Genomic DNA, 137,737 nt, shown 5'->3' with positions numbered 1-137,737 from the left:
AATTACCTTTTCTACCCCAAAATTACCAATCAAAGATGAACCAGCCCTGCCACCACTCACAGCCACGCTCTGTCAGGAGCCACAAGAGGGCATTAGATTTGTATTTTTTCCCCATCCAAAGAAACTCAAGATATTTCCTCCATCCTACTCTATTTCCCAGTGCCCAGGTAAGACTGTGAGAATATTTAGTGAATCCTAAGGCCTTAATAAGGCAGCTTGGCTTCCTTTTCATTCCTGCAATTTGGCTTTTTGTTGCCTTTGTGGAATAAGAGGAAAGGCAGGGAGTGGGAAAAGCAGAACATTTTGAAAATAATGAAAAAACCCACAAATAAACCCAAGCCACAACATTTCCAGTGCCTGCAGGAATTGAATGGACATGAAAGAAATTGAATAAATATTAAATAAACTTTTGGAAACGGTAAAGGAAGCAGGTTTAGGGGACTTGCTGGGATCCAGGGATTCCTCCTGAGCTGGGATTTCATGGAGATATTTCACACCCCGACAGCAGCCACACTCAGGCCTGTCTGGTGTCACTCCAAAGTGTCCCCCTGTCCTTAGCTGAGGTCATTCCTCCAGTGAAATAACATTTATAGGAGCAGGACCACATCCTGGGAGTACCCTGCACGTGTCAAGGGACATTTTTCAACCCTGAAGTGCCATTAGGCCCCGACCCCTTAATTAAGAAATCATTCAAAGCAGCTGAAAGCCAGCAGGCTGCGGCTGCAAAGGAATCAGCACAGGCCCTTGGTCTTCAAAGCTGAAGTTTTTTCAGCAATTTTAGCCCTGAAACAGGTAAAGAAATCAATGCAGAGCCAGGTGGGTAAACACCAACCTGCCAGGCTGGTGCTGAGAAGGGGAAGGTCCTGTTCAAAATGTCCCAGCTGCTCTGGAGCTGCTCTGTGCATCCACAAAGGAGGGAGAACATTGGGTCTGCAAAATAAAAATAAATTATAATAAATAAAAATAAAATAAACCCCTGGACTGGGGAAGCTCTGGAGCTGAGTGCTGTTCCACTGAGCAAATCCCTTCATCCTCAGCCCCTGCAAGGTGGAACCAGCCCAGGAAGGAGGAACATCAGCACAGGAAGGAGGAACATCAGCACAGGAAGGTGGAACATCAGCCCTGGGGCAGGAGGAACATCAGCCAAGGAAGGTTGAACATCACCCCAGGAAGGTGGAACATCAGCTCAGGAAGGTGGAACATCAGCTCAGGAAGGTGAGCCCAGGAAGGTGGAACATCAGCTCTAGGAAGGTGGAACATTAGCACGGGAAGGAGGAACATCAGCCCAGGAAGGAGGAACATCAGCCCTGTGGGGAGGAGGAACATGAGCCCAGGAAGGTTGAACATCAGCCCAGGAAGGTGGAACATCCGTCCAGGAAGGAGGAACATCAGCCCTATTGTAGGAGAAACATCAGCCCAGGAAGGTGGAACATCACCCCAAGAAGGTGAAACATCAGCCAAGGAAGGTTGAACACCAGCACAGGAAGGAGGAACATCACCCCAGGAAGGTGAACATCATCCCCAGGAAGGTGGAACATCAGCCCTGGGGCAAGAGAACATCAGCCCTGGGGCAGGAGGAGCTCAGAGGGAAAGACAATTAGGATGGCGGAGGTGTGAGAGCCATGGGCAGACGCAGCCCTGACCTCGAGGCTTCCTCAGCCAAACGATTTCCCTCTGCTTTCCCTGCAGGACAGAGCTGGAAAATCCTCATCAGGCAGGCTGAGTGGATGCAGGTTTGCTCTCGGGGCACTGGTCCCACTGGTTTATTGTGGTGGGCTTGCTCCCATTGCTAGGAGACGCCTGTTGCTGTTGGCACCGGGATGGATTTGGCTGTGGTGCAGCCCACATGTGCAGGGGAGGTGACTCATGAGATCTGGATCCTGACTGTCAGGCTGCCTCGAAAATGCTGGAGAAGAACATTCCCTTCTGCTGACACACAGCCACGGCAGCTCCTGACAGACACCCAGAGCCCCACGGGGAGCTGAGCACCTGCAGGGCTCCCAGATCCGTGGGCAACACCCCTGGAGGGGCTGTCCCATCCCTGGAAGTGTTCAAAGCCACGCTGGATGGGATTTTGAGCAACGTGGTCTAGTGGAAAGTGTCCCTGCCCCATAAAACAAGATATTTAAGGTCCCTTCCAACCTAAATCCCCCACGGCTGCAAGATCTCATCACAGCCCCTTTGCAGTGCACAGAAAACCAGGGGATTTCCTTTTTTCCCTGGGGATCTTGCACTAAATATTGCTGGAACATCCCTGGACCAGCTGCTCCGAGTGCCCAGGCTGAACACAGATTTTGCCATCATTGTTGGTTTATTTGGATTATGTCCCATTGCTGGTCACCTGCCCCAGCTCTTGGCACCCAAAATTGTGAGGTCCAAGCCCTTGCACGGGTGGAAAAAGCCACCCCTGAGGAGCCACGTCCCCAATGTCCCCAAGGACAGGGGCCAGGGCCAGCCCAGGGCTGGGCTGCAGCTCTGGAAGCGTGGAGGAGTTCAGGAGTTCAGCCCTGGCTGTGAAACATCTCCAAGCTGCAAAATCAGCCTGGAAAAGCCACGTCCCAACCCCTGGCTGCTCTTGAAAGTCAAAATCCCAAGAGCAGATAAAAAGCTCAGATCCAACCGCTCTCCAGGAGGGTTTGTACTGAATTCAGCTCCGAGCCGAGCACCCCACAGCTCCCACCTCCTCTGTTTTAGTCATGTTTTGCTCCAAAAATCAAGGAGCTGCAGGGATATTTACTATCACACACTGACCTGAAGCCCAGGCCTCTGCATCCCACTCCCTCGCTTTGCTCCCCAGTTTTCCACAGCTCCTGGGAGCCTCAGGAGGCACAGAGCAGCTCCAAAGGTCACTGTAGGTGCACAGCACCCTGGGCACTGCCTGTGTTGTGCCTTACCTCTTGTCCCTGTCCTTAAAAAGCCCTGGAATGTCTCTAATCAGCCCCTCATGTGCCAGCTGGATCCCTGGAGAGTAAGAAATCTGGCATTCCAGCTTGCACAGATGTCCTAAAAGGAGGAATGAAAAACTGTTCCTCAAAAGTGGCCCTCGGTGGGACAGAAATCCCACTTTGTCCTGGGGGTGCTGCAGCATGCCTGGCTGCATTTTGGGATGCAGCTCCCTCTGCTCTGGGGGTGTGGGACCTGCTCTGGTCCCTGGGGCTCTTTCCAGGCCGTGTTGAGCAGCTCAGAAGTGACAAAGAGCACAAGGGTTACAACCACCCTCTCCCCGATTCCCTAAACCTGCCGCCTCCAGGCCACCCCTGAATTTCTGCAAACCCACTGCCGAGGCTGCCCCTCCTCCCAAACCTCTCTGCCAACTCCTGCCAAAGCTGGCTGAGGCCCAGAGGCCCCAGGGGAAGAGTTTTGAAGAAGTTCCAGGCAGAAGTGCAGCTGGAGAAAGGCGGGAGCATCCCGGGAACACCCTGGCAGTGCCAAGAGAGCCACCAGCGATGCCACACACACTGCCCCGCTCTGGGGCTGGGCACGGGGAGCCTCACACGTGGCCTCAAGCTGCCATCTAGTGTTTTCCACATGGATCCTGCTGCCAGAGCCAGGGAAAAGCAGCCCAGAGCTGGGTTTGGCTGCAGCTGCAGCAGGACCCCGAGAGCAGCAGGGCAGGAGGGGGGAGCTGGCGCCCAGCCCCAGGAATTGCAGCCATCGAGGTGATGGAATTGTCCAGGTTGGGTTTTAGGTCTGCTGGGTTAGTGCCATATTCCGAGGAAACAGAGCATCCAGAGCTTTAAAGTGTTTATAAAAATCAGCAATTAAAAAACTGGCAAGATTAAGTCAGTCCAAACAAAAAAGGCCAGCTCTGATCACGAGAGGCCGAGCTGGGCTGGTGTCACACAAACAGGGAAGGGGTGGCCACAGGGCTGGTTGGGAGTCAGCTGGGGCTGCCAAAGACAGCAATAAGGTTATTTCTTTTGTTTAGAAAAGAAAATAGCTTTCTTTGAGAAAGAAATTTGAGAATTCCAAATTTGAGAATTCCAAATTTGAGAATTCCTTTCTGAACTTGAGGATTTTCGAGTTCTCAACTTTGAAAACTTTGAGAATTTGAAAACTCGAATTCAAAAAAAGTAATTTGAATTTAATTTGAAATTCAGTTTGATTTGAATTTCAAACGTGTGAATTCCTTTGAGAATTCCAGGGTTTGGCCCCAGAGCAGATGCAGGTGACATCTTGGGATGCATCCCCCATGTCCTGCTGGAGCTGCCCAAAGGGGGACTGGAGGCACTGGGCAGAGGGGTCACCCCCAGCACAGGGGTGGCCCCAAATGTTCTGTCTGGTCTTGGGGACAAGCTGTGGCCACCTTCAGCCCCACCTGAAGGAGCTCCAAACCACAGCAGCTTTGCCCATCTCTGAGCTTCCTTCTGTTAAATTAAATTCCCTCTCAAACCGAGAGGAGTTTGACACCAGGTGCTGCATTCCCCGGGCCCCTCCGGAGCAGTGCTCAGAATCCACAGTGGTTTGTTTGTTTTGCACACCAGGGCCGTCCCTCCCTCTCTCCCGGAGCTGAAATCCAAGCCCTTCCCACCGAACAGAAGCTCCATTCATTCCCTGTCCGTTCCCTGTCAGCTCAATCCCTTGCACAACCCAGAATTTTGGGACTTCCTCATTAGGATCGAGAAGAGGGAGTTGATTTGACTGTAATACTGGTGTCTTTTTTGGGTTTAGGTTTTTTCCCCAGCTCTTTGTTTGGGAGATGCAGCAGGCAGGCTCTGGGGCTGGTGTGGGCAGGGGCTCCCAGGGCAGGCAGATTTTTTGGGATGGGATGCTTTGCCTGTGTTATCCACCCCAGAATGGTGTGGGATCCCTGTGTGGGCTCAGGCGCTGCACCCTGCACTCGGTGGGGACAGAAATGTCACAGCAGCCACCTCAGTGTCACCAAATGAACGTGCCCCAAGACGTGGATGGGCTTGGAGCAACCTGGTCCTGAAGGGCACCAATGTTGCATGAAAATGAGATTATTTACTTGTTATCTTTATCATTTCCAGTTCACAATTCAGCCTCCCATTGCCCTGATGAGAATTCCCTGCAGGATCCAGCAGGTTGGATGGGATTCTCCTCCTGGTCCTCCCCACCCATCCCACCACCCCCTCCAGGGGGCCATGACCTCAGTGCAAGGCTGATCCCACATCATCCCAAATGCTCACCACATGATGGGAGAGCCCAGCAGGTCCAGCCTTGCAGGGATAACCCTTCACTGGGCACAAAGGTTTGAATTTGGGGAATATTTTTCCATTTGAGGCCTCTCCGCTGATTTTTTTTTGGTTCATCCTGCTACTCAGGGAAGTGCAACACTGCCTTCCACTAAACCAGGTTGTTCCAAACCCCATCCAACGTGGGCTTGAACAATTCCAGGGATGGGGCAGCCACTGCTGGTGGATGCACAGCATCACCCACTCCGAGCCCAAACTCTCAGGGAGGCTCTTTGCACAAACAAAAATAAATAAATAATAAAAAAAAGAAGGGACTGGCTTAAATTAAATGGCTCATCTCACTCTGACAAACTCAACTGCGAGAACCATGTGAGTTCAGCAAAAATAAAACCTGCTCCCTGCACAACACAAACACAAACAACCCCCGGAGCAGATGGGAGCAGCTGTCTGGGAAAATTGGTACTAATTGGTGCTTTGCAGGAGAATTCACAGCCTGGGCTCTGAGCAGCTCCTGGAGCAGGGAGAGCTCCCAGGAGCGAGGGGATCAGCTCTGCTTTGGGTTTGGGGAAGGAAAAGAGCTGAGGGGGGTAAGATGAACCCTAAAAGTGGCAGTGATTTGAACCCTAAAAGTGGCAATGCCAAAGCACAAGGAGGTGGAAGAGCCTGAGGTGCCCCAACGGTGCCATCACCACTCAGGTGCCTCTTGGTGGGAAGGTTTGAGAAATTTCATCCCAGTGACACTTGGAACCACGTCTGTTCTGGCAAATATTGGACAAATTCAGACCTTTCCTCTCCTGCCTTGCCCCAGCTGGAGGATGGAGACAGCCCCTTTGAATGCCAGGGATGCCCAGGGAATGGGCACAGCACAAAGATTTGGAATTCAGGGAGCTCAGAGGCACAGGCTGGGATTGTTGGGGTGTCCCTTCCAGCTCAGGATAGTCCTTGATGCTCTGGCTCTCTGATCTAGCCTAGAGGAGCCCTCAGCACGTGGTAGATCATCTTTAAACAGGATTAAAATGCATTTCCAGAGTTTCTCTCTGTTTCAGAGCGAGTATCAATCCACCAGGCTGTAAATGCTGTAAATGCTGCAGCAGAGCCCTGCCTGAGCTCTGAGCTCTGCTCCTCCTGCAAACCCCCTGGCAGCTGCAGGGAGCCTCTGCCCAAACCTGCCCTTCCCAAACCTTCATTCAGCTCTCAGCACCCAGACATCTCTGCCCAGTTTGTGACATTATCCCCCGGACTCTGTGGTGGGAAAGGAGATGAAATTTCCCAGCTCCTGTCACTCTCCAGGCTGAGCCAGGAGCTGAGAGTGAAAAACCTGAGGAGGTTCAGCCTCTCCAGCAGCATTTTCATGCTTGAGTGGAGTCACTGGAGCTCAGGAGAGGGAGATATTATGGCCTAATGCAAACAGCACTGAGAAGACTGAACATAATTAAGGCCCTAACGACAAATGTTGGACTTGGGTTTAAGCTGCCAAAAAAAATCTCCTTCCTAACATCCCTGCAGAGGGATAAAACGCTGAGCAAACCTGGGGGAAAGAGAGAGAAGATCATGCTTTTCATTTCCTAGACTGATTTATGCTCTCCAAACAGCATCACATGCTGTCGCTGACAATTTCATGCTGAGTTCCTCCTGCTGCTCCCCGTACCTACAGATGGGAAGGAGATTTGGTGTGCCTGCAAAAGAAGAGAGGGAATATTTCTAGTTGACAGCTTGTTTTCTTTGGTCAATGCGTGGAAGGGTTTGAGTTCATTATTTCATGTCTAGGCTCAGTTCCCAGCCACCAAAGGCAGAGCTGGAGACAGGGGGTTAGACAGAAACCCAAATGCTTCTCCTAAATTTGCCCCAGCAAGCGAGCAAGATGTGCCTGGGGACATGGAAATGAGTTAATTGCTGTAATCCGAGTCCTGGAGAACATTTTGATGAGGTTGCAAAGGGGAATTCAGCGCTTTGAAGCACTTTTGGAGCCAAAACCCTTGAGGTGCCGGGCGCCCGTGGGTGCTGTGCTGGGGCTGAGCCCCGAGGGAGGAGATTCAGGAGGAAGAGGAGGAGGAGGAGGCAGAGAAGCAGCCCTGGGGATGGGGCTGATGGGCACCTGCTGCTCCCAGCCTGCCAGGGCTGCTCAGGGGGCTCAGCCAGGCCAGGGCCCTCACCCTCACCTCACCTGCCTCGTGTCCCTCCACGATTTAGGATTGGTTTTGGCTCCAGGCAGCGAGGCCCGAGCTGCAATAGCACAGGGCAAGAGCCTGCATCCACAACAGCGCTGCAGGAGGAACATTTTCTTCATGTGGTGATTCAGAAAGGAAAGATGGGGTTTGGAGGGGGTTGGAGGGGTTGGGCACCTCCTGTTCAACACCCAGCTGATGGAAACTGCTGCGACTCAGGTGCCCCAATAAAATTTCAGTGCTGCCTGTGTGACAAAAAGGGTGCTTGGCCAGGAGAATCCCCTGCAAGGAGGGGCTGGAGAACATTTGAATTCTCATTTGCACTCCTGCCTCCCCCTGGGGGTCTGCAAAGAGCCAGAAAATCCTTTCAGGATGCTGAGAGCAGCTTGGGGTGCATTGTCCAAAGGCCTGACCTGCATCTCCACAGACATGTCAGGGGATGCTCTTTGCTGTCACCACTGAAAAATCTTGTAGCAGGTTCAGGACATCACTCCTGAGCAGTGTAAACAGCTTGGAAAGGTCAGGGCAGGGAAAGCACACATTCCCAGGGCAGCTGGGCTGGGAGTGCCTGCGTGGACTGAATGCAGGAACGGGGAGCTCACGGAGCACTGTCACCTCAGCAGGACACAGCAGGGACAGGAGCCACAGGATTGGGGAAATTTCATCCCAGTGACACTTGGAACCACGTCTGTTCTGGCAAATATGGGACAAATTCAGACCTTTCCTCTCCTGCCTTGCCCCAGCTGGAGGATGGAGACAGGCTCTTTGAATGCCAGGGATGCCCAGGGAATGGGCACAGCACAAAGATTTGGAATTCAGGGAGCTCAGAGGCACAGGCTGGGATTGTTGGGGTGTCCCTTCCAGCTCAGGATAGTCCTTGATGCTCTGACTCTCTGATTTAGCCTAGAGGAGCCCTCAGCACGTGGTTTCATGTCTCAGATCATCTTTAAACAGGATTAAAAGGCATTTCCAGGGTTTCTCTCTGTTTCTGTGATTGTCATGCTCCAGGGTCACATCCCGCTGAGCTGAGCTCTCCTCCTGCCTCTGAGGGCTCTGCAAGGTCGGTGTGAGGTTCCACCATGACCCAGCCAGCTGCTGGGCTCATCCTCCTCCTCTGCAGGAGCCCTTGTGCCTTGGCTCCCCACCCAAGGGTGCTCCTCACATCCCTCCCTCCCTCCCAGAGCTTTTTTGGGTTGCCCTTGCTCTGTGTCCACACTTGCAGCCCTGCTGCTTTTGCTTTTCAGAAACTTTTGTGGTTTTGGTGTTCCCAGCAGGTGTGGAAATGAGCTTTTGGCAAAGCCTTCCTGGGCTGGAGCTGGGCTGGCTCTGGCTCTGCAATGCCAGTTCCCCCATGGATTCACCACTTCCCAAACTCCCCAAACTGCCCAGGTCAGGTTGGTGGGAGCTGCCTGAACACAGGAATTCTCATGGCTGCTGAGCTGGGATCCACAGCTCCTGCTCATCCCAGTCACCAGTTCCAAAAATTAATGGGCCCTGCTCATTATGAGCAAGAGGAGCCCGGCCTGGGATGTGTCTGAGAGGGGAAAAATCCATCCCCAGCACTGTCCAGGAGGATTTTGGGACTCGTGGCAGACACAGACAGCAGCAGGACAGAGCAGGAGATCATTTGGAGTGATCCAGGAGACATTTTCCCTCTCTCATGGGATCAGCAAGATCTAGCCAAGACCAGGAAAGCAACAAAGAAGAAATCTATCTACACAACACCCTTCTTCTGATTCAGAATGGGAAATAAAATGCCAGAAAAGGAGCTTTTTCTCTATTTTTTTTTTTTTTTTGAGCAGCCAGTAGGGCCTTCATATTTTCCCACTGACATCATCCAGCATGGTTTGAATCTACAGTGACTGGTAAAGCCTCAAAGGCATAATTGCAGTTGTCTTAGGAAAGTGAAATCATATGGTGCTCCCAAGATCCCCTCCCCCTTTGCTTTTTTTCCTCCTTTTTTCTTTTCTTTCCCCCCTCCCCCCTTTTAATGTTTCTCACTCAGCTTCCAGATGTTTCCTGAGGAAAAAAAAGCAGGAGAACAAGAGGCAAAGCGAGGCCCAGAGCAGGATGCTGGAGTGGAAAAGCCACGTGGCAGTGGGAGCTCCCCAGGCAGAGCAGGGGAGCGCTGGGAGGCGCAGCCAGGACACGGAGATGTGGCTGGGAACTGCCCCCATCCCATCCCATCCCATCCCATCCCATCCCATCCCATCCCATCCCATCCCATCCCATCCCATCCCATCCCATCCCCACCCCCTGGGAGCTGCCCCAGCCTCTGCACGGCCCAGGAAGGAGCTGGGTGAGGTGTGCTGGGCTCCAGGGTGTGCCCTGGGCACAACCAGCCTGCACAGCCCAGGAGAGAGCTGGGAGAGGTGTGCTGAGCTGCAGAGCCTGCCCTGGGCACAGCCAGCATCTCCACGGCCCAGGAGGGAGCTGGGAGGGGTGTGCTGGGCTCCAGGTGTGCCCTGCGAGCTGCCCCAGGCTCTCCAGCCCAGGAGGGAGCTGAGCTGAGCTGCAGGGTGTGCCCTGGGCACAGCCAGCCCCTGCACAGCGGGGCAGGGCAGAGCCAGGAGGGAACCTGGGAACCCCGGGGATGGGGAATGCGAGATAAGGGATAGGAGATGAGGGAATTGGGGGATGAGGGATTTGGGGGGTGAGGGATTTGGGGGATGAGGGATTTGGGGGGTGAGGGATTTGGGGGATTTGGGGGATGAGGGATTTGGGGGATGAGGGATTTGGGATGCAGATAAGAGATAAGGGATGGGGGATTTGGGGATGAGGGATGCAAGATAAGGTATGGGGAATGAGGGATTTGGGGGATGAGGGATTTGGGATGCAGATAAGAGATAAGGGATGGGGGATTTGGGGATGAGGGATGCGAGATAAGGGGTGGGGGATGAAGGATGAGGGATGTGGGGGGTGGGATGGGGAAGCTGGGGTGTGGAATAGGGGATGGGGGATATGGGGGGTGGGATAGGGAACCTGGGATGCAGGATGGGGAAACTGGGATGCAGGATGGGGGATGAGGAAGTTGGGATGCAGGGTTGGCATTGTGGGATGCGGGATGCGGGACTCGAGCTGCGGGTGCGGGATGCAGGATGCGGACGAGGGCGGTACCCACGGCCCGCCGTTGCCATGGAGACGCTGGGGATGCGCGGGGTTCGGGCGCCACCCGGTGGGAGCGCGGGGACATCGCAGCCCCCAAAATCCGCGGGGTCCCGGGAGGAGGGAGCCCTCAAAACCCCGAGGGAACCCCACAAAACCTCAAGAAATCCCCTAAAAATCCCGAGGGATCCCTCGAAATCCCAAGGGAACCCCTCAGAATCCCAGACTCCACCGTTTTCAAGCTGGGCTTTCACAGCAGCCCCTTCCCCACCCAGTGCAAGAGAAAAGCACCAGAATTGAGGGAATTCTTTCCTGTTCTTGACCTGCAGAGCCAGATTTAGTCTTCCTTCACCTCGTGATCCTAATGTCAGGTTAACAAGCCACAACCTTCCTCCCACCCACCCCAAATCTGCTTTAATGGGGGCAAGCAGGGACTTGTCACTAGGAAAGGAATTTTGAGGTACATAACAAGATCTATTACCAGTTTTTAATTTTTTGAGGTATTTCTTGAAAAAAAAATTAATAAAGGGTGACCTGACACTTGCCTTGTAAAAGCAGCTATAGTAGTTTGTAATTGATAACTGTTGGCAAGATGCTGCTCAAAATATTAATTTTGAACAGCTAAAACAATTTTTTCAGGATCTCGACTGGTCAATTCAACACATCGTTTATGAGCTTTAATAGTAATTTCAGCAATTAATTCAAAAAGACTGGGGGTAGTTTTTATAGATTGAAAAGGTAAAAATAACTATTCTAAAATATGGAAAGGATCTTCCCACTGGGTGGTCACTGGGAACTTCCTGAGGCTTCCTGAGAAACCTGTCCATGCCCCTGCCTTCTGCTCCTGCTTCCTAACTGGTTTCCATGAGCTTATCCCTTTCAGATCATGCAAATCCCGAGAATGCAGCAGGCCCAGGGAGGTTCCCAAGTTGTGGTGCTGGATTTTCCTTTCAGGTTGGGTTTTTCCCATGGGAAAAAGGAAAATAATCTTTATTCAGCACAGAACCCCTACACACGTTCCTGGCTTCAAGGATTCTGGAACCAAAAGTGTGGGAGAGGGGCTCTCTGCAGCACCAGGCAGCAAAATGGAATCTCTCAGCAGAGGAGGGAGAATTTGGGCAAAACCCCACAAAGCTGGAATTGTAAAATCTCAAGAACTGGGTGTATATTAATAAGAGAGGAATGGCAAATTTTGGAGCTCTCAAGCAGAAGCCAATCTGCAAACAGAGCAGTGTTTTGATAAAATAAATTGGAATATCCTGAGTGATGCAATTAAAAAAGAGCCAAGAGACAGAGCCAGGGTTTAGGAGGCTGCTCCTGTACCAGGGATTGTTCAGAGCAGGAAAAATGGGGATTTACATACCTGGGGGGAAAAATGCGACCAGAAAAAGTGATTCTCGAGCTGAAGAGCTGGGTTTGGAGAGCAGGAAGGGGGCTCTGGGAAAAGAGGAATTTCCTCGTGGCTGGGGGAAACACGCTGAGCTCGGTAAGGAAGAGCAGGGGATGCTCCAGAGCATCCAGGGGAGCGCACTGGGGGGAGCAAGAGAGCCGGGAGCGGCTCAGGTGTGCCCCAGACCCGGCACAGCTCCGCTCCGGGCTGCCCTCTGCTCCCTCCGGCCCGCGACAAGGGACAGGACCCTGTCACCCCCCGAGGGACAGGGCCGTGTCACCCCCTAGGGGACAGGACCCTGTCACACCCAGGACTCTCCCCTGGGCTCAGCTCCAGCCCCCACAGCCCCTGTGCTGTTTTCTGCTCTTTCTGGGAGGTGGAGAGCTCCTCTCTCTGCCCTGTCCCCCCTCAGAGCCTGTCCCAGCTCCCTCCAGGTCCTCACCCTCAGGGGTCCTGCCTGTCCCCAGGGTCCCCAGGGTCCCACAGGGACTGGACACTGCTCCAGAGGGACAGACCTGCCCTGCCCAGCCCACATCTCTGAGTTCATCTATTCCCAGCCCAGACCTTGCTGTGCTGCTCAGGCAGAGCAGTCCCAGCCTCTTGGTTATCTCCTTAGGACCCAGATTTTGGCTCTTCAGAAAGCACTTTGCTAAAACTCTATAAATAAATCGCATTCTGCGTGCTTGAGTTAACATTAGCCTAAAAACCACCCTCCTTATAGCTCGTGTCAGGCAAACAAGACAGCCTTGATAAGTGGAGAGAGTGATTTATAAAGGCACCATATGGGAGCTTGTCTAAGGATCATAATTGATTAGTGAGCTGCAGAATTATTGCCGTGGTGCAGACACCAAATCCCCCCGAGGTTCTGCTCCTCCCAGGGGCCTGGCACCCATTCCAACCCAAAAATCCTCCTCCATCCTCACCCAAATTCCCTCAGGGGCTCCTCAGCCCTGTCCCACCTTTCAGTGGTTCTGGAATCATGCTGAGAGCTGGAGGACACGGAGCATCCGAGGGCAGCAGGGCTGGGTGTGAGTGCAGCCATCCATCTGCCAAATCCTTTGATTTCCTCCGTGCTCCAGGAGGAACTCCTGGGATCTGTCTGGACCCTGCAGGCAGCTCCCAGGCCGTGGGGATTCTCATGGCAGGAGCTCCCAGTGCTGACAGACGGTCCCAGCCAGCAGGGAGGGAAAGAAAACACCCTGGATTCCCTCTTCCCCCAGGATTTGGGGCTCGGTGAGAGCCTGAGGATCCCTCAGGACACGCTGGGTTTGTTCTGCACCATGCTGCAGCTTGCCCAGGGCTGTCCTGAGCCCCAGCATGAAGCTTTGGGGTCTCTCGGTGCTGTCTGTGCATCAAAAGGGTCCTCGTGGCCTCCCCGTGTCACTGGGCATGAAGGGAGACATAAAATACTCAATTTAGAGCACGTGCCAGAACCCCCTATTCCTAGCAGCAGGCAGCATCCAGCGCCCATTAGCCAAGAGTTGTTGAGTTAATTAGAAATGTATATTTGATAGCAGGGCTGAGCAGGGCCCCGCACGCCGCTGAGGTTTAATAATTGATTTGTAATTTATTTGCCCATTAATTCTTCCTCTTTCAGAGCCCAGGCAGGAGCTGGTGCAGCTCGTCCATCATCCTGGGCAGCAGCAGCAGCAGAGCAGCCCCAGCTCCCCCTGAGCTGTCGGGGGTGACAGACTGGAGCCTCGTGCAGCCTGTAATTAGTTACTGACTTCAGAAGCTTTTTATAGGAGCTGCGTGTGCCTCCCGAGGAAGATTAACAAAGGGTTCCTTTCCCAGGGACTCGGGGCGTGTGTCAGCACGAGCCAGGCTCCAGAAATTATTGATTCCCTTTCCATAAGGTTTGCATTTCCAAGGTAAGTGATTTGGCTCTTACAGGCAGCGGGTCCCAGGGCTCCATCCATCAACGGGGCTGCAGGTTCAGCTTTAAACACACTCTGCAACACTTTCCCTCCCTGCCACCACTTCTCACGACAGGGAGAAGGGTTTCCAAGGTGCCCATTCCCAGTTAATCAGAGGGAAAACATAATTACAGTCCCCGAGACCCCCACTCGTTTCTGCTGTCACGGGATCAGGGGTTCATTCCTCTCTGCTCATTCCTTTTCTTTGCCCTGCGTTTTCTGAAATTTCAGGGTTGGATCTGAAAAGATTGTACCTGTATATTTCAAAGCTCCCAGAGGAAAATGGAGTTTTCCAGATGCCTGGAATGCCCCAAGGTCTGGAAACCAGGGACAGCCTGGAGGGACCAGAGGACACCCAGACACCCACGAGCAGCAGGACAAAAATCCCAGCAGGAGACAACAACAGTTGGCAAGCAGGAAAATGTTTTGAATAGTCAAGAAGAATATTTCACAGAGGTGAAGATCCCATTTTTAATCAAGAAAATACAGCCCACACTCTCGCTAGGGAGGAGAGCCCTGTGCCTGCCCAGTGCTGGCTCCCCTCTCATCTCAGCAATCCTCATCCTCCTCCACCCCTGGACACCTCTGGCTGTCAGAACATGCCCTGAGAGAGGAACAAGGATGGGAAAAGTGGGTTGGGATGGGGCAGGAATGCCAGCTGCCCACATGGGCAGGGCAGAGACAAGACAAAAGCCTCCAGGAAGGTTGGGAGGCCCAGGGATGATTTTGGCAGAAGGGAGGCCACAGAACAAGCCAATCTTCATGTGTGAAATCCCACGTGGAGCTGAGCTATAAATAAGGTTGAGGGATTGACTGCCATAAATCATAACCCTGCTGGCACCCCAGAGCTCTCACAAGCAGCAGGGGTGCTCGTGGGGCTGGTTCTGGTCCCTTGGCAGAGGCAGGGGAGAGATTACTCATTCCTTGTGTTTCCTGGATCCACCTCCTGCCTCCTCCACAGGAGGAGAAGGATGGATTGAATCTCCTCAAAGAGTCAGTGACACCTCCTCATCTGGGGCTCCCCAGATCTGCAGGATCGAGTCCTTGCAGCCCCAGGGAAAGTGATGCTTTCAGCAGCTTGTTTAGGGAAGAAAAAAAAACAAAACTCCAAATCACACAGAATCACAGAATAATGAGGTTGGAAGAGACCTCTAAGATCATCGAGTCCAACCCAGCCCCAACAGCTCAACTAAATAGCACCAAGTGCCATGTCCAGCCTTTTTTAAAACACATCCAGAGATGGGGATTCCACCTGGGAATCACCTGATTCCACCTGATTCTTCCCTGGGAAGAGCATTCCAGTGCTTTATTATTCTTTCTCTTCCTTTGAGGTTAAACCCTTTATTTATACAGAGCTGTGAGCTGGCCCTGAGCTCTGGGGCAGATCAGAGGGGACACAGCTCCCACCTCAGCCTGCTTTGCCCTCAGCCTGGGCTGGCCTGCTCCAGAATTAAAGCCACGAGGCAGGATGAGCCCAGGATCAGCTCCCACCTGGGAGCCTGGGAATGACCCTCAGGGAGCACAGACCCAGCCGGGGCTCTCCCCAGCACCTGCTGCACTGCTGACAGCCCAGGCCAGTACAAAAGCACCTGGATGCTTTGTCTGATCTGCCTGTACCTTCCCTGGCTCCAGCAGATCCCTGATTCACACCCCTGGGATGATTCAAGAGCTTTCCCTGGATAAAGTCCCTCAGCAAAACCCAACACCCCAGTGCCACCCCCAGCCAGCACCAGAGTCTGGAGCTTGCCCCTCTCCTTCAAATCCTTCTCCACAAACACACTTTCCTTAAAGTTCACCATGTTCTGGGCATAAATCCTTCCCCTCCCTTCCGTGCTGCTGGAAGTTTGCTACCGGCTATATATTTTTAGATTTTAAAAATGTCACCCTCAAGTGCTCCGAGCACACGTAAGTACCGTGAGGAACAAACCCAAATAGACTTGCTGTCAATAACCCAGCCTCAGATGGACTCCCTGCAGCCCTGGCTCAGTAAATTACAGCTTTCCCCCCACCCTCAAACGATGGCTGGCTGCTCATTATTGGCTTTCATCTTTATTGCCTCGGCAGGTGGAATGGCTGGAGTGACAACAGCAAACAGCCGGCCACAAATTGTGTCTGCTGCCAGCCCTGGTGCAGGCTGAGGGGCTCAGGGAGCCTCCAGGACCCTGCAAGGACGCTGGGGTGGGCTGGCCACACAAAACCGAGCAATCCAGGGGGAATTCTGAACCCCAGAGTGAGGGTGCCCTGGGCAGCTGGCCCGAATTCACCCTGTCACTCACCCCACGACAGATTTTTCTTCTCTTGGAGCATCCCCTATCAGACCCACAGCTGGCTGGAGGTACAAATGGCTCTGGAATTGGAGAATATTTCCCGGGGCTGATCCTTTCACTGCCACAAGTTGGCTCCCAAGTGTCTCTGCTGCCACCAGACAGTCTGATCTGTGCCTGGAGGGGTGAGGCTGGGTCAGATCAGAGTTAAAACTGGCTGCACTGAGCTGTTGTGCCTTTGAAACTTCCATGGGCTGCAAGGAATCTCCTGACAATGATCCTGTTCCAAAGGGGCCAGGCAGGGAGCCTGGGAAGGCAGGGAAGAGGTGGCAATGTCCAGCAGAGGAAGGTGCTATCACCCTGATTTTTTATCATTTTCTAAGCCTTCTGATATTTACATTCTTGTAACAAAGTTTCTCACGCTCTTTATGTAAATAACTTATTGTTTTGCATTCTTTTATGGAGGAGGAGAAATTTGATGGACTGTTGGTTTGTCCAGTGTCATTGGAGAGGTGGCACTGTCACCCTCCAATCCGCTGTCACTTCTGGAAATCTATAAATGTTGGAGTCAGAAATCACAAAGTCTTTTTCTCGCCTTGGAAGAGCAGTGTGTCCACATCGTGTTGTTTCGTGTCCTATAGTGCCAAGGTGGCACCCTAAAAAGAAAGAAGGAAATTTCCCAGCACACAGCCAGAGCAAGGGTTAATCCAGGGGGGCTCTGGGGAGCCACCCCCACGCTGCAGACAGCAGGAAATTCTGCTCTTGGCCTTCAGGAGGGAAACAATCCCGGAGCAGGAGCAGACAGGCCAGGGCAAGCTTTGGGGAGGATCCAGTTTCAGGATTAGGCAACGGCCCGGGAAGGCAGGGGCCGGGGAGGCTGGGAGGGGACACGGGAGGAGATGGACAGCGGGAGCAGCCTGCCCTGTCACCTCCCTGTCACCTGCCTGTCACCTCCCTGTCACCTGGAGTGCGTGGGACCGACAGGGAGCGGACAGGGGGGGACGGGGATGGGACGGGAATGGGGCTGGGATGAGGCTGGGATGGAACTGGGATAGAGCAGGGTTGGGACAGGGATGAAGCAGAGTTGGGACAAGGGTGAAGCAGGATTGGAACAGGGATGAGATAGAAATGGGGCAAGGATGGGACAGGGCTGGAGAAGGGTTGGGGCAGGGACAAGACAGGGATGGGACAGGGGATGGGACAGGGATGGAACTGGAATAGCACAGGGATGGACCTGGAATAGCACAGGGATGGAACTGGGATGGAACAGGTCTGGGACAGGGATGGGACAGGGATGGGACAGGGATGGGACAGGGGATGGGACAGCGATGGAACTGGTATAGCACAGGGATGGAACTGGAATAGCACAGGGATGGAACAAGTCTGGGACAGGGATGGGACAGGTCTGGGACAGGGATCAGGCAGTGCTGGAGCAGGATTAGGACAAGGATGAAGCAGGGTTGGTGCAGGGATGGAATGAGGACAGGACAGGGCTGGACCAGGGATGAAGGACTCTGGCTGGGGGCTGATGGTGGCCAAGAGGGCAGCAGGACCGTGCCATCCCTCTCTGCTCATCCTGTGGCGTTTTGGGATCAGAATTCATTTCATTTCCAGGCTGAGGAAAGGCTTTTCCCTTGCTCTGGGCAGCCCCCTGAGAGGGCAGGACGGAGCTGGAGCCCCAGGAAGGGACTGCAGCCTGCAAAGATCAGCAGCAGCAAAGCAGGAGCACCCCAGGGAGGCACAGAATCACCAGGCTGGAAAAGAACTTCCAGATCATCCAGTCCAACCTTCCCAGTCTGCTCCTGACTCGGTGGCCAGGAAATTCCCCCTCCATCCCTCGGCTCTGCAGTGAACTCACAAGGATAGGGCTGCTCTTCTTACAAGCAGGAGGCTTTTATGTTGTAAATTAAAAGATCCAGACAAAATGAACCCTGAGAGCTGAGTCCCCAGGAATCACAATGACTCAAACACCAGCTTTTCACAAGAAAATAAATTCACTGCTCTGGCTGCTTTAATCATCAGGCTTTTCTACCTTTACCATCGCCCCAGCAAACACTTGTGCCTTCATTTAATGCTCTTCAGCCTAATACCCACCACAAAAGAAATCCAGCAGAAAGCCTGGCTGATAACTTCAGCGAATTTCCATCTGACCCTCCCCTTGGGTTTTGGGGTGAGTGTTGAGCGAAGGAGCTTTAAAAGCATCTTTTCATTTAGCAGAGGCTCACCGAGCCAAGAATCATACCTCACTCTGTCAGAAGAAAAACAAGATGTGGGCTCAGAGCAATTGAGCAGCGCTGGAGCCCGGGATGGAAAATCTTGCCTCCAAAGCCAAACAAGGTTTCACTGCCAGTGTTGTAAGGCAGGGAGATGCAAAATTTTTGTGGCTGGTGTTTCTCACCCGTGCCTTGGGATCTGGGGCTCTTTGGAAATGAAAGAGCCCCGGTTTAGGTGATGCTTTAAATGAGAATTGTTTAACCCTTGGTCGGGCTGTGAGAGAAGAGCAGGCACGGGCATCCCGGGAAGGGAAAATGAGTGAAAATGGGTTAAAATTCAGTGTTTGGGCTCTTGGTCTGTGCAAAACGCCTCAGCAGGAAATTTCAGTCAGGACAGGAATTTTAGGGTCAGGACAGGAATTCCAGAGCTGGAGGAAGGAGGAGGGAAGGAGCTGGAAGTGATTGAGAGCAAAGCATCTTTTAGGGGCAGAAAACTGCCCAGAAGGACCTGATTTGGGGCTCTGTGGAGTGAGAGAGGCAGAGCTTCACTTCCCCATCTGCGCAGCCTCGCAGGGTGAGGGCAAAGGAGAACAAACATAAATAAATAAAAAAACTTTGAAAATCCCAAAACAAACCTAAAACAAACCCAAAACAAACCCCACTTTTTAAATTTTTTTTTCCCCTATTGATTATTTCATTCCAGCCCCAGGGCTGCTCTGGGCAGGGGAATGGAAGCTGGGCAGGAGGAGAGGGAGAGGGAGAGGGGAGTGGGATCCTGGTGAAAGAGAGTGGGATCCCGGGAAAAGGGAGTGAGATCCCGGGAAAAGGAGTGGGATCCCGGGAAAAGGAGTGGGATCCTGGGAAAAGGAGTGGGATCCCGGGAAAAGGAGTGGGATCCCGGGAAAAGGGAGTGAGATCCCGGGAAAAGGAGTGGGATCCCGGGAAAAGGGAGTGAGATCCCGGGAAAAGGAGTGGGATCCCGGGAAAAGGGAGTGAGATCCCGGGAAAAGGAGTGGGATCCTGGGAAAAGGAGTGGGATCCCGGGAAAAGGAGTGGGATCCGGGAAAAAGGGAGTGGGATCCCGGGGAAAGGAGTGAGATCCTGGGAAAGGGAGTGAGATCCTAGGAAAGGGAGTGGGATCCCCGGGAAAGGAGTGGGATCCCGGGAAAAGGGAGTGAGATCCTGGGGAAAGGAGTGGGATCCCGGGAAAAGGGAGTGAGATCCTGGGAAAGGGAGTGGGATCCCGGGAAAAGGGAGTGAGATCCTGGGGAAAGGAGTGGGATCCCCGGGAAAGGAGTGGGATCCTGAGAAAAGGGAGTGAGATCCTGGGAAAGGGAGTGGGATCCCAGGGAAAGTAGTGGGATCGTGGGAAAAGAGAGTGGGATCCTGGGCAGGGGAAGGGCATCCCGGGCCGGGCTCGCTGCGGTCGGGAGATGGCAGCAGCACTTTGCTCTTTGCTCTTTGCTCTCTGCTCGGACGGGCCAGGCCGGCCCCCGGGGGCTCCCGAGGCGCTGCCCCCGATCCCGGTGGGATCAGCCCCGCTCCTGGCCCGCAGCCGCCTCCGCAAGCCCGGCCCTGCTGAGCCGAGCTCAGCTCGCACAGAAAGAACCGCCCAGCACAAATTCCCACCTGGAAACGCCTGGAGGGAATTCCCAGCCCGCCCCGGGCAGTGGGGATGGAGGGGGAAGCGCTGGGGCAGGAGAGAGGATCAGCTGAGCTCCCGAATTTGGTTTGGGACAGAGTGTGAGCCTGAAATCAGAGTGTGAGCCTGAAATCAGAGTGTGAGCCTGGAAATCAGAGTGTGAGCCTGAAATCAGAGTGTGAGCCTGAAATCAGGGTGAGCCTGAAATCCAGAGTGTGAGCCTGGAATCCAGTGCCAACCTGAACTCCAGCTCCTCTGAGCTTGTCTCCCATCTGCTCCACTCCCACCCACGCAGGGCGTGCCTGGCCGTGGGTGCCATGGGGACATCCATGGAAATGTCACTGGGAAATGTGCTGCAGGAGGACGAGGTGCCCTCGGCGGCCCCGAGAGGCCACGGCAGGACCCCGACCCCGGCCCCGGGGCCAGCTGGGGTGAAAAGGCTGCTTGAGAGAGGTCAGGAGGAGAAAACCAACCTGCTTTTCTTCGGCAATTATGAAGTGACAAATTACCAGCGAGAGAGCTCATCTGTCTGGGTTTGTTTGGAGAGTCCCCTCCTCTCCGCAAACCTGAGGCACGGCGAGGGTCGGGATCACAGCCCTTCTCTTAAGGATTTCCAAACACTCTGCTGACACCCCACTCCATCTCTGTCAGCGCTGGGAATGCTCAGAAATTCAGCCGTGCCTTCCCAAGAGCATCTCCCACTCTCCATCCTCTCCAGGACCCGGCGCACAGGGAATGGGGGTCCCACCCTGATCCCACATCTCCAAGAGCTCGGGATTTAAGGAATTGTGGTGTTCCTGGTAAAGCAGGGAGCCCCGGAGCTCTCTGTGTGCCGTCACAGCTCCCAGGGCAAGGGTGAATGCCGCGCACACCCAGCCCCGAGACACAACAAAAGCCCGCTGAGGTTTAATTGCATTGCAATCATCTGCTGGTATCAAGGAATCGGGAGGAGAGTCAAAACAGGCACTTTGATCCCTGCAGAAGCTGGAAAAACAGCAACGGCTTGGCCATGGTGCAAAACCTCCTCCTCTTCCTCCTCCTGGAGGGAGAGCAGAGCCCTTCCCAGGTCTGGGGCTCTGGGAGTGCCCCCCAAGAAGAAAACACAGCAGGAACCAAACACAAAATTTAAAAAACCCCACCAAAAATCTGTGGCCAGCTCGGCTTTGCTTTCTTTTCTGTTTCAAGCATGCTTAAAAATAGAAGCAGACCCGATTTTCAAAGCGGTTTTGCCAAGCAGCGGGCAGCAGCGACCCGCGGAGCATCCCGGGTTGCCCCACACACCCCAGCCCGCTCCACCGGGCCCAGGGGCACAAAAACCCCTCGGGAGGGAGGTCAGTGTTTACTCTGCAAACACCGAGTGCTGCCCGGAGGTTAACGAGGCACACAAGCAGCTGGAGATGGGAGCGTGGCCGGCCGGGTGCTGCCGGCTCCCTGGGGGCTCCCCAAGCGGGGCAGGGAGTGGGAATGGGCACTTTTGGGTAAATAATCCCTGTGCCCCTTCCCTGCCCTCCAAAAACCTCCTGGCTCCGCTTCCCGAGTGACAAAACCTCATTTTTCCCAGCACGGATCGGCGGTAAGCGAATTGGGGCTCTGATTTTCCATCTCCATCCACCCGCCGGGGGAGGATTTATCCCGGCTGTAAACCCGACAGCGAGCTCAATCTCGTTTGCACCTGGCAACAAATCCAGGTTAAGCGCAGCCTAAAGGCTCCCGAGCCACCCTCTGCTGCCAGCGCCGCTCCTGCTCCGGGAGGGACTGGGGGGAGCAAACATCCCCAGCATCCCGTGTTGGGAATGCCCCAAAGCCCTGTGAGTCCCCAAATTACTCTGTGTGCCCTGAAAATCCCTGTGTGCCCCTTAAATCACTCTGTGCACCCAAATCCCTGTGTGTCCCTTAAATCTCTGTGTGTCCCCAAATCCCTGCGTGCTCCTTAAATCATTCTGTGCACCCAATCCCTGTGTGCTCCTTAAATCACTCTGTGCCCCCAAATCAGTGCTCCTTAAATCATTCTGTGCACCCAAACCCTTGTGTGCTCCCAAATCCCTGTGTGCCCCCAAATGCCTGTGTGCCCCCCAATCCCTGTGTGCTCCTTAAATCACTCTGTGCCCCCAAATCCCTATGTGCCCCCAAATGCCTGTGTGCCCCCCAATCCCTGTGTGCTCCGAAATCACTCTGTGCCCCCCAAATCCTTGTGTGCCCCCAAGTCACTGTGTGCCCCCCAAATCCTTGTGTGCCCCCAAATCCCTGTGAGCTCCTTAAATCACTCTGTGCCCCCAAATCACTCTGTGCCCCCCAAATCCCTCTGTGTCCCCCCAATCCCTGTGTGCCCCCCAAATCACTGTGTGCCCCCCAAATCTCTGTGCCCCCCAAATCCCTGTGCCCCCCAAGCCAAGCCCTGGCACAGCCCCAGCCCAGGGTGGCCTCTGTCCCCGTGGTGCCACCGGGCTGGCACTGAAATGCCATCGCAGGGCATCGCCGAGCCACAGCGGGCACCGGGCAGCGGGATCGGGAAATCCCTCACGGGAATACCTGGGGAAAAGGGAAAAGGTCCTGGGGAGAGCTGGGGCTGCTCCTTCCCTCCACATTTGTTGGATTTGCAGTGAATGGGGACCCCACTGGGGACAGCCCCCGGGAATAACTCCAGACACACCAATAAGCACAAACGAGGACTTGGACTGGCTTATATTTTAAAATGCTCATATATTTTCTCTTTTTTTTCTCCTTTTTTCTTTTTCTCTTTTTTTTTCCTTCTCATTTTTTCCACAATTCTAATACAATTGTTCTCAAAATACTGGCGTTTCCAGCAGCAGTTCTTTCTTTTTTTTTTTTTTTAATTTTTTTTTTTTTTTTTTTGTAACCATTTTTGTTGTTTTTGAAGTGAATAATAATATACGGTAGTGATTTCACAGTAAAACAGACCTGCAGGAACGCCAGAGATACGTGACAAAAGACACCCCCAGGCCAGCCCTCCCCCTCCCTCCCACCCCCCTCCCATCCCCAAAAAGATTTTGGAAGTGGGGGGGAAAAAAAATAAAAAGTTCATTCAAAAAAATTATTTCAAAAGAGATTTCATATAAAGCCTTTAAAACACGGTCAGAAGTTTCTCCCTCTTCTCCAGATCCCTGTGGCTGAACATTTACAGAGAGAAAGAGAGAAAAAATAGAGAGAGTTTATAACAATCTCTGTAGAAGAAACAAAACAATCCAGGAAAGAAAATATCCAAGGATACAGTAAGGGATAAAATTACATTTGTACAAAAATAGATTTTTAACTTTATTGATGCTTTAGATATTTTTTTCCTTATCTTTTATCTTTTTTTTTTTGTCATTCTAAATTTTAATGTCATTTTTTTTTAATCTATGTATCCCATAGCCAAGGCATCCATCACTAAGTATTGGGAATTGCTAAAGCTATTCTTTACTCCAAACCACCTGCTTAAAAGAATGAAAACAAAACAAAACAAAACAAGAAAAAGGAAACAAAAAGAAGAAAAACAAAACAAAAAGGCATCTTAAAATAGATGCAGTTCCTTTGTCTCGAGGAATAAAAATCCAGATTTGGCATCTGCCAATTCGGAAAGGGATTCAGATACAATGGACGCAAAACACGGGGGGGGGAAAAAAAAAAAAGCGAGGAGAGGGGAAAAAATAAACCAAAAAAAAAAAATTGACTTAAACCACAAATTGCCAGGAAATTCTGTAATTGCTACAGTTCTCTAAGTGTATATGTGAGTGGGGTATTATACAGTGTCGATATCTACAGTACATACACGGACACACAGGGACACACAGGGACACCCCGGTGAGCCACCCGCACCCAAGGGACAGCACAGCTCCTGTGCCAGCACCCATGGGACAGCACAGATCCCCTGCTGCTTTTGGGATCAGCTCCCCAGCTGCTTTTGGGGACAGCACAGCTCCCCAGCCTGCTTTTGGGATCAGCTCCCCAGGTGCTTTTAGGGTCATCTCCCCAGCTTGCACTGATGGGGTCAGCAGCTCCTCAGTCTGCTTTTGGGATCAGCAGCTCCCTAGCCTGGCTTTGGGATCAGATCCCCAGCTTTCTCTTGGGATCAGCAGCCCAGACTGCTTTTGGGGTCAGCAGCCCTGTGTGGTTTTGGGGTCAGCTCCCCAGCCAGTTTTGCCAGCCTGCTTTTGGGGTCAGCTCCCCAGCCTGACTTTGGGGTCAGCAGCCCAGCATGGTTTCATGGTCAGCAGCCCATCCCGGCTTTGGGGTCAGCAGCCCAGTGTAGTTTTGGGGTCAGCAGCCCAGCCCAGGGCTGTTCCCAGTGCAGGGGTCAGCAAGGCCAGGGCTCAGCATTTCCCCCACCCCAAGGGCCCCCGGGGCACTCCTGGGCAGCTCCAGTGCCAAGGGAAGCTCGGGGTTGCCAGGGAGGGGTTTGGGATGTGCTGGGCTGCTGTGGGGTGGGTGGAACACGCAGCCAGGGGTGCAGCAGGTGGCTGGAAGGCTGATGTTTGTGCTATCTTTAGAAAATTAAAGATTGTCCCACCAACGAAAAAGGAATTAAAAGAAGCATTACAAACAGATCACCCGAATCTGAGGAGATTTTTGCAGGAGCACTGAGAGCTGGTGACATCCACGTCCTACCTCTCCAGGGAATAATGTGCCTTTTGTTTTCCTTCAGCCACGCTCACCTCTCCACACTCTGCCTTATCATGATGAGGACAACAACAAAAAAAAGCCCAAAGTGAAAAGAACACAAAGGAAAGACTCAAACTCATGCAAAGCTCGTTGCTTTAAGGCTGCTCTGGCTCTTCCCAACACACAAAAGCTTCTCCTTCCCACAGGAAGGGCTGGGGTGACCATGGAGGGGCTGGGCTGGGCTTTGGGGGCTCAGGGAACCCCAATTCCCTTTCACCAGCTGAGATTAAATCCCCAGGACAAGGCTCAGCCTTTCCCAAAATCCCCTCCACCACAGGCATGGATTGAGGCTGTGCTGCTCCAGCAGGGAAACTGAGGCACGGGGATGAGCCTGACCTGGAGCTTGGGGTCTGCAGAGCCTCCCCCTTGGCTTTGTAAGGTCAGATACTAAAGGGGATGGGATGGGGTGGGATGAAATGGGATGGGATGAAATGGGACACGGTAGGATGAGGACAGATAGGGAAAAAAGGGGATGGAAGATGATGGAACGTGACAGAATGGAAAAGGATGGGATGAAGTAAAATGGGATAAGGATGGGATGGGATGGGATGGGATGGGATGGGATGATGGAACGTGACAGAATGGAAAGGGATTGGATGAAATGAGATGGACAGGACAGGATGGGATGAGATGAAATGAGATGGGATAAGATTGGGATGGGATAATGGGATGGGATGGGCTGGGATCTCCCACTGTGCCACCCTGCAGCCACCACAGCACCCAAGATTTCCTCCCCAGCCATCCCCCAGGAAAAAAGTGGCTCAACCCACCAGAGACCAGCGGGTTTATCCTAGTGCAACATCCACCAACTTCCCCAAAGCTTTTCCTCTGTGCCAAGCAAGTCCCAGGCTCCTTTCTGCCCAGGGCTGGGGGCTCTGGGCTCTGCCACCTCCCTGCCCGCCCTGGGGCTGTGCCAGCCTCCTCCTGGCAGGGAACAGCCTGCTCGTGTTTCCTGGCACCCTCGCCAGATTTCATTTCTCCTGCCTCGTTTTCTTGGCAAATTCTTGCAGGGTGAAGCTGTTTAATAATATTTTCAGTGGCTTGCAGGCTGCTGGGGAAGCAGAGCCAAGGCGCTCTGCCTGCCTCTGCCGGTTCGCCGCGCCGGGCCAGCCCCAGGGGGAGCTGCCACCCCAAATCCCCAGAGGTTTTTGTATTTTGGAGCTGCAGGGGATGGAGCTGGGCACTCCAGCTGGGATGGCAACAGGCAGGGGGCAACGGTGTCCCCTCCAAAAGAGAGTGGGAGTGAGGTGGTGGGTGCTGCTCCATCCCCCTCCAGGAACAAAGGAGGAGTTTTCAACCAGCTGCAAACCATGGGGAGCAAGAAGGGATTTTGGGGGCTTCATCCTTTGCTTTTTAAAGCACAGAGCACATGGAAGTGGTGGGGAAGCACCTCCTCCTCAGCTCCCAGCACAAGGGGGGAAAACCCTTCCCAAGATCCCTCATCATTCCCTGTGCTTTGTTTTCTCTCCAACTCGTGTTTTTGTGGGGCACAGGAGACACCTGATGAGGAGGGAGGGGAAGGGGGATGGTTCCCTCGCTGGCTACACACTCCTGGGGGAACCCCATCCCGTGGGCTGTGGGCACATTCCTGTCCCTAACCCCAAAATCCTGTCACCAAGACTGAAGGAAAGGGTTGTGCAAAAGCCAAGGTGCTTTTGGTGCTCTCAGAATCCCGGGGAGGACAGGGATGGTGCTGCTGCCACATCCCCCACCCAGCCCGGCCCTCCCACCCCCACGGGGCAGATCCAGGGCAGGGGACAGCCCTGTTCTTGCTTCAGCACTAATTAACAGCCGCAATTAACCAGCCTGGCCGAGCACTCCCACTAATTGTTGCCTTGCAGTGTTTTGCAGGGCTGAAAGAACAGGAGCAGCTCCTGGGTGAGCCCCAAAACCCCAGAGCGGGGTCACGGTGGGTGCTGGGGCAGCACTGGGATGTACTGGGATGGACTGGGATGTACTGGGATGCCGTGCTGAGGGCAGGGCTCCCAGCAAACCCCCAGGAGCTGGGGAAGGGCCATGGGGAGTCCCTGGCAGCCTTAAAGCAAGCGCTGCAGCTGGCTCATGTCCACACCTTCGGGGTGGGCAGCGATGCCCGGGCACCCTCCAGGGTGGCCAAAGGGCATTTCCTGTGCCACTGCCACCGTGTTTTGGGGGATTCAGCTCAATCCCAAATACTCTGAAGTGGAAGGAGACGGCTCCTGTGTGCAGCCACGGGTGACTCACTCAGGGGCCACGGCCTCTCCCTCCGCAAAGTAACTACCGAGACTACTAAGAATAGTTAGAAACCAAAAATAGAAATTATTTCTTTTTTTTTTCTTTTTTTTTCTTTTTTGTCTTCTTCTTCTCTTTTTTTTTTTCTTTTTTTTTTTCCAAAAAACTCCATCTTCTGAAAATAGCCCAGCTGCAAATCTGGCAGAGTCCAACCACTCCCCTCGGCTCGTCGGAACCCCCACTGCCCCGAGGGCTGGCACCGTCCTTGTCCCCAGGGGGAGAGGGCTGGCAGGTGACACCAGCCCGTGGTGGCTCATCCCAAACCTCATGGCACGGCGGGGGGCAGGGGTTGGCAAAGCTCTCTCCGCTCCCACTCCTCTACAAGAAGCACAGGGAACCAGCGGGCAGGTCTGGAGACGCAGCAGTGACAGCGAACGCACAGGGAGGGCAGGATGACCAGGAGGGTCCCCCGGAGCAGACGGTGCCTCCAGGACAGCAGGGAGGGACGGGCTGGGGCCGAGGAAAGCAGAGGAAGGGCCCCGAGGGAGCCCGGCCGGGCGAGGGACTGACCCAGCAGAGTTTTTAAGTCATTTGGTGCGGCGCTTCCAGCATTTCCATCAGGAAGGTGTCGATGGGCGTGTCGCCTATTAGCTTGAAGAAGAAGAGGTGCTCCAGGCATTTCAGGCCGATGGATCGCAGGGCTGGGAGGCGGAGCAGGAGCTTGGCAAACCTGGGGAAAGGGAGATACGGCACGGTCAGACATCGCCAGGTGCAGCCCTGCTTCTGCCCCGGCCCCCAAGGCTTGGAGTCGAAGTGCTGGGATCAAATCGTGGGGCTGCAGGCAGAGATGTGCAGGGAAATCGGGAATTATGGCCCAGCCTCGGAGATCAGGGGAGATTCACAACAAACAGGGGCTGGGAACTGAGCTGGGAGGGTGGAACAACGGATGAAAGGGCAGCCCTGGAGTGGGGGACACCCCGAGATGCTCCTGGGGTCCCTGCACTGCAGCCACTGAGAGGAGGCACCAGGGATCAGCCTTGGCACTGGCAGGGCTGCAAACAGCAGCAGCTCAAATTTTGGCCAGGGAAAAGGCAAACAGCAGGAAAGAGGCTGGAGGAGATGCCCAGTGGGGTGAGCTGGCACTTGGCTGGGTGATGCCCCTTTTCCTGCAGGCTCTGGGCAGCCCCAGCTGAGCCCTGGGGCTGCCAGCCAGGGGTGACACCGAGGGTGACACAGGAGCTGGAGGGAGCTCTGCAAACCAGGGGTGCTCCCCTGTGAGGGGGCTCTGAGGAGGGCAAACAAAAGCCCTGTCCCCTGCTGGAGCAGATGGTTTCAGGTCACAGCTGCCCAGGAGGGCTGGGCAGAGCTGGCAGCTCTGCAGGACCCAGCCAGGATGGCAATGAGCCACCCACAGCCACCCTCACAGGGAAAAGCTGCTGGTGCTGGATTCTGAGTGTGACAGGAGCTGTGGAGCCAGGAGAAAGCCACCAGCTCCTGCAAGAGTGCCTTGGAGCAGCCCAGGTGCCACTGGATGTCACCTCCTGGAGTGAGTGAGTGCTCCCAAGCCAGGGAAAAGCCCTTTCATGGCCACAGCAGGGTCATCTGCTTTTCCTGCTGCAAAATCAGGGCTTGAGCAGCAGCAAAGGGCCAGGCAGAATGGCAAAAAGCCCTTTCATGGCAGCAAAATCAGGGCTTGAGCAGCAGCAAAGGGCCAGGCAGAATGGGACCCTGCAGAAAACACACACACAGACATGCACAAGCACACAGATATTCTACATGCATGCATAATTCCCTCTCCCTATTTTTTTTTAATTTTTTTTTTCTGCTGAGCTGGCGAGAACGGTGGGAGCAGAGCCAGGAAAAACAAATCAGCCCTACCATCCCATTCAGGAAGTTTCACTTTAAACCAAACCAGATGATGGCTCCAGCCCTCGGATATGTTTAACTGTGAGATAACCAGCCCAGAGCACAACGTGCCAGGGCTGGGAGGGGAGAAAAGAGCCCTGATTCCTGATTCCCTGAGGCTGCTGGCTGGCACGTAGGCACCCAGCCCTCCCTGTGGAGCTGCAGGGCGGGAGCAGGGCTGGGTTTCTCCTGGGAATGCCTCTCTGTGCAGAAAAATTCCCTTGTGGTGTTTGCAGGGTGCTCCCAAGCTGCTGCTGGATGGGGATTTGGGGCACCTGAAAAGGTGGGAATTCCAGAAATCCCACAGCATGGAGCAGGGGAAGGTCCCAGACGTGGCTCAAGCACAGGGAGAACTTGTTTGCAGCTGGTGAGCACATGGTGCCACGGGGCCAGCAGGATGCCCAGAGTTTCAGAGAACTTTGGGGAGCTCTTGTGCAAGCTCAGCCCAGGGGTTCACCCTGCTGAAGCTCCTGGGATGGTGCCACCATTGCCCTGCACCCCTGAGGGATGCAGGGGGGGCAGCAGGGCCCAGGCACAGCTCTCAGGACATCCCTGAGCCTGCAGAACCTCTCAGGTCACCAAGGATGGGTGTGAGCATCATCATGGGTGTGACCTTCGACCAGCCCAAGGTCACTCAAAGCCAGTGAGAGATGAAATTGCAGAGCCCCTGGTGCAGCTTCTGGGCTTCAAACACTCCCTCAAACACCACAGGGCATTGAGGCAGAGCCCTGGGGAGCTGCTGTGGACTGGTGCTGTCCCTGTGCCACCCTCTGCGTGTGCCAGGCTGCAGACCCTGCACAAGGTGCAAAGCTCAGCCCACCAAGGGAATGTTGCAGAAGAGCTGCTGGCCATGATTCCCAAGCTCTCCTGGTGCCAGGAACAGTTCTTCTGCAACACCACAACAGCCAAAGTCCAGGGGCTGGCTCTGGATTTGCTCCAGAAGTGCAGTTTAATAAAGATTTCTGGAAGAGGTGAGCACAGCCCTGTGCTCACCCCTCAATCCCCCTGCTCACCACAAACCAAACACACCCCATGGCACCCCCATCCTCACTCTGCCTGCCTCAAACCAACCAGCAGCGTCCCAGAAATCCGTTCACAACACACCTTTCTTCATCTGCCAGCATTCTGAGACCCAAAATGGGGGAAAAAAACAAACCCAGCATCACTTCTGAGGGCAGGCTCTGCCCGCTGCACTCGCTGCTGTGAAAGCACCCCTTTCATTGCACACCCACACCCCGCCAGGAATGCAGGTGAGATGCAAATCCCAGTTGCCTGGGCTGTTTTCCCCCCACCATTCATGCACCAGTAGCAGCTTCCAGTGCTGTGCTTGGTTTCTCAAGAAGCTGTCAGGAACTTAACTGGCAGTTGCCAGCTCCAGGCTGTAACTGGGAAAATGCGCCCACTCAGCTCTGGAGCCATCCAGGAACACATTCCTGATTCCCCCTCCCATTCCCAGCTGGATTGGGGGAGGCAGGGAGGGGAGAAAAAGAGCATCAATTGAGGCTTTCACTTCCCAGCAATGATGCTCATCTGCCACTGAAAATTAACTCCATGTGAGTCCTGTTTTTGCTGCGGTTTCGCTGGCCGTGGTTTCCTGAAGGGAAATGATACCCCCATCCCACACGTGCTCATCCCACTGCTGGGGCTGTGGCAGCTGGGGCTCCTCAGCTCTGCCCACCTTGCTGGATTTCCTGGCAAGGGAATAAAGAGCTCTGTGCACTGCACAGGGGAGGATTTTTAGGGATGCTCAGAGCTGGAGGGAGTAGAAATGAGGGATTTACCCGCAGGGAATCACGGAGAACAGAGAGCCCAGAACAGAGAGGGGACCCTGGGAGCTGCAGCACCCATTGCAGGGTGGTTGCAGGGGGTGCAGGAGGAGGGCACAGGGAGCTGACCTGCCGGGCTGGTCGGGGTATTTGTGTTTGCAGTAAGCCTCTAGCGACGCGTACACCTTCTCCCGCAGCGCCTCCACCTCCGCCGGGTTCGACAGCCCCTTGGAGTCTGAAAGGCAACACAAAAAAAAACCCAAAAACATCAGGCAAACACCTCCAGCCTGCCCAGGCAGGCAGCAACCCCTCTGTGCACTCCCTCCATCTCTTCCAGCCCCACCAAAGTGTGGCTGCAGGCTCTGAGCTCCAGGCACTTGGGGAGCACTCCAAGGTTTACCCCACAAAATTAGATTTTTTCTCACCTCATACCCAAACCCCAAATGTTTTGGCTCATTCCAGCGGTCCCAGACACTCATTTGAAAGGGATTAATTCCCCCTCCAGCCGAAATCCCTCCAGCCCTGTGGTGGGGCTGAAGGAGAAGCCCCTGGAAGTGTGGCTGCAGGCTCTGAGCTCCAGGTACTTGGGGAGCACTCCCACAAAATTAGATTTTTTCTCACCTCATACCCAAACCCCAAATGTTTTGGCTCATTCCAGCGGTCCCAGACATCCTTTGAAAGGGATTAATTCCCCCTCCAGCCGAAATCCCTCCAGCCCTGTGGTGGGGCTGAAGGAGAAGCCCCTGCTCTGGCACAGCCCCAGGACAGGGCACAGTGAGGATCTGTTTTTAGCAGGGTGAAAGGGACAGTGCAGAAATCGATATCCCCAAGCACATGTGCCACGGGAACCTCTCCAGATTCCCCTTCTTTGACCATAAATGGCTAATCCCAAATTACAGACAATAAATTACTGCTGATTACAAGGAGAGGGGGGGACTAAAAAAAAAAAACAAACCAAACTGGTCAAGAAGAAAAACAAACCCATGAAACTGTAATAAACCCTGCTGGAACAGCATGGCCTGGCTGTGGTGGGAAAATCCAGGCAAGGAGCTGTGCTTGGGCACACGCTGTGCTCAGGGAGGGCAGGGCTGGTGTGGATGGGGAGGTTTGTCCTTGGCTGCCATCTGGTTCTGCTCTGATCCACCCTGAAATCCAGAGATCCCCCCAGAGAGCTGTGCAGGTATGTGCAGGCTGCCTCCTGCTGCACAGGGATTTGCTCCCTGGAATGTTGGAGAAAAACCCTGGCACTGAACTTTCCTCTTCCCTTGGGCAGCTGGGGCTGAGAGGGAACAGGGAGCAGTGTGACCCTCCCAAAGTCTGTGAAATTATGGTCAAAACCTGAAGGTTTTGTGAATTTTATGAGCACATTTCATGTCTTTCAGCCTCTCCAGGTCTGCAAAGGGCTTTTTCAGAAACACAGGTAATAAAAGCCCTTGGATGACGAGGTTGGGAAGCAGAGACAATTATCTCCATGCTCTGGTGTTGCTCTAATCCATGTTTTTCTCTTCAACAACATCTAGATCTCACTTGGTTCCAATTCAGGGACAATTCCCTCAAGCACCTGAACTTTCTCTTCACAGTCACTCTAAAAGGGGGAGAGCTGACAGGACAAGGGAGAATGGCTGTAAACTGAAAAAGAGTAGGATTAGATTGGATTTTGGGAAGAAATCCTTCACTGGGAGGGTGGGGAGGCCCTGCACAGGGTGCTCAGAGGGCTGCCCCATCCCTGGAAGTGCCCAAGGCCAGGCTGGATGGGGCTTGGATCACCCTGGGACAGCGGAAGGTGTCCCTGCCCAGGGCAGGAGGTTTGGAACAAGATCAGCTTTAACGTCCTTTCCAAACCAAACCAACTTTCACCCCTGCCCTGTGGAATTTGGGTGCCCTCTGCTATTTCCAACAGGGCTTTTTGGGGAGGAAAAGGAGCCAAAAGCACAGGAGAGCAGCCAAGAGGGGCCAGGGGAGCAGAGGCAGGCACGTACCGGGGTTGAAGAGGACAATGGCTCGCAGGCAGCCCAGCTCTGTCTTGTCCATCAGCATGTCCCTCATTTTGGACACCAGTTCTGTCAGTACTCTGCAAAAGGACAGAGAAAGCACAGAGTCAGCATGAAAATAAAATTAAAAAAAAAGGGGAATGAAAAGCCCCAGGTGTCAGAGCCGGAGGAAGAAGCTCCGGTCACGTTTAACAAAGCTGGGGATGGGGCTGGCCTGTACCAGCTGAGGATGTGGCCTCATTTTCCTCCTCCATCAAAAATAGCTCATTAGAAACATCAATAGTTCCTGTGAGATACAGCAGGGACCATAAAAACCGCCTTCATCCATTCACTGAGAGGCTCTGGCACCTGAGAAAGCTGCCTAAAAATAAAAAATAACAATAAAAACCCACCCCAACAGGTATCTAAAAGTAATTTCCTCTGCCGGTAATTTTTATTGCTCCCTTTGCTCTTACTGAAGGTGTCGGTCTTGAAATATTTTCCACTGATTGCCCAGTTTTTCATGTTAGATCCTGCAGCAAAGCCATGATCTTGCACTTATGACCTCACAGGAACAAATGATGTCACCCAGGTCCGAAGAACAATTTCCTCACAGAGCAGAGCAGCAAAGGTGATTTGGTTTCAACTCAAGATGAGTCTCAGGGAGAGAAATCAGCATTTCAGCAGCGTCTGGAGTCACGCTGTGGGTCAAACACCCTGCAAGCCTGGCTTTAAAGCACTTTCCCAAAGCCTGAGATTAAAGAGCCCTGGGGACACGCCTGTGGAACCTGCTGAGGATCGCTGGGGCCTCCTCATTGCGCAAATAAAATCGCGCCTTGGTCCAATTAAAGATGAAAAGGAACAAAGGACTGGCCTCCTCGTAACATTAGAAGGCATCTGGACACCATGAAAGGGGCTTTGATTTGCACTGGGCAGCCTCCTCTGCGTTTGGGGCTGTTGGGTTTTTTGCAGGTTTCAGAGGAAGGGTTTTCTCCCTGTGTTTTCATGGGATGGATTCCCTCATCCCAGGCTCCTCAGACCCCTCAAGCAGGCATGGAGGCAGTCTGGGGAGGAGGCAGGCATGGGGATGTCCAGGTGAGTGGTTTGATGGAACCCCAGCCCTCCATCCCTGATGCTGTTGAGTCAGGGATGGAATGAAAGACTCCAGTCTTCAGAAGGTGAATCAGAAAGCCAATCAATGAAAGGTAGCATGTCTTCTATGATGTGACTCGTTAAGGTGAGACTTGATTGGTCTCAAAGTGCAAACCTCTCACAGTATTGGTGAGCTATGAACAGCACACTCTGGAGAGCCATATCTACAAACAATGGTCACAGAAAGAGAGATAAGAATTGTTTGAATTCTTTTCTCTAAGTTTCCCACTGTCACTGTTATATTTTCTGGAAAAATCCCTTCCCAGGATTTTTCTCCTGGGAAGCTGAGAAGCCTCAGAAAAGGAAAACAATTCTTATCTCATTTGCTTCTCCTGTGTTTTGCTGCTTTGGAATGTGGTTGGAGATTGTTTACCAACAGGTGATTGTTTCATTGGTTTCTGCTGTGAATTATTTTGACTTATTGGCCAACTGGGGCCTAGCTGTGTTGAACTCTGGAGAAAGAGTCACAAGTTTCATTAGTATCCTCCAAGCCTTTCTGCATTCTTTAGTATGGTTTAGTTTAGTATTCTTTGATATAATATAGTATCATAAAATAATAAATTAGCCTTCTAAGAACATGGAGTCAGAGGTATCACTCCTCCCTCATCTGGGGAACCCAGCAAATACAAGATTCCACAGTGCCACTGTGATATTTTATGAAAATCCTTTCGCCAGGATTTTTTCTCCTGAGAAGCTGAGAAGCCTCAGAAAAGAAATGTAAACAATAACTATCTTCTGCCGTGGAAAGTGGCAGGTGCATCTTTGATTGCTCTCATGTGAATTGTTTTTACTTAATGACCAATGACAGCCAGCTATGTCGAAGCTTTGAGCAGTCACGAGTTTTTGTTATTCATTCTTCTTCAATCTTGTCTAAACTTCTGTCTGTATCTTCCTCTCTATTCTTTTAATATAGTTTTAGTATAGCATTTTTAATATCATATCATAACATAATAACTCAGCCTTCTGAAACACAGAATCTTCTTCTCTATTCTTTTAATATAGTTTTAGGTTGTCATTTTTAATATAATATCATATCATAACATAATAACTCAGCCTTCTGAAACACAGAGTCAAGATTCTCATCTCTCCCCTTGTCGGGGTTGCCTACAAATTCCACACCACAGCCTCTCACAGCTTCCCAGGGTTTTCCTGCAGAACCATGTCTGTCTGTGCTCAGAGATGTGACCACCACCCATCCCATCCCATCCCATCCCATCCCATCCCATCCCATCCCATCCCATCCCATCCCAGGAGAACCATGTGTCTCTGTGCTCAGAAGAGATGTGACCACCCATCCCTGCCCACCTTCAAAGGTGGCCAGGGAACATCATGTCTGTCTGTGTTCAGAGATGTGATCACCACCCATCCCATCCCATCCCATCCCATCCCATCCCATCCCATCCCATCTGTCAAAAATGGCCAGGGAACACCATGTCTGTCTGTGCTCAGAGGAGAAGTGATCACCACCCATCTCATCCCTGCCCACCTGTCAAAGATGCCCAGGGAACACCATGTGTCTCTGTGCTCAGAGAAGATGTGATCACCACCCATGCCATCCCACCCCACCCCATCCCACCCCATTCCATCCCACCTGTTGAAGATGGACAGGGAATACTATGTCACTCTGTGTTCAGAGATGTGACCACCACCCATCCCATTCCAGTATCCCATCCCACCCCATCCCATCCCATCCCTGCCCACCTCTCGAAGATGGCCAGGGAACACCATGTCTCTCTGTGTTCAGAGATGTGACCACCACCCATCCCATCCCATTATCCCATCCCATTATCCCATCATCCCATCATCCCACCCCACCTGTCGAAGATGGCCCCGACGCCGGCGCTGTGCGCGCTGTTCCGGTGCACGTGCAGCCCCGTGGCCAGCAGGATCCCGTCCTTCACGGCTATGGAGCGGTGGGAGAAGGAGGCAATTAGCAGCTCGTTCCACCCTGGGGAGGAGAAAAGCAGCGAGGCTGCAGGTTAGAGCTGTGGGATCCTCGGGAAGTTTGGGATTTGGTGACATCACCTCTCTGACAGGAGCCTTTGGTGCAGGAACGTGGCTGGATGTGGGAAAGGAGGGGGGAGCCAGCTTTTTCTTGGATGTCAGGGAAGGAAAAAACCATCAGGAACCCAAGGCACTAAAAATAAAGCTAATAAGGGGAGCAGTTTCCTCTATAAACCGTGCAGACACCGAGCAAACAGCTCTGCCTGAAGCTCCCCGTGGGTGTGGAGCCCTGAGCTCGCCTCTGCCCTCAGCCTCCCAGCAGTTCCAGCCCTATCAGCACTTGCTATCAGCTCATCAGGCTCCTCCTCAGGCCACAGAAGTTCATTCACCAGCCCTGAGCCTCGTAAAGGGGACCATGGAATCTCTGGCTTTATTTGTGGGTTTGCTGCTTCTGCCATGAAAATGATGGGAGGGATTGGGTCTGCTCTCTGCACAGCCCCACGTCTGTGACTGCTGCCACAGCTGCTTGGAAAACTGATTTTAGTCTTATCAGCTGGGCAGGCTGCTTTGGGATATGGGAAGGACATCCTCTGAGCCCAGACCTCCAGGGAAGGGAAGGGAGATGTGACCTCCACACCTTCCAGCTGCCCTTCCCAATCCAACACCTCTTCAATTCCTAAATCCATCACAGGCTGAGCTCAAGAACTCCTGAAACAAAGCCCCAGTGAGAGCAAATGCTGCCAAGCTTGAAGGGTGGAAATCTGGGTGACTTCCAGCCAGGAGCCGCATCTTCAGTTGAACAAGATGGGGTCTTCTGCAACACCCCCAGCCTCCATCCCATCCCATCCCATCCCATCCCATCCCATCCCATCTGTCAAAAATGGCCAGGGAACACCATGTCTGTCTGTGCTCAGAGGAGAAGTGATCACCACCCATCTCATCCCTGCCCACCTGTCAAAGATGCCCAGGGAACACCATGTGTCTCTGTGCTCAGAGAAGATGTGATCACCACCCATGCCATCCCACCCCACCCCATCCCATCCCATCCCTGCCCATCTCTTGAAGATGGCCAGGGAACACCATGTCTCTCTGTGTTCAGAGATGTGACCACCACCCATCCCATCCCATTATCCCATCCCATTATCCCATCATCCCATCATCCCACCCCACCTGTCGAAGATGGCCCCGACGCCGGCGCTGTGCGCGCTGTTCCGGTGCACGTGCAGCCCCGTGGCCAGCAGGATCCCGTCCTTCACGGCTATGGAGCGGTGGGAGAAGGAGGCAATTAGCAGCTCGTTCCACCCTGGGGAGGAGAAAAGCAGCGAGGCTGCAGGTTAGAGCTGTGGGATCCTCGGGAAGTTTGGGATTTGGTGACATCACCTCTCTGACAGGAGCCTTTGGTGCAGGAACGTGGCTGGATGTGGGAAAGGAGGGGGGAGCCAGCTTTTTCTTGGATGTCAGGGAAGGAAAAAACCATCAGGAACCCAAGGCACTAAAAATAAAGCTTATAAGGGGAGCAGTTTCCTCTATAAACCGTGCAGACACCGAGCAAACAGCTCTGCCTGAAGCTCCCCGTGGGTGTGGAGCCCTGAGCTCGCCTCTGCCCTCAGCCTCCCAGCAGTTCCAGCCCTATCAGCACTTGCTATCAGCTCATCAGGCTCCTCCTCAGGCCACAGAAGTTCATTCACCAGCCCTGAGCCTCGTAAAGGGGACCATGGAATCTCTGGCTTTATTTGTGGGTTTGCTGCTTCTGCCATGAAAATGATGGGAGGGATTGGGTCTGCTCTCTGCACAGCCCCACGTCTGTGACTGCTGCCACAGCTGCTTGGAAAACTGATTTTAGTCTTATCAGCTGGGCAGGCTGCTTTGGGATATGGGAAGGACATCCTCTGAGCCCAGACCTCCAGGGAAGGGAAGGGAGATGTGACCTCCACACCTTCCAGCTGCCCTTCCCAATCCAACACCTCTTCAATTCCTAAATCCATCACAGGCTGAGCTCAAGAACTCCTGAAACAAAGCCCCAGTGAGAGCAAATGCTGCCAAGCTTGAAGGGTGGAAATCTGGGTGACTTCCAGCCAGGAGCAGCATCTTCAGTTGGACAAGATGGGGTCTTCTGCAACAGCCCCAGCCTGAACATGTTCTGGAGTTCTGGTCCAGAAACCTCTGGATATTTGGATTTAGGGTTTTTTTCCCAGGCTGGAAAAACAACACAACAATATCCCTCACCTCTCCTGTCACAAGAACTCATCTCACAGCCTGGAACAAACACAAGGCCCATGTGTGCTGTATTTACCTTCTGCTGCAGCCGTGGGTTGTGCCACCAGAAATGTTGACAAGGAATAAAGTTCACTCTTTCCTAAGTGGCCACAGGATGTTTCCACCCCAGCACGGGAACATTTCTTTGGCTATTTACTGGGTGAGGCCTGGCACTTTCACAGGGATTGCAACACTGAAACCCGAGGAGGATGGAGGAGAAGGAGCCTGCAGAGCCCCATTCTCTGGAGGAAGAGGAACTCCCAGAGGCAGATCCACGGGAATTTGTCACACACACAGCCCCACAGCAGCTCCAAGCAACAGGAACCACAGCTGGCTCTCCACACCCACTCCAAACTGGGCTTATTCCAGTGAAGGAGGGCTGGATTCATCAGCATCCTTCCTCTGGATTATTCCCATGTAGAGCTGGGATGTTTCAGCTGAAATGGGTGAGATTTTCCCACCTTGGCTTTCCCAAAGAGCTGCCAAGACAGAGGCAAGCAGGGAAAATTCACCATAACCACAGGCAGCAAACTGGAATTAGAGAGCAGCCAAATCTCCCTTGGGAGTTCTGCGTTTCAGCCCAAGCTCTGGAGAGGCACAGCAGAATTCTGTGACTCCTGTGACTCCTGTCTCACCAACCAGGGTGGCTGCAGCCCCCAGGGGTGCTCTGGCTCCTCTGGGATGGGGAAGGCACTCTGGCAGAGCAGTGTCAATGCATTTCTCTGCCAAGCTTCCCCACCAGCCCTACAAACCCAGCTGCAGGGATGTAACACTCAGCACCCTCTGCCAGGCTGAGAAAACATCAGGTTATTCCTGTCTCAGCTTGGAAACAAGAAAACCAGTGGAAAACATGCTTAAAAAGTCAGGTTTCCTTCCCTTCCAAACAGCTCAGAGAGGGAGTATTTTTAAATGATTCAGGATCTGAGGAGAGCTGCTGCCAGCCCATCCAGCCCTGCTCCTCCCGAGCTGTGTGCTCCACTTGTTTTGCCTCCCAGGACGCCTGACTGAGGCTCTTAGCTGGATTTTAATGCTTCAATATTTCATGGGCAGCTGTTCTCAGCAGGCCACTCAATAATACATTGAGCACTGGTTGGAAGGCCTGGGCAAGGTCATCTGAGGCCCTGGCAGAGGTGTCTGGAGCAGGGAGCTCCAGGGAGCTGCTCAGCAGTCTCAGGGTTGGAGCCACCAGGAAATTTGGGATGTGAGGGGGCTGGCAGCCCCTCTCCTGCTGTGTGGAGTGGGTCACAAGCACAGAACACAGGTCAGGAGTTCTCCAGCTCCAGTTTTAACCAGCTGCCTGCTAAAGAGAGAGGAAAACCTGGAACTGCCATGGTGGGGTTGGGTTCCACTTCCCAAAAGGAAAAGGCAGAGCTTGGTCTGAATCCAGCTCTTTGCAGAAAGCCCTCAAGGATCCCTTTAGAGAGGCTTCCCTGCTCATCCCCTCTCACAAGAGGCTCTAGAAATCCCCCTAAAATCCACACTTTGGATGTTCCAAAGGGCCCAGAGCCAGCTCTGGCAAAATCCATGGAGCACCTTCACCCAGAGGCTGCAGGAGCCAGCCTGGAAGGGTGCAGCACCTGGACAGAAGTGAATTTGGGGGAAATAAAATGAACTTTCAAAGTACCAAGGACATCAACGTCCCTGGCTTACAAAGATCTTCATGCCTCAAACACATCCTCCCTGAGCTCTGCTCCTGCTTTCTTGCCCTCCACGAGCTTTGTGCAGCAGCAGGAGCTTGAGTTCACTCAACAGGGGAAGACCCTTCCCACAACCAACTGCTTCCACCTCCCAAATCCTGCTCCTGCAGCCCCCCTGCTGCACAAGGAAATTTAAAATAAGCCCTGAGAGTTCTATTTTCATCTTGGTGGGTGGGAGAAGAAGTGAGATGTACTTTCCTCTCCTCTCTGGTTTTAATTATGATCAAACATTTCAGTTTGATGAAATTTCATGGGGGCCTGAGCCCACTTGGTTTTTCAAGGCTCAGTTTGGGAGGAAGGCAGAGTTTAACTCCTTTGGTTTAAGTCAGCCAGCACCCATCTCTGAGCTCCTCACGGATCAGAGATGAAGCTGGGCCATTTTTCAGCTGATTGGCCACATTTTGGATCCAATTCACCAACACATCCCATGCAAAGCTTTCAAAATCCTATTTAAAAACTGAACTGTCAGAGCCTGTCAAGAATCAATTAAAGATTTTCAAGCTGCCAGGACCTAAACCTGAGGGTACAGCCCATCCCAGGGGACACTGAGCAGTGCCCACATGGGGACAGATGTCACTCACCTGCTCTGAGCAAGATGACCTGGTCATCCAGGGGCAGCTCAGAGAAATGGGGGATCCTCTTGGCCCACTCCACCAGGGTGAAGAGCTGTTTGTCTGCTGCCTGGCAGATGTTTGTCACCGGGTCATTGGGCTGCCAAAAAACCAAAATAAAGGCATTAAAAAAGAGATGGAAAAGCTTGGAAAAGGCAGAGTGAGGAAAAGAGAGGCTGGAGGAGCAGCCTGCCTGCCATCCCTGAGGTGGGTGTTATCACTCACAGGCAAAGCAAGTGATTTGGCTGCTCCACCACGAGGGCTGTAATTGTTTTTAGCAAGCCCCAACATGGGAATTGGGAGTGCTGAGACTCCATATCCATCACCCTGACTGATGAATCCAGGCAGCTCGAGCCTGGGGAAGGGCACACTCCAGCCTCTCCCAGCTCGATAAACCAGCACCAGAGGGGGCATTACAGAAAAATAACAAAAAAAAAGAGAAAACCCCTTTCCTTTGAAATATTATCCAGTAACAGAAACCATCTGCTCTCAAGGAGGACAGTCAGCCTAAACACACCAAATCCCTGTTTAAAGGAACTGCTCAAAGCTCAAGTGGATTTGTGATTAGGAACTGGAAGAGCCAGTTTAACCCTGGGGAAGGCTGAGCTGGCTGATCCAAGCGAGTCTGTAGGGTTTACCTCTCTGGACAGGGATGTATGAGCCCTTCCCACCTCCCTCTGTAATCCCAGCTGATATCCAGCAGCTTGCATTGTACAATTAGCTTCTCTCCATGTCCTTAAAAGAGCAGTTTCCAAACTGGAGGAGAAGTGTTTACTTCACCCCCCCGCTTGCAGGGGGAAGGGGTGTAAATCCAGAGGAAGAGCAGACAGGAATGCCAGCGTGACCTGTGGCACAGCCCCCTCCCCGAGGGGGCTCCCTCAGAGCCCTGGCAGCAAACCCCAAAGCTCTGATGCCTCCGTGGCCAACATCTCCCACTCTCCAGGCTTAAAATAGCCGGGGTTTGGCAGGCTCAGGGCACCTGCCCTGGGAGCATTCCCACCTGTCGCGTGCAGAGATGGATGGGCACAGGCTGGCACCGCGCAGGGATGTGCCCCCCTGTGCCACCCCCTTCTGCAGCTCCCCCAGGGGGGCAAGGGCAGGGCAGTCTCGCCCCCAGGGAGCTGGGGCTCTTCCCTGAGGGAGGAGAGGTGAGCAGGGACTGGGCTTTTCCCAGGAGAGGGAGATCAGATGGGATTTCTCCTGGAGAAGGGGAAAACTCAGGAGTGCGTGTGAGGAGGAGCTTTGCAGGGTTCAGGGTTCCACTGGAAGCACTGGGAATGTTGATATTCACAGGCAGGAAGGGGGAGAAGGGCCACCAGACATCCTGAACATCCCTGACCTCAAGTTTGATGCCAGTTTGCTCAGCCAGGTGGAGAATCCTGGCACCCAGGTGAGGCGGGATGGGGATCACAACATGCTCCAGCAGAACCCAGTCCTTGCAGCAACAAGGGCCTGCAGAGCCCCACAAAAGGGGTAATTTAGGTAAATCAGATGTTTTTGCCAAAGCTTTCATCAGGGCTGGCTGCTGGGCAGCGGCTCCAGGTGCCCCAGGCCTGGCTGTCCCTCCCTGGGCAGCACAAGCTGTCCCCAAGCTCTGGTGCTCCAAAGCCTCATCCTCGGCTTCAGTTCCACCTCAGATGGCAATTCCTGGAACCACCACGGCTCTTCCCGGCAGAACCTGATCACTGGAGCGTGAGAAGCAGCTAAAAGTGTCCAGAGGGCCCTGCCTGGCTCCAGGAGGGGAAGGGCAGTGCTGGAAAGCCTCCCTGTGCAGGGAAAGCAAATCCCCTCCTGCAGTAAATAGCAAGGGCTCGGTGCCGGGGTGTGACAGAGCCAAAGGGCACCTGATCCTCCTGGAAAAATGCAACTGACCCTCCTGGAAAACTGCAGCTGACCCTCCTGGAAAACTGCAGCTGACCCTCCTGGAAAACTGCAGCTGACCCTCCTCGAAAACTGCAATTGGAGGCATCTTCACAAAACGGGGACTTGAAACCAGACGTTTGGGGACTTGAAACCAGACAGTGGGGAGGACAGCTCTCAATTACAGACTTTGCCTCCTAGCCAGGAGCCTGTCCCAGGCCGTGCTTGCAGGGCAGGAGCCCAAATTGCCAAGGCATGGGGCAGAGGCAAAGCCACCCCTGGGACAGGGACATGGCACGAGGTGACAGCCACAGCCACGAGAGCTTGGAGCGACAGGACAAGGGGGAATGGATTTGAGCTACAAGAGGGTGGGGTTAGAGCAGATATTGGGGGAAAATTCTTCCCTGGGAGGGTGGGGAGGCCCTGGGGAAGCTGTGGCTGCTCCATCCCTGGAAGAGCTCAAGGCCAGGCTGGATGGAGCTTGGAGCAACCTGGGATAGTGGGAAGTGCCTTTAAGATGATTTTAAGGTCCCTTCTAAGCCATTCTATGTGGCTGCCAATCCCTAAATCACCCTGCCACCCCCATCCCAGCCTGGAAATGTCCCTGCAGGTCACCAGCCCGAGTGCAGAGGCACAAATCAAAGCACCCAACACACGAGGCACACAGCAAGCAGCTCGGTGTTCTCCCTGTGTTTATCAGGGCCTCGATTTGTCTGCCTTTCCATCACCTGGGCTCTGGGGAAAGGCAGCAGCTCCTCTGTCTTCCCTCTCCTCATCCCGTGGTGGCCTCGTCACCGGGAGCTGCTGATCTCATCCATCTGCTAAACCTGCTACAAATGTCACCTCGTGCTTGACAATAACGGGGCATTTCAACAAGCCTCCTGCTTCTATTTAGATGCAACACACATCCTTGTTCACAGTAATGCCTGTTGAATTATGCAGGAACCGGCTTTCAATTTGAGGAGACTCGGTGCCAGACGAAGCCATTTATTTCAGCTCCCTCTCTGGGGTTTGTTTTCAAGTCAGCACCAGGCTGGCTCCAGCTCCCCTGAAGGATTTTTGATCCTGTGGGCAGTCAGAGCCTCTCTGAGCCCCTCACTAACTCCTCCAAAAAAAGCTTTTTACAGCCTCGTGGGGATGGGATCCTCCTCCAAAATGCAGGTGAGGGTTTGTACCTGATCCTGTACCTGATCCTGGAGACTTTCACTGAGGGATTGGTTCTGTCCCTACCACAAAGCCTTGGATATCCAAGAGCCACCTAAGGAATGCTAGGAAAAGCTGTCTTTGCAAAAAGAGCATCCCAAAAAGCCAATTAAAGTTGTCTTGACTCCCAGACCCCTCACAGAATTCTGCTGGAAGGGACTCTAAAGATGCTCTATTTCCAACTCCTTGCCATAGGAAGGGATTTCTGACTCAAACCCTCCAAGCCTCATATAAAGAGAGAGATAAAAGCATTGTTGTAACAGAAAATAAACACTGCAGAGCCCTTGCACTTGCTGAGAATAGCTGCATTTCATCAGCTCAGCCTCACAGCCACTCAGCAGGAACTGCACAGGGGTATTCCAGTGCATGAGCCTGCTCTCTTGGCTCAGCCAGCCCAACTGCTGGCAGAGTTCAACCTCTGAGTCCCTCAAAGGACTCAGAGGCTACCAGGAGATGCTCCCCACTGCAGCCTCAGTTGCTGTTTTTCACAGGAATTCCTCTATTCCCACTGCTTTTCCAGGAAAAGGGGCTATGGAGGAGTGGGGACTGTCCCTACCACTGCCTGGGCTGCAGAGGGTCTGTCCTGGAAATGGAATTTCAGAGGAGGCTTTGGCTCTCTCAGTAGGAGGCTGCTGCTTTGCAGGGAGATTTCTCCCTTTTGATAAGGGAATTTCATAGGAAAGGACCCAAAACACTTCCCCTCACTCTCCATAGAATCCCAGACTGGTTTGGCTTGGAAGGGACCTCAAGAACATCTCATCCCACCCCCTGCCTTCCACCAACATTCCACCAGCCCAGGCTGCTCCTGTCCCATTTCCTCTCATCCCTCTCTTGGGCACACAACAGCTGGTACAGCCCAGATGCTCCCAGCAGGCCCAGTTATAATGCAGGTTTCTAACTGGGAAAAGAACTTGAAAGCCAATTCCTAGGCAAATTTCTCCAGGTTTTCCCCTCTCAGAGCCAAGCAGCTGAATAATTCTGCACCTGAGGAGTCACACCCTCATTCTCCAGCTCTTATCTCTCTGCACTACAGTCACACAGGTTTATTGCCTCAATTGGACTCTGAGCTCTTCAGAGCAGAGTGCCTTCCTGCCTTTCAGCACTTGAGAGCTGTTCTTTACAATAAAACCTTCTCTTCAAATCACTCCTTAGAGCACCTCTCACTCCCCTGTGGCTGTGGGACAGAAGACACCAAACGCTGGTGGCTGCTGGCTCTGCTCTCCAGGGGCTGAGCTGGCTCACAGCAGAGCCAAGAATTGCTTTCTTTTTCCCCACAGAGGACAATCCCTGTGTGCCACAGCTGTCTCTGATGGCCCAGAGAGGGGCTGGGCAGAGGTGCTCACCGAGCTGGGGGTCAGGCCCATGTTTGCCTCGATGTAGGTCTCTGTCTTTGGCTCCACGGCGAGCTCGGCCTCCAGGATCTTCTCCACGGGCATGTCCTCGTTGGCGCTGCTCGTGGACTCCACCTCGTTCTCGTTGCGGTCCTTGCCCCGCTGCCTCTCCTCCTGCACGGCTGAGGGACACAGAGGGACAGTGCCAGTGTCAGACTGTGACAGGAGGATCACACAATCACAGCGCTAGGAGAGACCTTCAAGGTCATCGAGTCCAACCCAGCCCCAACACCCCAACTCAATCCTGGCACCCAGTGCCACATCCAGGCTTTGTTAAACACATCCAGGGATGGAGACTCCACCACAGAATCTCAGAATCTTGACGTAGGAAGAGACCTCCAAGATCATTGAGTCAAACCCAGCCCCAACACCTCAACCAGAATAGCACCAAGTGCCACGTCCAGCCTTTTTTTAAACACATCCAGAGATGGTGATTCCACCACCTCCTTGGGAACAGCATTCCAGTGCTTTATCATTCTTTTGGTGAAATTTTTTTCCCTAATATCCAGCCTATACCTTCCCTGACATAGCTGAGACTGTGTCCTCTGGTTCTGTCGGTGCTGCCCGGTGGAAGAGACCAACCCCACCTGTGTACAACCTCCCTTCAGGAAGCTGTAGAGAGCAAAAAAAACCACCTCCCCAGGCACACAATTCCAGAACTTCATCACTCTTTGTTGAAAAACTTTTTCCTGATATTCAACTTGTATTTCCCTTGGTGCAGCTTGAGACTGTGTCCTCTGGTTCTGTCAGAGTAACTTGATTGTCACCACTGAGTCAGGAGGGGACAAGTGACACAGAGGCTAGAAACTCCCAGTTTATTGGAACCCCTTATTTTATACACTGGTCCCATACAGGTGAACCTGACTGGTCATTTAATCAACACATTTCACACGATTGCTTAATTAAGAAGACATCCTTTGGTAAACATCTTATGAGGAAAACAACTTGTTACAAACACCACCTGCAGATTGTTCACCATTCTTCCTCTGCCTCCCTAAAACTTCCCAGAGCAATTCATGGGAAAGCTTATCTGGCTTTCTCTCTCTCTGAGCAGACTGTCATCTCCACAATGTGATGGCTGACTCTCACAATTAAAAAGTAAATATTATGCACATATGTTAAGAGAAATTTTATAGATTTATAGTTACGTTTTACCCCCTTGTGTTGTTATCAGGGGGTGGCCTGGGTTTGGGACATTGGGAGAGTTGGGTTATTACTGTGGCAACAGCTGACCTCCAAAAAAGATTTAAGGAATTCAACTCCACTACTGGACAGTGAAGAAGGAGTCAATGGACAGAATTTTGGAGGAGCTAAAGGGTTAAAATGCAAAACCCCCATTGTGTGGATGAGCACATGGTGGGAAAAATCCTCTGCTCCCGGTGCTGTAATATTTTATCTATTCAGTCATCTGTTGTATTTTTTGATAAACCTTTTAAATTTTTGGAAATTGAGTAGCACTTCTCACAGAGTCACCCCCAGGCCCTGCAGGTGGCCATGAAACCCCAAAGCATCCTGCAGGATCACCCCCCTCTCTGATGTCTGTTCCCAGTGCGGCCAGAGTGGGATATCCCAGGGAATGTGAGGTTTGGGGAAGGCAGGGAGCAGCCCCAGCCTGGGAAATCAGCTCTGTGTCAGGGATGATCCTGCTTGGACAGGGAAAGCCCCTTCTCTGCAGAGGGAGAGGTCCTGGAATTAAAAAGGTCAAAGACAAATGATGGAAAGCACCACAAAGGAAGCCACACTTTGAGTTACTTCGAGAGAGGGAAAGGGGTGGGTGAAGGGACAGAATCAGGGAATCCTAAAGAAAAGTCAGGTCAGTTTAAAGCAGAAATCCCAAATCCAGCCACCTCTGAGGCTGGCAGTGCTGAATTTCCCTGGAGGCCATGCCTTGCCCCTCTGCAGCTCCCATGGGACAGGAGCTCCATGCAAACCTCCATCCTGCCTTTGGCTCCAGACAGACAGGAGAGACCTGTCCCGAATCCTGTGGGGTGGGAATGATCTTGCCAGCAGCCTGTCACATGCTGATGAATTACATCTGAGCAGCTCAGAGATGAGAAACACTTACTAGATGCTAATAACATCATTATTATTATTATTAATGACCTCTCTTGGAAACCTGCACAGGCTTTTCCTACACCTGGAAGGCAGCTTTGTGCAGCTGCAGTGGGAACTCTCTCCTTCTCCATCACCTTCTCACAGACCCTAAATCCCACACACCACTGTTCCCCACAGCACATGTGAGCCCACTCTGCTTGGGAACAGCCCCAGCATCTCTGCCATGAAACACAACTCTCTGAACTCACCCAGCTCTTTGCTGAGGCACTCCAGTAACGTCAAAACCCTGCTATTTATTGACAATTACCCCAGCACTCCCTCCCTGCTGCAGCTGAAGCAGGTTATGGGATGTTCAGGCAGAGCAGCAGGGGCACAGGAGTTGTTTGGGGGAAACACAACGAGGCTTTTCAGACCATCAGTGGGACCAGCTCTAGGCCAAGTGCAAAACCAAACCCTGCAATATGAAACTCCAGGAAAATTAAAATAAAATAAAATAAAATAAAATAAAATAAAATAAAATAAAATAAAATAAAATAAAATAAAATAAAATAAAATAAAATCCCCAGGAAATTGCAACACAGGCTAAAGGAGCCCTCTCTGCCTGTTGATGCCATTAACCCAGCTCCTGGGGCCGATTCCCAGTGCTCCCCCTCCTTCCCTCAGCGTTGCTGTTTGCTGCATGTCAACAGAGCTCAGGCTCTGCCATGTGAAAGCTGTTATGCAAAAAGGCAAGAGGTTCCTCTCTGCAAACTTCTCTGGGCTGCAGAGGCTCCCCAGGCCCACCAATGTTTTCTGCTGGGCTGCCAGAGCCAGGTAAACTCAGATTTGTGTCGTGGCTTTTGTCCATCTGGAACGGATTGTTCTTCTTTTTCAAGCCATCATAAAACCCTGCTTTAATTTCTCCCCTCCAACCCTACTCCTGCTTCTCCAAGCATCAGAAGAGGGAAGTTTTTGCTTAATGCCAAGCCTCCTTCAGCAGCACAGATGCACCGAGATTCCTCTGGGCACATTAGAGGAGATGAAACACCTACTAAATAACACGAAAGCCTGAGAGAAAGACAAACCCTCCACAAATGGGATCCTATAAAAAGACTTAAATGCCAAAGTGCTGATGGAGATTTGCAGCAGCTCTCAAGGATGAAGGTGCAAAGTTGGGATCACTGGGGTCGCTCCAGCATGGTGTTAACCCCAAAAACACATCCTCGTGCTGGACATGGGATTTGTGGCAAAACATTGCACAGGGCTGGGCAGACAGGGGCTGCTTAAAGGCTTCAATCTGCAGATCTCAACCTCATCAGCGCCACGTTCCTGGCCTGAGGAGTCAGACAAAATTCAGGGCTTGTGGGAGAGGATCTTACAGGGCACCTCGACTGAGACCAGGCTGAACCCAGCTGATACAAACAATAGAGACAGATGGGCAGAGATCAGACACCTAAGGAGTTCTTTCATTGATCCGAGCTCGGAGCTGCTGCACAGAAAATCAGTGCTGCAGCTCCTGCAGAGCTGGTCAGGGGACAGCTGACTCATCCCAGCTCAGCCCCACGCACAGCCCGCACTGCAGCAGTGACACCCCGGGCACAGCAGATGGCACAGGCCCACCCAGCAGCCAAGATAAACCCAGCCCTGAGCAGGGAGTGTCATCAGCTCTGCCACACCCTGCTGCCGAGCCCAGGCAGCCTCCTCCAACGGCAGGACAAGTGTGGAATCACTTTGCCATCACCCCTGTCCATCCATCCATCCATCATCCATCCATCCATCCATCCATCCATCCATCCATCATCCATCCATCATCCATCCATCCATCATCCATCCATCCATCCATCCATCCATCCATCCATCCATCCATCCATCCACAGGCACAAGCCCAGTGGAAAATGTCCAGATTTTCTGCCACCAGCATTTCCCTGAGAAGCTGTTGCTCCTTCTTAGGAGAGGAGCTGAGGGACACACCACCATCCCAGGAGAAAATGGGGACTGTGTTCCTTGAGATGTAGGAAAAAAACTACACACAGGAGAGAGGGAAAGAAAGAAGGACAAGTGGTTTTTTACCCAGGAAATCTGGGAAAATCTCCAGCAGTGAGCAGATCCCTCACCATGCAGACCTAGGACCTCATCCCTGGAGTCCATCCCCACTCTGCTGGGGATTAGTCAAACAAACCACAGTGGAGATGACAAAAACACATTTTTCAAATGGATCTGGTCTGGGAACTGCGTTTCTTTGTGGGTTTGGTTTTTATTTATGTTTTTAAGAAGAGAAACACCAAGGTGGAGCTGCATGGCAGCTTGTCTGGTGACACCAAAACGGGAATAACCTTGATCTTCTCAGCTTCCCAACAACGCTGCTTTTCCTGGTCCTGAGGGTGGCAGAGCTCTGGATGAACAGAGTGGGTCTATCCACCTCAAACACAGGAGCTGAGGAAGGAATTTGGGGCTTGCTGCATCCCAGAAAAGCCCCTCGTGCAAGGCAGAGCTCTCCCAAGCTGTGGCCACCCCGTGTCTCCAGAGCTGATCTCCCCAGCCCTCTCCCCTCTGCTGATGGCTGTGCCAATGATTTCATTTCTCTTCAAGGAGCCTCAGATGGCTGAGAGCTTTCCCAGGCTGGTTTTGTAAACATAAGGGAATCATTTCAACCTTGCAATCCACTTGAGGAGAAAAAAAGATGCAGTCAGGGAGCTCGGAGAGGCAGCCCCACCTCCTCCAGCTATGTCTGAGCCCAGCCAAGGACAGAAGCCTGTGTTTTCCATGGCACCTGATGAAGAGCCTCTCCTGTTATTCTGCCTGATTTGGTCTGTACTTGCCTCAGGCCAGCTGCTGTCATGTTTCATCTTGAGCTTCTCCAGCCCATCTGCACTTCCCCAGGTCGTGGTACAGCAAGACAAGGAGCCCCATGTGTCCAAGCCACTCCTTGGTGACCTCTGGTGTCTTTAAAATCCAAAATGTCTCGTCCTGTGGACTGCAGATGAGCCTCAGCCATCCAAGCCCGAGGGCTGCTGTGCCAAAATGCCAGATCCATCCTCTGCAGGTGCCCACAGCACACTGGACACCTTGGCTTTGCTCATGGGGCAGCATCTGATGGCTAAAAAAGCAGCTTTGAGTCCATTGCAAAGTGCCACCCAACCCAGATCTGGTGCCCAAAGCAGCCCCTGTGGGTGGCCACGCTCCTGTGCTCCTGGGCACTGCACAAAGGAATGTCAGAGGAGGCAGGGAGAGGATTTTCCAATGGTGTTTCTGAGAGGGCAGGAGCAGCACAGATTTGTTTTTTAGCACTGGAGGCTAGTCCAGTGACACTCACCCAGTGTCAACACAGCTTTTTGGGATGGAAATCCACCCCTCCTGGAGCAACAGGGTGGGGGTTGCTCTTTCCATGGGGAAAGAATAATTCACTGCCCCAAAAATGGGATTTTCTCAGGGAAAACAGCTCTCTGTGAACGGAGAGCACAGGGGGAAGGCACCAAAGCTCAGCCCAGAGAGCCCCAAACCTGCTCAGTTTTAGTTTTCCCCATCCTGCAGGTGGGTGCCGGGTTATTTATGAGGTGCTGGGTGGGGGTGATTGGGCATTTTCGTGTCTCTCACTGGAATTTATTGGGCTCTGCTGCCTTTCATGAAGCCACATCTTTGCTGTGTATCATCAGCATCTTGAAGCATTTATGCCCCAGGTACCTGTTTATATCCAAAATGCCAAGACAGCTGAGAAAACAAATTCAGACAGTGTTTCTTCTGCTTTGCTTTCGTGTGTCACCTTTTTTTTTTTCTTTTTCAGAGGTGCAGCTTTCTGCTACTGTAAACAACCTCAAAAGCTGCGACACATGAAATAAATGGGGTTTTTTAGCTCCAACATTTTCAACTGAACGCTGTAATTTTTTTTAAGGGATGCAAAATACCACCGTGATAATTAAAAAGTGTAACTTCAGAGTGTTAAAAAGTGGATTGAAACCTTTGCATGCAGTTAGTTCACAAGAGGAACAGCTCTGGAAAACAACAGCAAAAAATCTCTAGCTCGCTTCACTCTCTGGACACTGAAGTATAAACAAACAGCAAAAAAAGGAGAGAAAACCATAAGCCAAACTCGTTTTTTCAACCTAAGAGCATCCTTAAAAACAAAAAAACCCCAAACCCAGCCTCATTTAACCAGCTGGTTTAAAGAGCAGCACTTTAAAAGGATATAAGAAACAAGCTCATTAAGCTGGAAGACATTTTCCATTCCAAAATTACTCCTAAAAATAACTGTGCTCTTGAACTCTGCCCCTTCACTAGGCTGTGGCCACTTGCCTGCTTTCACATTCACTTGGAGAGTGGGTTGGAAACCTGAATTCCTGCTCTTTGTCCCCAGATTCCTCGTGCTGCTGAGGGATGGTCCAGGAGCTGGGATGGCCCAAACTCCAGGGGGATGCACAGCCATGGCAGGGGATCAGGCACAAATCCATGTGGGAATCTTCAGTCCCTCTGGGCTAAGTGACTGAGGGAAGGTCTCCAGGCTGGGGAGATGCTGCAAATCCAACCTTTCCCAGGCTGAACCCCTCAGCTTGGCAAGTGAGAGGGGGGAAAAACCAACCCACAAACACAGGAAGGGAGAGAATTAACTCAGGCTGTGAAGTTTAATGAAGCCCTGAAGCCAGAGAGCAGGCGTGCAGCTGGACAGATGTCCTGGATGCTCCGAGCCCAGCTCTGGATCTCAGCAGCTGCACCTGCACCTGGATTTAGGAACAACTTTGGGCTCAGCCACGCAGCCCGAGCTGCAGGTGCTGCAGGGGAAGAGCTCTCTGCTCTCCAGATGGGCTCTGAGATGCCCCAACAGCCGCTTTTCACCCGTCTGGCACCGAAGCCCAGCCTGCAGCCGGCACGTGGGAGCCCAGCAGGTCCTGCAGCCCGGCCTGGCTCCCCCAGGAGCCCCTCACGTCCGGGGGAAGGCGCTGGGAGCCGGTTCCCACCCCTGCTCCCTGCGAGCAGCCACGGGAGCATGGGAAAGGCTCCTCGCTGGTATTTCCTGCTCCCTGTGCGATCCCGAGCGCTGCCAGCACTCCTCACCCGGGACAGCCCCGGCTCACCAGGCCCCCGCCGACCCTGTCACCTCTCTGTCACCTCCCTGTCACCTCTCTGTCACCCCCTGCCACACAGGACCCCCCCATTCCAAGCCCCCCCGGTGTTTACTCTTCACAAGAGCACTCCCTCCCTGATTCCGAGGCGATTCCCAATTTTTCCCTCTGAAACCCGAGGCTGCTGATGCACAGACACCTCAGACCCTGATGAGGAACAGATTGAGCAGGGAGAGTTCAGCTCCTGGATGCAAACAGCCACCCCCACAATAATAATCCCTGCATTAGTCAAGATGCCTGATGGTAATCTTAATTTTGTTGACTATCCGGTATTTAGTGGGAGACAGAGTACAAAAAACCAAAGCCTTACACAGCTGGCAGAAATTCATAGGGGAAAAAAAAATGTTCCCAGTTGCTTATTTATTATGGCTGCAGTATCTCAGAGAGCATGGGGCTCATTCACTGTGAAGGCTGGGATCCCTCTGACGTGTTCCTAGCAGGGAACAGCCAGAAGGGATGCACACAGCAGGAGGAATCCTCTGCCCCTGCAGGCTTTCCTCCTCTTTAAGCCAAGGTTTGTAGCCCTGGAGGATCCCTGTCCCCCAGCAGGGACACCCTGGGTATGCTGCTGCTTCTGATGGGCACAGGGCTCATCCCTCTGGGTTTGCTCTTGGTATGTTCACCTGGAGACCCTCAGCTGCTGGGATCAAACCTCCAGCAGGTTGATTTTGCTTCTCTAATCCAAATTCTCACCCAATAACCCCTTTCCTTTCACCCTCTTTAAATGGAGTACAACCTTGGCTCTCTCCTCCTCCCAGCATCACCCAGCATTGCCCCCCAGCCCAGCCCTGCCTCTCACTCAGCCCCAGCACTGATTTTAGACACTTTTACTGTGCTTGCACCAAACCCCAGCACCTCTGGGCTACAGGAGAGACACTTCCCAGCAGGAATCTGTGGTGCCTTTACACAGCTATAAACTAGGTCTCCAGAACAAGATGTTTTTTAGGGAAATGAGGCCCATAACCCTGGCTCTGTTCCTTAAAAGATACAAGGGTTTATGCTAGAGGATAAAAAGCCAGCTACGTTGTGAGTACTCAGGCAATGCAAGATTTAGCCCAAAACTCTTCCCCAAAATAGAGGTGGGAGCAGGAGAGGTGTAAGGACAATTCCAGTCAGCTGGGATGTGTGCAATGGGAAGAGACCTTTATTTGACAAATCTGGTGGATATCACATGGGAAACTCCAGGGCTGCTCAAAACCAGAGCCCAAGCAAGATCCAACTTCTGACTTTCAGCTTTAGGACAACTGAGACATTTCTGAGAGACACTGGATTTTTAGGTTTATAACAAGAGACAGGGGAGTTATTCCAGCTTTCCCTGCGTGGGGATTATGCTTAAATCATCTGATGATTGCTGTCAAATCACCAGTTCCTGCCCTTCCCCATCCAGATCCATCAGCACTGCCTGAGCGCACTCCTGGAGTTACCAAGATCCCATCTGTCACACTTTTAAATAATTGTCTGATCATTATGAATTCATTTGCTATTCATTGTGATAATGTTAATCAAGATGAATTAATAGAGTCCTCACACTGTACGTGCTCCCTGGGGACTTCCACCACCATTTAGAAATTAATTAATGGACCTGTAATTTTTAGCGGCGCTGCCCATGCAATCACCACCAAGGGCAGGCAGGGAGCAGGTTCCTGCTCACAGGGAGGCAGAGTTCCAGCATTCCTGATGCCCTTCCCAGCCCTGCACACCTTGTTCTGGGGGGCTGAAAGGTAGCTGGGAAAGTGGAAGGCTCTGGATGCAGTGCCAGGGGAAGGGGATGCTCTGTATTTATCTTGTTGAACACACAGGAGAATTCTTGGCTTCTTTTTGATCATCTGAGTGTCCCATGGCTCAGGTTTTGGATCAGATTTTCCTCATCCTGCTGCACATCTCCTGTGGGATCCAGTATTGCCCAGTGCTCTGCACCAAGGGCAATGCCACCCCCACTCCTGCACTGCCCTGAACGCCTCAATCTCTCCATTCCACGGTCTGCTGGGGAAGGAACATTTGTTCTGAGCACCCAAGGGTTAACTCAGCAGGGCCAAGGAGGAGACCTGGCAATCCCCTCACACCTCCAGCACAGACAGCTGTGACACTTGGTGACTTTGGTGCTGGGGTAACCCCATAAACTGAGCGTGGCAGGGTTTGCCCAACACTCAGAGCAGCTCCAGCAGTGCCCCGTTTATTCAAGGCTCCAGACAGGCCTAAGTGCTCTTCAAAGGCTCCCAGGCTGGAGCTGTGGGCCAGGGCCAGAGCAGGGCTGCCTTTATCAGCCTGTCAGGGAGGCAAGTGTGGCTCTGAAGATGTAAGGGGAGAAAGCAGCACAGAACTGGGGTCACTCTCACGTCATGTCTGCTAAAAGCCTGTTCCGCCAGCTCGATCAGAACAGACGCAGTCAGCATTTAAAAAGATCATTTAAAAGAGGCACTGCCGGCGAAGTTTAGATCCTAAATTTAAATTCCACTAAGGAAGAGCTATCTTAAAGAGACCAAACTGCTTTCTTCTTCCCAATGAGAAGAAAAATGCAGCACTGAGTTAGGTACTGAGGCGCTGGCACAGGATGCCCAGAGAAGCTGAAACCTGAAAGTGTCCAAGGCCAGGCTGGAGTGGAAAATGCCCCTACCCATCACCTACACACTGCTGTGGCACTCAGTTATGCTCCACAGGGAGTGACACCATGAACAGAGACTGGAGACCATGAGATGCTCTGGCTGAGGCGCAAAACCAAACCACAACCAAAATCTTTGTCACCGGAGTAACAACACCCCTCGGCAACATCAACACCGCCTCTGGGTGCCCTCCAAGCTCCCTGCAGCCCCCTGGCCAGGCCTGGCCTTACCTTCTCTCTTCATGCCCATGGCCAGACACTTCTGGTAGCGGCAGTACTGGCAGCGGTTGCGCTGGCGCTTGTCGATCAGGCAGTCCTTGTTGTCCCGGCACGTGTAGGTCAGGTCCTTCCGCACCGTGCGCTTGAAGAAGCCTTTGCAGCCCTCACAGCTGTAAACCCCGTAATGTTTACCTGGGGGAGGGATAAAATTCAGGTTTAAAGGCGGCTCCAGATCCTTTCTTTGACAGCAGATCTTCCCAGGGTCTCCGCCTGCTGAGTTTTGGGGGGAGCAGAGGATTCTTGGCATCCACAGAATCAGGATGCCATGCATGGGTCACATCCTGCCTTCCATCCAGGGAAAGGCCATTTCTGGGCCATACAGCAGGGGTAGGGCAGTGCAGCAGTGGACAGGGTGTCCCCCTGTACCTGTGAGCTCTCTGAACCCCCCACAGCAGACACACAACTGTGTTCCCCCCCTCCACTGGGTTCCCACCCTCCACTTCCAGCCTGCATCACAGGAGGGGTCCCCAAGGGCTCACAAAGCAGGCATCCAGAGCTCTTCTGGAGCAGGGAGCTTTTAGAAGAGCAGCAGAATAAAGGGAATGAGCCCATCTTTATCTCCCAGGAGGGGAGAAACTCCATGTCAAGAGCAGCTTTTCATGTGGCACCGTGTGACAGCACCAGTGTGGATCAAAGATGGGCAGAGGGAGGACACCCCCTGATGCCTCGTGTGCCAGCAGGGTGAGGATGGGACCCCACTGCAGAACAGGGACCTGGGGTCTCCTGGCTCTGCTCTCCATCCCCTGCTGTGAGGCACAGGCAGGTCCTGTCCCAAAGGAGAGCTCCTGCTGGCACTCCCCAGCTCTCTGCCACACCCCCAGCCCGCTGCCCTGAGCCCTGCCAGGGCAGGGGCCAGCCTCACCCGAAGATCTGTCCCCACAGATGGCACATATGTGCTTGGTGAAGGAGGCCATCGTTCCTGAGGGATGTGCTGGCACTTTGAGGACTCCATTGAGCCCCAGGGGTGGCTTGATGTCTTCTGTGCTGGTGACGGAGTTCATGGGCGAGTTGAGCTGTGGAGGGACAAGCACAGGGCTCAGCTGGGGCTGGGGACAGGGGGACATGGGGCTGTGCCACACACAGGACAGGACAAGCAGGGGACACGCTTCCAGCTGCTGAACCAAGAGGATTTGGGCACACAAAGGCACAGCACTCACAGGGCTGGCACAGGAGCTGGGGTGGCTCTGAGCTGGCAGCAGGGTGACACGAGGGGCAGGACATGGCCAGCCTCCCAAGCACCCTGCCCATCCAAGGAGGATGTTTTTCCATGATTTAACTGGGAAGCAAGTTCCTCCTGCACTGCCCCCACAGCCAGGGCTCAGCAGCCACCCCAGCTTCACACCAGCACGGGACACAGGCAAGAAGATGTGCAGGGGTGGCTCGTGGGAGAGCTGCTCCCGGGAGAGAGCCTCTCCATGGATGATGAAGGCCAGGACACTCTTGTTTAGCTCTGCAATTTATAGATATCCCTTCAGCATTATCTCTCCAAAGGAAAGCTCCATGGCAAATAAACACATCCCAGCTGCAACGGGGCCTGGATTCCAGAGCTGGAGTGGGTGGGACATGTCCCTGCAACTCCCAAATGTTTCTCCTTCCTTTCCTTGGGCCCCAGCAAGCAGAGAATTGGGTGGAACTGGCACCATGGTGCTGCTGTGGAGTGAAGGGTTCCTGGGCTGAATCCCCACTGGGCTGTTACACCCCTGTGTGCAAAGGGAAACTGAGGCACAGAGCTGTGGGACTGACCCATCTCAGTAAAGGGACAAGCTCACCCTGTCCAGGAGGTGATGTGGGACCTGGATTTGGTCAGCTCTTGGTCAGCAGAGCAGGCTGGGATCACTGGGGTGTCCCCAAGGGAATCAGCCTGCCAGGGACTGTCCCAGAGCCACCATCCCAGCCACCCTCTAAAGCCAGCATGGATTCACAGGCCTGTGCTTCAGTTTGTGCCTTTCTCTGCTCTAACAGAGATCCCCAGCAACTGCACTTGTCACAAATTAATTCAGGGAAGTCCCAGGGCTTGTTATCTGTCAATTAGAGCAGCACAGCCGCTCCTCTGGCTTCCAAGCCTCCAGGCTGGTGGGGAATATTTGGCAGCCACACAACAGAGCCAGGTAAACCCACCCTGGAGAATTGGGGTGGATGTGCCTCCCTCTGCCACCCTGGCTGTGCCAGCTGATGAATCAAAGGCAGCTGAGAGCTGGTGGCACCCAGGGATGCACTCCTGGCTTTAGCTGCTGTTTGACAGAGCACACGGGGAGGGAGGAGCAGGTCCCAGGAAGGAGCACCTCTTTTTGAGTCCCACATGATCTCTGTGCTCCCCTGGCAGCAGGGGTGGCCAGGTCAGGGTGACCTGCCCCAGGAATTCCTCCCAGAGCCCTTTCTGGGAAGTGCAGCCAGCTCCTGGGTGCAGCTGGTGGTGATCCCTGCATCCCTGGCTGTGGGAGCCAGCCCAGAGGCCACGGCTGCTGATGAAGATAAAATCCTTCCTCACCACCTCCCCCAGCCCCAGCAGCACACAGAGCCCACCCGAGCAGCCCCCCAAAAACGCTGGGGGGATGACGGGCAGAGCAAGCCCCAGCCAGGAGGGCAGGGGTCCCACCAACCTCCTCAGCATGGAAAATCAGCTGCTCAGAGCTGAGTCAGCCCCGGGCTGGGGAGGGGAAAGTCAGCAGTTCCTCTCCCAGCACTGGCTCCCAACCTCAGCAGAGCCAGCCCGGGTTCCCACAGCGCCCTGGCGCCTGCCCCAAGCACGTGCAGGACAGAGGAGGGGACAGCAGCCCCTGGCCTTGGCACAGCACTTCTGCTCTGGGACAGCACGGCTCCAGCTCAGCAACGAGCCCAGACAGGGGAGGAACCAGGGCTCTGCTCCCCCAGTGACACCAGCACCTCTCGGCTCCTTCCCCTCCCTCTCCAGCTCATCACACATCTGAATCCCGGCTCTCCGGCAAGCAGAGCTTTATTCCTGCTCCTGCCATCCCAAAAAACACCCCAGCCTTTCCCCGGTCGCCCAGGCACCCTTACAAAGAGCATTGTGCAAAGGCAGACGATCTAATCCCACGTCTGATCTCTCCCCACTGGCCCCCGGGCATCCCGAGCTGCTGCCAGCCATGCCTGGGGCTGCTCCACACAGCCCTGCAGAGGCATGGCAAGTCCTCCCCTCGCAGCTCCTGCTGAAAACCCTGCACTCTTTTCCCTGTTTTCCCATCATTTTTAGGGAAGAGGGTTGAAGCAGAGTGTTAAATCCCAGAGCTGCAGGGTCTAGCCCCCCAGTCTGGCCCTCATTCCTGGGCCAGCTCAGCACCAGCATCCCCTGCTCTTGATTTTGGGGCTGTGTTTGCAAACCCTGCAAGGTTTGCAAACCCCCAGGGGCTGCAGGGTGCTGCCCTCTGCAGAACCAGATGGGGTGGGCTGAGCCCCCTGTTTTTTGGGAGCCTGGCAGCTCCCTCCCCACCCCGGGGACCTCGTACAGCGCGTGCCCTTCTGCTCTGCTGCCTCTCCAGAGGCGACGAGGCGTGGCCTGATGGCAAGTGGCATCTGCCATCTGATGCAAACCACCTTCCATCAGTGCCAGCCCTGCCCGGCGACGGGGGCCACACGCCTCATTACCCCCGTGCTGGGCTGGGCTGTGCTGGGCCAGGGGGGCTGCGCTGCCCACCGAGCTTCAGCCTCGCTGTCCCCCCCTCCTCATCCTCCCCCTGCACTCTGCCAGCCCAGGTAGGCGCCGCTGCAGGGACAGGGACAGGGACAGGGACCTAATGTGGCCAGACAGGGAGCAGATGGCAGGAGCCATTAGGCTGAGGCCCTCCCAAGTGTCACCTTGAGGAAAAACACTTCAGACAAGTCCCTGAACAAAGGACGGGTGCTCTGAGGGCTGGAGCCACCAAGAGCTGGAGCCACAAGGACTGGAGACACCTGGGCTGGAAACACCTGGGCTGGAGCCACATGGACTGGAGACACCTGGGCTGGAGCTATCAGGGCTGGAGCCATGAAAGGCTGGAGCCATCAGGGTTGGAACCACCAAGGGCTGGTGCCACCAAGGCTGGAGCCATCAGGGTTGGAACCACCAGGAGCTGGAGCCACAAGGACTGGAGCTGTCAGGGCTGGAGCCATGAAGGGCTGGAGCCACCAGGATTGGAGCAATGAAGGGCTGGCACTACCAGGATTGGTGCCACCAGGGCTGGAGCCATCATGGCTGGAGCCACCAAGAGCTGGAGCCACCTGGGCTGGAGCCACTTGGGCTGGAGCCACAAGGACTGCAGCTATCAGGGCTGGAGCCATGAAGAGCTGAAGCCACTAGGGTTGGAGTCAACAAGGGCTGGAGCCACCTGAGCTGGAGAAACCTGAGCTAGAGCTACAAGGACTGGAGCCACAAGGACTGGAGCCATGAAGAGCTGGAGCTATCAGGGTTGGAGCCATGAAGGGCTGAGGCTACCAGGATTGGTGCCACCAGGGCTGGAGCCATCAGGGTTGGAGCCACCAAGAGCTGGAGCCACAAGGACTGGAGCTATCAGGACTGGAACCTTGAAGGGCTGGAGCCACCAGGGTTGGAGTCAACAAGGACTAGAGCCATCAGGGCGGGAGCCATCAAGACTGGAGCCACCAGGGTTGGAGTCAACAACGGTTGGAACCACCAGGGTTGAAGTCAACAAGGGCAGGAGCCATCAAGGCTGGAGCCACCAGGGTTGGAGGCACCAGGGCTGGAGCCAGCTCGCTCCCAGCACCACCCCAGCACGCTCTCACTTCCCCCTCTGCCCTGGAGCTCGGCTTCGTTTCGGTTCCCCGCTGGCCGCTCCCAAGCTGCCCCTCACCCTCGCCCCTTCCCCGCCGTCTCCCCAGCTTGTGGCTCCCCCCAGGGTTGCCTCACATCCCCCTTCCCTCTCCTTCCCCACCACTCTGGCGCTGGTGCTGCTGATTTTGCTCTGGCTGCCCGTTCCCAGGCACAGTTTCAGTTCCTCTTCCCCTGGCCCTGGGGTGGGAGGGATGTGTCCACCCTGCTGCTGTCCCTCAGTGGGAAGCAGGTCCCTGCACATCTGAGGGGGTCACAGGCTGAATCCTGCATGGGAGAAGCTCATCCAGAGGCAAATCTTATTCCTCCCTGACCAGCACAGGGATGCTGGACCCTGGAGAAGCTGCTGGAGATAGCAGTCGTGTAGTAAAACAGCCCCACGTAGTAAAAAGCTCTGTTATTCCTGGGAATAAATCAGGCCAATATTTAAAAATAAAGGTGCTGGCAGGTGCTTGAGTCCCAGAGAGGGCCTGGAATAAATAAACCTGCAGCCAGTGGCAGGTGGTGGCCAATTCCTTAATCTGCCCTTTTACTAAACATATCCCGTGCGAGCAGCCAGCAACAGGTGGCAGGGGCTGGCCAGCACCCCAATCTGGCTATTTTTAAAAAGAGCTTATCTCACCCTGCTTGGAGGGGTTTTTACATAATCTTTAGCCACTGAAGGCCACTCCTCGCCCTGTGAGGAGAAAGGGGGAGCAGGCAGAGGAGCCCTGGGTTTGTACCAGTGACAGGATAAGGGGAAATGGCCTCGAGTTGTGCCAGCAGAGGTTGAGGTTGGCTGTTTGGGGTCATTTCTTCATTGAAAGGGTTGTCAGGGAAGTGGTGCAGTCACCATCCCTGGAAGTGTTAAAGGTGTGTGGGTGTGGCACTTGGGGACGTGGCTTTGTGGTGGATTTGGATGATCTTAGAGGGTTTCTCCAACCAAAACAATCCCGAGATTCTGTGGGGAACGTGGGCAAGCCCTGGAGGGGATGTGCTGCTTGCCAGGAAGGAGAAGAATCCCAGACAGTCCTAGGGTGGCTCTGGCTCCTGCCACAGCCACACCAGCCCCCAGGTGTGGTCACTACTCCCCTTCCACCCCAATCCTGGGGACAACAGCTGATGGCCAGATGTGTTGGTCCCTCAAACCCACCCTGAGCAGCCCCCCAGAGGAGCAGGACGCCTCCAGCTTAGTTTCCCCCTTATCCTTGTGCTTTTTGGCCCCCCTTGGTGCCTGTCTGCAGGAGGAAACCCCCAGAGACAGGGACACCCCAGGCCAGCAGCGACCCCTCAGCAGCGTCCCCTTACCTGCGGGCTGCTGGTGCCGAACCCCAGGCTGGGCGTGGAGGGGACAGACATCGAGTGTGGGCCCATGGGGGAGCTGATGACGGAGAAGGGGGGGCCCATGCCGTTGATGGGCGAGCTGAGGGTGCTGATGGGCGAGTGCAGCTGGCCCGGGGAGCCCAGCGAGGAGCCGATGCCCGGCCCGATGGACGGGTGCAGGGACGGGGTGGCCATGGGCCCCCGGCTGGTGGGGGAGTTCAGGGACGTGGAATTCACCTGGTTGGAGAAATCTGCAAGAGAAGGAGGAGAGGAAAGGGGTTGAGTCATGCGTGTGGGGCACGGCCCTGAGCTGCAGCCCCACTGTTTCTCCCACAAAATTCCCAGCGCAGCTCCGTCTTTCCAAACCACCTTCTTCTGGAGGATCCATGCAGGTATTAATGCTGAGAGCATTTCCACCTTGTTAAGAGCATTTCCACCTCAACCAGGCATCAGTGCCCTCCTCCACCTCCCTGGCACAGCTCTAAGCTCTGCCAGGGGCTCAGCGTGGCTGCTCCAGCTGATTCCCTCCTGCTCCAGGATAATTTGGATTTATCACTGGGCCAGGCCGTGCGTGGGGAACAGTGAGAGCAGCACCCACACACCGTGGAGGTGGCTCAGTCTGTGCATCACACACATGTCCATCCACGGGGAATGCTGCATGTTCAGAGGCTGAATTTGAGGATTTTGAAGGTCCTTTCCAACCTGAACGTGTCTGTGATTGTGGAAGGGAGGGGAAGCAGGAGCAGCTCTGCAGGCAGCAGGACAGGCTGCGTCTGCCTGTCCCGCGGGAGCAGAGCAGGGGGGCGGGAAGGGGGGCTTATAAATAGACTCCAGCTCTCCCAAGAGGAGACATGGAGCCATTCCTGGCACATTTCCTCCTCATCCTGTCACGCTGCTTGCAAAACAATCCCCAGCGAGGAAGGGGCTGGCTCCGGCCCCCAGGGAGGGGCGGGCGGAAGGCGGCGGGGAAGGAGGGGGACAGCACGGGCAGGGCTCCCCCCACAACCCACCCGGACCCCCCAGCTCACACAGGGACATCCAGAGATGGGGACACACCAGCACAGCCACTGGGGTGTTCATGGTGGGTCTGCCTGTGGCTGCAGACCCCAAAGTGAATTTATTCTGTCTTCAGTCTCCTGCACCCATCAGGATCAGCTGTGTCGCCGGGATTTTGGAGCAATCAGCACATGAATGTCACCCAGTGGGAAACACTGAACCCACAGCAGCCCAGCCTCAGCAACCTTCCCTGGAGATCCCAGATCCTGGTGGGGAAACCCCAGCAGGAGGAAGAGAAGGTTCAGCAAGGCAGCGATGCTGCTCTCGCGAAGATGTGGAACCAGCATCCCCCTGCTGCTTCCAGAACCCCATTACTGCACCCAGAACCCCACTGCTGCACCCAGAGTCCCACTGCTGGACCCAGAACCCCATTGCTGCACCCAGAGTCTCACTTATGCAACCAGAATCCCACTGCTGCCTCCAGAATCCTTTTGCTGCCTCCTGAGCTCCATCACCACATCCAGAATCCCACTTATGCCTCCAGAACCCCACTGCTGCCCCCAGAGTCCCTTTGCTGCCCCCAGAATCCCACCACCACACCCACAGTCCCATCACTGGCCCCAGAACCCCAATGCTGCCTCCAGAACCCCACTGGTACATCCAGAATTCCATCACTACCCTCACCATGCCCCTGCTGCCCCCAGAATCCCATCACTGCCTCCAGAACCCCATTGGTACATCCAGAATCCCATCACTGCCCCCAGAACCCCACTGCTGCCTCCAGAACCCCACTGGTACATCCAGAATTCCAATTCTGTCTCCAGCACACCACTGCTGTCCTCACAATCCCTCTGCTGCCCCCAGAATCCCATCACTGCCCCCAGAATCCCACCACTGCCCCCACAATCCCCCTGCTGCCCCTGGAATGTCATCACTGCCCCCAGAATCCCATCACTGCTCCCAGAACCCCACTGCTGCCTCCAGAACCCCACTGGTACATCCAGAATCCCAATTCTGTCTCCAGCACACCACTGCTGCCCCCAGATTCCCCCTGCTGCCCCCAGAGTCCCATCACTGCCTCACTGCTGCCCCAGGATCCCCAGAATCCCATCACTGCCCTCACCATCCCCCTGCTGCCCCCAGAGTCCCATCAGTGCCCCCCTGCTGCCCCAGGACCCCCAGAACCCCGTCTGTGACCCCAAAGGCACCCCCGGGCCGTGGCAGGGAGCAGCCCTGTGCCTGGGGCTGGCCTGGCCGGGCTCTCACAGGATGTTGACACAAGCCAAGCGCCGGCCACCGCGTCACCCGCGGCTGAGTGACGTCAGGGGGGCACCGCAGCAAGCCCAGGAAATTCCTGGAGGATTCCAGGGCAGGGTTTAGCACAGCACTCCCCAGCTCTCTGGGTTTGGGGTTTGGAGAGGGCTGGGAGAGCAGCAGAGCCATCCAGCAGGAAAACCCCACAAACAGCCACGGGGTGATGGAGGGAAACCTTCCAAGGATGCAGCAGATGCAGGGCAAACAGGCCCTGAGCTGTGCAAAGGGAAGGCAGCAGAGCACAGTCCTTCCTTTGGAAAGGTCGGGAATATTTCAGGCAGAGAGGTCACAGGAGGGTCACTGGCAACTGGCTCACGCCAAGCACGTGTGGGGCCAGCCCCTCTCCCAAAATCCCAACCCCTGGGCACCTCAGGAGCTCCCTGCACGTCCATGTCACCACACCAGCTCCCCTCACACACCCTGCTCCCATATTGGTGTGATTCCCAGTAAGGAAATGGGAGGCAAAACCAGAAGAGGGATAATGGTGCGTGGAATGGAGCTGTGGGTAGGCACGGCCACTTTTGGGGTGTTTACACCCAAACGGCCACACACTGGGAAATGTGAACCACACCAGGGCTTCTGCAGAGCATCAAAAGTTCCAAGCTCTTGGGCACTGGGAGGTTTGCACTCCTCATCCAAACACTCCCAGCTCCAAAACCCCACTGGGAGAGCGGCAGCAATGGCAAACATTTACTTCCAGCAAGCAAATATGGTTTTTTAAACTTAGCAAAATCAACAGTCCACTTGAGGCAGCTCAGTGGACTGCCAGTCCCTGGCTGGAGGGAATTGGAGTTTGGGGGAAACAGAACTTGAGGTGGAGAGATGGGCATCAAGAGTGGGATGTGAGGAGTCTGCCCTCTTCCCCATCACAAGTGTCCTAAAGGGCCTTGACTGCAAAAAGAATGCTACAAAAATAGATAGATTTAAAAAAGAAAAAAGCCTAGATTGAGGAAATATCCTTAACAGACACAAATAAATTCCCAAACTGATGAGCACCACTTGGACTGCAGCAAACAGAGGAGGCATTTCCCCAAAGGCATTTTCAGCTCAAGCATTGTGAGAGTGTTCCTTCTCCTCGAGGACTTCTGCCATTTAAAGCTGCTGTGTGTGACTATCTCTTGACCAAAATAAACTCTGTGCCTGTTTCTAAATTAAAGAAAAAAACAGAAAGAAAAAAAAAAAAAGTTCTGAAAGCATTTCCCCTCTGTCACACCCCTCAACTGCAGCTATTTTCTGTGTGTGTCCTTTGTTTCAGCACAAGGACCTCTGTCTCTCCCCAAAGATGCCCCATGGCAGTTGGGAGATCAGAAACCAGAGCTCGTCAGCAGCTGCAGAATTTGCAGTGAAGCTCTTTTTCTTCCTCCAAACTACGAGCCTGCCAGCCACGGAGTTTGGATGGGAATTTTTCTCCCAAGGAAAATGACATTTAGGGCAGGGCCACATGATTCATGTGCAGGGGATGGCTGCAAGGAGTGTTCCCACAGCAGGAATCATCCCCTGGACACCAGACCCAGCATGGGAGCCTGAGTTTTGTGTTTCTGGTGCTCATCCCTTTCCCTCAGCAGATCCTTGCCTTTCCAAGATCTCTTTGGGATGGATTCCCACCTCACAGAGGTTTGCAGCAGCAGCAGCAGCCCCCAAACCAGACAAAAACTGATGCCAAAGCTGGGAACAGATCCTGGCAGTTCCAAAATCCAGGCTAGCATCTCAACTGCATTGTTCTTCCCTCAGACAGAACTCTTCTGGCATAATAATAATAATAATAATAATAATAATAATAATAATAATATTGATAATTTTCAATAAAGGGAAAAAAATCTTCATAAAATATTGGTACCAACACCCATGGGCAGCTCCACTGCCGTTTTCCACCCCCTTGGCACTCAGCACAAAGCTCCAGCTTGGAGCAGCCAACATCCATGTCTGGCTGCACCCCAGATGGGCAGGTCAGACCCTCCAGGAACACCCGGAATGCCACCAGCCCTCGCCACCCTTCCCTGTGGCATTCTGTCACCCAGTGTCACTCCAAGTGCTGCTGCCTGGCCAGGGCACGTCTGCAGCAGCTGAAGCAGCTTCTGCTGACCCAGCACTACCACCAAGGGCTGTGATTTTAATTTTTCTAGACCACAAAATGTCCCAGAGCAGAACAATTCCAACGTGCAAAGGCGCTTTTTTTCCCAGGATAGGTCATTTGTACTGGAATAAAGTGTACCAGCATAAGCTTTCACCAGAATAATCTTCATTTATGCCTAAGAGGCTTTGCCAGTAAAACTACAGTGACCTAGCTCTGCTGGAAAACCTTTTCTGGCATATCCTGGCAGTTTACTCAGCAGCTCCGTGGCTCAGCACTCAGAGCTGAGAGAGGGGAAGTTAAAAAAAAATAATTTCAAGGCACAAACAGATTCCCTGAGCCGTGGTTTTCTGTAACTGAGGACAGCTGCCCACCTAGGACAAAATCCATTGGGATCAAGGGGTTTGCAGCAGGTCGGGGGGGGTGTTTGAGGAGATGTCACTGTAGGACCAACCCAAGAGCCTGTCCCTGGCACCAGCTGAGATTTGGAACGCCACTCACAACCTCCTGCTTCCGCTTTTCTTTTTTTTTTTCCCCCCCTCAGCACCTCTTCCTCCTTAATCAGAAAGCGAATCAACCCTGGGTATTAAACAGGAGGAAATTCTAAATTTGGGCTGCCACTCCCTTCCTTAAGTCAGCTCTCGGTGTCAGAGCTCTGCGGGGCCACGCTGGGAGGGGAGCAGGACCATCCTCCTCCTCCTGTGCTCTCCAGCATCACTTTGGGGTGCCCAGCTTCCAAATCCTCACCCCCAAATGCACGTGGAGCATTAAAGGCACAGCTCCACGTTCCTTCTTTGGTGACTCTATACCAAAATGAACCTGGCAGTGCAAATCCGTGTCCTTTTGCTTTCATTCCTCAAAAGCAGGTTGGGAATCTCACGTGCTTTCCAAACCTCAAAAGATGGAGGTTTCCCTTTCCTTGGCTCTCACCTGCCCCACAGGAACCAGGGGATGAGTGGAAAACAGCAGGAGAACAAGAGGATCCAGGCAGGACAGTGCTTTCCATGCGGAAATTGCCATGGTAATGCTGCGACCACAAGAGGTCAGGTCCTCGCTTTTGTCCTGATCACCAGCTGGGGGATGAATTTAAATAGCCCCTGGCCTACAATCTTGAGTAAGTTTGCTCCCAGTTTATAGCAGCACAGCTGAGAACTGGAGGGAGGATGGAGCAAGAGCTGCCTGCTCCCCTTCCAGGGTGGCTGCAGCCATGGAACCAGCAGTGCCTGGCCTGGGCACACTCAGAGAGGTGCAGTGTGGCTCTTATCCCAAAAACTCATCCATGGAGCCAAGAAATAAGCAGCACCCTGTGGCAAATGCAAGCAAACTGAGCAAAGTTTGAAGCACTTTGGCCAGTGAGGACAGGCAGCTGATCCTCTCAACCACCTGGGTTCTGAGCACAGGGAATCCCTGGGAATGGATCCCAAGCTGGCAGAAGATGCAGCTGTGTTTTAGCCATAAATCCCTTCTGAGTGTCTCTTCCACAGCTACAGGCAAAGGGATGTAGGAGCATGGGAATGCAGCGTGGTCAAGCATGTTGAGTAGCTCTGATTTCAGCAAAAATAACTGCAATTGTTTTTTTCTTTTTATATTTATGGACTCGACTACAAAGACAAACCTGAGAACATCCCTCTGAGATGCCCCAAGCCCTGCACATGGGGCCAGCACACAGAAATCTGTCTTTGGCAGGCATTTCAAAACCACCACATGCAGTTTCTCTTCAGGAACCCGCTCTGAGATTTGGGAGAGTTTCCCCAGCCAGACTCAGAATCTCCCCCAGGTGATGCTGTGCTGGTTCAAGCTGCTCGAGGACAGTGAGAAACTCAGTTTCAGCTGCAATCTGCACAGGGTGGGCTCCTCCTCCCAGCAGGTTTCACTTTGACCAAACTAAAACCTCAAAGCCACAGAGCTTCTCACCTCTGGCTGTCCCCAAAAGCAACCCGCAGCACCTCTGCTGAGCCCAGCCAGCAGCAGAGGTGCTTTTTGGGCTCTAAGTGCAGCAGCAGGGCTTCTCCTTGGCTGCAGGAATTCCACAGCATCCCTCTGCCTGCTGCCAGGCACTGGTGCTGCCTCTGCCAGCATTTCACCTGCTCTCACCCTGGGGTGAGCCCACGGCACCCACGAGCAGCTTTTCCACTGCACTCTCCCTCCCCAGCCAGAATTCCTGCTCAGCCCTCAGGAAAGCTCTGCTCTCTTCCCACAAGGAGAAGGGGAAGAGGAAAATCACCCCACAGGGGCTCCCCAAAGTGGGACCCACCCCAAATCTGGCAGCACATCCCTGTCCCACAGCTGGGTCACCTCTGTCCCTGCAGCTCCAACACCTGCTCTTCCTGTCTGTCCTGTTTTCTCCTCTGCAGAAAAACCCAGTTTTTTGGAATCTGGCCCAAAGCACCAGTTTGGGGAGACACTCAGCCCTAACTCAGCCCATCACCCTGTGTGCCCAGGGGTCTGGAGGCCCCCCACCACAGGATCCACACAAAAATGGGACAGCTGCTCCTGATGCTTCAGAGCTGCCGTGGAGCAGGGGGCACAGCCCATGCCAGGGCTCACCACGTGTGCTCAGCACCAGCACAGGGGCTTCTTTTGGATTTCCTCCTTCAAAAACCCCATCCCACCCTCTCGGGAGCTTGCCAAAACCCCACCCTGCTCCTGGAGCAGGGGCAGAGCTGGAAGCCTGCAGGGGCTACCCCATCTCCAAGGGGGAAGGATTGAGAGGGGAATTTTCCAGAAGCTGCCTGTCACTGGAGGAAACACCACACGGACCCACCCCAAACCATCTCCCCACCACATGGAGGACCCCATCCCATGTCCCAAGCAGACAGGGCAGCCTCCGGGGGCAGGCAGAGAAGGGAAAAGCAGGCGGGGAGAGGAGCAGGATGTATGGGGAGAGCAGGGAAGCCCAGGGGGAGGGGAGCGGGCAGCTCTCCCCCACCCTGGCAGCGCTGGCTGGAGGGGGGGAGGGCGCACCCAGGCAAACAAGGATTCTGCTGATAAAGCAAATGTGACTCAATCACACGCTTGTGCAAAGATGTCACAACAGCGCTGAGAAATTACAGGCTCCTATTTCATCCCTCAAGGGCCGGCGCTGGCCCCGCTCTCACAATGCTCTCTGTTCTGCACTCACAGTGCCCCTAATTTACTGGCTGGGAACCCGCTGCAGGGCCAGCCCATAATAGGGGCACTGTAGTGCTGCTGCCAGGGCCCCTGGGCTGCCAGGGGTGCCTGATGAAGGGCTCGACGTGGCAGCTCTTCACAGCCCTCTGCAGAAGTAGCTCAGAGCAGGGCTGGCCCCTCCTGGTGCTTTTAGGGTGTGGGATTGATGCCCCCAACCCAGGGGATTGATGCCCCCAACCCAGGGGATTGATGCCCCCAACCCAGGGGACTGATGCCTCCAACCCCAGGGATTGATGCCCCAAACTCAAGGGATTGATGCCCCCAACCCTGGGGATGGATGCCCCCCAACCCCAGGGGATGGATGCCCCAAACTCAAGGGATTGATGCCCCCCAACTCCGGGGATGGATGCTCCCCAACCCCAGGGATTGATGCTCCCCAACCCTGGGGATTGATGCCCCCCAACCCAGGGGACTGATGCCCCCAACCCTGGGGATTGATGCTCCCCAACCCCGGGGATTGATGCCCCCCAACTCAGGGGATTGATGCCCCCCAACCCAGGGGATTGATGCCCCAAACCCAGGGGATTAATACCCCCAACCCAGGGGATTGATGCTCCCCAACCCCGGGGATTGACGCCCCCCCAACTCAGGGGATTGATGCACCCCAACCCCCAGGGACTGATGCCCCCAACCCAGGGGATTGATGCCCCCCAACCCATCCATCTGCCCCAAATCTGGCAGAGTTGGGGATTCCCAAGCAAACCCTGCTTGGGGTTACATCTCTCCAACCCCTTGGGTGTCCTCACACACCCTAAAAGGGAGGTTTGGGGGACCCCATTGCCAAGGGACAAGGGCTCAGCCACCACTGCTGCAGTTGTCCCCTGTCCCCCTTCCCCAAGCACAGCCTGGAGCAGGCCATGGAGAGGTGACTGGACCTGCTGGCCCTTTTCCAGCTCCCAAACTGCACCAGCGAAGCCGAACTAGCAGGAAATGATGCCAGCAGAACTCCTTCAGCTCCACAAAAAAACAGAGGCCTGCTCCCAGGGATTCTTTCCTGAGGGGCATCACCACGGTGGGGACATGGTAATGGTGGCACCCAGGCACTTCCCAAAGTCTGCCCAGGGAGCTCCTCATGCTCCCTGCAGCCACTGACCTTGGCAGCCTCGCTGGCTCCATCCCAGGCCCCGAAAGGAGCACGGGGAGAGCTCAAGCACAGTGGTCCCGCAGGTTGCTGGAGCTCATTATGGCCTTTTAATTACATTCAATTGCAGTTTTATGAGCTTATGGGCAAATTGGAAGTGATCTGATTGCCCTTGAGGGGGTGCTGGGCTCTGAGCTATGAAAATCCAAGCAGGATCCAGCAAGACGAGAGCTTTAAGCTCGTTCCAGCAGAAAGAGGAGAAGCTTCCACTCACCCTGGAGATCCCCCAGGACATCCCAGTGACGAGCCACACACGTGGCATGTGCATGCACTGCCCCAGTCCATCCCACCACCGTCCCCAGCACTTGGGGACATCCCCACGCTGGGCTCCAGGGAGGAGGGGTGTGAAGAGCAGATGGGGCTTAGACCTGCAGCCAAGCTCTCCACCCCTGTGGAACCTGCTCCCCTGAGCCCCAGAACATCCCTCTGCAAAGCAGGCAGGGCAAGAAGCAGCCAAAAGGGTGCTGAGTGCTCTGGGAAACAGGAGCTCCCCAGCCTCAGCTTCCCAGCAGATCCGGGATGAGCCAAATCCTCAAGGCCAAGAGGATTTCTTGCTGCAGCCCAGCAGCTCTCCCAACTCTGAGATCCATGGGCTAAAATGTGATGCTCATTTGTTAATGAGTCCTGGAGGTGCAGGAAGGGCTGCATCCACCCCTGCTCTGCAGATTTTGGGGACTGGCAGGAGGGACAGCACCTCCCCATTGCCTTCTGCTCCCACCTGAGCTCAGCACCATCAGCCCTGGGGGCTTCTAGAGATCCTACAGCTCCATGCTCAGGTCTGAGCCAGCAGCAGGAGGAGGAGGAGGAGGAAGACAGCCATGAGTTGTGGATCCCTGCCTCTGCCTGGCTCCCAGGAACAGCAGCCCACAAAGCACCAGGCAGGCGGATTATATTACGGTGCTGTGCGTGCACATTAATCCAGATTTGAGATAATTACAGTCATTCACTTGGCATAATGGGCTTTAATTGATCCAGCGGGGCCTGGGCTGGTGCTCACCACCAGTGTGCAGCTGGCAGCCCAAGACACCAAAGCTGTGCTGCCACCGACCAGCAAAGCCAACACTGCTTACTGGTTTTCCAGAAAATCAGTTGTGGTGGTTTTCCTTAGGTGGGGCTGGAGGATGGCAAGGCCACTGGACTTTTCCATCTCTCAGCTGAGACCCAGCAAGCCTGGCATGGGCACAGAGGTGTCATCTGGTCAGGAGACATCTCATGAGCATCCAAGTGGGATGAGCCAACCCTCCAGAGGGTTTCACTGCTGGGAACTGGGCAAGGGCAGCCCCTGGGAAGGCTGTTTTCCAAGTCTCCTTGGAGAAATGCCCACCTCTCAGAAGCATGCCTGGTGGAAAGTTGGTCAACAGATCGCTGGAGGTTCCTTCCCAGCAGCTTTAATGGTCACAGAGATAGAACACAGACAGGGAAAGGAACCAAGAGTCCCAAAACTGCCATCCCTTCCCACCTCAGCTCCTCCTCCACATCTCCAGCAATGACTGGAGAGCCCTCTGGAGTGAGCCAGTTCCCTCAGGGACAAACCACCCACTCTGTGACCTGCAGCTGCAGGTCCAGGGGGCAGAAGGAGCCTGAGAACTGGGTGCTACACAGGAAGGTGTGTGACAGGACAGTGAAGGCAGAGTCAGATCCCCTTCCAAAAAAGCAAGTTCCCTCTAGAAACTGGATGCCATGCGCTTTTTTCCAAGAGAAAGAAGCTGCCTCTGGTTTTTTGTGACCTGCTGGGGATCAGTAACACATTTAACAGGTTTAAGCCCCCTCACCTCCAGCTGTGTGGCCGGAGGGATGGGCAGGCAGGCTGGGTGGGTTGTTCTTCCTTCCCAGGCCAGAGAGGAGGCTTGGGAAAGCTTTCCCCTCCCTCAGGCAGGCAGCAGCAAGGGATGGGCTGCCTGCAAGCTGCCTTTGGGTTTAAGTTTCTGGTTGGAGTCCAAAGCTAATTAGGCTGCGCCAAGTCCAATCAGATAGCCTCAGCTAATTGAGCTCGGCACCGACGGGTCAATGTCCAGCGGGGCTCGGCGTTCCAGGCGTTCTGGCAGCCCACAGATAACTGCCAGGGCCTGGGAAGGGGAAGGACCCCTCACAAAAATGTTCTCTTCATGTACAGAGAGCTGAGCACGGCTCTGGGTTAACCCCTCAGGCACCACAAGCATTGTCCAACCCCACTGTCCAACCCCACTGTCCAACCCCACTGTCCAACCCCCATTGTCCAATCCCATTGTCCAACCCCATTGTCCAACCCCATTGTCCAACCCCACTTTCCAACCCCCATTGTCCAACCCCAATGCATGGAGAGGCCCCAAAGGCAATGCTGGGCAGGGATAAAAAGGACTGAGTGGGGCATGGAATAGGGTGACCTCACCAGGCTTTGGTGTCACCTCTCCTGGTGTCACCCACACACCAGACACTCAGTGATCCCAATGGCACAAACCACACACCACGGAGCAGAGCCCACACAGCAAGGGCAAACCATGGGAATTCCAGGCACAGCTCCTGGGAATGTGGCACCAAGGACCCTGGAGCTGGGTGCTCCATGCTCTCCTCCAAAGCTGGGTTAGATGTGTCTGCACCAGGCTGCAGCCTCCAGGCTAGGACAGAGGGGTTTGTCCCAGCTCTGGGGGCCAGCAGGGCTGTGGGACGGGGTCAGCAGCACTTCCCAATGTGCCTGGGCATTGCAGCACTCAGGGGAGGGGCACTGCAAGCACTGGGATCAGGAGAGCATGAGGAAGATGAGGGACTTTGACGAAGGCTCCAGCAAGCCCTTCCTCGGGTGGCTCTCAGCCCCGCCGAGCAGCTCCCCCAGCTCCTGAGCTCTAGGGCAGATTTCAGCCAGGAAAACAACAACATCCAGCTTCCCAGAAACCACAGAGCTCCTTTTTCCCTCCAACCCTGCCTGGACTCCCAGGCTGAGCACCATGCAGGAAGATGGCAGCCTCGATCCCTGTGCTGGGAACACCAAGAGAATCCCCACATCCACCCCCTCCACCTCCAGCTGCTGGGAAAGGCTGCTCCTCTTCAGCTGACAAATGGATGAGACGTTTCATTAATAAACCCCAGCTTCTCCTCACACACTTCTGATTACAATCTCTCTGTTTGGATCCCTGCTCACGTTACACGTTCGTCTCAATTATATATTCCCTTCTCCTTAAATCCCCACTTATCTCCTTTACCACGTAAATCACAGAGTGGGCTCTGCTTTGGTTGGGTTTTGGTTTTTTTTTTTGTTGTTTTTTTTTTTTTGCCTGCTTAACTTTCCCTGCTCCAGCAGCACTTAAAAAATAAACAGAAATTTAAACTTCAGCATGTCCTGGTAGAATCTGAGCTCATCTTCCAGCAAACCCATCCAAGGAGGGTGCCACTGGTCCTGCCCACCACCCCTTGCTTCCAGACCCACCGTGTTCACTTTTATTTATTTTTGGCCTGGTCAAATCCTTACTGGGGCATCCCTGGGAATGTTTTCCCCCCACAAATCCCTTGTTCCAGCTGGAGCAGAACATGAGACACCGACCAAAGCAGCAGCACAGCCCAGCCCAGCCTGGCTCTCCCCGCACAGCCCCACATCCCTCTGGCAATTAAGGCAATTGCTTGCATGGAAACCTAATTATATTAGGGAAGTATTTAGTAATTTTTAACTGTTGGGCTGGTGGCTCGGCTCCCTCCCCCTCCCACATTCCAGCAGCTCTGGGCAGCAGCTGCAGCACTGGATTCTCCCCTTCTTCCACCACTGCTTTAAAGAGAGAGGAAAAGGAGCAAGGTGCTGTGATGGGCTTGGGTGGTGGCCCTGGAGACCCTGGATGAGCTGGAGAGTCTCCAGCAGTTTGCATGGGATGTCTGGGAATGCCCAGCCCTGGCATGTGGTGGCCTCTAGGTGCCACCAAGATAAAGATGGTCCCCTGCCACAGCACCCTGCTGCCCCCAGGCAAAGACTCAGCCATCTCTGATGCAAATTCAACACTCCAGCCACAAGGTTTTGGTGCCCTGGATCTGTCTCCCCCCTCCACTCTGGTACAGAAAACTGCAGTAGGTGAGAGCAGAGCAGAGGCACCACTACACCAAACCCCACCAGGTACCCAAAAATCACAGTCCCAGGAGCACCTTGGCCCTGTTTGTCCACAGCAGGAGGCCACCACGGATTGAGTTCCACCATGGACTGAATTCCAGCATGGACTGAGTTCCACCAGAGACTGAGTTCCACCATGGATTGAGCTCCACCATGAATTGAGCTCTACCACAGACTGAGCTCCACCACAGATTGAACTCCACCATGAACTGAGCTCCACCTCAGATTGAGCTCCACCACAGACTGAGCTCCACCATGGATCGAGCTCCAGTATGGACTGAGTTCCACCATGGATTGAGCCCCCTCATGGATTGAGCTCCACCACAGACTGAGCTCCACCATGAACCGAGCTCCACCGTGAACTGAGCTCCACCTCAGATTGAGTTCCACCATGGATTGAGCTCCACCACAGACTGAGCTCCACCTCAGATTGAGTTCCACCATGGATTGAGCTCCACCACAGACTGAGCTCCACCACAGATTGAGTTCCACCACAGATTGAGCTCCACCACAGATTGAGCTCCACCACAGACTGAGCTCCACCACAGACTGAGCTCCACCACGGATCGAGCACACCACGGAGAGCACCACAGGGCCCTCACGCCGGATCATCTCCATGGGCCCACCCAGCTCGCTCAGGGGCCAGCAGGACCATGAGGCTCCCCCAGCCCAGCCCTGGCCCCCCGGTTCCCCATTCCCAGCCCTGCCAAGGCCGGCGGTGCCTTTAAGAGGCCGGAGGGGAATGCGATGGCCGCTTTTCCAAAGGCCCATTAATTTGCCAGCGTCACATGCTCCGCAGCTGCAGCCTGGCAGTGATTTATACTCCTCTGAAGTTCATCAGAGGGAAAAGTACTTCCCAGGCACAGCCTATCCCCCTTCCCTCCTCTGCTCCTCTCTGCCCGTGTCCGGAGCCCGGTGAAAATCCCGCGGCCCCATCCATCACCCCGAGTGTCACCCCCTGCCCTCACCACCCAGCCCAGGCACTCCCCTTCTCCCCGGCATCTGCCAGCAAAAGAAAACTTCCTCTGCCTTCCTCGCCTCCGTGACCCACCGATGAGAAAGTCATTAATTAATAAGGGGCAGCGCTGCTCCGGCTCCTCTGCAGCCTGCAGAGCCCCCTCCTCCCCATCCCCAGGCCCTGTAGCCAAAATAAACGTCAGGGAGGAGGCGGGCGTCCCCTCCTCCTGCCGTCCTCCGGGGAGGTTCAAAAGTTCAAGATTTTCACATTTCCCTAACGTTATTTCAGGAAATTGCTGGAGAAAGGAAAGCCGGCGCTGCCGAAAAAGCGATCCGCGGGCGGATCCAATAACACACAGAATCCAGAGGCAGGGCTGGGTGTGTGCCAGGCGTGGTTCACAGGGAGCCCCATCCCCACCCCGGCGCTTGTTTTTTGGAGCATTGCTGGCTTTCACTGCTTTTTTCCTAAAGCAAACCCATCGCCACACCAAAAGCAGCCCCAGAGGTGGCAGACACCAGAATAAGCTGCCACAAGGTCCTCGGGTCACTCCCCAGAGCCAGGATGCTCAGAGCACCACCACTTATCAAATTCTAGAAGCTGGTTTGGGGGTGATGCTGCCAAGCTGGTTCAGAGCATCCCCAAGAACAACCCACAGAGTAGAGAATATGGGTGCCACAGTTCTGGGTCCCCAAGGAATGACAGCTTGGCCCCAGATGTGCGCAGGGCTCTCTGCAAGCACTGCCCTGACGTGTGTTTGGGTTCCCTCCTTCCTTCCTCTCAAAACCCTTGGGATTTCACATTTGCACAGACCTCAAACGCCACCCGAGTCGCACCTGGGTTTGCACCAAAACCGGGCTCAACGACAGCTCTCACTGCAGGTTCGTGGGAAAGGTTCTAAAACGACTGAAACTCCTGGCAAACCTGAATTTGGGGTTACAGTGAAACATGAAACTCGGCTGCTTTCATGTGGTTTGGGGTTTTCTGTTGCAAAACATTCGGTGCAGCAGCTCGGGGCGAGAGCGCGACAGCCGAGCGCACCGCAGCGTGTCCATAGGAGAGAGGAATTCGGATACACCCCGGCAGCGCTCCCTGGCAAATGATTAACCAGGACTGGGAGCCACCTCATCAGCCCGGGGGCTGGACCAGTGCCACCAGCACAGGGCAGAGCTCTCGGCACTGGCAGGGACCCAAGGCGCGGAGGTTGCCGCGCACCGGCGCGGATCCGCGGATCCGTGGTTGTGGAAGAGCCTGGACGTGCCATGGCACGTGGAACTGTGCCTCAGGCAGGTGCTGGCAGCTCCCTGTGGGACCAAGAGATGCCAGCATGGCACTCCTGAGCGCCATCTCATCCCAGCAGGACACTGCTCACTTTTTCCCTGCCCAGCTGATGGCGAAGAGGGGGTGGGAATCCTTCACTCCCCAGTGTTGCCTCACTCCATCCAGGCAGGGAGGGGGTGGGATTGGTTTGCTCTGGGATTTTTTTAAGTTTGAGGAGTTCTTGGGGTGCTTGGAATCAGAATATCTGCTTTGAGCCCACTTTGTCCAAGTGGCCCCACTAATTCCAACTGGGAAGTGGTGATGGAGACAACGCCTTGAAAATGAGCAGTGTGAGTATCCCAGATCACCAACTTCCTTGGAGATCTTCCCAGGCATCCATCCCCCTCAGCCTCCATTAACCCCTTGCTCTCCAACAGCTCCTCAGGCTCTGGGTGTCACCCAGGCCACAATGGATCAAGATCTGCATTTTGCCACCCATCCCTGGGGCTCTCCATGGCTGTGACAGAGCTCCAGGCACTGAGCACTGCTTCCAAGAGAAACCACATCCCAGAGGAGGGAGCAGACACCCAGCCAGGTCAACCAGAATCCCAGGCTGATTAAGGAAGTTTGTATTAATTAGAGAAACACCCTGGGAAAGCCACCAAGCCTGGAATGCTGTGCAGACACCTCCTGCTCCCCTGGAACAGCTCAGTCTCTTGTCACCCAGCCTTCCCCACTCCCTCCCTGCACTGACCTCTGCCAGGTATCACCCCCCTCACTCCCATCTCTTATTTACACCCCTGGGCCAGATTTTTCCCCTCTCTTACACATTTTAAAGCTGCCCACCTTAAAGCACTGCTGCAAATTCCCAAGACATCCCAAATTAGGTTCATGGCTGCACAGAACCCAGGTGACACCAGGGCCAAGAAGCAGCACTGGGAGGTTGGGTCACTTTCTGAACCCAGCCCAGGCCAGGACGGGATTCAGCTCATTCATATCTACACTATAAATAATAATAATCACAATAATTTCATTTTTGCAGCGTGGTTCTTTCAATAGGGGATGATGAATGTATTTGTAATGAGCGGTGGTAAAGATTTTCAAGCCATCTAATTAGGCAGCCGTTTCCTTTCCAGACAGGCCCAAGTCCCTTTGGAAAAGGAAACGTGGCCTCCAATGCTCCCTCTCTGCTGTGGGAACGCTGCCCTGTATCCTGAAACTCAACTTCCCTGGGGGCACCATTTGGAATCCCCAATTTCCCATATCCCAGAGCTGCCTCGTGCTGAAGGAGCACCCAGAGGGAGCTGGAATCACACCAGATCTGCTCCAAGAGGAACCAAAAATCCCAGGGAGGTGCTGGTGTGCAGAGCCACCCCACTGTGGAAGGTGCCAGGGAGACTCAAAGATGATGGGGAGGAGAAAGGGACAATCCAAGAGCCCATCCCAGCACCGCCACCCGTGCTGATGTATTCTTCCTTTTGTGCCTGGCATTCCCAGAAAACACTAACCTCATTATTGATTTCTGCTCGTTTGTCATTTTTATAACCTGGCCAGCTCTTCTCCTGAGGGCTGTGACTAATTCCACTTCCCCAGGCTGGAAGGGTCTGAGAGAGGCTTTAATTCTTTTGGGACGGGCTCTGGCAGGGCACCCACAGAAATCCCAAATGTTCAGGACTTTATCCGTGGCCATGGGGACACCTGCCCTCCCCAGCTGAGCCACCAGCACTGGGAAGGCTGATGGAACCAGCAATCCTTCCCTCCTTCCAGGCACTTCCCAGCAAAGCCTCGGGATGGGAGTCCCAGAGGAGAAGGTCCATTGAGTTAAAGGCAGCAGATGTTGCTTCTGAGGGGTGGGACACAGGGAGCACCGACCACAGCATCTGCAATTATGGAAAGCCAGATAAAGAAAATCAAATCTCATGCTTCAGGGCATGGGCTGACGAGCCCAAGGGTCAGGAAGGAATTTCTCTCCCCTTACACAGCAGTGCACAATTGGGTCAGTGCATTACCAGGTGCCACAAGCCTGGGATTGTTTTTCCCTCTCCTTTTGGAAGCCCTTGGTACCAGAGCTGTGTCTGAGGAAGGTGATGCCTCTCCCATCACCCACATTCCCAAAGCTCAGAATTCCTGTTCCCAGGTGAAAGAAGGCACAAGGACCTCTCTCCAGGCCACCCCTCTGCTCTGACACCACTCTCTGGTGGTCCCTGCCCCTCTCAGCCTTAATTATTTCTACCACAATCACCTAAATTAGCACAATCCTTCCTGTGAGAAAGATCCTTTTCTTCCCCAGCGTTTGAAAAACACTGTGCACACCTCTGGTGCCATTTAAACAATGAGCAGGAATAATAAAAGCAGCAATGTTGTCTTAGGAAATAATGCACTGGAAAAGGGGATGAATGGAGAGGACGGAGCGAAAAGCCCCTGATGGTTTTGTTCCCAGGGGTTGGGAAGTGATGGTTTTGTTCCCAGAGGTTGGGAAGTGATGGTGTTGTTCCCAGAAGTTGGGAAGTGATGGTTTTATTCCCAGAGGTTGGGAAGTGATGTTTTTTTTTCCCAGAGGTTGGGAAGTGATGGTTTTGTTCCCAGGGGCTGGGAAGCGTTTGTGGTAACAGCGGTTGCTCTCACTTCACGCCTCATCCAGCATCCTTTCCCTTCCTTGAGCAACTTCCCTGTGCTAAAACTTGCCTAGCTGGGAGGATCTAACCACAGGGAAGAGGGTTCAGTTTCAAATTAAAACAAAGCGAGCAAACAAACACAAATCTGGCCTGGAACACGTGTCTATCTGCATCGGCCCTTGCTAAGCCAGGCTTTGCCAAGCCACACGCTTCCTAATCCTGACAAACAGTTGTTGGCCTTTCCCACTGCCAAGCAGCTCCTCAGAAGTGATTCCCTGTCACCCAGGGTGGCATTTCCCAGTGAGATCTGCACTGGTCACACTCCGCACCTGCCAGAGTCAGCAGCTCTCCCCAGAAACCACAATCCCTGTGAAACCACACTTCACAGCCCTGTCAGAGGGAGCTGGTGGGGATTTCATCAAGCAAGAGCTGTGATTAGTGCAATCTGAGGTAAGGAATTCATGCAGCCAGCTGTGACCAGCTACCCAGCAGGGAATTTGGGGGCATGGCATCCCTGCCCTCCTCTCAGGAAGCCACAGCTGAGCCCAGCACCTGCACCAGGAGCCTGAGCCCCCCAGCCAGCATCACCTGCCCGAGCCCGTGACCTCGCTGTCAAGCTGATTTTGGAGCTCAGTGCAAGATGAGCTGTCCCAGAAAGGTGTAAATCAGCCAGAGGGTGGGCGCTGAGCTCCAAACCCACCCCACCCCACTGCCAGCACCACATCCATGGGCAGGGAGTCACGTCTGCACAGGGGAGGCTAAAGGCTGGAATCAAAGGTATGAAATGGGACTGAAGGGGATTTGGCATGCCCAGACTCAGCCCCTACAACCCAGACACCCAGCCAAGACAGGAAAGCAGGAGCAGAATTGGGATGGGGCAATGGGAGTGGGAGAATAGTTTGCAGGGGAATGTCTGAAGGAGCTTGTGGTGGCTTGCTTGGGGAAAGGGGAAAAAAATAAAAGAGGAATGAAACAAAAGAAAGGGGAATAGAGCAGCTGTGGAAGAGGCTGGGGCTGAGGGCTGTGAGTGGGAGCATCTCCAGCAGCACGGAGAGCGTTCCCTCCCCACTGGGCAGGGCCAAGGCTTGGAAAACCAAACCAAAGGAAGCAGTGGATGGGGCCAGGAGCCAGCAGAGGGGAAGGATCGGTGCAGAACACCAGCACAGAGCTGGGGACAGCCCTGCAGCCAAGGGGAGAGGAGGGGGCTGCACTGGCACTGAGGTCTGTGCCCTCAGCTCTGTATTCCAGTGCCCAGTGGGCTCCCCGAGGGGATGGAGACACAAAGCCACACCTGCCTCCATCCCCATCCATGACTCAGAAATGCCCAAAACCCTCAAGTCACACCAAGACAGCAAATTCTGGCCACCATGGAGACATCCTCCCCCCAAAACCATTGTGTCCAGAGCTCGTGTGAGAGCAGAGAGGAGGAAACATCCCTTCCCCTCCAGCCCCATCCAGCAGAACAGCTTGGAGCAAGCTGGGCACATCAGCCATGCTGGGAACAAAGCAGTGGTTGTATCCTGGGCACTGGGAGAGCTGGGAGGAGAGAATTCTTTTTTTAAGTAGAAAGGCTTTGGGGGATTGTTTTTTCCTATTTTTTGTTTTTTTCCTTTTTGTGGGTTTGGGTTTTTTCTGTGTTAACTGAAAATGTCAATGAAACCAGGACTGTTCCCAGAAAAAGGAGTTCCACACATGAAATAATTTTATGTTAGGGGGAAGTAACAATGGAAATTCTCAAAGATCCCATGTCAACAGCTGTTTTTGTAAAAAAAAAAAAAACCAAACAAGTTTTGTATTGAAACAATTTCTGGTTTCTGCTCCTTTGGAGTGATGTGAAATTCTGCAAAGGCTGAAATCAAACCAAACAGAAAGATTTGGAACAAATCTTGAGAGAATTTCATTAAGCCCATCCAACACCTTCCCAAACACCCTCAGCCTGGGTTCCCAAGAAGGGTTTGTTCAATAGGATAGGGATTGGACAGGGATGAGGTGACACATCCCATGTCCCAGCAAGACCACCTCAGGGGCAGGACCTGGCTCTGGGACCCCAAATCCAAGCGAGCCAAAACACATCCTGACCCTGTTGGGACACCAAAAGGTGACACTGGATTGCTGAGCTCCAGAACATTAAAAACTCCCCAAAAAAGAGAAGGAAGAAGCAGAGGCTGAGTCATGAGTCAGCCACCACTGCGAGGAGGTGTCCAGGGTCAGCCTGGGAGGGTTTGGCTCCACCCAGCAGCACAGGAATGGTGTTTTCCTTCATTCCCCAGCACCTCTCCCCCTCCATCCCGGCTCTGCAAGAACCCTCAGATCTGCCATGTGCCTCAATCTGCTTCAAATTACCCACAACAATGCTGGGCTCGGGGTGGACACGTAAAGCGCCTCAAATTTATTGTCACTTTAAGCCGTCCCTAACACTGCACAGACATTGCTGGAATATTTCCTCCTCCTCTAAGACCCTCCGATGACTCTGCAAGGGACCCGAGGACAGGCAGCAGGAGATGAGTGGAGCCAGCTGCCTCTCTGGCCGTGCTGGGGGCATGGGAAGGGAGCACTGGGGGTCCCCGAGGTGACGCTGAGCTCGGGGCAATGTCCCCTGGGCCGTGCAGTGACCGACGGGGCCGAGCGGCCGCTGACCCCGCGCCGGGCTCCTGCTCCAGGGAGGGAACAACCCAGGCCAGAGGGGCTTTGGCTGGGCCAGGACCACCCTGCATGGCTGAAAGCCCACCACGGGGTGGGCTCGCTGTCCCTCAGATCCCTGCACGGAGCTGGCTTCTCCCAGGGCAGGCAGTGGGATGTGACAGGGTGGCTGTGCTGGCAGGGTGACATCGCTGCCACCAGCAACTGCTGCCCTCCACGGCACAGGATCTGGTTTGGCTTGGGAGGGAGCTTAAAGTTCATCCAGTCCCACCTCCTCCATGGGCAGGGAACACCTTCCACTATCCCAGGGTGCTCCAAGCCCTGTCCAGCCTGGCCTTGGACACTTCCAGGGCAGTCACAGCTTCTCTGGGCAACCTTCCACTATCCCAGGGTGCTCCAAGCCCTGTCCAGCCTGGCCTTGGACACTTCCAGGGCAGTCACAGCTTCTCTGGGCAACCTGTGCCCATCCTCTGAGCAAAGAATTCTTTCCTAACATCTCCTCTAAATCTCTTCTCCTTCAGCTTCAAGCCATCCCTGCTGGCATCCCTGCTGGCATCCTGCAGCCAGGCAGGCACTGAGCCTCTGCCTGCACTCAGCCTCGTGTTGTCACACAAATTGCACCTGGGAAACTGTTACAAGAATTAATTGATCATATAAGTACAGTAATTGGAACTTGCAAAGCATAGATAATTACCTTTTATTAGTTCCTGTAGATAATCCATTATGCACTGATTAGGCCTCAGTAAGGATCTTACAGCCCTGGTTTGATTAATGGCAGATTATGGATATTAAACTCAAGCAGGAATAGATAAGTTACTATTTTCTTTCTTGCCTTAGGAGTACATCACTCTATGAGTTATTTGAGGTGCCAGGAGTTTTCTGAGGTGCTGGGCAAGTCGGGCATGTCTGAAATTCCCACCTGACCTGACCATGGAGATGGAGATCTCCTGTGGTGGGTACCACCTCCCACTTTTTCCCAGTGGCTCAAGATGCCCCAATCCACATTTATCAACCTGCTTCCCACTGACAGCCACTTGTTCTGCACAGCCTGAGCAATTCCAAACCTGGGGAAATAACTGCCATCATTTTTTAACCCAAACCTCATCCCCATCTCAGATGCTCTCATTTCCACGAATGCTTCCACCACGTATTTATTTTCCACAATGCTCTGCCCGGGACAGAATATTGATCTGCATTTCCTGCCTACAACTGCTTGGCTGCTGCCTGAGGTCCTTCCTGCCCCACTGCCACATTCAGTGGGGCTGTCCCCACACCAAAACCCCTGTTCTCCCTGTGGAAGGGATCCTCAGTGGGATCAGCTGTAGGAGCAGGGCTCTGCTCCAAGCACCACCACTCCCTGTTTGCAAAGTACAACACAGGATGGGGGCAACTGGACAGAATCTGCCTGCAGGCTACAGGAGGCTTTATTTAAGAGGAATAAATAAAAAATAAGGCTGTGATTATCTCGGGCCACTCTCCAGCTGCCACCCAGGGACAGAACGGGGAGGGGGAGCGTTTTTAAATGAATAAACACAGCAGCGGATGTGACATGCCGAGGCACAGGGACGGATTCCTCCTCTCTTCCTGGCCAGATAACCCCGTTATCAGCACGGTGGTGGGGATTAGGAGAGAGGAGAAAAGGAGGAAAAGAGCAAATATGGGAAAAGGGGGAAAAAACACCCCTTGGAGCAGTCATGGAAGCGAGCAGCCTATTCATCCCGCACGCTCCGCACTGCCAGGGCTGGGGATGAATGGGATTTACTGCCCATTAAAATAAAGCCCTTTCTGTAGTTTATAAACAATGTCGCTTCTCGGTGGGAGGTTGGACATTTTAGTTCATTAAGCAGCAAATAATCTCTGCCACTTTTTTATTTTTAAGTTTATTTACACGTAGGGTTGGGCTTTTTGATCCTTTCCTCCTCCTCCTCTTCCTCCCCACCTCAGTCAGGAGCCAAAATCTTCTCCAGGCCCCGAGCTTGCTCCTCCTGTGGCCACAGGCCAAGCCACAGAAATAATCCTGCTTATGTATCAAAAATGCTCCTTACAGGAAAAAGAAATTTCTATCTGCCTAAACCCCAGGCATGGCTGAGGGGCAGCGCTGCTGGGCACAGAAGGAGGCTCAGCAGCCATCCTGGGAATAGAACTGGGCCCTGGGGGAAAGCCAGGGACATCAGCAGAGACTGCCAGGTGCCAGCATGGCCTGGGACACCGACAGGGACAGGGACACCATGATCAGAGCCCATTGTGCCAGGCAGGAATGTGAACAGACCCTTCCCTTGGCATCACGGTAACGCTGCGTGCCTGCCTGGAAATGCCACCCTGCCTGGGAGCCTCACCTTGTGCAAGGGGACCCCTTGTAGGGACAGGAGGGTGACAGGGTGACACAGCTCCAGTGAAACCCTCGTGACACCTCCAGCTGTGTCTGCCTGGCCCTTTTCCAGAGGCTGGCAGAACTGCTCCTGGCCAAAACTCCCCAGCCCCTGGCTCCACCCCAAGGCTCTGCCAGCAAACTCCTCTGGCAACAGAGGGAAACCTGCAGGATGCTGAGGATGCTGACACCAACTGTTCCCTAAAAACAGCCCTGGGATGGCACCGTGGAGCAGCCAGGAGCTGGCTGAGGCTCCGTGGTGCCCTCTCCACCTCTACTACGAGGCACAACTGAGAGGGAACAAGGACATGTGGAGGGGCAGCTCCCGGTTTAGCCTCCAGCAGCTGTGAGGATGCTCTGATGGACTTTCACAGGGGGATGTGAACTCCTTCCAGCCGGGTCAGGGATGCCCTCCTGCACCCTGCTCCCACCCTGGTGGCTCCCATCCTTCCCTGCCTCCTCTGTCACCCCGCAGTGGCTCAGCCCTGCTCCCTGACGGGCAGAGGGGATCCCTGCCCGTGTTATCTCGGTCCTGAAGCACTCGAGCAGACGGCAGCCGTGCGAGCCATTATATCATTCACGCACTATCAAAAGCTCACACAGTGGCACTTAATTACAGCCCCGGAAGCCCAGGCTTCCTTAATAAATCAAAGAAATAAAGTCCGAGATGATGCACTGAACAGAGGGGGTGGGGGGGAATAAAGAGCTTACAGTTTCCCTCTGTGTGTCCCCTTTAGATAACAGATGCTCTCTTCTTAACCTCTCACTTCATCAGATCAGCTCCAGCTGTGTTTGGATCAAGTGCACAGCCTGGCCCGCGTCCAGCCTGCCTGCTTCCCTGCTCCAGTGCCAGCTCCATCCCTGCGGCTCCGGGGCTGGCTGTGCCACAAGGAGGGGAGCCCTGCCGAGCCAGGCGCTGTTTCATCAAACACATTTCACTCCATGCCTGCTTTCAGCCACCCAACTCTTCACCAGAGCATCCCTGTGACTCTCAGAGGGCTGAACTCCAGCTCCATCAGCATCCTGAGGCTGTCCCTGGCCGGGCTCCTGGGGGAGCCACTCGTGTCACGGGGCATGTTTGTCCTTGCAGCCCCCACGGCAGGGTGACAGCAAACAGCTTCCAGAGGCTGAGCCCAGAGCCCCGCCTTGTCCCGGCCATAAATCACGGGAGAATCCCCCCGGGATGCCCCGGGCTGGCGCACCACCCACCTCTCCCTGTTTATTTGGAAGTGTCACCTCCTCGCTCCGCTGGAGCGCCGTGATGGATGGGGCTGGTCCAGCAGTCGCAGGAGATCCCTCCCAGCACAGCCTGTGCACCAACAGCCCCCCGTGCCAGGCTCTGCACCCCGGGAATGGGGGTGCCAGGAATGCCCAGCTGCTCTTGTGTGGCTGGCCCAGGACCCGAGAGGAGACAAAGCCCTGAGAAATCCCCGCTGCTCCTAATCCCCCAATAGCACAAAAATAATGGAGCATTATCTCATCAGGCTTTAACCCACTAATTACCCCGGGGATGGCTTAATAAGGAAGGGACACCCACCTGCCAGAGGCAGCCTAAGCCTGTCTGCTGGCCAGTTACACAACACCACGCTGGGCATCCTGGACCAACCCACGCTGGGATAGGGAGGCAGGAACAGCCCCATTCCCAACCTGGGGGATGTCTGAGGGAGCCCAAATACCCACAAGACACAGCTGCGTCCCCAGAGCTCATCTCACTGCCCCGAACATCCCCATGGACCCAGCCAGGAGGCAAGGGGGAGTCTGCTCCCAAACTCCCCAAAACAGCCCCAAAATCTCAGGGGCTCGGTGGAGGAAAGCACCTGCTCACAGGCTCTCCACACCACCCTCCCCTCTCCAGCTCAGCTGATGAGAGATCATCCCACATCCTCCTTGGGCACATTCCCATGCTCCAAGGGACAGTGTGGGGAACAGCCTCTGAAACGGGTTTAAACCCTGTCCTGGCAGCTTAACCTGCAGGCACCAGGGGCTGCTCCTAAATCCCCTGGCAAGACCAACATCTCCTCAAGAGCCCAAATCACGAGCAGCTTCAGCAAATCTTAGCCAGGGCTCCCCACGAGCCCACGTGTCCTGCTGGTGAACGGAGCTGGAGCGTGAAAAGTGAGCCGGGAGGAGGGGAGGGCTTGGGTTACAGCTGGGAACAGCCACGGCGGGGCTGGAGAGGGCTCTGACAGCTCCTGGCTGCTCCCTGGGCAGCGATATCTCCAGATCTCTTACAAATAAATATCATTGCTCATTATCTCGGCATTAAAGTTACATGCTGGGCGAGATGGGCACTGAGCTTTCTCTCGCTAATCTCAAACGGATGCCAGCGCTTCCATTATTAATCTCCCAGGTCCCTGCTGCTCCATCGCTGCCAGCTCTGCCACTGCCACCCCACGTCCCCACAGGGCAGGGGACAGCACAGCAGCTCAGCAGCCTCTCTGTTCACACCCTACCTCCTGGCAGGGAAAAAGCCTCCTCCAAACCTTTCCTGAGGTTTGGCTTTGCTGAGCCCGTTTCCACAGGGCAGGATGAGCAAGGGGCAGTGGGGGCAGTGGAGGTTCCCCTCTCCATGTCAGCACAGGGTGCAAGGATGCACAAGAGCACCCAGGAGAACGCTCCTCAAACCTTCAGCTTGACAAGGCTGGTGCCTGCAGACCTGCTAAGTGTGGAGCCCCAAAACAAAATCTCCTGGCACAAACAAAACCGAGACCAAAACCCCTCGGTGGTTGTGTTCCCCCCAGGAGCAGCACCCCCATGTGCCACAGAGCAGACCACAGGCTGGCAGCACGTGCCTTGCCAGGCACCAAAGGGGTTAACACCCACGTCCTGCTGTATCCCGGGCTCCTGCTCCAGCCTGGCACGGAGCTGAGCTGCTGCAGGATGTGGCAGGGCACTGCCCTGCTGCCCACGCGTGGCACCAGCCGCTTCCTGCGACGCCAGAGGACAGTGAGTCACCAGCACGGGCTGCACAACTCCTCCTGCACCCTCTGCAGCTGCAGGGGCACTGCTGCAACCCAGGGTACAGCAGCTTCAGGGCAGGGATGGAGGCACAGCTACAGGAGATGGGCTTGTCCTTGCTGCCGACAGCACAGGGCAGCACTGATGACCACAGAGATCAAACTGGACTGCTAAACATGGTCTGAGATAGAGAGAATGGCCCAAAGTCTCAATAGAGGAAGTTTCTCTTCCCCTGACCACACACAGATGGACCAGAAGCAGCTTTTTCCATTTCCCCAAGGCCAGTGCCCGAGGCATCCACCCAGTCCCCATGAAATCACCCACCAGAGCCCCAAGTCACAGCGAGTTGACAGCACCACCACCCTGGCTGCTGCCTTCCCTTCATTTCTCCTTTTGAAAAGAACAATTAAATTTCAGCCCTTTCATTATTTATACCAGACTCTGACCTGGCATCCTCTTGGCTCCTGATCCTTCCCGTCACATCTTACCAGCCCCCCGCCACACTCCCACTGTCCCCACGGGATGAGGGCTCCTTGTGCCAAGCCCTCTCTTGCCAAGGGGGACGTTTCCTGCCTGCCCTGACGTCAGGCAGCCGCGTCAGGGAAATGAATGTGGATTTCAACATCCTTTGGTTTGTCAGCTGCTCCTTTCGACATCCCCACGGTAAACCCCCAAAAAAAGCACACCCCGTGGCTCCCCTGCAATCCTCCTTCTGCTCACTTGGCTCCATCCACGAGAGTGTTTGTCACCTCCAAATAAATATTTATTAAGCGAGCTGCAGGTGTCTGGGGCTCCCCACCTCCTGTGCTCTCAGCTGCGCTGACACCGGAGCTGTGCCGAGCTCCCAGATGTCAGCTGGGAGCAGCTCCGGGAGCATTCCTGCCTCCTGCTTTGAGCCCAGCATCCAAGGAGCTGCTCCAGCCTTCCACTAAGCCCAGCAGGAATGCTTGGGATAACAGCAAGAGTGGATGCAGGGGATGGTGGATGGAAAGGTGGTGGTGGGAAGGAGGATTCCTTGGGCTTTTCCTCCTGGCAAAATCACGGGCAGAGTGAAGGAACACAAAGTCCAAAGGCAGGAGACACTCCTGCAGGACTGACCCTCCCCAGCTCTGCTGCTGCAGAAGTGGGGTAAAGACTTTCTGAGCAACAGAGGAATGGGAGAAAAATGAGGGAAAAAGAGGAGAGAGTCCCAAGAAACCGCCTGCAGCACAGGGTGGCTCGATGTGGGAATGGAAACCTTCCCAAGCCACATCCTGGGCATCCCTGATCCCCAGCCAAGGGACAGCAGGAGCCACAAGAGAAAGGAAAGCAGGAGCCCGAGATTTAGTGGTCCACCACAACGGGGGAGATGCTTATGCCAAGGACAGCGTGTAGAAGGGACACAGGGGTCCCTGTCCTCTCTGGGGACAGCCCAAGGCCACCACGCCGCCCTTGACGCACAAAGCCAAGGGATCTGGGCACCTCTGATGCCCTTGGGGACACCACAGGGCTCCTGTCCAGCACAGCCTCCTGCCCAGGGCGACGATAAACCCGAGATTGGGAAACGCTCAGACGCTGCCACAGACACGGGGAGCATTTTCACAGGCTGGCCTGTCCCCCTGCACGCCCTGTCAGCGCTGTCACCGCGTCCCCTCGCTCCCTCCCACCCCGCTGGAATTAGCAGCCATCGACCTCCTCCCCCTGCGGAGCTGACATTAATCCCGCGGTGTTTGTTTAACAACAGTTCCCATTGATCTGCAGCCTGATCCTCCGAGTCAATAGAGGCTTTTGCCAGGGTCTGGAGTGCAGGATCTGGCTCTGGAGTGGCCCTTCAAGAGAAAGGCTGTGCAGGCTGATAGGATCAGATGCTGTCAGTGCTGCTCTGGGACCCATTAGCTTTAATTAGCTGATGATGCTGTAGAGGCCACATAAAACAATGAAGGGGATTGATCCCTCGTGTAACACTATTGACAGTGGAGCTGCATCTGGGATCAGTTTGGTGCCGGATGCATCTGTAGGGTCTATAAAACCAAGGCCTGTTTTCTTTTTCTGGGCTGGTTTTTTTGGGTTTTTTTAAGCTTTAATTTTAAAATCCCATCAGGGCTGCCAGGTTTAAAGCAAGGGAGAAAAAAAAAAAAAAAAAAAAGGGGGAAAAAGCCAGGGAGAAGGGGAGCTCTCTCTGGTTAGGGCACATCTAAGCATTTCCACATCCCTCCCTGCCAAAGACCCTCCTGAGCACTGCACACGCCGGTCATTAGGTCATTAAGGCACTGCTTCCAGGTCATTGTCATTATCCCATCTGGAAAACAAGCCATCAGCTCTCCATGTCCTGTGCTCTGAAGGGCACATCAGTCCCTGAACCACCTGCATTCTGCAAAGCTTCTTCTCTCTGTGCAGTGTCACCCATCACACCTGCAAAGCCCTTTCCAGTGTCACCCCCACCTGCAGCAAGCAGCCAACATTCCCCAAGGACCACAAAGGGAACTCTAAACACTGGGATGTCACAAGCAGCTCTTCCATTTTCAACTGGCCTGCTGCAATCAGAGACACTGAGGTGAGAAAAGACCTGAAGATCATCCAGCTGGGCATCTCCATGTGCCCACATCACGTGGGGATTTCTCCTGGGGGCCTGAGATGCTGGCAGCCAAATGTCTTTACTCCCCTTTATACTCCCTAAGGAATGAAGAAAACCCAGTGGGATGAGCCCACAGGCACCACAGGCAAGCAGAGCACAGTGAGAACCTCCCCAGACACCTCCCAGAGCACTGGGGAATCACAGAGGTTTCACCTCCCACAAACTCCACCCTCGAGCCTCCAGCAGATGCAGCACCACATCCCTGCAGAGCTGCAGCTCAGGGTGCCAGTCCAGAAATCCAGGAGATGAAAACTCCCCTGAGCAGGCAGCGAGCTTTCCAAAAGGGTGCCAAGAGAAGGGTCTGCACAGGAGGAGCTCTGCTGGGGACCACAGGAAAGCATCCCCAATGACAGGAGAGCATCCCTGACCACAGCAGAGCATCCCTGACCACAGCAGAGCATTCCTGACCACAGCAGAGCATCCCTGACCACAGAAAAACATCCCCAATGACAGGAGAGCATCCCTGACCACAGCAGAGCATCCCAGACCACAGCAGAGCATCCCTGACCACAGGAAAGTATCCCTGATCTCAGGAAAGCATTCCTGATCTCAGGAAAGGATCCTTGACCACAGCAGAGCATCTCTGGCCACAGGAAAGCATCCAACTACAGCAGAGCATCCCTGACCACAAGAAAGCATCCTTGATCTCACAAAAGGACCCCTGACCACAGCAGAGCACCCCAGACCACAGCAGAGCATCCCTGATCTCACGAAAGGATCCCAGACCACAGCAGAGCACTTCTGATCACAGCAGAGCGTCCCTGCAGAGGTCAACCCTTGGAGTTCCCTGGAGCCCTCTCTCCCCACGGCAGCTACAAAAACTCCCTCAAAACTCTCCAAAAAAAGGGGAGGCAGAGGAAACTCATCCCCTCAGCCCTGTGGGGCAGGCGGTTTGAAGCCTGAGTGCAGCGTCAGGGCACGCAGCAGCCAGGCAGGCGGGGCACGGAGCGGGCAGGGTGTCGGAGCCAGCGCGCCGTGCCCGGCAAGGGGGGAGCACATGCCAGCTGACACCCCGGCCTAACACTTTCCAGATGTGGCTGCAGGAAGACAGAAGCAGAGCTGTTCCCTGCTGAGGAAGCTGGAAACGCTCAGAGATAATGTGGAATTCCTGAACGGGAGCCAGCCAGGGCTGGGGCGCGGGGACGGCCGGGGAGAGGCAGCGCGCCGGGGCCGGCACAAAACTCCTCTCTCTGTTGTGTGTGTGTGTGTGTGTGTGTGTTTTATTTCGGGAACTCTGCATGTAAAAGCCCTTAATTTATACGCTGTGTGGGTTGCCGGCTGTACCCAACAAATGGAACATTTTCTCCATCCCTTGTGAGTGTGATAAACAGCCGCTGCGCAGAGAGGGAACAGAGCCTTTTTCTTCCCCGTGATAAATGCGCTCCCAGCAGCTCCCAGCTTCTTGGCTTGAAGATTATTATTTTTTTCCTCTTCTCCGGAGGCCTTGGTCCCCTTGCCAGGTAGCCAGGAGAGCAGTGGGTGCTGCTAAGCCCTGCCTGGCTCACTCTGTGACCTCCTCTTCCTCCCCAGCAGTGATGAAGGTGACACAACCCTGGGAGCAAACCCTGCCACCAGACACCTGCAGGGACCAGCCCCTGTCACACACCGGGCAGAGATGGGCACCCACCCACTGCTGTCCCACCAGGGCTCCCTCTCCAGGCACTCCACGCCAGTGGCACCCAGCAGCTCCTTCAGGAGCACCCATTTCACACCCAAACTCTGCCCAGATCCTGGCTGGAAGAAACTTGAGAGAGATGAAGCCCAGGGCAAGCAAACTTTCACCCAAAATCAGGGGGTTTTGCCGTTTCTGACTGAGGAAGGTGTCTTGGATAAACAGCATTTCCTGTGGTATTTCAACACTTTTTTCAAACCAATCTTTTATCAGAGAGCAATCTCAGCATGGCTTCCAGGAACATGGATGGGCTTTGGAACAGGCCCAAAAGGAGAACCACAGGAACCAGGAGGGTCTCTTGGAGCATCACTTGGGTTCAGACCAGCTGGAATGAGGGGCCAGAACGGGGCTGGCACAGGCACAGGTGACACAGGGCAGGGACAGGGACCACAGCAGCAAAGCACTCATGAATTCAGCCACATCTCCACTCTGGCAGCCCATGGAAATTGGGGTGATGGTTCTTCTCATTTGTAATCCAGCTGATGGGGAGCTCAGTCCATTGCTCCTGCAGCTTGGTGTATTTGATGTTTCCAAAAAAAAAGGGGATGTTGCTTGAGATAACTTTGGGTGCAGCACTGGGGAGACCTCGGCGTTGTGGTTTTGTCACCCATTTCCTGACAGCATTCCCTGGGCACCAGTGGGAATGGGATGGCTCAAGGTCAGCTCCAGGGATGCTCTGGGATCCTCCACGCAGGCAGCAGGGAAAGCTCTGGTCCAAAACTCCTCCAGTGACCCCGGGTGACAGCTGAGGGGTCTCCTGTGACTCCAGGGAGACATTTCTGAGCGCTCCTCCCAGCCTGTCCCCCAGTGTGGTACAAAGTCATGACAGAAGAGGTTAAAGAAGGCAATTCCCCCCCAGAACAGCCCCTTGGTGACCAGGAAGGGGCTTCAGTCACACCAGAACACCCCCAGGAGCCCTCTGAGCCAGAGGGGAGAGCCTGTGGAGCAGTGTGGGAACAGGGACCACCTCCTGGCCTTCCCACCTGTGCACTGATACCCACATGGATCCTGACCCCACCACCCCGAGGCTGAGCAGTGCCCACACCTCCCCAGCTTCCCTGGGGATGCTGATCCCACGTGGAATTTCCACACCAGTTACATCTTTATTTCCTCTGGGGACAGCCCATGGGGAATGGCTGCTCCTCAGCTGTGCTCCCACCCTACCCTTGCAAATGTGGCTGGGCAGGGCTGAGGGGAGGCCCACGAGCAGCACCACAGCAGAGCTCCCCATCAATGACACCCCAAACACATCCCATGGCTCCCCTCTTAACCTCTGTCAGCGAGCCAAAGCCCTTGAATTATCCACCCCCACCTCCCTGGGGCTCTGCTGAGCCCCCAGTCCCCCTGGCAATGGCTGCCCACTCCCAGCCAGCATCCCTGGCCGTGGACAGGCAGCAGAGCTGATGCTGATGGGCATGAAGGTCAGTGGAGAGGGAAGGTCAGGGTGGCAGCCCTGCAGCAGCAGTGCCCACTCCCTGCCCTGCCCGTGCCACCCTGGCCCTGCCCAAACCCAGCCCGGGGGGCTGCTGGGGCACAGCTCAAATAAAAACCTTGGGAATGCAGCGGGAGAGGAAAGAAAAGTGTTCACTGTGACAGCTCTGCTGGTGCCACTGCTCCCTGCCCTGCTGTCACTGCCACTGCCAGAGCCAAACAGGCTGGTGGGCAGCTGCTCTCCAGGGAATGCCAGAGTCCCTGCAAAGCTCTTGGAGCAATGGGGTGACCCAGGATGCTGCTCACCACACTGGGGTGTGATTCAGAACGATTTAATGCATCCAGCATGGGCAGTGACCTTCCAGCCAGCCACAGCCATCCCAGTCCATATTTCCCCCACTCACTGCTGGGGGAAACTGAGGCACAGAGGGACCCCACCACAGACAACAACTCACACTGCCCATTCCCCCCACATTCTCCCTGTGTGGCTGCAGTCCCCCCTCAGCAGAACAAGCCCAGAGAGAAGAGCCACGTCCCCAGTGCTGTCCCCAACCACTGCAGGCCCCCAGAGCTGTGCACAAGTGTCTCCTGTGCTCTCCCCCACGCTCCTGTCAGTGCAGAGAGGGTGCCAGGCTCAGGAGTGCCACACAGCCCCCATCCCTGCCTGCCTGCCTGGCTGCACGTGTGCACACACGCGTGCAAAAAAGCCGCCCGTAATCCCCCTTACATCTGCTGTCCCCTGCATCCACCAAACACGGAAATTCCCCCGCTCCTCACGCGGCAAAACGCGGGGTGCACACATTTCCACAGGGCATGGCTCCTTCCCAGCCCAGCTCCAGGGCTGCCAGCACCCGTGGAGCTCACCAAGAAGAAAACACAGTGACCAAGCTGGACATGGCTGGATGGAGGAGAGGAAAGCCATGGACACAGAGGTGGGAAGGAGCATCCAAGCAGGATGAAAATCCCAGCCTTGCTGCTCTACCCTTCCAGCTCTCCACTTTTAAAGGTGGCTTCAGCTGCTTTTCTCTCTCTGGAAGGAAAACACAGCCCTGAGGAGAAGGACAAAGCCACCGCGTGTCACCTCTGCTCTGACACCTCCTCCCGGCCGGCCGGCGTGTCCAGCCCAGGCTGTCACTCCTGATTTGTGGCGTTAATATTCCAGGGGAGGGACACCAAGGGGTGACAACGGCAGGGCAGAGCCAGCTCTTGGAGGGTCATAGCTGAAGGCAAAGCAGTAACACTGACGCGTCCCAGGATCCGGGGTGGAGGAGGAGGAGGAGGAGAGGAGAGAGGAAAGCAGGCGAGGAAGGCTGGCTAAGAGCAGAAACACAAAACTCTGCCTTGACATGAGTTTCTAACAGTTTAGGGATGGAGCAGCAGCAGCTCAGAGAGGGACCAGCATGGCAGGAGAGCCAGGAGGAGGTGACAGGCCTGGCTGCTCCCAAAGGATGCTCCCTAACACTGACAGCAGCCGCCAAAGCCGCACTGATCCAGCTCCAGGCATCACCTGCTGAGCCTGTCCTGGCTGCCCCACTGCTCCCACCCCGCTAATGCCCAGCCTGAGCCCAGCAGACTCGACAGCCGGAGCCCTTTTTAAGACCTGCAACCCTTGAGAGGCTTAAGGACAAGAATATCTCCATTATCCCAGCAGCCCCAGCTTAGAGGCTGGGAATTACCGGCGGGGGCACCCAGGACCCCTCCTGGGTGGCATCCCTCCCTGCCAGCCCTGCCTCTGCTTCCAGGGGGGTGACAAATCTCCCCAAACCCCGCCAGCAATCAGCACTGCATGCCCTCCCTGGTGCTTTTCACACCTCCCATCAGCAGGCAGGCATGTGTGCCTGGCAGCCAGCCACAGCCCGGCCCCGCCGCCGAGCTGAGACGGGAACGTTTTGCTGGGAAAAGGGCAATTTAATTATCCTGTTCTTCTGTTTCATGACAACACAGGAACACGCTGCTCAGACACGGAAAGTGCCGTGCAGGCAAACAGCAATCCCGCCTGCAGCTTCCCAGGGATGGCTCCTGGCTTCCCTGGGAAGAACAGCACGGGAATGACGGGGTTAAAACAAAGCCCCAGACCTCCAGGTTTTTCAAGGGTCCAAAGAAGCAGGGGGAAATGGTTTTGTTGTCCAGCTGCAAGGCTTCTTCTGAGCTCAAAGCGAGCTCTGAGTGTCATCTGGGGGCTGTTTGGCCACGCCAGTCTATTTTTACAGGGGAAAATGGTATTTTTGAACGGGAAGGTTGGGCAGGAGAGGTATTAAAAATACTGCAGCCCTCTGCGGGGAGATCAAACTACACTGAATTCCTCCAGACTTCACAAAGCGTGTCTGACCTTCCAAAGCACCACTTAGCAGAAAATTTACTACTAAAATATATTAAATAATAGAAAATATACTCAGAAGCACCCTTTAAACTCAGCCTTAGCCATGGGACACAGCGACAGAGAATGCTGCCAGGAGCAGCTCCTGTTCCATGGTGTGGGCAGGAGAATCCCGGGATGCTGGCTGGGCTGGGTGAGGAGCAGCACGTGTGCCTGGTGTTTGTTGTGACAGCAGCTCCATTAGCACCCAGGAGCCAAGCTGCCTTCCCAAGGACACGGCACAGACGCTCTAATTAGTGCTTTAACCCTAATTAGTACGTTAATGAAACTCGCTGGCTGGGAGAGAGCAGGTGTGAGAGGATGGAGGGGGAGCTGCAGTGTCCCCTGGGCTGAGCCAGATCTGTCCCAGACACCCCAGGTGCCTCTGCCACAAGAGCAGCAGGGACAGAAAATCAGTGGAAGGAGGAATAAAGGGACTTCTCAGGTAGGAAAGTGCCAAAAGGACAAACAAGTTGGTGTGGGGCACACCAGTGTGCCAGCCACCCAGAAGCCTGGCACTGGAAGTTCCCACGCCCCAGTGAAACTCTGGTGACAATCCCAGCGATGAGCTGGCACGTCCTGGGCACAGGAGATTACCTGGCAGCCTGGCTCACAAACAGGTGACAAACACCCACCTCTCTGCCCACCCAGTTGTGGCAGTGGCATTTTGGGGACAGCAGCTGACGGGCTGTGTCACAGAGCCGCAGCAAGGTGGGGGAGCTTCCCTGCAGGTTCCCCTAAAAATCAACCTCACGGGTCCTCTGGTTTAACCTTCCCTCCCTTTCCCCCTCCAGGAGCAGAAGGCTCAGAGGCTGCCATCCCTGCAGTGACAGACAGCAGAGCCACTTGGGCAGTACCAATGTGACAGAGGACGCCCCGTGGCCAACGCCTGACACCAGGCTGGGTGACAAAAGGCATTCCTCTGCTCGGAGAAATCTGCACCCCGTGCCAGAGCTGTGCTCCTTGCAGGGCCAACCAGCTGTGCATCAGCAGCTCCAGCAGCCTCTCCTCTCCTCCTGCTGCTGGGGCAGGATGGGTTAAACTGCCCCGGCCCCAGGCAGGCGCTCAGCAGGGCAGGGCAGCACCCTCAAGGCCGGAGCTGGATGGTGCACAGCTCATGTTAACCAGCTCTGGTCGATGCTGGAACAGCTCTGGTGGACACTGAAACAGCTTTGGTGGATGCTGGAACAGTTCTGATGGACACTGAAACAGCTCTGTTGGACACTGGAACAGCTCTAATGGACACTGGAACAGCTCTGGTGGACACTGGAACAGCTCTGGTGGATGCTGGAACAGCTCTGATGGATGCTCAGGACAGCTCTGATGGATGCTCAGGACAGCCACAGCAGGGAATACCCCACCTGGGCACACCTGCCCTCACTGTGACAGTGCAGGACCACAGGGGACAGGCTCTGTGACCGCCAGCTGACCCCCCTGAGCTGGCTCGGGGTCACAGTGACCCCACACCTGAGCTGGTGGCCAGGGGCACTGGCAGTGCAGCTCCACCTGCTCCCTGCCCTGCAGCACAGGAGCCTTTCTGGCCTCCCGATGGCTGCGGCGTCACCAGGGCCACCCCCACGCCCAGGCTGAAGCCAAAGCACTCCAAAGTGCACCTCCCACCCCTCCACCTCCTCTTCCTCAGCGTTTGCAGATGGGTTTTACTCATCCCCCAGCCCTGCTGTACAGCCAGGGCCACGCTCGTCCCTAGGAGTGTCTGAATGGGAAATGAGCAACAGGAGTCCAGACTTCAAGGCTGGCGGCTTTAGATGGCATTTGGGCTGGTTTTTTTCTTAATCAGATCCATTGTCAACCCACAAAAATGTGCCTCTGACACCCTGGGGATGCGTATTCCTGACGCTGTCTCGGGAGCAGCAGAAATGCAGATGATTCAGCTCCAAAATTATCAGCAGTGGGATGGGATGCAAGGCTCCAAGCAGATCCCTGGCTATTCCTGAGCAAAAGCTCGGAGCCGCCCTTGCATCTCTCTCTCCTCCTCTTGAAATCAGAGCAGAGAACACCATCCCATACTCCCTTCTTTTTCGCTGTGAATCCATTCTGGGCTCTCCCAGCCCTGCAGGAAGGGAACGGAGCTGGAGCTCCTGGGCCATGGCTTTGCTGGCTGGCATCCCTGAGTGCCAGCAGTGCCAGGAAGGACAAGCACGACCCCAAGCACGACCCCGTTGGCCTTTCCCATCTGCCAGGAGGGTTTGTCCCGGCTCCTGCTGGGCCCGGGCGGCGCGGTGCTGCCGCTGCTATTTTCTCCTTGTTTTCCTAGACATTGACACTTCCTCCCTGCACCCACAGGATGGTTTCCAGGCTTCAATTCTCTTCCCTATGGCAACAAAAACCCAGCCAGGAAACCTCAACCCACTCGCTCAACTCTCTGGCAGGGGAAAGAGGTGGGGGAAGCTCCAGCCCCTCCGGGCTGGTCACTCCAGCTCCACACAAAATATTTGAAAGCAGAACTTTGGTGACAATTACAAAGCAAACTCTCTACAGGTGTGGCTCACCTGGAGTGTCACCATATGCCAGGCAAGCAGGGGGACACCAGGAGAAGGATGGGATTTGCAGAAATCCCTGCTGCACATCCACCCCAGCCCAGATTCTCTGGGCTTGAGCACTGGATTGATCCAGCCTGCAGCTCCTCTGCTCCATCAGCATCCCAGGGATGCTGCTCCACACACACACTGCTCCAAAAATACCCAAATTGTCAGGGAAAGGCCAGAGCAAGGAGTGGGTGCTGAAGAGGAAACGGGGAGGAAGGATGAGAGAGCAAACAAATCATATCAACTCCAATCAAAGCAGGCCACGGAAATGATTACGCTTAAGCTTTTCACGCCTGGTTAATTTTTTTATTATTCAAACAAATTCCTGGTTTTGTTTTGCCTCCTTGAAGGAAGAAGCAGAGGAGAGAGAGCTCCTCCAGCAACTCCAGAGAATAAGCACTGGGGAAAAAAGGCTTCCTGATCCAACAGTGGGAGACAATTAGCATGAGCTGAGGTGCAGGAGCATCTTTAACCTACCCTGCCTTGTCCAAACAAAATTAGAAACACTTTGTGGGGAAAAGGAATGAAACTAGGGATTTATTTGGGGTGGGAAGACCACACACCCCAGAACAGCATCACACACTTTGCTGCCACAGTAAAAGACATTTTGGGATCCCTGGGGAAAGCTGGGCCAGGGATGGGATCCAAGGATGCCCAGCGAGGCTGAGCAGTGAGGACACGGTGCAGCAAGGCAGGATGTGACCCTGAGGTGGCCCTGGGCTCACAGCTCCACTCCCATCTCTATTTCCAGTTGTGTCTCTGCTCAGGACTTGGGCATCTTTGCTTTTTCCCAGTGCACATCCCACAAAGCCACCCACCAGCCATAGAAGGATTTTCCCCCTCCAGGACAATTCCTCAAGGCCAGCAGAGGGATGAAGCCCTTCCCAAGCCACCAAGCAGCAGCTGAGATGCTTTTGCAGCTGCTCAGCCCGAGGAGGAGCAGCCTGTCCCCCTCTCCAGCCGCTGCTCCTTTAACTGCGCCGTCAGAGAAAACCCCCGCGCTGCAAATCCAACCCTGCGTCATTCAGCTCTCATTTTGATTGTTAAAAATTCATTAATGAGAGCAGATTGGTATTATATCGCTGCCTTAATTAAAGAGGGCTACGGAACAGCATTTTAAATAGCAATGTCATTTTCTAATTGACACAGCTACATTATAAAGAAAAATACTTAAACAGAACTTGAAACCGAGCCGGTTTCTTCTGATGGCAGAGCTCATTTTGGCTTCAATTTTTAATCTGCTCGTAAAATATTTACGGGCAAGGGAAGGGATAATGTTTCTCCAGGTGTACAGTTCCCCTCCTCCTGCCCAGGCCCCCGGGAGGCTGGCGAGGGAGGAAGGCTCCAGCATCCAGGGAAGCTGCTCCTCCATCCTCCTCATGCAGGATCCCATGGTTTTGTGCCTTCCTAAGCCCCAGGAGATTGGGAGACCCCAAGCCCTGCTCCACCTGCATCCTTGCAGTTAAATCCCACTGGAGTTGAGTGGAAAATGTGCTTTTTTTGTTGTTTTTTCCTGGGCCCAGCATTTCTCCCCCACCAAGGGCAGAGGGATGACAGGGAAAAGCACATCTGTGCCTGAGGCAGGTTCCAGAACTGCCTGGGTCCCTGTGGGTTTGCTGGGGAGGCACAGGGATGTGGGATGGGGATGCAGGACAGCTCAGGCCAAAATCATCCCACTCTCAGACACTGGATCTCCCCCTCTCACGCGCAGACACTCAACACCTTCCTCCCCTTTTTCATCCACAAACTCCCTACATCCAACAGCTAATTCCACGCACTTAAGAGCACAGATTCCTCCTGTTTTCCATTTAGGAAAAAAAATCTGGTCACCACTTCAAGCAAGCCAGGGAAGAAAACAGCTCCGTGCGCCTGGACGTGAATTCCTTCCCCCTCTCCCCACCCGCACGCAGCAGGCTGGGAAAGCAGCCCCTGCTCACGCCAGCAGGAGATTTTTCCACCAGCATTAGTGGAAATTAGTGGCATTAGTCCACGCCTGCGTTTTGCCAGCCAGCCGGGGTGAAGTCATGGCAGAGCCAAGCCCATTGAAAGCGGTAGCAGCGCGCTTTGGCCACCGCGCTCACAACAAGCACGAGGGCAGGGTGAGCCAGAGGACAGGTTGCTCAGAGGCTTAAACTCTGGAGCTAACTCTCACTAGCATTCCAGATGACCTTCCAGGTCCTAGAGGCACCCTCCGCCCTGCCTCAGTTTCCCTTCTTGCCCGCTCCCTTTTTCCAGGCACTCCTACATCATCCCCAGCCTGAGGGGCGCAGGGACTGGGGGGATGCTCCAGCCAGCCCCAGGGGTTTGGAGCATCCCCCACCCTCTGCCTGTTCACAACAATTTCCACAATCAAAACATCAGCAGCCCACAGGGTGGCTCGGCATGGCTGTGCTGTTTCGCCAAGATTTGGAAAACCAACAAGAGGGGAAACATCAACTTCTCCCTCACTCTCTGAGGGAGGGCTGCTCACCTCCATACCCCGTGGATGCCCATGGGAAGCAAAGAGCAGGAGCTGCCACCACACAGGATGAGCCCAGGGAGGTGGCAACACACCCACCCTGCTGCTGGAGGGTCCAGCCCAATCCCTTGCCCATCCAAGCCTCCTTCTGCCACCATCCTCCCCACGTCCCCTGCTCCTGTGGCTTCCCCTCCTGTCGCGAGAGGGTGAGGCTGTCCAGCTGGCTCGTGGAGGATCTGGCCAGGCTGTTTAATCAGGGAGAGTGATTGGGCTGTAATTTCTTCTGATAAAGTATTACAGATGCTACATTTCGAGCCATCTGGCAGCAGCCCACGTTTCCTGCCTCTGCTTCTCGCGCTCTTGGGAGGAGAAGGGAGAGAGGCAGCAAAAATTAAAGGCAGGACAGCAGGGATGGGAAGGGGAACAGGGAAGGAATTCCCACTCCCATTCCTCCCACAGGTGCTGCTCAGCAAAGGATGGGACAAGTGAAGAGCACATCAATGTCCCCAGGAATGGCAGAGCAAGTGGGGCTGGAGCTGCTAAAAGCCAGGTTAGGGACAGAGCCCTCAGAGCATCCTCCTCAGCTGGAAAACCCTCCTGGAAGGGTGAAACCCCCTCCTCCCTGCCTGCCCCACACTTCAGCCCCAGCACAGGCACCATGAGGGTCCCCAAACCCTCAACTCTGGTCACAACATCGAGAAAATCATCTGCACCCATGCTCGTCAGAGCCAGGCAAGCCCAAAACCAAACAGATCCGAGTCCACCCAGCCCCAGAGCAGTGAGTAATTCACCCCGAGCCCAGCAATCCGGTGGCACAGAGGGAGGATCTGCAAACAAGAGGCAGCTCCTCCGGATTTAGCCGAGCCTGAGCAGAACCACATTAAAAATAACTGAAGGGAAGGGCTCGCACTTCATTACTCTCGACAGAACTGGGTCTTGGTCACGCCAAGGATCTGCTGGGGAGCCCTCACAGCCCTGCCTTGTGCTGCTCAGGTGTCAGGCCAAAGTGATGGGGGTGCAGGGGGCTTTATTTCCCACTTTTGCCTCACCTGCTGGTGCAAAGTGCACAAATCCCTTGTGGCCAGCATTCCCTGTGTCCCTGCAGTGCATCCCGGGGAGATGGGGCTGGTGCTCCAGCAGCACACAGAGGCAGCACAGACGCTCCTGGCTTGCAAAAACACAGGAGATGCCTTGGCACAGGGCTCTTGGGATGTGTGGGATCAAAGCCCTGAAGTTTCTTTGCGAACCACAGAGAGTTAAAGGCTGGTCAAGGCCCTGCAGCACGAGCTTTATGCATATGTAGCCAATGTAATACAATTATACATTAATCTATAACTAACAGCCACGGTAATACGACATTACAGTAGGTAGATTATCCCATCTCCTGTCATTTATTATTGTTATTTGTAATCCATTAGTGTCCAGAGCTGGACTGGGGTCAGAGTGCAGTGTCCTGGCACATTTTCACCCACCCTGGAAGGAGCAGGAGGATGGAACACCCTCCTGCTATGGGGCCAAATCCTGCCCCACAATGAGTCCTGGGCAGAGAACTGCTTCCCTGTTGGCACCAGGACAGTTTTCAGGGCTTGGGATCCCAATAGGATACATCCAGCAGCACTGGATAAAGCCACCACGGCTTTACCCACCATTCCCTGCCCCGAAATGCTGGGGCCAAAGGGGATGAGAGACCCCAGGGGCCAACCACTGCCACACCACCACCATGGAACCATTCCAGTTGCCTTTGAGCAGAGGGAACAAAGCCCAACTGGTTCCACACAGCCACCAATTAATCTTGATCGACACCACCCTCCAGAGTGAGTCATCCACCCAAAATCAATTTACATTTTTATTAAATCACACAGGAAAATTAGGAGCGTTATTACTCCTCTCCGATTCAACACGAGTCCTGTGTTCCCCCACCGCTCACCGTGTGGGAAAACATCCCAGCATCTCCGGTTTAACCATTTCTTCTACTCCCCACCCCAAAACAGCCCTTTCTGCACAGCCTGGAACTAAATCAGGCTGGTCTTTATGGAAGGGAAATCAGATCCTTCCAGGGAAACTGTGACAGCTGGAGATGCCCAGGGAAGGAGGGCTGGGTGCATTCCTGGACACCCACAGGCAGCACCAGCAATCCAGACCCTGGAGGGACCCCCAGGGTTCACCAGCTCTGTTTGTGCCCCTCATGTCACCACCACAGCCCCTGCACGGAGCTGGATCTACCTCAGGAAGTTCCCTGGGAGGGAAAGGCAGATCCATCTGCAGGGCAGCAGCTGCATCAATGCACGTTTCTATCCATCCTCACACCCATCCCGTGTGTGCTGCACGCAGGATTGTATCATCCTCACTGCTGCAACACAGGCAGCTAAATTCAACAGCCTTTTATTTATGGTTCCCACATGATGCAGGCGGATCTGCGGGAGAGCAGGGAAGGGATCTTGGGAGAAGGGATAAAACCCAGTGCGTGCACAAGCCAGACCAAAGGGCTTCCCCTGGAGCAGCACGTCGATCCTGTGGCTGTTCAGTGGGCTAAAACAAGAGGAAGGGTCTCCTGACACTGCCTGAATTAATATTTGCTTGAAGAGAAAGCCCAAAAGCTCCTATTGGGAACATGATTCCATCCTGCTGGGGACTGGGATGGAGAGGGCTTGCTCAGAAGAGCACTTAATGTGACTGGGTCAGAGAATTATTTCCCAAGGATGAATGCTCCAATGATGGAATATTTCCCAAAGATGAACGTTGATTGTTTGCAAAGTCTGATCAATTTGGGCCATATTTCCTGTGAAAGGAGCAAGAGGAAGGAGGGGAATTTCCATCTTGCAATTAAATTCCAAAAATCCTGTCTTTTTCTCCCAAACCAGCACAAAAGCACGGTTTGAAATCTCTGCGCTTCCTGCCAGCGGGGAAGACTCCAAGTTTCAACCACACTCTTTGCAATTCAATTAGCTGCGTCCTAGGCAAGGCCTGAAATCCCAAAATCTGAGCCGTGTGCTCAGGGATACTGGTGGCACAGAGATATGACGGCACAGGGGTCTCGTGGCACAGGGATTGTCATGGCACAGGGATGTTCAAGGCATAGGGATGCTCTGAGCCAGCCCAGCCCTTTGGGATCACACTGCTCAAACCCCAAACCCCAGCTCAGCCCTTTGGGATCACACTGCTCAAACCCCAAACCCCAGCTCAGCCCTTTGGGATCACACTGCTGAACTCAAACCCCAAACCCCAGCTCAGCCCTTTGGGATCACACTGATGAACCCCAAACCCCAGCACAGCCCTTTGGGATCACACTGCTCAAAAACCCGCTCAGCCCTTTGGGATCACACTGCTGAACTCAAACCCCAAACCCCAGCCCAGCCCTTTCCGCCTCTCCGGGCGCTTCCATCCCCAGCAGGATTTGCTGGCTCAGCACAGCAGCGCCTGCCCCCAGCCCAGGCTGAGGAGCAGCCAGGAGAGGGAATCCCCTCTCCAGCATCCCCCTCCCCTCCCCGGCAGGCGGCTCCTCCTCGGGGGGCAGCCACGATGCAACTTCGGATTTCCCAGGCTGCCTGCAAAGGGCCTTTCACGCATTCCTGCCGTGCCTGCAGCGCTTCTCAAGTCCTGTTTTTCCACTCCAGCAGCCCCCCCTTCCTTGTTTTCCTTCTCCGGCTGCTGACCCAGATTTCATAATGAATGAATCCATGCAGCGCTCTTCAGACTTTAATTATTTTTTCACTTTTTCTCATCATATATTATGCATCAATAATAAAAAAAAAAAAAGAAAGGAAAAAAATCCACAAAAAATCCAACGCACCCCAGCACAATTAATTTAAGGCTGAATGGTTCATTCCTGCCTATCGCTAATCGCAAAGGGGCCTGGAAATTGCAGCGCTTATTTTAGACCTTGTGGTAATGTCAGAATGAAAACAAACAGGTTTTAGGAGGCTGCTGTGCCTCAGACAGCAATGCCAACTCATGGATTTCTTCAGAAAAGAACCAAGCATAAAAAACCAACCAGAGAAGTTGGGGGTTTAGGGTATTTACAGTGAGAACTCGTCACGTAGCTGCCTCTTCTTCCCCTGCTCCTGACCACGAGTGAGAAGTGCACAGATCGGGCAGGAGGGCAGAGGGATGCAGGAGGGAAATCAGTGGGAACAGGAGGGAAATGGGAACCAGGAGGGAAATGGGAACCAGGAAGGCAAGAGGGGATCAGGAAGGCAGTGAGAACCAGGAGGGAAATGGGAGCCAGAAGGGAAGAGGGATGCAGGAGGGAAATGGGAACCAGGAGGGAAATGGGAATCTGGAGGGCAATGGGGATCAGGATGGCAATAGGATGAAGAAAAGAGATGCAGAATGGCAATGAGATGAAGGATGGCAGTGGGATGAAGGAGGGATATGGGATGCAGGAGGGAAATGGGGGCCAGAATGGCAGTGGGATGCAGGGATGGCAATGGGATGAACAATGACAGTGGGATGCAGGATGGCAATAGGGTCCAGGATGGCAATGAGATCCAGGATGGCAATGGGATGCAGGGATGGCAATGGGATGCAGGATGGCAATGGGATGAAGAATGGCAATGGGATCCAGGATGGCAATGGCATCCAGGATGGCAATGGGATGCAGGGATGACAATGGGATGAAGGATGGCAACGGGATGCAGGATGGCAATGGGATGAAGAATGGCAATGGGATCCAGGATGGCAATGGCATCCAGGATGGCAATGGGATGCAGGGATGGCAATGGGATGCAGGATGGCAATGGGATGCAGGATGGCAATGGGATGAAGAATGGCAATGGGATGAACAATGACAGTGGGATGCAGGATGGCAATAGGGTCCAGGATGGCAATGGGATCCAGGATGGCAATGGGATGAAGAATGGCAATGGGATGAACAATGACAGTGGGATGCAGGATGACAATGGGATGAAGGATGGCAACGGGATGAAGGACGGCAGGGGATTCATCCATTCCCAGGACTGCAGGGGCTTTGGTGGAACCTCCCAGCTCACAACCAGCACGGTGACTTTGCTTTTCCCAAGGGATAACATTTTAATCCCTCCACCTCCCAGGCCTCAGGTGTTTCCTTTGGGGAAACACCACAGACTCAGGGGCTCTGCCAGCTGTGCCCACACCTCTCCCGAAGGCCCTGAGCCAACCCTCCCTCGGGGTGGGCTTGGGGAAACACCACAGGCTCAGGGGCTCTGCCAGCTGTGCCCACACCTCTCCCTTCCAGGCAGGGCCAGAAACACATCCCTGGCTGAAGACCAACTCTGGACCAATTGTGACCTTTCCAGCTGAAATTCCAGCCCTGCCACAGGCACAGGCAGCACTGTCCTGATTTACAGATGGTCAGGATCTGCCCATCTATGTGCCAAGCCCTTCCTGCAGCCCTGCCTACGCAAGTCACTTCAGAAAAAAAACCCCAAAGCAACACATGCAAACACAAAAGGCCCTAATTTGATCATATTCCTCTGAACTAAAAGCACCTTTGACCTAAATTTCCACCACGGGTTGGAATTCACCCTCAGCTGGCAGTGGATTAGGGGAGAACAGAGCCCTGTGTGCACAGAGATGTAGGATCCTGCTGCCAGCCAGCCCAGGGCTCTGCCTCCCTTCCCAGCAGAGGGGAAGGAGGGCAGGAACCCCCAGCACACCCTACCCAGGCCTGGAAGCACCTGAGTGTCTCAATTTATGTAAAGTGGAGCTAATTTCACATTATCATATGACATCAGAGCAGCCTACCTCTCTCTTGCAGCCCATGAGCAAAATCTGCCAGCAGAGCTATGAGGAGCATATGGAAAAACATCTCCAAGCACAAACATCCACCTACGGCCTGAGCTGTCCAAAGCCACAGAGCCATCCAAGAGAGGGGCATCACAAAAGCGGTTTCAAGCAAAAGCAAACAGTCTTGTGTATGTTTTTTTCCTCCCAAAAACACCCAGAGACTGAAGCTTCCCCTAAACACGTGCCTTGCATTTTTGCTCCTGCTGGCAGTTCAAAGGCAGCTCGCGGCGTTCGCTGGTTTTGTTATCAAGGTAACAGCATGAATTACTCCTGCTTTGTCATTAGGAGCAGGTTTCCATCCTCTCCAAGCCAGCCAGGCTGCCAGAGATGAGAAGAGGCTCTGACAGAGGCAGGAGGGTTTGGTGGGTGCTCGGGGAGAGAGCTGACCACGAGCTGCCCCTGCATCCTCTGACTTTGTCAACACCCTCGCAAGAAATTTCCTGGACAGGAGGGAGAAAGGAGATTACACGGTGCTGACAGGCTCATGGGATGTTTTTAGGATGCCCTGCAAGCTGTCAGGTCCTGATGAGCCTCCTCCAGGGGCTGCATGGGGAGCAAGGATCCCATGGCACAGTCCCTGTTGGGCTGCAGGATGAGACCATCGGGTCACGTAGGACTGAGTCACCTGAACCTACCCACTCTCATCAATCATTCTGGCACAAGGAACAAGTAATCCTCAGGGAAAGCTGGTTTTGGAGACTGTTGAATTGTTCTTGGCACTGCTTAGGAGAGCTTTGATTCGCTAGAAAATCCCAAGTATGTTAATGTCACCAGAATATTTGCTCACGGGATGACGAGTCCTGCCATGAAACGAGACCCGGCCTCTGTGTCCCCCCATCACAGGGACACTCCAGTCTGCCTTTCTCACGTCGATGAGGAAGGATGCTGAGACCAGCCAGGGCCACCTCCTGCACAGGGTGACAAGACCCACCTTGCCTGGCCAGGAACTCCACCAGGAGCTGGACCAGCCCTGAGCCACCAGGGTGGGATGAGCAACCATGCCCACCATGCACGCCCACCAGCTTGGTCAAGCTCCAAATACCCACATGCCACCAGACCAGGGGGTTAATCCTCACCTTGTGCCCACACCTCTCTGCTGTGCACTTTCCAGGTGCCATCAGACCAGGGGTCTAATCCTCCCCTTGTGCCCACACCTCTCTGCTGTGCCTTTCCCAGTGCCAGGCAGGAGCAGCTCCAGCCACCTCCCAGAGTGTTGACTTTGGCTGTGGGCAGCCACATCTCTTCCTTGGGGCCACCTCACAGCCTGTTTTCCCTTGGCCCAGGGAAAAACGCCTAATTATTGCTTTTTTTTTGCCTCTCCTTTCCTCTATTTTAAGATCACACGCCTAAAATTAGATCCGCTCTCACAATGGGGCTCTGAGATTTAATCCCTTCCCCAAAAGCTGACAAAATAAATTGACGTTTGAGTCATTTCTACAAACTCCTCAGCCACCAAAAGAAGTAAATAAACAAACAAACAGAAACTGCACGGGGGCCAAACCACTCTGTCCAGAGGGATTTAAAAATAGCTGCACCTGCACCAAAGCACCTCCTGCACCCAGCGAGGAGCCTGAGCTCCTGGAGGGCTCCTCTCTCTCTCTGCAAACCCTCCACTGTGCTGGGGATGCTCAGATGCTGCAGCAGCTCCTGGGGAGCACAGGGAAGAGCCAGCAGACACAAGACTGCCTGCGTGGGTGGTGGTTACCAGGAACATCGTGGCTTCAGCTGCCTCCCCCTAAAACACTCACGGGGACGGAGCAAGCAGAGAGGTGCTCAGGTTCCAAAGTCTGTGGGTGCACAGAAAAACAGAGAGGGTTCTATGGTGGGATCTGATCCTGCCGTGCCTGCAGCTCCTGGTGATTGCTCACCACACCAAGAGGAGCAGAATTATCCTGGCTGGAGTCACAGCCCTGGGGTTAACTCACCTGCAGCGTGGTGTGAGGCTGCTCCACACCTCAGCCTGTCAGGTGGGGTAATGGCACAGACCGAGCTCCCAGCAGAACAATTAGTTAATATCTGCAAAGTGCCCTGCAGTTAATTAATTGCCATTAACTCATTAGCCAGATTTTGACCTGCTAAGCCCAGCTTTAAGCCCTGCCCCGCTAGGCAGGGGCTGGTGTGCTCAGCCAGCTCAGTGCCCCAGTGCCCAGAGCCCCTTGGGGTGTCCCTGCCTGGCTGCACGAGGCCATCCAGCCGTGCCACCCTCCCAGGGGTGGCTTTGGGACCATCCCTGCAGGGATGTGGCCACCAGGCTGGCCGTGCATGCAGGAGCTGCAGCGGGGGCAGGAGCGACGGGAGCAAATTCCCATCTGGCTCTGGATTACCTGCCATATGCTTCCCGCTGAACGTGTCTGCCTGCAGCCTGGCACGAGGGGGGTGCTCACCTTCCTCTGCAGCCCAGCCCTCCCTGCCCATCCTCGCCGTGCTGGTACCTGCCCCAAAGCAGCAGGGTGAAAATTTGACAGTTGTACATCCACGTCCCGTCCCCAGTGAGGGATGGCCCTTCCAGCATCACCTGGGGCTGCACGAGCACTGCTGGGTGGGTGCAACACCCGAGGGCTGCAGCTGCACCCCTTCCACGTCCCCTTCTCCACCCTCTGGCTCAAAGCCCTGGGTGGGAGCCTGGAGCCAGAGCCCACCAGCCCTGTCCATCCTGCCAGGTGCTGTGGCACTGCCAGGGCTCAGACCCTGCAGGTATCCCAGGGATGCTGCAGGCAACAACAACCAGCACGTGATGCTGGTCCCTGCTGGAAAATCACCTGCTGCCCCTCTGCAGGAAATCCCAAAGATTTCACCCCAAAGAGCTCCCTGCTGTGCCAGCAGCAAGTCCCACAAGCAGCAAAAACCCTTCAGGAAAGCACCACGCTCAGTGCCGTGCACATCCACCCTTCCCAGCTGGCTTTCCACGGATAATCCCAGATGGGCAAGGCTCACACCAGCGAGGTGGGCAGAGCCCAGGCCTCACCATCCCACACCTGCTCCCTGGGATGCCCAGGATGGGCAGAGCCCAGCCTTGGTCACCCCACACCAGCTCCCTGGGATGCCCACGCTGGGCAGAGCCTAGCCCTGGCCACCCCATGTCAGCTCCCAGGGATGCTCACAACAGACAGATCCCAGCCTCGGCCACCCAACACCAGCTCTCCAGGATGCCACAACGGACAGAGCTCAGCCCTGGCCGCCCCATACCAGCTCCCAGGGATTCCCATGATGGGCAAAACCCAGCCTTGGCCACCCCACGCCAGCCCTCCAGGCTGCCCACACTGGGCAGAGCCCAGCCCTGGCACCCCATGCCAGCTCCCAGGGATGCTCACAACAGACAGATCCCAGCTCTGGTCACCCCATACCAGCCCTCCAGGCTGCCCACGCCGGGCAGAGCCCAGCCCTGGCACCCCATGCCAGCTCCCAGGGATGCTCACAACAGACAGATCCCAGCTCTGGTCACCCCATACCAGCCCTCCAGGCTGCCCACGCCGGGCAGAGCCCAGCCCTGGCACCCCATGCCAGCCCTCCAGGCTGCCCACACTGGGCAGAGCCCAGCCCTGGCACCCCATGCCAGCCCTCCAGGCTGCCCGCTGCGGGCCGGCAGCAGCCCCGGCACGCGAGACCGCGGCCTCGGGAGCAGCCAACAACAACAAACTCGTGTGTGAGCCACAAAGGGAAAAACTCTGCGAGGAAACAATATTCAGCTGGACTCTTCCCGAGCCCGTATTGTAAATAACGCCGCGTACGGGTTTGTTTTATTTGTTTTAATTATGAAAACACAGCCCGGATTGTCCTGCTGGCTTGGGCAGGCTCTGTCCCCGAGCAGGGGAAGCGAGTGACACCCTGCAGAGCCACTGTGGCCAGCAGCCCTACAATAAACAACGGGCCCACCGTGCCTCAGCCCTGCCCTGCAGAGATCTGCGCTGAGCAGAACCTCAGCAGAACCTAGGGAGAACCTCAGGAGAACCTCAGCACCCTGCCAGGCTGAGCCCAGCCTGTGGCTGAGTGGAACCTCAGCATAACTTCAAGAGAACCTCAGCAGAACCTCAGCAGAACCTCATCATCCTGCCAGGCTGAGCCCAGCCCGTGGCTCAGCAGAACCTCAGCAGAATCTCAGCAAAACATCAGGAGAACCTCAGCAGAACCTCAACGCCCTGCCAGGCTGAGCCCAGCCCGTGGCCGAGTGTCAGCCCGGGTGGCACGCAGAGGCCAGCAGTGCCAGTGTCCTGTGACAGCTCCACATCTGGGAGCGAGGGAGGGGAAGGAGCCCCCAGAGACAGGAATGCTGCACACTTCAGTGGCTGTTTCCAAGGCAGTGGTGTCTGGCCCATCAGCCCTGCACGCTGGGGCTAGAGGCCTTCCCAAGACACTCATCCTTGTTTTGCACAGCGATCTCAACGGCAGATTGGCTCGCCCATGTCTCCATCGCTGCTGCCATTGTCCTGACACACCATTCCCGTTGCTCCACACTTGGGCCAAGCAGGAGGAACCTTCTGGAATGGTTTTCTTGGCGTCAGAACAAACCTTTCCTTCTCTCGCTTCCTCCTCCTGGTCCAGCTGGGATGGAGGGTCCAGCCCCCACCTCCCACCACATCCACCTCAGTGCACGGCCAGCCAGGAGAAAACCAAGCAGCCCGAAGCCGAGACAACCCTCAGACAGAAGCAAGTTAAAAATACATCTTTTTCAGACTGAAGTTCAGTCCCCAAATGGTAAGAGAATCCAGGAAAAATGCGGCAGGCCCGGCTGGTGGCCGGCTTCCAGCACCAGCACCTCCCTTCGGAGGAATCCAGCAAGGAGTCTCGACTAATCCACCCAGGACACACCAACATTTCTTCCTCATATTATTGGGTAGGGTGTTGGGTTTTTTTTTTTTTCCTCTTTTTCATTTTTTCCGTCTGCTCAGCAGATTTGGCATTTGCTGGGAAGGCACCACAGCCACGGGGACGGAGCTGGGGTGATGTGTGGAGGGGGATGGAGGGACCCCTGGAATGCTGCGTGCTCCTGGCACCAGCCCAGGGACTGCAGGGAGGAGTGGCTGGAAAAGAAGGGACCAGGGCAAGAGCCAGGAACACACAGCCTTAGCCCCGTGCCTCAGTTTCCCTGCCCTCACAGACATGCTGGGGGCAACACAGGCACTACAGGGGAACGAGGTGGCACAGGCAGCACTGCCAACACCCAGCAGGATGGGTCCCCAAGCATTCCTCCAAACCCAGTGAGGACTCAGGTCTCCTCCCAAACCATCCCATCCCTTCGCTGCCTCCACCACCTGCAAGGGAGCTGCCCCTGCTCCCCTGCAATTCCCAAAGTGCACCCCAAACCCACCTCACCCTCTGCCCAGCTCTGCCCTGGTAAGGTCCCACACGTTTCCCAGGAGGATTTTTGCCCAGGGCAGATCCACCACCCTGCTGATCTGCAGGCACACTGCCTCAGCTGCACGCAGGTGGTTCCCTTGTGCTGACTGCACACATGGCCTTGCCATCCACATCAATTCCTTACTGCTGGGAAGCAGAGGAGCTGGGGGCTCACATTTGGTCCTCGGGGGCTCAGCACCAGCCTCTCCCCAGCCCCTGACCAGGAGGAGCTGCCACTTTCGGGTCGGCAGCAGGCGCTGCTCTCCCTCCCGGTGAGATGCCCCCTGAGGAATTTGCACCTCATTCCTTGACACCCGCTTTAATTATAGGTATGGAGCCAGCTTCTGTCTTTCGCAAGAGCCGTGAGCTAACTTCCTGCTGCCCTTTCTCTGCGAGGGGCTCCTGAGTCACTGGATCCCTCCCCACACAAGCAGAGGGCGGTGGGCTCTGCCAAAGCCCCCCCAAAGGCTGGAGCAGAAACTCCTTGGCTGCGATATCCCAGGATGATCTCCAGAACTCAGCCCTGGTTTCCTGCTGCCATCAAGAAGAGCCCAGAGGCAGCAGTGACACTGAGAAGTGGTAGGTGTTGTCTCTAAAGCCATGTGGCTCCTGCACACAGGATGCTCCATGCTCACTGATATCCCAGGATGATCCTCAGAATCTCAGCCCTGGTTTCCTGCTGCCACCAAGAAGAACCCAGAGGCAGCAGTGACACTGAGACGTGGTAGGTGTTGTCTCCAAAGCCATGTGGCTCCTGCACACAGGATGCTCCATGCTCACCCACCAGCCAGCACAAGCTCCTCCAGCAGCAAAATGCTGATGGGTGCCTCCAAAATCCTTCCCCAACCCTTCCTCATGGAGTTCCCTCTGCAGGGTTGTGGGTTTGAGTGTTGTTCTTGTTGTATTTTGAAACATAAACTCATTAATTTCAGTCTAATGAGGACTTTATTGGCCGGGGATTACCATTATTCAGCTCAAGGAGATACAAATAAACATTCACAAGCTCTACGGTCTGTGAAAGGATCCTGATCCTACTGATGGCTCCCACCCCAGCACCCACCTCTCCATCCCCTCCTGGCCAGACAGGTCCTTCCACTGCCATCCACTTTGTCCCTCCCATTCCTGGATTTCCCTGTCCCACCCACGGGCTGGGAACCCCACAGGGCTCGGGGAAGGGACCCTGAGCTCACAGCAGCCACACCACACCACTCTGTTTGCTTTAATTTTTAATCAAGTCACAAGACGGGGCGGATGCAGCTGGAAATAAATCATCAACCACAACAGCAATAAAAGCACCCTGGTGGCCTCGGCTCAGACGTGGCAAGCACAGGACCAGCAGCCAAGCCACCACTGTCCCACCACTGACAAGGTGACAAAGCAACTCCTGTGCCAAGCCTGGACACTGCAGTTGTCACTGAAGAAATGGTGACAGGGTTGGACCAGGAAAGGAAAGGCAGAAGCTGTTACAGCCAGTCAGGCCAGCTGCATCACCTGGAAAAAGGGATCCAGGATTGCAGCAGTCCCTGGGATACCTGCCCCGGGGACACACATCCCTCCTGGCTCGGGGCTGCAGCTCCCCTGTGCAGCCTCTTCCAGTCCCAGGGCCAAGGGGAAAAGGGGAAAGAAAAACCTGTGCAAGTCTCTCCCACGCAGGGTGCCAGCAGAGCTCCTCTGCAGGGATTGAGCAACGTGGGGATGAGCCAGCAGCATCTCCCTCACACCCCTGCCCTCACCTGCACCACAGCAGTCAGCTCCCATAAACCCACCCAAATGCAGCCCAGGAAATAAAATTCCTCTCTGCTCCTGCCCAGGAGCACGGGGCTGCTGCCTCCACACCAGGGTCCCTGCAGCCCCCACCCCGCTCACAGCAGAGGGATGTTCTCCCTTTCTTCTCTGTGAGGATTAGACACACTTCTTTTCTCTCATTGCTTTTCAAAAGAGAGCCTTTTTATCACTGCTGATCCCTGGGGGAAATCTTTCTTTCTCTCTCTCTCTCTATTTCTCTCTCTCATGCTTTTATAGCTGGGACAGTGGGAAAGGAAGTTTTCCTTCGTCTCAATCTCCGTGCTGACAGGCACGGGCACAGCGCAGCCCCCCGGGATCCTGCGTGCCCCCAGCTCTGCCCCGACCCCACCGGGGCTGCCTGGCAGCTCCTGGCACCACAGGCCCAGAGAACACCCAGCACAAACCCTCCGTGAGCCATTTCGAAACCCACACTTGCGAAATCCTCATAAAAACCCCGGGCAGAACCCGCCAGCAAACCCAGCTCAAGGCAGCTACAGGTGCTCTGCCCTCGCCTACCTGCTCTCTGGAGGCTCCCATTACATTTCCCAGCGTCTCTTAAATGGATTTTTCTTTTTTCCCCTCTCCCTCCTCCCTCTTCCTGACTGCTGTGGAACAGATCTAGCCGAGGAGAGGAAACCAAAGCTGGGAGCTGGCAGGGGTTTAGGCACGCACGGCGCTTTTAACGGAGCGCTCGCATGAGGATGGGGAGCAGTGCCCAAGTGTGCCTGGGATCACGGCTCACAGAGAAACAAGCAAAGCCAGCCATCTAAAGTGCTGCAAAAAGCACCCAAAAAGTGAATTCATGTTTTTTCTACGCTCTGAGCTCTCTCTGTTACCGAAATCAGGGCCCAGGCTGGTCACAGACAGGGTGTTTTTTTAATTATCGACCATGTTGCAATGTTTTCTCTTTTTATTTTTAGGAGGCCCTCTAAAACTATAGAGGAAATTATCCAAAAGAAGTTTGTTCAAACGGCCTGTCAGTTTGAGGAAGTGAAATTAAACCAGAAAAAAAAGAACCCCCGGCCCTGAATCCTAATAAATCACACATCCACACACACACACACAAAATTGGAGAACTCGGGGCATGCCTCCAAAGCCAAGTAAATGGATGATAAACAAAACAAACCTAGTTCTGCCCGGTAATAAAGGCTTCCACAGTGGGAATTTCTCACCCTGGAATCACTTCCACTGAGGAGGGCACAGCTGGTGGCACACGGGAGCTTCCCCACTCCCCCAGTGAGCTGAGCCTGCAGGGACAGCCAGCGATGCCATCCCATGCTGAGCTGCTCTCCATGGACAAAAATCCTTCACTGCATGAATTTCCCTCCATAAATCCCTTTGGGAGCACGCCCTGGCCCTGGCCCCACCGAGAATGGGTCGACCACCCCATGACACAGAGAGGTGGCTGCTTGGTTGTGCTGCTGTCACCAGCTGGGCTGGCACTGGGGACCTGCTCAGGGCTCACAGACCCACCCAGAGCAAACAAGACTCACCTTGGAGGGGGAAAAAAACCAGCAAAACAAAAGCAAGGGAAAGGGAAAATGGAAGGATGAAGATGCTGAAATAAATCCCACCAGGCACTCAGGTGTCTAAAGCAGGAGGCAAAATCAGAGTGTGGGACAGCAAAAATGGCAGTGGCAAGGCCCCTTTCAAGTTCCAGATGCAGCTTCCCAAAGGTGAGGACACTGCAGAGTGATGCCCATCCCTCCCCACCCACGGGGTCCATCCTTTGAGGCCACACAGCAGCAGGGAGAGCAGGGCACGGACACTGCCCGTGTCCTGAGGAGCACAGCCCAGTGACCCCAGAGCAGCCCCTACGTGCCCAAAGCAGCATTTTGGGAGACCACAGCTGAGCCAAGAGCTGAGGCTATGACAGCAAAACCAGTGGAGGGGTGGGGACACGCAGTGGTGACCCCAGGAGCAGCTGGCACAGTCCCCATGACCACCCTGGCACGGCCACCAGCGAGCCCTTGCTGCAGGGAGCTGAGCCCAGCTGGGCAGCCCGTCCTCTGCTCCACTCTCTCTTTGCTTTCCAGCAGAGATTGCCACGAAACAGTTAAAGCTTTCCTAAGCTGGGCTCTCCAGAGATCTCCAGTTAAAAGTCCACCAGGCATTTTCCCATGGTGGACTTTACCCCGGCGCGCGGCCGCGATAACGCACCCGGAGGTGCCAGCCCGAGAGGGACCAGCCACCAGCCCTGGCACAGCAGGGAGAGGTGGCACCAGGGTGGGAGACCCCCGAAAAAGCTGCACAGGACAGAAATCTGCAAACCAGCCCCAAAAGTAGCATTTTGGGGTTTGGCAGTGAGAGGCTGCATGGAACATTCTGAGAGCAGTGCGGTGCTATCCCACCTCGTGTGGGAATAATGATGTCCCTGCCCCCAAGGAGCCCATCCCAGCACGTCCAGCCCAGAACAGGATCAAATTCCCACCTAGAAGAACCCAGAGATTTCTCTCCCCATTCCTGAGGGCGAGGCAGAGACAAGTGGCACTGCTGTCCCTGCTGGGAACAGACAGCCACCTGGCTCTCCTCTCCAAGGTTGTCTGCAAACCCTCTCTCACCAGGACGACACACACCATTTTTTAAAAGCTGGGTGATGTAACCAACCCGTATTTATCATGCTGAAAACATCCCAAAGCTCCATCTCTTCCAGCTCCCAAGCACACAGTGTTCTCTTAATAAAATAATTGCAATGATGAATAGCTCCTTATAATGTTCTTCTTCTGCAGCTACTGACAGGGCCAAGAGCTGGGATGGAAAGTCCTTCTCCTCAATGAACCCTCAAGGTACATTCAGGATTTTACCTCTTCCAAGCAAAAAGGGCTGAAAAATTAGGGAAGTGCTGCCAGTGCTGTTCCAAGTCATCCCACCAGGCAGAGAACATCAAAATCCCTCTCCTCCCCATCAGCCCCATCATTGTCTTAACAATAAAGTCAGCAAATCACTGCAGGTCAATCCCAGCCCTTGGTTAAGCTGACGCAATCCTGAAGCCACCTGATGAAATCAGCGCTGAGCTCCAGGTCCTGCCACAGGCTCCACAAAAACCCACCCTGCCAAAAGCTCCCCTGCCCAAAGGTCTATGGGACCCCCAAAACCAGTGCTGGGAGCTCTCTCCTGCGCTTTGGACATGAGGCTGTGGATTCAATCCTTCACTGCAAGTCCTCATGTGCCTGTGATTTCCACACTGATAATTACAGGGCAGCTCAATGCATTGGGGTTGTTTTTTGGTTGGTTTTTTTTTGGATTTTTTTTTGAAGAGTCACTTCTACCTTATTCACTTGTAAAGGTGCTTTGAATTAGGAGTGCAGTGGCTCTGCCTTCCCTTCCCACGCATCGCTGGCTTTTACTCCCAGCCAGGGCCAGGCTCTCCGGGTGTTTTCCCAGAGCCTGTGCTCTCAAAGACTTAAAACTGAGCAGCCAAGGTGGCAGAGAGGGACCTGGGACCTCATCCTGGCCTCGACTGCAGCTCGAGGGACTTCCCAGAGCCTGGGAGAACTGGCAGGACCGGCTGCTCCCACCCTGCAGGCACATCCCTACACCCAGCTCCAGGCTCACCCCTTCCTACCCAGCACTCCTCCACCCCAGTGTGTCCTGTCCTCCCTACAAAGGGCTGGACGGGGTTCCCCAGATTTTGGGTAGGACTGGAGCATCTCTCTGGTATCAGAGCTTCACCCTCCATGGTATTGCTTTCCTAGGCTGTATCCTAAGGTTTGCCTGCTTGGGAAAGCCCTGAACAGAGCTTTGGGGCTCCGACACCATTCCCAGGGTGCTGCTGAGCTCCACCAAGCTGTGCCCCCAGGGTGTGATGCTGCACCTTCCAGCATCCAAGGGCAAATGCAACAGCTCCAAGAAAGAGACCTGGAGGATTCCTGGAGCAGCCCCACATCCCCTGCGCTGCCCCAGGGTTTTGGAAGGTGCCTTGAGAGGAGGAGCCTCCCCTCGTGTGCGTGGGCTCCAGATGGGCACCTTGCTGTTTGTTACCTGCCACCCAGGGCCTGCTGCAAGAAATCCCTGCCCTGCAACATTTCCTGCACACACCTAGAGGCTGTGAAACCCGGCCAGACGTGGTTTCCCTCGCCTGCCCAGCCTCAGCTCCCATGGCTCAACACCGGGACAACCGGAGGAGCGCCCGGGTGCCCGCAGGGAGCGGCGCCCAGCACCCCCCAGCCACCCCAGACAGAAAAATGCAGTGGGAAAAGCGAGAGCCCGAGCCCAACAGAGCCTGATGGCCTCTGATTTCCACAGAACAAACCTGCCCCACAGGTAAGGCACAAAGAGGGAGCAACCTGCCAGGAGGGAATTGCTGGTTTTCCCCCTCGGAGAGGAGGGTGACACTCCAAGGTAAAGCAGCAGGGCACGGCAGCGCTGCTACCAAAACACAGCTCCCAACACTGCCAAAAACCCCTCAGCCAACGAAATCTGTGTCTCCCAAAGTTACAAGCAGGGTGTAATTCGGGGTGCCAGCAGCAGCCACCCCAAAGTGCCCTCTGGGGGTCCTGCTCCCAGCAAGCCCCAGCTCTGAACCGCTGCTCAAAGGCTCCACATTTGCACACAACAGGTACCCGCTGGCCTGGGGCCAGCCTATCTCCAGCTGGGATCAGCTAAGCCTTCCTAAGTGCTTAAACAGGGGCCTGCAGGTAATTGTCCCAGGAGCTTTAACTCTTCCTGGAGCCCCTCTGAGGTCTGATGAGGAGCACAGTGTAGAAAACCAGCCAGGCTGGCAGTGCAGAGATGTGGATTTAGGGCAGCACAGGTCACTGCATCCTGCCCTCTGAGCCCTATTCCCGACCGCAGCGCTTCCCAGGATCTGCCTGGGCATCCTATAAATAAATCCCACGGCAGGGGCTGGGGAGGGCAGCCTGTAAAGCACAAGGCATTAACACCTAGGCTGGCACGGCTGGCTCACAGCGTGCCCCAGCACCAACCACAATCTGCTTAGGGGTGCAGAAAGTTTTGGTTTGCCCCGGCAGGAAGGGAGCCTGGGTGGCCTCTCTAGGTACAGGAAACCCCTTTCTATCAAACACATCACTCTGCTTCCTCTGGATTTCTTTAACCTTTCACTCTTGGCCTGATTTATGCTTTCACACTGATTTTTGCACGCCTGCATTTCCCTCCTCCTCCTCCTCGCTGCTCCGGTGCTGCGGAACCACACCAGCAAAAAAGCTGGCAGGGCTTTGGCATCCAGCTGCCCAGAGCCAGAAAAATCCCTGCAGGGAAACCTCCTGCTCTGCCTCACTCCAGAGGAGCTGCGTTTTGGCAGGAGGAGGGGAAAGCGCTGTGCCCTGTGCTGTTGTTGTGCTCCGGGGCTGAGCAGCCAGCTCGCAGCTCCAGCCCACCCATGGGAGCCACGCTGGGCTGCATGTGATGGGCAGGCACTGGAGCAGCTAATCTGGGACCCCAGGGACACATCCCAGCACAGCCAAGGCAGAGATGGAGATTCTGCTGCAGAGGCTCCAGCACAGCCCAGGGCTGGTTTTTCCTTGCAGACAAGGAAAGGAATCCATGAGCAGCTCGGTCCTGAGCCCTCCAAAGCATCCAGGCATTTACAGAGCAGGCAGCACCCTGTCCACAAAGGGCATCCCTGGCAGCACAAGCACGTGGAGCTGTGCCCAGCGATGCCATGAGAGGCAGGAGGGCGTGAGGACAGCGGGGACACAGCCTTAATGTCACCTAAAGGCCTCTTGGGTGGGAAGAGGAGCTGCTTGTTCCCAGGCTCCACGGAGATCCTGGCACAAAACGAGCAAAACTTGGGCTGTGTTGGAAGCATCAGCTTCCTGGGAGTGGATGGGGAAGCTGAGGCCAAGGCGCTGTGGGAGCAGGGACAGCAGCTCAGAGCCCAGGGGAAAGGCTGGGGAGGAATCACAGCTGAAGTCAATTCTCCAGGCCCAAACTGGGAGCATTTTAATCCATCCAGCTGGATAAATGGTGTGGGAGCAGGTGGCCCTGCTGTCACCAGCCATCACCAGGGAGAAGGAATGACAGACCCAGTGCACCAACTTGGTGTTCCACCCCTGCTGTGGTATCCCAAACCCCACACAACAGCCTGCTCAACCTGAGCTTTACAGGGAAAAGAAGAAATCTCCAAAGCCAGAGCAAAGCAGGAAAGCATCTCTTCATTCCATTTGCACGGGACATGAGAGGCCACCCTGAGAGCCACCAGCTCACAGGGCTCCCCCAGCCTGGCACGGCCACCAAAAAGGAAATGAAGTCGCAAAGGTTATCGCTTTGGTGTTTGACTGAGCATAAAAATCCCGCTCTGAAAACAAAAACAAGGAAGAGGGAGACAGGGAGGGGGGGACAGGGGCAGGGATGTACAGCCCCAAAAAACAGGAGAGGGGGTGCAGGGGCTCACCCCACACCAACACACATCTCCACGGCAGGAGAGTTTCCCGGGAAAATAAATGCAAAGTCTGTTATAAAAGTTTATCAGCGAGGAAGAGCGAGCGTGCCTGACTACAGGATAGAGATGTCATTATTTTCATGCATCTGCCTTACCCAATTTTATTTAGTTGCTTTCTGCACCATTTCATGCTCATTCTGCTGCTGAGCTAGACAATTGCTTTATAACTCTAGGGTGCAATTTCACTGTCTGTGAGCCACACGCACGCACGCGGGGGCTGCGCCGGGATGGAGCGGGGAGCTGCACCTCCCTCCCTTCTCCCCACACCCCGAGGTTTGCAGAGGAGTTTTCCTCATATATTTGAGGAGGAAAAACATGAAATTAAAACGCTAAGCCACTGTCTTTAATATATTCCAGGAGTGTGTGGAGGGAGCAGCCCCAGTGAGCAGCGGCTCCCCATTAAGGCTGAGCAGGATGAACTGGAGGGCAATCTGCTCTCTCACGCTACGTGAATGCTGAGAGACAGAGCCCGGCAGGCTGCAGGGCAGGAACGCTGTGAATCACGCTGGATTTTTATGATCAATTGAAAGTCACACTTGAACAAGTGCAGGTCAGCAGGGAGGGTTGGTCACGCAGGTGCAGAGCTCTGAGACAGCGGCTTTCAACTCGCTCAAGTCACCTGGTCCCCCCAAAGGCCGTGGGTACCCTCCTTGGTACCCCTTTTTCCTGCTCAACCATTAAATATCACTCCACAGGGCTGCTGTGGGGTGTGAGGGGTCACCAGAAGGAGCCCCAACACTGATGGGATGCAGTGTGGGGTCTTGGATTTCCCCAGCATGACCCGGTGCCCGCTCCATGCTGTCACACCACAGCTCCTCCACAGCAGGCAGAGCCACAGCTCCCCAGGCCTGATAAAATCACTCATCTCCCACAAATGGGGCAGAAAAAGAAGGGCTGGGGGCAGAAGGGGAGCCCAGCTGAGTCTGGAAGGATGACCAGTACAGGATTCTTCAATATCCCTTTTCCAAGAGCCCCCACCTGCACGCAGGTCTTTGGGAGCAGGGCAGGGAAGCTGCAGCACTGCAAACCACTCTCATCCATCCTTCACATCCCCAGGAGCAGCCAAACAGCTCCCCCAGCTCCGTGTGATGCCCCTGGCTCTGCTCCTGCCCCTCTGACCCAATTCTTCTCTGCCACCACTCACCATCCCTCGCTCAGCTCCTCCATCCCAACCTTGTCATCTCCATGTCTCAGGCTGGATTTTGGATTGAAGTTCACCCCTTCTCCTGCCATGGCCATGCCTCAAGGTGGATTTTGGCTGGAAGCTCAACCCTTCTCCTGCCATCTCCATGTCCCAGGGTGGATTTCAGCTGGAAGCTCACCCCCTTTTCTGTCATGTCCATGCCTTGGGCTGGATTTTGGCTGGAAGCTCACCCCCTTTCCACCATCTCCATGTCTCAGGCTGGATTTTGGATTGAAGTTCACCCCTTCTCCTGCCACCTCCATGTCCCAGGGTGGATTTTGGCTGGAAGCTCACCCCCTTTCCACCATCTCCATGTCTCAGGCTGGATTTTGGATTGAAGTTCACCCCTTCTCCTGCCACCTCCATGTCCCAGGGTGGATTTTGGCTGGAAGCTCTCCTCTCCTGCCCTTCTCCTTCCGCTCTTGCCTCACTGCTGCCATTGCCTCACTGCCACTCCGGGACGGGCACGTAGGAGACGCGCTGCCCACAACAAAATTGTCTCGCAGCAGCCCACAGAGTTCACAGCAAAGGAAAAAAAAAAAAACCAAAACCAAAAAAACAACTCTCTTCCAGCACTCACTTGTCAGCCAGAAATGGAAAAACAACAATAAAATGTTTCTGCCTTCCCGGCCAGCTGAAACGAGATGGGGCATCCCTCCCTAATCCACTCCTGGCAGCACAAAGGATCTGCTCCAGGAGCTCAGGGGGCTGTAAATCACAGGAGGCTCCCTCAGCTCCCCCTCCCTGGATTTTTTTCCCCTTTTTTTCCCCAAGTCTGTAAAGCTGAAGAAAGCCAAAACTCCACAAAAGAGGAGCCCATGAAAAGTAACAACCAGCTGGGAATGCCATTACCATTTTATTGGTCCCCAATACCACTATTGCTCCTTTTATCTCCTGGCTCTGCAGCCATCCTGCAGCTGATGGGATCCAGGGAAAGGCTCAGACAAAACCCAAACACACCACCCAAAAACGGCCCCAAAAATACAAGTCTTTGACCAAAAAAATCAAATCCTCCAGGGTCTGGAGGAAGGAGCAATGACCACAGTGAGGGATTATCTCCTGCTGGAGCAGGAGATGCCAGCCCTCACCCTGCTGCTTAATTCCCCAAATCTTTAGGGTGTTTCTTCCTTGCCCTGTGCTCTGGGAGCACCTGGCTCGCCCACAAACCCCACCTGGGAGCTTTGCTTTGCTCCTGGGCCAAAAAGCAGCTTTGGGGGGGAGTGGGTTTGGAGGTTTTGGACCCTGCAGAGCCCAGGGGAGCTCGGTGGAGCTGCCATCCCAGCCCAGCTTTCACAAGCACCCCACGCCCTCGCTCCGGGCGCCGTTCCCAGCTCCGACACTCCCTCGTGCCTCAGTTTCCCACCCTGGATCTGTCTCATCTGGGCAAACGAGGAGTTTTGGAGGCAAGATCCATCCCCTGCTGATGTGCAAAGGCAGGAGCTGGCACGGGCACAGCTGCCACCAGAATTACAGCCCCGAGGTGCAACCTTGGAACTTTTATTGTGGATCACAGTAAGAGAAAAAGGAAAGAGAGGGGGGGAAAAAAAGCCCAAGCTTACCAATGGTCTGTTTGAACAGGATTATTTTTTAACTCCACGTTAAACAAAATTTCAAAGGAGAGGAGCTGCATTTGGGCTTAATTTGAGCCCTTTCTTCCCTTTCTCACAAGGGAATTGTTCCCTGTTTATCTCAGAAAACACCCTCCATTTTGAAAAGCTCCCTCCCCTCTAAATAAAAACTCAGGTTGACTTCCTTGACTTTGCTTTGCTTTTTCTAAGCCAAACCTTGTCAGAAAAGGCAAGTTCTCACAGCCAGTTTCCATCTCAACAATAGAGCATTTTCCTAGGCTAAATTGCTTCTGTCTGAAAATCTTCTGGCAGTTCGAGCTGGCTGGCATGTGTGGGGATCCTTCTGTAGGGTTTTTTAAATCCTTATTTGCAATATTATTTCATCTGCTTCGCGCTGCCTTGATGCAGCAGCCTTTGGAGAGACACAACCGCTCCTCCCTCCTCCTCCTCTGTCCTCCCTCCAGGCACACGCTTCCCTTTGAGGAGGAGGAGAGGGGAGAAATAAAATAAAAGACAAGCAAAGAGGAAAATGTCAGAAAGCTGCTTTTTGTGTGCGTGTCAAACGTTCAAAGTTATTCCAGAGTCTAGTCTTTAAATGTAATAAAATACAGCAACTCCTGACAAAATCAATTAAAATAAAACCACCCAGGCTGCCTCCCCTATTGCTTTGTAGCTCGACTGCCTTGGAAGAGCCCACCTGGGCCTTTTAGGGAGCAATTAGGGAAGTGCTGGGATGGATCCCGTGCAGACTGAGCATCCCTCAAGTGCTGAGCATCCCTGACACACTTCTGATCATCCCTGACACCTCTGAGCATCCCTGCACACTTCTGAGCATCCCTGACACTTCTGAGCATCCCTGCACATTTCTGAACATCCCTGACACCTCTGAGCATCCCTGACACCTCTGAGCATCCTGACACACTTCTGGGCATCCCTGACACACTTCTGGGCATCCCTCCTGAGTGCCCACATCCTTCCACATCCCCCAGCACGCCTCTGAAACACCCAGACCTCTCCACACCACAGGTCAGAGCAAGGAGAGCCCCAGTTCCATCCCTTACCACAGGAGATCTCTCCCCAACTTGGGGATCAGAGCCAGAGAAGGATTAATTAGAGCCCAATTAGTTACCCAGCTAGCAAGGAAGGTCCCTGCAGCCCTTGGCCAGCAGGGGTTTGAGGGATGCCAGGTTTTGGCTCAGTGAGGAGCCCAGCTGGGGCACAGGGACCCCTCAGTGTCCCCACAGCATCACCCCAGCCCTGGTCAATCCCTTGCCAAGCTCTTGCTGTCTCACTGCTGGGTTATTTATAGCAGGAATGATTTGGGGATTTCAGGCAGCCGGGAGCCTCGGGGAATACTCTGAGCACACACAATCCCCAGGAAAAGGCACCAGGATGCTCACAGGAACACAGAGCCCACAGACAAGGCAGGACCCAGGCACACCCCAAAGCCCTGCAGCACCCACAGCTCCTCTGTTTGTTTCTTTCCTTAACCATCCCGCAAAAAAAAAACCTAAAAAATCCAAAATTCAGCCCGGTGGCAGGGCTCTGGCACATGGCAATCCACCCCCTGCTCCCAGAAAACAATACTCAACAAAAAGGTTTTTAACCCATTTCTTAATAAATATTTATTTTTGCCTTGAAGATGTGGGTGGGACAAAGCCAGGGTGTATTTTCCAGTGAAATGTTTTGACTCCCCCCTTGTTGTTTTTTTTTTTCCCCCTCAACAGGAGCAAAACGCCAATAATAATATTTGCAATGAATAACTCAAATTCTGTGGCTTTCTCCCCCGCTCTCTTTTAAATAAATAAAATACCCTAAATTTGAGAAACACAAACGCTCCCTCCAACACAGCAGGACGACGTGGAAAAAAAACTCAGGGACGCTCTGAGGATTTATTTCACTGTCACAACCCCGATTCTGAAAAAGGCAGAAATTCCTTCTCAGCCTGTTTTGCATATGTCAAGGAGGAGAGGTCGAGCCCCACAAGAGAGACCAGGACACAACCAGACTTCACCCCCTGCTCCAGCCCCATGGAGCCAACCAGATGTGGGGCAGAGGATTCCTCCTTCCTCCCTGGGATGCTCAGATGCTTCCCACATCCCTCAGTCCTCCTCCCTGCAGATTATCACATCAGCTGTTGATTTTTGAGAGTGTCAAGAGCAGGACTGAGCATCGTGGTGAGGTCTCAATGCAGAGGTCTGCACTGAGGAGCTCCCCAGGCTCATCCCAGCCACACACCCAGGGGATGCAGGATGAAAGTGCCTGAGGGATGCTCACAGAGCAGCCCCAGCCCTGGGCTGGCTCAGCTGGACATGCAGGGGGGTTGTTTTGCTGTTTTCCTCGGAAGTGTTGCTGCTCCAGCCCCGAGCACGGCACGGACAGTCCTCACCCCACATCCTGAGCAGCTGCAGCCGGACCTGGCACGGCTGCAGGGTGGGAAGAGGGACACACAGAGAGGTTACAACCTGCTGCAGGTCAGGTTGCAGGGTGGGAAGAGGGACACACAGAGCTTACAACCTCCGGAGGTCAGGCTGCAGGGTGGGAAGAGGGACACACAGAGCTTACAACCTCTGGAGGGAAGTGCCAGCCCCAGACACCCGTTAATTGATTCTTCCCCCACAAAGCTGAGCCTTGAGGGAGAGCTCCCCGAGCTCACCACTCCCGTTTTCCTCCCCAGAGATACCCAGGGAATGGGAAAAGGGAAGGCAAAGCACTAAGAGGATGGTAAAAGGCAGAGAACAAGCAGCCACCTGAAGAAACGAGTTCTTGGTTTGCACATCAGTGCCCCGTGAAAGCCTGACCTCAGCCCATGCTCCCCACCACACGTGATCCCCACACCCCACGGATTTTTCTACATTTTCCTCCTCCTAGAGACCCGGCACAACACAGAGGAGCAAAACCTGGACAGCCCTGAGCAAGCTAAGCCTAGCAAAGGCAGGGCTGTAACTCCAGATGGCTCCCAGGCAGCATCTGCTGGACCCTGAGGTGTTTTGAGCCCCACCAGGGCTGTGGAGGTACCTGTGCCCACACCCCCCGTGCCAGGCTGCAGGTTATCCTGGCAGTGGGATGGCAGACAGGTGACAGCAGCCAGGCTGGGAGATGCCCAGGGACGTGCTGTCCTCACAGGGAGCCTCTGGCTGGCATCTGCCAGCAGCTCTCCAGAGGAGCAGGAAAATGAGATACTACTATTAAAAGTGCCCAGTGCTGGCCACACTTCCAGCCATGACATCAGCGGGGTTATCTAAGTCTAACCACGGGCAGGACTTGGCCAGGAAGCACCAGGTTGGCCTTGATGGGACAAACTGAGCTGGGATTTTGATGGGGACACAGTAATGGAGTGGAATTCTGGCCGTGTTGCTGCTGCTCCCCAGCTCAGGCCTGTACTGGTGTGCAGGGAAACAAACCCCACAAGCTGGGCTGGTTTTCTCCCCTGGGTATTTCCAGCACCAGCTCACAAAAATGACATGAGAAAGGGTTGGTGAAACACCCTGGGACCCTGCAAAGCTGGGACCTGGTGGGGTTTGGACCATCCTGCCTCTGAAGAGGCCCCATGGCCCATCCAGCTCTGCTCTGGTTTCACTGGGAAGGTCTCAGCTCACATTCCCTCAATCCTACAAATTGCTCACAAGCTTTTAGACACAACCTGCCTGCACAGCCCAGAGCAGGACCAACATCTCCCGCTCCAAAACCTGCAGCAACCAAAGGGATTTTTCAGTAATCAGTGACCAAAGACCAGCACATAAAGTTTGGGAGCCTCTCCTCCAGCACGATCCCAGAGCACACACCCCAAACAGCTCCCACAGCCAGATGGATTTTGTCCTGAGAGAAGGATGAGAGTTTTAACCTCCCCCAGCAGGGCTGTCCTGGGGGGCTGCCCTGTTTTCCCTGGGGATGCTGCACAGTGCGTGGCACAGCCCCACCGTGCACACATTTCTACATTTCTGATCAGTTGTTTCCCACTTGCACCAGCATGAAAACCCTTCCCCGAGCCAGCAATCCCAGACTCTCCCCCTCCCACCCCTTCAATCCACCCTGGCTAATAACAAAATGTATTTTTTAGCATTTACAGCATAACAGGAGAGTTCAGGACTGACAGAAAACACAGTTAATGTACACAGAGGCCTGAGCCTGCCCGGATCAACAGAGATTTGGATTGCCTTCCACAAGAGCATCCAAGGAAATGTGAATCCCCCTAAGGTTAAACCATTCCAGGGAGGCAAGAGAGGCACCTTCTGCTGGGATGAGCCCCAAAAGCTGCACTGGCCCCAAGCAAAAGGAGCTGGTTTGATTTGGAACCGGGGACACACACTGCAGGTGAGATGCTTTTGGCCCCAGCAGCATCTCCCAGCCCAGTCAACAAGGGGCACTGTGAAACTGGGATTTTTGGGGCCACGGAGATGCCACCTCCAGCTCTGCCAGCCCACAGGGCCAGGGTCCCCCTGCCAAAAGCCCCCAGACCACCACAGCCCTGGAAAGCCTCTCAGCGGGCTGGGCTCGCGGGAAACCTTGTGACGGTTGTTTGTATTTATTCTGCTCTTTGAAAGGAACAACTGAAATTGCAATTTGTCAACAAAACAAGCAAAAAAAACCCAAAAAAACCAAAAAAACAAAAACCACACATTAAAGAAAAGCAACAAAAAAAAAAAAAACAGGAGGAAGAAAGAGTCAAAACACAGCAGCGGCAGGCTGGAGAAGCTGAGCACAGATTTAAAGCCCAGAGAAGCCAAAGGGATGGTGTGGCTGGCCATGGCTCGCTCGGCAGGAGGCTGGGAGCCACCGGGACGAGCGGGCACAGGGATGGCAGCACTCGCCCCTCTTCCCCCGAGCCCGGGCTTGGCGCCAGGCCACTCCGCTCAAACTTTTCTTCCCCCCACCCGAGCACCGAGCTCTGCAATATCACTTCTCCTGGAAGCGAGACGCGGGAGGCATTCGCCCTTACAAGCCAGGACTTGACTCAGTCACCGAAACGATGGCAAACTCCGGTTGGAAATAGGTTTTAAAACGCAGCGAAAAGGAGGAGAGGGAGGGGTGGGGAAAAAAAAAAAGAACAAAAAGGCAGGAGGGTCCCAACAGCGGCGGGGCTGGGAGCCGGCGATGCGAGCGGAGGGGCCGGGCGCTGCCTCCCCCTGCCCGGCTGCGCGCCCCGGATGCCGCGGGGAGAGGAAAAAAATTAAAAAAAAAAAAGGAGAAAAGTCAAAAATTAAAGAAAAAATAAACGGAGGGGGAAGGCAAGAGGGGGAAGCACAGGCTGAGCGCTGCCGAGCCCCGGGCGGGGAGGGGGCTCTGCCCGTGCCGCTGCCCCGCTCCGAGCGCCGCTGGGGCCGCTGCCCGACCGGCCCGGCGGGGCTCGCTCCGGCCCGCCGCCCGCCCCGCGCTGGCCGCGGCGCTCCGCGGGGAAGGGGCGAGCGCATCCCCCGGCCGAGCCCCGCGGTGCGCGCCGCGGGAAGGGGCAGCGGAGCCGGGGGAAGGGGGGAAGGCGGCAGGACAGGCGCTGATTTCATCGTCCCGAAGCACCCCCCCACCCCCCGCGGTCGGAAGGGAGAATCTCTCGGAACAGAACTCACCCAGCGGCAGGAAGTGTTTGGTGTCCATGGCTGGTGCTTAACTCATGCCAAGGGGCTCGGCGAGCGCGGCGGCGAAAACACACAGGCAGGGCGGGCGGAGGGGAGGGAAATCAGCGCGGGGGGAGAGGGGAGGAGGGGAGAAAAAAAAAAACACCCACGGGGAGGAGGAGGAGGAGGAGGAAGAGGAGGAGGAGGAGGCAGCGGGGAAGCTGCGGCCCCGCAGCGGCCCCGCAGCGGCGGCCCCGCGCAGCCGAGGCCGCGGAGTTGTGGCAAACTCCAACAATGTAACTCCGGCTCCGCGCCGGGGCCCGCGCAGGGGCAGCCTCAGTTTTTTTGTTTGTTTGGTTGGGTTTTTTTTCTTAAAGTGATGGGGGGAAAGGGAGGAAAATAGAGGGGAGGGTGAAGGATAAAACAAAAGGGACTTAAAGTGATGGAGGGAAAGGGAGGAAAATAGAGGGGAGGGTGAAGGATAAAACAAAAGGGAGGAGGAAAAAAAATAGAGGGGAAAAAAAGTGGGAGAAGGGGAAATTAGAGATGGGGAGGAAGGGGGGATATGAGGAGAGTGGGAAGAGGGGAAAGAGAAGGAAAAAAGAGCGGAAATAGAAGGGAAAGAAACGAGGAAAAGGAGAAGGAAAAAAAAGATGGGAAAGAGCAGGAAGGGGAAAGAAGTGAGGAAAGAGAAAAAAGAGAGAAAAGAGGGAAAAACCAAGAGGTGCGCAGCGCTGCAGTGTGAGGCTCGGGAGGGGGAGCCGAGGGGTTCCCGAGTGATGCTGAGCAATGCCAGCTGTGCCCAGCCCCGGAGCAGCCAGCCCTGAGCCCGCTGCCCGTCCCCGGGCTGTGTCACAGGGCAGGCAGCGCTCAGAGCACGATTTATTTCATTTCCCATCCGCGAGGCACAACAAATAACTCTCTGTGCCTCCGTGTGTGTGTGAGCGGCTCTTCTGCAAACTCTCTCCTCCCGAGCAGCGCCCGTACCACCCCAGCAGCACCGCTGGCTGCTTCCCAGAGCCCCGGCCCCCCTTGCCAGGCAGGCCTCCAGGTTTAATAAATGATACTCAGCCCTGTAAGAATGTGTATTAGTGGCTTGATGGACCAGAGCGACTCCACTATGCATGAAGCATATTAAACATCCTATCGACCCTGGCTTTCCACGGCAGTAACATGCATAACAAACAGGCTGGGGCCACGCTGCAGCTGCTCACACACGCTGGGGAGCGAGGCTGGGCACTCGGCGAGGCTGGGGTGACACCAGGGACAGCTGCTGGCGGCGTGCTGCTGGCACAGGTAGCTCGCAGTGCCAAGCCCAGCTCTGCCCAGAGGTAGCTGGGACAATCAGGGATGTCCCAGGCGTTCTCCCTGTGTGGCAGGATCCGTGGAACGCTCCCCAGCCTTATCTGCCCTGATTTATTCTTTAATTGGCAAAGCGTCTCGTGCCAGAAATTATTAGCGAGCGAGCATCTCCTCCTGGAAAAGTGAGGCCTCTTATCTGCCATCGCCGTATCCCTGCGTGCTCTTATCACCCCATCTCCTGCCTGTCACTGTGGGATCTCCAGCCACGCAGGAAAGGCTCTGGAAAGGCCCCCAAAACCTGGATTTCTCCTACAACTCCTCTGTTGTAGAAGACAAGACCCTGCCCTTCCTGCAGGGCAGAGCCACATGGGGATGTGGGGAACACAGCTGGCAACACCCCAGGATCCCAGTTTGGAACCTCTTCACCAGCCCATCTGCTTTAGAATAAAAATTCCACATCCATTGCAATCCACCTGAAGAACAAAAACACCAAAAAGGACCCAGTTTGTGTCAGGCAAGAGGCTGCAAACTGACACTCAGGTGGAGCTGCAGAAGTTAAAACTAAATAAAGCGTCTTGGATCCTTTTAATCCTCTGCTCCTGTAATTTCAGCATGTCCAAACAGATTTTGGTGTGTGTTTATAACTGGTAACTTCATTTGCTCCCAGGCTGGGACCTTAAATGCCAAGTTTCATCTCCAAGTCAGTTTTTAAGGGTGAGTTACACCAACTCCTGGGAGAAAAGGGGGAAAAAAGGAAATACGCGAGGAAATAAATGAAAGTTGGGGGTTGTCAGAAAAAGCAGGTTCAAAGTCTCTAAGAGTGCAAAAATCACAGATTTCATGGATATCTGTGTACAGACTGACAGCTCAAAGGTAGAAATGAGTTTCCTAATAGACAAACTAAAGCTCATCTGTCTGATAAGGGCAAACACAGCTCGGGGCAGAGCTGGGCTCTCACCTGCCTGTCCCCTCCCCGCTGGGTGCCCTTTGGGGCTTTGAGTGTGTCACCAACACAGGGGATGGGGATGTGGCCCTAAAGCCCCATCCCAAAGCAGGCTCAGCCCCGTGGCTGCAGCAGATCCCAGGGTTACCAGAGCCAGGGCTGCAAATCCACCTTTGCAGACTCCCAACACACGAAATTACCATAACCAGGACATTTCATGCTCCTCTCCCATCAAGCTGTTTAGAGCAAATTAAATTTCTCCCTAACCAGGCTGTAACAGTTCATGTTAGATGTGGATCTAAATGTTAATTGCAGTGACAATAACAGGTCTGATCCTGCAATCCTTATTTGAGTAAAACCTCCCACAGAAGCCAAAGGAATTTTGCCCCAGAGAAGGCAGCTGGATGCAGTCCCACATTTCCAGTCTCTTGAAGGTGCCAGAAGGTAAGCCAGGATATTTCTGTGATGTTACAAACCTTCTCTTTCCCTTTCCCCTCCCTTCCACCTCCCCTGAGTTCTTTAATGCACTATTAATTTAATAAGCTGCTCACCTTCAGCCTCACACTTCCCAGGAAGGACTTCAATCATCACGGGGGGGGCACATTCAGATAATTTTGGCAGCTCGCTGCCTTGTACATCTGATTGGTGCAGGGGTGCTTGAAGGTCCTGTGCTGGCTGGGAGAGCTGGCTTGGCAAACTGCTGCTCCTGTCCTCTGCACCCTTGGGTGATGCCAACACCCTTCAGCCCGGGCTGCTGAGGAAGGCAGGCTGATAAAATGGGATCATTTAGGGGTGCCTGGCCTCAGCTCTCAGTGCCAGCTCTCAATCCCGGCTGAATTTGGCAGGGAGGGATGCTGTGTTCATCAGATAAACAGATCAATTAGGCAAAGCTTTTCCTTCCATCCACGCTCCCACCCCACTGCCATCCCTTTGGGGCAAAGGGATCCAGGTGCACGTGGGCCTCAGCAGGAGACAGGCACTGAGAGGGTTTGGGAGCTGGGACCACATACAGAACTGGGCACTTGGGCCCTGAATTTGGAAATCACAGCCTCTATGATTTTTTTTCCAAGTGTTTCCACCTTTTCTTGTCCATAACCCTGAATTATCTGACAGGGCACAAAAGCAAAACCTGCCATGCTTCCCCTACTGTTTTATGCCCTCCTGCACAGCTAGGAAAAAAAAAAAATTAAATCTATTTTCCTGCCTGGCTGCATTTTGTTACAAATTAAAGAAAGAATAAATGCAAAATCTGACTGAGGAAGAATAGAAGAAGCTCGTGGGCTGTGTCTGGGCTCCATCTCTGGCTGCACATGGGGGCTGTGGCAGGTGCCCAGAGGTGTCAGGATGTGGGAGCAAGGGTGGCTGTGGCCACTGGCCTGGGGCTTGTGGCCAGAGTCCCTCCCTGAGCAGGCAGTGTGGGGCTCCAGTGACCAGAGAGCCAAACCCAGCCAAGGAAAGGCTCCTTCCACTCATGCAGGGTTTGTGGGAAGCTTGTCCTCACCTCCTGCAAGCTGCTCTGCCAAAGTCACTGCAGGTTCCAGGCCCAGGATCTGTATTCCCAGTGTCTCCCAGCAGAGTTACAGGAGAAAAGTCCCTCCACTGTGCACCTTCCTGCCTGGCTCTGCAGGTCTTCAGGACAGCACCTACTCGTGCTCTCGGGGGCAAGAGGAGCTCACAACCTGCTTTTCTTCCCACTAGGAACGAGAGAAAGACACAACAAAACTTTTGGGGGACAGGTCAGAGACTCTGGAGCCTGAAAGTGGAGTTAATCCCTGATCAGAGCCTTGCCAAGACTCTCAGCATCCTCAGACACAACCAAACCCACCCAGGTGCTGAGGGGGCTCCTGCTCCTCGGGGAGACACTGCAGGCACAAACAGCAAAGCTCCAGGACAAGCCACTCGTGTCAGTGCTGCAGACTCCAAGTGCCTGGTTTTGTTTCCCAGCAGCACTTAACAGGCTGCTGATGTTTGTTTATGAAGTGAGATGCTCATGATTTATTTGAGCTGCTGGAGAGCCTCATTCCCACGCCCAGGACAGGCAGAGATGCTGCATTCTCCCCTCTTTTGGGGAGGGCTCAGATCAAATCCTCTCCTGCACAGGCAGAGCTGCATTCTCAGCTGCTTCAGAACTGGACGTTAAACTCGTGTCAGAGACCTCCAAACTCCAAGCCACGAGGCTGCAGTTCTTCTTGTCTGTCTCTGCATATAGAACAAGTGTTAATAGAGTGTTCAGGCTCTTAAAACAGGTTTGGGGAAAAGGTCTCAGGGCACCTGGGCTCTGGTCTGGATCCAGCTGGAATAATCCTGAGGGAGGTTTCATCCTCTCCTCGTGCTTTTCTGGCGGATTGGGTTTGGCATGTCTCACCTGGCTTGCAGGGACAGTGGTTTAATGAACTGCTTTGCAAAATGACTTTACAAATGGAGAGTCTACTCCTGCCTCTTTTAACACCTGGAGATCTCTTTATTCCAGCTCATCACCCAGACTGGGGCCTGGCTGCCAAAGGAGCCAGCAAAGAAAACATTAAGGATGGAAGATGAAGCTCTGCACATGAGCTGTGAGATTCACAGAGCATCACCCATCCAGCCAAACCCTCACCCGATGGGAGCCAGCAGCAGCACAGGAACCTGGGCAGTGCCTGGGCAGCAGCTGGAGCTCACCCCAGCCTGCTCAGCGTGCCACAAACACCTGATTTACACCAGGGCTTTTGAGGCTGTGGCTCAGTCACTCACAGACAGCTCCTCTGCTGGCCTTCCCCTGGTCCCTGCATACAAAACACTTTGCAAATGAAGTGTGAAGATAATATGCTTTATCATGGGCATTTATTACCCGTGATTGTGGTATAAATCTCCCTCCATTCACATACATATACATAAGGTGTATATAAATATGCAGTATCCGGCAGTACCCAGAGCCTTTTTGATGATGTCAATGTAGCCCCCATAAAGATAGTGGGAAATGATTCATAATATTTATATGGCAGACATGATATGAACTGTAATAGCCTGTTGGGATTGAGAATATCCATAGGTCTCTGTCAGCCACAAATGTGATTTAAATATTATATATGTGGCAACTGTAGCATTAGTAATATGATAGCTGTTATTGATAGTGGTCATAAAATGCAGTAGTTTTGCACTGAAGAATGTGAAAAATAATCTAGTGGTTTTCCTAATGGTCTTCCCAGCAATGCACTGAAAGGAAGTGTACTTTCAATGCCTCCTTTTTTCAATGCCTCCTTCTCTCCTCCCCCCACCCCAAATTACCATCACATTCTCTCAGATTACTGCCAGGGCCATATTTTACTCTGCTGATGTCAGGTTGTGGCATCTCATCCCCCTGGGGCTGTCTGGGGAGGGCAAAGGGTCCCTGCAGAGCCCTGGGCTGTTGTCAAGGCTGGGAGGGTGGTGTTGGTGCTTCCTCTGAGAACACACAGCAGGAAAAAGGCAAAAAGCAGCAAGAGAGGGGCTCAGGGGAGTGGTGCCACTCTGGGTGTGAAGTCTGGACCGTGGCAAAGGGTCCTCAGCCAGAATAAATCAGCACAGCCCTGCAAAAACAATGCAGCCACGCTGAGTTATGCTCACTGGGCTTGCCAAGGGGGGTTCTGGCACTCAGAAACGGGAGTGAAGCAGCTGAATCCTCTTCCTTTCCCTTCCTGGCCTTCCACACCCAAAGCCTGCCCAGCCAGGGGTCTGCTGGAGGACTGGAACAGCAGTAGGAGGGTGGATAAAGCACCCTGAACCTTCCATGTGCATCAGTGTTCACCTGGGCTGGAGCACAGGAGAGCTGGGAGAGCTCAGGGTGACACCTCTGGCCCCAAGGGATTTGCTCTTTGGCCACCACACACGTCAAAAGGTTCCTCAGGGCACAGCACAGGGGCTGGTGGGAGCTGAGAGACCCAAACCAGCCCCACATCTCAGTAAAAATGTCCTTCCATCGCTTCCAGAGCAGCAAAGGTCACTGCCAGCGTGCCTTGATCTCCCCATCTCTGCCCCTGGAGCAAAAATAGAGGGAAAATGCCTTAAATCCATGACAAACCACTGGCTGCCACAGCCATAAATTACACCAGTCCCTGGATTTCCCCTGAGAGCAGAACCAAGGGAGGGTGACGCTTGCCAGGGTGGGCAGCCCAGCTCAGGGTCTGGGGGGATTCAGGGGCCCAGATCACACCCAGAAATGATGTCTGGTGTCCATCCAGGGAGCTCCTTTGGAAAGGAGCCTCTGCCAGGGGTGAGATGTTGCTCGAAGGATGCTGCACCTGTCAAGGGGCAGGAGCAGCCTGGGAGGCAGGTATTGGGATGCTGGCTCCATCCTTCCACATCACAGGGAATAAATCAAGGCAGTGATACGAGCTCCAAACACAGCAGACCTCAGGGCGAAGCATTGATCAGCTCCCTGGTGTGTAGCCTTAAAAAATAAATTAATTAGAGTTCTGTTAGCAGGGCTTTGCAGAGGGCCCCACGTGTGCTGGCACTAACGAGGGGTGTGGGGCTGCAGGCTGAGCTCTCCCACCCCTCTCCAAAGGGATTTCATTGCCCAGGATTGCATTTAAATATTTTAAAGCTAACAGGATGCCCACATTTCAATTTCATCCAAAGCACCAGGCTCTTGGTGGACAGGGCTGGGACCAAGGAAGAGCTTGTGCACAAATGGGTGAAATTGGGCTGAGGAAAGGGTGCTGATTTTTCCCAAAAGAGTAGAGGGGAACAGCAACCCACTTTCCATCACCACATGGCCAGCCTCCCTTCCAGATCATCTCCTCCCATGCCTTTTTTACTTTGACAATACAGAACATTTTATAAAAGAGAGCAAAAGTCTTTTTGAAAGCTGGAGTCCAGGTGTAATTTAATGTCAGTTTTCTCCATCATTTGCATTGCAAGGGACCTGATCTTCCTCTTCCCCACCCCGGTGTGAGGCAGGCATTGCTCCAGGGAAAACCATGGGCCTATTTCTGCTGTCGTTTCCACGAACATAAATCAGGAATTTACTCAGTTGAAATAAGTGGAGCTGCACCAGTGTAAAACCAGTGTGAGCTCAGAGTTACAGTGCTATAAAAGCAGTGTGAGGCTAGAATCAGCCTCGGTATTTATGGAGATGGTTTGAGGAAAGCCTGAGGAAATTAGTAAAATTGGGAACAAACAAAGAGAGAGAGAGAGAAAAAAAAAAAAGCATGTGATTTCCTGATGATTTGGCAAATCAAATCCTCAAGGCCAGCACTCATATTCCTTCCTCTGCTGTGATGCCTGCTCTGGTGAGCACTTCTGCCAGAAGAGTCTTTCTGTATTATTCCTCTTCTGGGTGACGCAGCTGCGAGATGCTCGCTATGGAAATGCCGTATAAAAATAAATTGAATCGAATTAGGGAAACAACTAAAGTAATTTCTTCTCTGTCCTCACATTAATCCATTTAGGTTGATTCTCTGGGTGCTCCAAAGGGGATTTGCATTACTATCCTGTCAGCAGGCACAGTCCCTTCCTCTCCACTCAAACAAGCCTCGGCACCTCCTAATTCGATGTCTTTTTATTATTCTCCCCCTCTGCCTGCCCCTGCATGGAGACTTCAAGGAGATTTTTTTCCAGGGTGATTGGCTTCCCTGGCAGGTTGGATTAAGGCACAATTTTCTCTCAATTGCGACGTTTTAATGAGATTCATTTTTTTGAGTGGGGCTGGGACGGGGGGAAAGGAGGACACAAATTAAGAGAAGGGAAAACAAAAACCATCTTGTAAATGAAATCATGATGTGCGAGGCCTGAGATCTAATGAGAAGCATATCAGTGGCAATCAGAGTTGCTAATGGAGCCTGTGCATTGATATCTGCTCCGAGGCAGCCACGGCAATCTGCTCCAAGGCAGCCTGGGCCCTCATCCCCATCCAGCACGGGTTTCTGCTGCCCTAAAATTACACGTTGCGTTTGTGAGAGGATGAATTCCAGAAAGTCCCAGGGCCCGGGCTGTAAGTAGGTCAGGCTCAGAGATGTTCATCACCACGGTCTCGTATGGCCTCGCAGTCTCCGTGCCCTGCGGCCAGGATGCAGAGCAAGCAATAAATAGCACAGGGATGGGGGGAAAAGGCTCCATGCCCTGCCAGGCTGGGCATGGGGACTGCCCATGGCCTTGGGGACAGCCCTGGGCTCCTCCCTGTGCTGTCCCACGCGCTGGTGTGGCACTGGCTCCACTGAGGGATGTTCTGGTCCATCCTCGCTTCGTTCCTGCTGAGTCTGGCAAGGTGTGCTTGGGTATTCCCACAAGTGAAAAAGGAGCTGGCTCTGCAAAATATTCCCTGCATTATCCCAGGAAAATCACCAGCACTGCCAGGAGGTGTAAGTAATTCAGCCCTTGATGCTGGTGAGGAGCCCTGCTGGTTTGAGCTGAGGGACAGCACTGCAGCACAGCCACCCCTCACGTCAGCTGGGGGAAATGCTGCTTTTTTCCCTCTTCTCAGTTGATAAAAACCCCCAGGATTTGCCATGAAAACCCCAGAATCACCCTCAAACCGGGATGGTCCCCAAGCTAGGAGGTCTTGAACTTGGCTCTCTCGCACTGCCCCAAGCCCTGACCTCTGCACTGCACAATCCCCCATTTCCTCCTCCTCCAGAGCCCAGGAGGGTTTCTCTGCTCTGTTATTTCAGCCCTTTGGAATTTCCCTGCAAAAATGAAAGTCCACCAGAAAAATTCCCTCTTGGCTGTGTCACACACCCAGAGGGGCAGACATGGGGGGCTGTGGCTGCCCAGGATGCTGCAAGTGGACCTGGGGGCACAACCCCTGCTCCATTCTCCTCTCATCCTGCCCATTTGGGACACCCCAAATCCTGTAACACCCCCAAAAGTGCTTTGGAAAAGCAATGCCTGGGTCATTGCCCTCTGCAGCTCTCGTGCCTCCTCTCCCAGCACTGTGATCTCCAGGATGCATCCCGGAATCCTGACTGCCAGCTGCTGACACCGCACGTTTCGGGGAGAGAGAGAGGCAGCACAGGGATTTCCAGTGTAAATCATGGGACAATCCAACATAAATATTTCGAAAGAGATGGTGGGAGGGGGGATGGAGAGCAGCTCTGTGTGTGGGGGGTGATTCTGCTGCCATTTACACGATGGGAAGTCGGACGTCACTTCCCAGCCTGGAGTGACCTTGGCTGATTCTCCCAGTTTTACTTGGATTTTGTGGCAGCGTCACCAAGAGCTGGGTCTGACCCCTGAGGTCCTGCTTAGCGAGCAAGGTTGGAATTCCAAGAGTCTTTTCCTGAAATTTCTTGAAATCTCTTGGTTTCCTCCCCCAGCACTGACCTCACCTCCAGGGGTTTGTACCCCTGGCACAACTCTGCTCCACAAACACAAGAAATCCCAGCTCATCCTCAGAGTTTTTGGCACAACCTGACAGTGAAATGTCCTGCAATGGATGGGCAAGGCAGGTAACAATTCCTGTGGCTCTTTGGGAACATCTGGGTTTGCTGCTGCTCCAAGCAGCTTTCGATCCTGCTGTTGGGTGCATCACTGACACACAGTTTGTGGTCCACCATGCTGTATCATCCTAAAGAAGTTCCAAAAACACATCCCAGAGGTGCAGAACAGGAATCCTCCACTTCCAGACCCCAGTTCAGCATCAGCCACAGGAGATGTGCCCAAGGCAGGAAATGTTGGCCTGTCCTCGCTTCTGCTGCTGGAGTGTTCCAGCATTGATGGGGAACATGGAAGGCAAGGACCAGGGCAGTTTTATTTCCCATGCCTGCTTTTTCTCAAGGATCAATGATTCCAGGGTGTTTTGCCAGATGAACCCTGGTTAAGTGAGTGTATCTTGGCTCACTCAAGGCTGAGGACTGGCTCTCGCTCAGCCTCTCAGCAGGCACTGAGTTTGAAGCTGGGTTAAATGTGGTTCTGGCCTTTGTATCCCTCTCGAGTGGGCTGGGCTTAAAAACTTACTTTTGGCCTTCTGAGTGTGTGATCATTCCCTAATTCAGCCTGAACACCTTCCCTGTGTGGGAAGCAAGGCTGAGCAGGGTGGCAGTCCCAGGGCACCTCTCCCATGGGTGCCATCCCAGGGTGCTGCTCTGGGCAGGGATCCATCCCCCAGCACTGCCAGATGTGCTGCCTTTGATACCAGGCAAGCTCAGTCCTGCTGCTCCAGACTGCAGAGGCTGCTCCCAAATCATCCCTGGTTCTGCAGCCACAGCTCAGCTTTACCCAGGATTTTGTTGGTGGTCAGGTTTCTCCCCTGGATGCTGCAGCATCAGCAGGGATGTGGCAGAAACCATGAAAGCCTGAGGAGAAAAATGGGGAGAAATGTTTGCAGGTCTGTGTGGACAAGTGGCTGTCGTGTCCCTGTCCCTGTCCCTGTCCCTGTCCTGCTGCCCACACCAGCAGACATCCCAGACCCTCCCCAGGTAATTAACAGAGCTCAGATCACCTCATCACACCAATGGGCACCCACCCTGTTATCACCATGGCTCCACAACATTTAAACCTCATTAGTTTTCAGTCCTGACAGGGGTTTCTAATAACCTGATGAGGGTGCAGCTGGACTTTGACATGTCCAAGGTTAATCAGAGATTCTGGGTCTGCCACAGAAGCAAAATGCAAAATAAAACATTATGAGAAATAACAATAGCAGTGTTTGTGAGCTGCATGATGCAGGAGCTCAGTGTTGGGGTTGTTGCTTCATTCCAGAGAGCTCTCCTGCTAAATCTTTTCTGATATTAA

The 137,737-nt window shown here is 54.3% G+C and overlaps 1 protein-coding gene across 3 annotated transcripts; it reads right to left on the bottom strand.

The window, feature by feature from the left end:
- Positions 1-22,668: 22,668 nt before the first annotated feature.
- RXRA (retinoid X receptor alpha) lies at positions 22,669-126,967 on the bottom strand. Of its 3 annotated transcripts, none has more exons than XM_039730767.1 (10): positions 126,817-126,967; positions 60,573-60,838; positions 55,365-55,515; positions 54,455-54,634; positions 44,429-44,598; positions 39,993-40,122; positions 36,629-36,761; positions 32,372-32,463; positions 30,522-30,627; positions 22,669-27,451 (listed from the first exon to the last, which is right to left on the bottom strand). In XM_039730767.1, exons 1-10 carry the CDS (start codon positions 126,842-126,844, stop codon positions 27,304-27,306), a joined length of 1,404 nt encoding a protein of 467 aa, XP_039586701.1. In that variant the 5' UTR covers positions 126,845-126,967; the 3' UTR covers positions 22,669-27,303. The 3 variants fall into 3 exon arrangements, with proteins under 3 accessions (XP_039586701.1, XP_039586703.1, XP_039586702.1); XM_039730769.1 differs by lacking the exon at positions 126,817-126,967 and adding an exon at positions 86,589-86,719; XM_039730768.1 differs by lacking the exon at positions 126,817-126,967 and adding an exon at positions 60,957-61,116.
- Positions 126,968-137,737: the final 10,770 nt, after the last annotated feature.

Source organism: Passer montanus, unplaced genomic scaffold, assembly GCF_014805655.1.
Source record: "Passer montanus isolate IOZ18808 unplaced genomic scaffold, ASM1480565v1 scaffold73, whole genome shotgun sequence".
NCBI classification, from domain to species: Eukaryota; Metazoa; Chordata; class Aves; order Passeriformes; family Passeridae; genus Passer; species Passer montanus.
This window is presented reverse-complemented; position numbering and strand designations above follow the sequence as displayed.

Coding starts and splice junctions, on each gene's coding strand:
- RXRA (XM_039730767.1), bottom strand. CDS start 126,844: ATGGACACCAAACACTTCCTGCCGCTGG. Junction 60,839..126,816: donor CAAACACTTCCTGCCGCTGG/GTGAGTTCTGTT, acceptor CTTCTCTTGCAG/ATTTCTCCAACCAGGTGAAT. Junction 27,452..30,521: donor TACCCCGACCAGCCCGGCAG/GTCAGCTCCCTG, acceptor CCCTTTCCCCAG/GTTTGCCAAGCTCCTGCTCC.